General features: G+C 37.5%; 1 protein-coding gene and 1 long non-coding RNA gene across 12 annotated transcripts; one reads left to right on the plus strand and one right to left on the minus strand.

Annotated features, from left to right (window-relative positions):
* Window positions 1-4,118: 4,118 nt before the first annotated feature.
* On the plus strand, window positions 4,119-68,623 carry LOC121876655 (dnaJ homolog subfamily C member 13-like). 10 transcript variants are annotated; one of them, XM_042381966.1, is made up of 43 exons: window positions 4,119-4,227; window positions 9,383-9,463; window positions 9,789-9,918; window positions 10,280-10,420; window positions 11,123-11,302; window positions 12,947-13,110; window positions 13,719-13,970; window positions 14,890-15,139; window positions 17,835-17,876; window positions 18,025-18,197; window positions 19,162-19,369; window positions 20,176-20,355; window positions 21,873-22,103; window positions 23,551-23,751; window positions 24,471-24,557; window positions 27,436-27,441; window positions 30,797-30,979; window positions 31,474-31,581; window positions 31,815-31,924; window positions 32,133-32,340; window positions 34,400-34,579; window positions 34,866-35,027; window positions 35,856-36,059; window positions 36,400-36,564; window positions 37,742-37,873; window positions 37,998-38,222; window positions 40,195-40,386; window positions 40,721-40,856; window positions 41,815-41,999; window positions 43,224-43,415; window positions 44,477-44,530; window positions 50,314-50,493; window positions 50,770-50,940; window positions 51,423-51,653; window positions 53,880-54,042; window positions 56,279-56,320; window positions 61,412-61,560; window positions 62,058-62,181; window positions 63,490-63,772; window positions 64,753-64,963; window positions 66,442-66,621; window positions 66,884-67,174; window positions 67,887-68,623. In XM_042381966.1, the coding sequence occupies exons 2-43, from the start codon at window positions 9,399-9,401 to the stop codon at window positions 68,091-68,093; spliced, it is 6,978 nt and encodes a 2,325-aa protein (XP_042237900.1). In that variant the 5' UTR covers window positions 4,119-4,227; window positions 9,383-9,398; the 3' UTR covers window positions 68,094-68,623. The 10 variants fall into 10 exon arrangements, with proteins under 10 accessions (XP_042237900.1, XP_042237903.1, XP_042237904.1 ...); XM_042381969.1 differs by lacking the exon at window positions 56,279-56,320 and having other exon boundaries at window positions 4,133-4,227; XM_042381970.1 differs by lacking the exon at window positions 44,477-44,530 and having other exon boundaries at window positions 4,133-4,227.
* Window positions 68,624-84,290: 15,667 nt separating this feature from the next.
* On the minus strand, window positions 84,291-120,857 carry LOC121876651. Of its 2 annotated transcripts, XR_006090797.1 has the most exons (5): window positions 120,786-120,821; window positions 115,280-115,307; window positions 96,280-96,424; window positions 94,440-94,501; window positions 84,291-91,730 (listed from the first exon to the last, which is right to left on the minus strand). It is a non-coding gene; the product is annotated as an uncharacterized LOC121876651 (long non-coding RNA). The 2 variants fall into 2 exon arrangements; XR_006090798.1 differs by lacking the exon at window positions 115,280-115,307 and having other exon boundaries at window positions 120,786-120,857.
* Between the last annotated feature and the right edge of the window lie 5,829 nt (window positions 120,858-126,686).

Consider the following 126,686-nt stretch of genomic DNA (forward strand, 5'->3'; position numbering starts at 1 on the left):
GTGACCTCACCTTGTCATGACCACCTAATCAGTGACCTCACCACTTCACATGTTTACGTGACCTACTGAGTTGACTGATCTTTCTAGTTACTACCTTAGTTGTTAGTTCTCATATTTGAGTTGTTCAGGCTGAATGTGTCCAGCATATGGGTTAAGCTTCAGAGCTTACAAAGTCATCTGAGTTACTTTCTGAAATTCCGAGTGCTAGTTTTCTGAATGTCCACTAGTAAATGGAAAGGTCCTAGGACAGTGGTAGAAAATATAACGATGACGAACTAGACGTTTTTGTTCACGTCAGCTAGTGTTATCAAGTTCTCCACCATTATCATGCTCCACCACCATTTCAGATTAAGGTAAATCTTCACTGTAGATTATAGATATTATGTTTATGTAATTATTGGGCTCTCAATTCTAAGTGAAAATTTGGTTTTATTACGACATTTTAAGTGGATATTGTAGGGGATACTTTTATTTTGTGTGGAATGCAAAAATAGCCTTGTGCTTCCCATCCAAAAAGTTTTGGCCGATTTGGCCGTGAAATGGCGTGAATTTGGCCGTGAAGCTTGTCGTACATCTGGCAACCCTGCTTCCCAGCCGTAGTTGTCCAACCTTCTCGGCTGATGGGTTCAGTAAATAAATATTATTAGATAATAATAATTGTGCTTTACTGTGCAACACAGTAATACTAATTTGAATATATAAATATTAATAAGCACATAAACTAACTCAATGGATATTAGCTGCCCATACAACAAATTTCATAGTACTGTATAAACATTCTAAACAATATTGGTATTTTTTAGTCATTTGGGGTACCTTAAGAGTCTAACTATGGGATCAAGTACTCAAAAAGACACATTATCTCTACAGGATTTTTGTCACAAAACATTTTTCGATCGCATCAGAAAATACAGATCATAGGTTAGGTTAGGGTACGATGAGATATTAGGTTAGCTTAACATACATCGGTTAAGAGGGGGGTAGTAACTCGTGATTCTCGATGGAAATGAGGGTCAGAATCGTTCATAACACATCATAAACCATCAGAAAAAAAGTCTGCAAGTCGACAGGGATGACCACAACTTAAAATTTACCCAATATAGCCTATCTCGAATCTAAACATCAAAATACTTAAGGTAGTTATTGTAAAATTTTACCCATTATTTAACATAAATGATGATACTGTATATCCCAGTGGTTCATTAGTGAATCATCAAAACAATAACAGCACTATGCTGTCATGTTTAGCAAGCATCAGGCATTATCAAAACAAAGTCCAGACAATGACATCAATTATAAATTTACTCGTATATCCATCTAGTGCTGATATACTCTGTAAATCCACTGAAAAAAGAAGAGAAAGTCTACCAGGTAAAAGTACATGACAGCTGAGCTGGTGTGAATATGGGAGTTTTTTATGTCCAAAAGACCATAAGAATGGAGGACACCATGCTGGGCAGGCTCATTTACACCCAACCCCTATCGGTCATACTGTATATCCATCAAACCTTTGTTTGAAGCTGCTCTTCACGGCACAATTCTTCACTTACGAAATATCCATGACTCAGATCATAAAAAAAAACACCCTTAAAATTTACCTGAACGTGGAATTTGGGATCTGAAGAGGCCATCCTTTCCACCTACGACTGCAGCCCAGGGGGTTTTAAACTTGTGACGTCATTGCAAATGGCGGTCCTGTTTCCAGAGAAATAAACTTATCTCGACTATTATAGCAGGATTTTAAACTTTCATTACAAATAATATACCGTATCACTCTACGAACGTGGCAGTGTATTATTTTTTTTGTTGGGCACTCCCCCTACATCCTTGTGTAAGGTGAAGCGCAGAAGCGTTTACAGGGCCCAACAGGGAAGCATGCTAAGTTCATGCTTGCCTTTATGTCTCATGAGTTAAGGGCGTAGAAGCCTGAAGAGTCAGTGGTTTATGTCATCATGTTATTGGAAGCTCCAACAACTCCCTGAATATGAATTCGCAACTTTCGACTTACAACAGGTACCTACTTTACTGCTAGGTGAACAGGGACTAATGGGGGCTAAGAAGTAAGTCCAAACAACTTCCACCGGCCCGGGAATCGAACCCGTGACATCTCGCTTGCAATGTTAGAACGGTACCGCTTCTACCACCGGTCCCCCTAGTGTATACCTTGTGGATACTTTTTAGATGATTATGGATACGTTTTTACTTTTAAGTATCTTTTTGGATACGTTTTGATTTTCCCACTGGCAACACTGGCAGGCAGTAGTACCTCCCTGTTTGATAGCTCACTAGCCTAGGGGCCTAATTATCTACCAAACAAAGTATTTGTCCAAGAAATGAATATTATATCCAAATTCAGTAATGAAAATATAGTAAGAATTGATCCAACTGTCCAACTGTTAGATAGAGTGGAATCAAAGGCATTTCGCCTTATTAACTCTCCTCCTTTAGTTGATAATCTCTCTTCCCTTTCTCTTCGAAGCAATGTTGCTTCACTCTCTCTTTTACAGGTACTTGAACGGATAATGTTCGGTGGATTTGGCATCCTGTGTACCGCCGGCAAGACCGTGGGCTCGGAATACCTGTCTTACCATTTCTGTGTGGATGTCGGTCACACTAGAATAACTCACACAGCCAAACTGTGGAATTCTCTGCCTTCTTCTATGTTTTCATACTCTTACAATCTGCCTTACTTCAAAAAGCTTGTCTTCTTGCATCTTCGTGTGTAGATTAATAGTCTTTTTCTCTTCTATTTTTAATTTCTTTTTACTCTTAATTTTTCGCCCGGGTGGATTATTCCCCGTAAACAAAAATACAGATAGAGATTTGATTCTTACGACACCGGTCGGAGCAAATAAAGATTACACACTCCAATTTATTACACCCTAATATTAACCACCCTTACGCTCACCTAACCCAACATAATCTAGACCCCCAGGAAGATTTAGGGTGGTTAATCACCAGGTGAAATAAACTGGGGTGCCTTACCTTCACGTAGTTCTAGAGGCCGGATATGGACGTCCTATCTGCCAGGGCCGGATACAGTCTGGTGTTTTTGGTTTTGTTTTTAATTTCACTACTTAAAACCTCATAAGTTATTCGACGGGTTGGTCTGTTCTTTATTACTTTTTACGACCTTTATAGTGCAGGAGGAAACCGTAGTGGTAGGTTGGTTAATCTTAAGGTTCATAATTGAGTCATATCCATCTACAATATAATGACCTCATCCTCCGAGTCGTTTCTCCTTTTCTTGTACAACAGCTCTACAGCACCTACTATATCGGGTTGATGTGTCTTCAATAAGGTTTCAAATTCCGCTCTCTTATCTAATAGTGTCAGCATTTCAGGAGTGTACTACATGACTTTAAAGCCGGAAATAGTCTTCGGCAACGTTGATAGTGACTCCGGCCTCCCTTCATACTCAGTAGCTTATATCAACCAGTTATGTAATTTAGGTGGGTAGTGACATACTGTAGTGTGTGTGTGACAATGGACGTAATATAAGAGTGCGGAAAGGTATTGAAAATGTAACATAAGCGGACAGTGGAGGGTACAGTGAGCGTAACTTAAGATATCATCTGAACCGATCTTAACCACAGGTCGAGACACAGCATCCCAACGCAAAGTAATTTTACTATCGATATTCTTTATGAAACTCTTTATAGAATCTGCTGAGTATTTAGATATATTTCAAACCATAACTTCTACTTAATAAATCATGTCTCCGTGTAAGAAATACTGTATAGAGTACTAATACTGTACGTATTTATGAAATACATTATCTTATCACCACAGGAGTTGTAAAGGATATTAATAATTCATTAGCAGATTGCTGGAAATAATTTGCATATTATCTATGAATTTAAAGAGTTAGTCTAGTTATTTTTGCTTTGAATATGTTACACTCCACTGCTATTACCAATTATTATAGTCGTCAAGGTAGAATTTTCACTTACCTGTTCTGCAATTACTAGCAAATTAACGAGATATTATAAACTAATTAAAAACAATTAATTAAAAATTTGAGCATTAATGTATGAAATTATCAGAAATTGCGTTAATCTTGCACACATATGAGATAAAGCCAAAGCGGTATCAATCGGGCAGAGAGTAGAAGGACAGATCCTCCCAGCAAAACACCCACCGTAAACACAGAGAACTGTCACGGGTGAAAATATGGACATTTATTAGCTATTTCTTCCGCTAGAAACTTGCAGAATTTTACAACAGGTACGTGTATATGTACTTTATCAGTCTACTGGATATAATTGTTATTTCACTTTGACCTGAGGATTTATATAGTTTATCTACTGAGTTGACAGTCAGCGAGTATGACTGTCCACTTGTTTTCCGCTACCATCACAATTATGTTTCCAACATATTGCAAGTAAAAATAACCCTCTCGCATTATATAACCTTATTTTTATCGTGTAAACATCTAATTTGGTAGTTAACTTGTAGTCAAATTAAAAAAAATTAGTTGACTCGTACCTTGGTACATGGGCAGTCAATATATGTACCCTCAAAACCTATCATCACTGAAGTGTGGACTGTATTGATGTAGTTGGTGTCTGATGTCACTTGTGACAGCTAAGTCCTTATTTTTAAGGAAGTTGCAACCAACTTGACAAAGAATGAAGTATAAATATGTCAGGCAACACTAACCTGGGTTTTTTTTATAAAAAATACAATGTTTGGAAACATTTTTACATAATTATATAAAATTTCTACTTCAAGATTTTAAAAATAACTATTCATAGTTCCATAAGATATTTTGTAAAGCTGCAGAAGTCACAAGTGAAAGTTCCATATAAGTGGTTACATAAAAGGTAGAAGTGTTATCTCATAGTAGTATTAAATCTGTCCATTCAGTTAGATGTATGCAGTATTGTTGACCACTTTGCCATGCTTCATCATCAGCCTTCCAGCTGTTCATCCACCACCAGCATCCTCCAGGATTCCATCTGGGTACTTTTGATGTTGCCAATCCTTTCTTCTAACCCCCTCGATGTTCCTTGTTTAGTTTAAAATTTCCAGCCCAACCCTTCTCAGAACATGTCCCCAAAACCAAGCTGTTGTCTTCTGATTGCCACTATAATCTTTCTTCCCAAACCTTCCTTCTCCAGTACCTGCCCTCTCAAGTACCTGCCCTCTCAAGTACCTGCCCTCTTCAGTACCTGCCCTCTCTAGTACCTGCCCTCTCTAGTACCTCAATATTTCAGCAATACCTTAGTTTACAAGTGCATATTATTATGAACCACATTAGGAAAATATTGTATAGAAGAAAACTTATTTCTTGCCCTGCAAATATCAATAGAAGCTTGAAGAAATTGCATCTTCTTTCATTGGTTTTGCTCTAGTACAGTATGTATTAAGAGGAAAATCAGCATGGACATCTTCTTCACCATGTTTAAGGTTAAAATGTTGATGCCCTCGCCATCGATAAAGGGATTCTAATGCTTAGCAACCTTCCCAGCAAACTTTCCACATAGTCAATTAATAATAAAACAACACCCTGACCAATACCTAACCTAAAATACGGTGGTAGTTAGTTGCTGGTGAGCATTTGTGGGTATAAGGAGATGCTCTTCAGGTATGAAACATTGTCCTGGACAAATTTGCCAAACCTATTAATATGAAAATTATCAGGAAACCTTGTTATTTGTTGTTATTAATTTAAAAATGAATTTCTAATTATCTATACAAAAATGTTCATAAGTTGTTGCTGTTGGTTATTTTGCTGTTATGAAGCAAAAATGTTAATATCAGTAAAAATTTGGAAAAGGACAACCATGGAACTCTATACAGTATTGATTTGTATATAAGGAGATTGAGCCAAAACTAAGAATACTTTACTCTATTCTGTTTTTGTCAGAAATTTATATTTTTCGATTTTTTTGGTTATTACTTTTCAGTTTCATTGAAACATACAATTTTGATAACACAAAATCGGAGGGGCTTTGAAGTAAAGGAAAATTGTGGGGTAGAAACATCCAAAACTGATGAAACCAAAGCTAACAACCAATATATAGCCACTGAAAACTTTAAAACATGTAATAGCTACCTGTATTTAAGAACAGGTGCCTGAATTAAGGAGCCCAATTAGGAAACATTTGAACAGAAGAAAAGTTCTTCAGTTTTTAAAGAACATCCCAGAGGAAATACATTTTTGCCAAACAAAAAAGTCATCAAGAACCTAATCTAATGACTCAAACATCATTATATATGTCTAACCTAACGACTCAAACATCAGTATACATGTCTTAACTTAATGACTCAAACATCAGTATACTTGTCTTAACCTAATGACTCAAACATCAGTACAGTACAGTACAGTACAGGCACCCCCGTATTTACAATGATTTGATTTACATTAATCTGTATTAACATTAGTTAGGTTAAAACACACTCCCATGATTTATGTTAGGTAAAATACAGTATGCGTTAACAATAGTTGTCGGGAGACTAAACTTGCTGACAGGGAATATAAAGACTGGGGAAGTGCGTTTCTCCCTTCACTTTTCAAATCCAAGATGGCTGCTATATGCAGAAACTTCTTTCCATCCTCCGGGCGGTGTCACCTACCTATACGCAATCTCATGACCACCCTGTGTATTAGTCCCATGATTATTTCCAATATGATTGCACCTGCCCTCTCTCATGTAACAAAAGTTATCATTGCTGTACTTATCTTGCATAACATAGTGATTGCTGTGACATTTGCCATTTATTGGTGACTGTAAAGTGATCAACTGTTGACTTTGAAAATGGCTAACAAGTGTCCTGCTGAATCTCCTGCCTCTGGGAAAGCCGAGATTTCGAGGAAGACCTTGTCTCATGAGACAAAGTTAAAACATTGTTAAACAGCAGGCATGTTATTATTGATGTACTGAGTGTTGTTAATTTTTTATTTATTTGTTTGATTAGTGTAGGATAGTTTTTTCGTTGATACATGTCTGTGTGAGACAGGTCAGGAATGTATCTCATTGAAATCCATGTTAAAAGGCTCTTAATTTAAGATAATTCATTATACACTTGGGTTTCCAGGAATGCAACCCTCTCACAAATAGGGGGATACCTGTATATAGAGTTCTAAGGTTGTCCTTTTCTGAAACTTAATCTTATGTCTTAGTTGTGAACTCTTGGAACAATCTACCAGAAAGTGTTGTGACGGCACCTAAGTGTGAGCTCTTTGAAGACGAGACTTGACCAACACTGGAACAGGTTCAGGTACATTCAGGAGCCGGTGCATGTCCAGTACTTGCCAACTGCGTAACAGAGACATGACCGATCGCCCAAGCGGCTAACGAGCCGATCATTTGGCGAAGAGGATAAAAGAAAAAGAAAAGTAACAGAGACGTGACCAATCGCCCAAGCGGCTAACGAGCCAATCAGTGGTGAAGAGGATAAAAGTAACGTAAAAGTAAAAGACATTTGTTTACCAGTATTAACACTCACATAAACACCTGATATTGGCGGCGCACCTAGGGGGCGGGTCCACCAAGGTTTGCCAGCATGATAAAAAAAGTTGGAAAAACAAAAGTAGGACAGATGTAATTCTTCTGTACAATTTCCCTCAGGTGGCTCATATTATTATGCACTGTGTTAAACTTTTACTCACATTTCTTATCCTAGCTGTCCACAGTATCTTAGCTGTTCACAGTATCTTCATCATCTTAGCTGTTCACAGTATCTTCTTCATCTTAGCTGTCCACAGTATCTCAATCACCTTACTCACCTGAATAACCAATTTGGGTGAGGAGAGCACATGGGTGATCTTAGTGCAAATGGTTATGTTTGGGGTAAATAGAGTACTGTACTGTACTAAAAGAGATCTATTAGTCTAGCTGAGCGGCTCTTCCGCCAAGCACACTACCTCCCCGTAACATTCGTTTTAACACCTTAATGCAGATATGTGGTGGATCTTACTCTTGATAAAATGGTCTTTATTATCCCTTGCTTTATATGCTTGGTGTCATTTGTCTTGATATATATAATTAGTGAAAGGAGAATTAGTGGTGAATGTGTTCTTGAAAAATTTGTTTATGACTTCATCGGTTTAATATTCTTTATTTCAAACACTTTTTCACTCATACCTTGAAAGTTAATGTTTTCAAGCAGTTACTGGGGGGGCATTAAAGTGAGCTAGAACCTGGTATCATTAAGTTATATATGAATTTATTTCCAATACTCTCATAAGAATTTAGTGGTTTTTGTGATAATGTAATAAGTTTAATGGTAATACAGTAGTTTACCAAAACTTTAGATAATTTTTTGACAAAAATATCAGTTTTGATGACTTTTAATTTGTAGAATGCAAATTCAGTGGGTAAGAAATAAAACATGAGTACATGTACAGCATTAATGTACAAGAACAGCTCATGTTGCTACAAAGCTTCACCATCTTGCAACCTAACCTATCTTAAGGTTGCCTAATTTTAGTATAAATCTTTTTTTTTACAATCAATAGGTTTAGGTAGTTTATGTTTGTTTATTTTTGTTAATGGGTTAAGGTGATAGCCTCAATGTAGGCTCTGTCTGTTGAAATTTAATAGGCACACTGTAGGACTGAATTCTGATACACTATTTTTTTATTACAAATTAGAATACCACAGAACTGAGACTTTCATTGCCGAATTCTCAGTAGTGTTTTTGTGAATTTCTTTTTTACCACAATTGACTTTATATAGTTAATCAATGCACATATAAAGAACTTAAATTTGTACCGTAATCAGTTTCATTGTAAGTGATAAAACTTAAAAAGCACAAGTTCATAAACTTAAATTTGGTAAGTGCTTAGTACAGTATTACATTCCTGCCAAACTCAAACAGTATTTAGTGGTACAGTAGTTTGTTTTCATTTGCCAGAGCTCTTGGAATTACATACAGTGTTGCCATTCCATAAATAAATTCAAAGTTTTTTTTAATTTTTGAAGATTTCAGTAAAGAAAAACCCATTAATACTTGTAACAATACTGTTACAGTATTTTCATACAGTACGAGTATTTATCTTTGGTAATGTGTTGCTCCTTAACCATTTGTGTATGGGGGCCCTCTGAGCTGAATAAAATTGTCTGGGATTAGCCAATTCAAATATTAAGAGTGGCATCCCTGTATTGAAGGGGTTAAAAGCATTTATTTGATAAGGTTTTGTACTCAGAGTGTAAATTTGACAAAGTATGATGAATTCATAACATAGCCTTAGATTTACAAGAACAAAGGAATACTGTGTGAGATGATAGGTCATGTGTGTAGGATATTTTATTATTCCTTATACTGTTCTTTATTACCCATTTTATCTTCATGTTAAATATCATAAGGGTACAGTTAACAGGTTATAAAGAGTTCATGTGTTGTGTGCATAACAACAAGCTTTGGTCAACAGTGTGGGGGGCTGAACCATGGGGACAAACAACCAGGATGTGGCGTGTTACTTGGTTACTAAACACTCCGCATGGAAGGGCAAGTAAGTTACACATTCATTATATAAAAATAATTTAACTTGTAACAAACTCTAAACTATATATTTATTTATTTATTTTATTTTGTTTATTTTATTTATTTTTCATAGGTTTATACAGTAATTTGTGTGTGTTGGTCTGGGTTACACATTTTCGAGCATTGGATATTAAAGTCGTCTTTTATTTAAAAAAAAAATATTCATACATACACAGAGAAATATTATAAAGTGTCTTTGTGATGAACAGTTTGTTTTAAGTTGCCAATGTACATACAGTATTATTTTATAAAGCTATGCAAGTCCGGTACTGATACAGAGAACAATCCTTTAGATACAAGCGCATCTTCAGTGTGGGAAATGCTGGCATTACCACATATAACCCTGGTAGTATGGAGGTGACCAACCAGTGGTATTACCATGACTTCCTCAACATAACTCCAGCCCTTAAGGGTGTTGGTCAAGTAAGTATTCACCCATTAAATACTTAATTCCTGTGTTTACCTTTAATGAACTCTTGATGCTGGATCATGCCTCATACTAATTCTTTGCAGTTTTGTCTACTTAGCTTACCATATTTCTGTTTATACATTACTGTACTGTACTATACATATTACATTTTTTAAGTTCTTAATAATAACTGAAGCTATGGATGGAAATGTAGAGTATATGGATTTTCTTTACATCTGTATAAAATTGAAATCAGTCAAGTTTCCAAGAATATAAAATTATAGATATTTTTCTGAAATTCTTAGATAATGGCATAAATTAAGATAGCAGTTAATATTATAGGTAGTTGATGTTGAGTTTCATGAATTCTTTCAGGTTCCTAATGAGTTTATCATAACTATGAGAAAAGGGAAGAAAGTGGACCACATGCGTTTCTCATCAGAACACCGGACAGACATTATCTCTGAGGCTCTAGTGTTTAGGCACAATTTTGCTGAAGGAATTATAGACAACCTGGTAAGTTATTTATTTTTAGCCTTCACCACTGTGTTTATGTGGCAATATAACAGTAGTGTCACTTCTTAAATGTACTTTACTCAAAGAAAGTCATAACATAACATGATAAGGTTGTTGTATAAAATTCTGCAAATTTTCAGATTCCTCTGTTTAAATATTTATTAATTTGTGTTCAGGGTGAGAGTTGTACCATTTTCCAGGGTTAGGTTTACTCTTTGTTTTGAAAATTTATATTGCAGGTAATTAGGTGATTTGAAGGTTTCCGTGTGACTGAGGAATGGAGTGGTTGTAAGTTTTGTGAGTAAGGTCATCATGATATCAGTATATAGGGAAAAAATGAGGAACTTATTAGTTATATATGATAAGCATCACTGTTTTACCATATACTTTGTTGCATTGTAGAAAGTTGAGGTCTTGTATCATAGATTTAGCACACAATAGTTTCAGACTCAGATAATAAAACAATCAATTATTGTGGTTAGACATGTAATGCTGATTTTCTTATTAACTTTTGAGAGATGTACAGTATGTATCTTGTTGAAAGGTTTGAAAATCACAGCATTGGACTTTCTTTCACTAAAAACTCGCTAAACTCTGACCTCCTTGACAGTTCTTCTATCGTAGGAAAAAAATCTCTTACTGTCTACCGTATATAAACATTATAAATTTATCAAAATGATTCACCAAATTTTAACCCATTAGCGAGCCAATGCACAAAAGGTCCACTGGTCAGAAGCAAGACATCCAGTAGTATTGGAGGTTACCCCATGCTCTGTGGACCAGCTTGATGCTGCGACAGGGGCCCCTCTAGCCTCCTACATGTTCAAAGATATTGAAGCTCTTGTTCCGGTGTCAGACATTCCTGGTGGCCTCTGTATTCAGGTAAGATTTTTAAATTTTTCTTTTTCTTTTTTACAATGCATCCAGGGACAAGGCTCAGAATCCGTTGTGTAGGACATTCAACAGACACACACAGGAGTTAAACCCAGTATATATGTTTGGCAGGTTCACTGTATGCCTCATTTTCTGACTGTATACTTAAATGTATTCAGTACAATATTTTTTATTCTTTTTATTTCAGGTTAGTCTTCAGTTCAGAGTATTAATACTTTTAGTGCTTTAAGCCAGAATTGGGGCCTTAAATTAAATCGGTGCACAAACCCTCTTTAAGAGTCAGGAACTTTCACTGCAATAATTTAAGTTTCTGTGCAGTCTACATCATATTCCCAGGCTTACTGACCCCTTCCCCACCTGTTCAAAGGCTTTAGTTAAGCTTTAACTGCCAAAATGTCTACATCTCCTGTGTCACTATACACCCTTCACCACCAGATCAATGCACCACCTTAAATACCACCAGATCATCACACCACCAGATTATCCCACCACCATACATACCATACCACCAGATCTCTATATTACTGTATAGTTATTTATTTTTAAAAGTGTTTCTTTTAGTTGGTTTCACCACTATATTGGTGTTGTTTGTTTTAATGTCTAAATGTTCCAGTTACTTTATAAGAATAATGTTGGGTGCTGTCCATTTTCCATCACTCTTTTGGTAAGAGAATATTTAATGGCATGGCATGGATTTTATTGTTGTAACTCAGTGATACACTTCTTATATACAGCTGGAGCTGTGAGCTCATATCCAGAGAGCGCAAGTGACATGCTCAATTAGTAACAGTTTGCCAATCCACTGGTTGCTACAGCTGAAATATTCATAACTTGGCAAGTGGTTGCACTGGCTCACCTTAGAGCATGATAGTTTAAGCACCATGTCATGTTATAAAAAGGCTGTGCATTCCCTAATTAGTTTGCTGTAAAATATGGAACCACAATGCTCGTGGACTATGTTAAGGATTAACTATATTCCTGGCCATCATTATTATCATCATCAGCAATGCTTGGGAGCCATTTTCCATGCTTGTGTGGGTTCTCCATGCTGCATTGTCTCTTGTAGTCCCTCATGTCATTTCTTATACAGTAGCCTGATTATTCGTAGAGTCAGTATATTGTTGCTTTACTGTAACTGGTATCACCATACAGTTGTATTTATCTGGAATTTCATTTTATAAATTGTGATTGATTGTTAGCTAAACGTCCATCAGTATTACTCTACTGTACTTCTTCCACATTATATGATGTTCTGTGATTTGATGAAGCTGTATGTTGTTACATGTTTTAATAATCCATATTATTGTATTGTCAGTTGTCTTAGTGTTTGCATAAACTTTACTACTGTAATGTACTGTACTGAAATGTACTGTACTGTACTACAGTATACTATTATGTACTATACTTTACTGTATTGTACTATAGTGAACTGTACTATACTCTAATGCACAATATTGTACTGTATAGTACTATACTGTAGTGCACTGTACTATGCTGTACTGTACTCAAGTAAATTGTTCAAGCTTTATGTACAAATACTGGTTATTTCTAATTGTCACTTTATGAAGGAGATGGAGCTATGTATAATATTGTACTTTGACTAATAATGGTGTTATTGAACTTATGTTACAGAGTGGAGGCTTTGGGAGATTACACATATTTTCAACTGATCGGCGGGATGAAATTCTTAAGAAGGTTGAAGATAATGCTAAGAAATACATTGGAATAGCTATTACAGCAAAAAAAGTGTGCATCACCCTTCAACTTGCAATGGAAACTAGAGTAGGGAAATATAGGTAAGTTTGTGTATCCTGTATTACATAACCAGAATAAATTTTATAGTTTGAATTTCCTTGCATTGGTTTATTAATAATGATAATAATAATAATAGTAATAATGTAATACAGTAATAATTTTGATTCAGTAAAATTGTCATTCAGGTTAACAATTGGGTAGGCATGTGTATAAACTATGCAGATACAGGTGCAGTATACAGTTCAGCATGAGTATAGACAATGCAGGTACAGGATATGGTGAACATAGACTGTGGGAGTATATATTTAGTTTCCTATGTGCCGAGGCAGTGCAGGTATACAATAGGAATAAACAGTAAGACAATTTGACCGAGGATAGTTGACAAAGTTTTGATGTTGAAGAAAATGGATGATTGAGGAATGAGAAATCTTAGGAAGAATGTAATATTGTTGAGGAAGTTGCTGGGTCTGGTAACAGTTATAAATATATGGAGGAAAAACAGGAGATGTGCATCCAAAAAATTTGTACAAGTTTGTCCACTTAAGTTACATAATTCAGTTAGGATTGATCATTGGCTTTGATTAAATGAAGTCTCACTAATCCAATGAGAATTTTTTCATGCTTGATGCCTCTTTTACTTTATTTACAGTGGAGACGAACACATTACATCTTTATGCGAATTTCTTGTGCACAAAGTGAGCCACAGACACAATGACCCAGTCAGAAGAACCATTTGTGTAAGTGAGACGTGCCTACTAGAACGTGACCCTAATTCCTATGCCATTGTCACTTTACGTCCTCTCTCGGAAGTCTTCGCTCTAGTCCGTCACCTCGAGAACCCACAAAAGCTCACAGTAGAATATATAAGAGGAGGCAACCGAGAATACACTTCCTCTGACAGGTAGGATTAATAATGAATTACTTTTTAACTCTTCCTTACCACATGCTCGGAGGATTAAATTTTTCATGTACAATTTTGTTGCCATCATAACTGCACATGCCAGCTTGACCATATGATGAGGAAGATGTTAATTTACTTTTACCAGCTTTTGTTTATTCATCATAGAACTTATTTAAGTCAGTTATCTATATACAGATTATAAGGATGTACTTACATGATACATTCTTTATGTTTGAGACAAGTGTAAATTCATGATTTTGATGCTATTGTAATTACAATATGTATACATTTTTATTGACATATTTTGATCTATTCTATAATATACAGTCAGCTCACACTTATAGATTAAGGAGGAATCTGTTACATACTGAATTGTAAGCAAGTGTTATTTACTTCTTATTTGTGTAGATTATATGAGCAAAAAATACATTGGTTTTCACCAGTTATATGAAAAAATATACTGTATCTATGAATATGGGTAAATACAGCAATGTCTAATTTTCTCGGCAAAGGACACTCTGATAAACTTGAATACACAAACATTCTTTGGGTAACGAAGAAGCCAGATAAATGAAGTGTAGAGCAGTGAGAGTTGACTTTATATTGGTTTCCTTCTTTTGAGATGATATACTTATTTATGATTAATACATAATCTCTTTATCCATCTATTTGTCATCTTCACTTATTCTTAATTAATTGGAGTAGAATTGTTGTACCTATTCTTCCTTGTTTCAGCAACCCAGATTCTGTGCTTGATCCTTATTTATTTTAAATTGGATTATAATGGGTTTGCTGAATCTTCCTTGGTTAAGCATCCCAGGTACCTTATCCTCATTGATTCTAAAGAGGGGTAGAATGGGTTTGCTAAACCTGTTTTGGTTAAGCAACCTAAACACCTGATTCTTATTAATTTTCCCAGAGATTCATTATTAGCTTCCCTTGTTGATGGTGTGCGAGCGTCGGGCAACTTGGATGTCCACGTGCGCATGACACCAACAGAGCGGGGAAAACGCCTGGGTCCCCTTGAAGTGCCTGTAGATGAAGAAGTAGAATCTATGCACCTAAAGTTTCTCCAGCAACCTCCGCCTGGGTGGACATTTGCTGAGGCAATAGAGAGGTTTAATGCAAATGTCTCCTACTCAGGATTACTTCATGCAGTCACAGGAGAGGTGTGTCATTTTTATTAGAGTACAGTAAAAGCTCTCTAAGGGGTAGCATTTGGAGTACAGGGAATTGTAGCTATGTGAGGTTTTTGGGTCAAAATATTACTTAACACTTCTAAAAATTAGCATTGATTGCTGTAAAATATTTTTAGTGCTGATTTGGACCTGTAAACTTGGATTCACATATGATTTATTCATCTGTCTTTATATGCAGATTACTACTACTACTACTAATAATAATATTAAATATGTAGCATTGTACTATTTTCACCAGCAGTTGTAGATGTACAGGGAGTTGTATGTGGATAGGGCAGTCACTGTTCACTGCACCAAACACCTACTACTACTACTTTGTTGTCACTCGGAACCGACTATGACGATCATCCAGTTATGATAAAATTGTATGAGTTATTAAGGATGTCACCTTCGATGGTGAGCTCTCAGGTGACTAGAGAGGCCGATATGGGACTGGCAGAGCTACATCTAGTGCGGGAGGGGCGGCTGCAGCATTTTTCCGCTGTTGGCGCTTGTCTGCCTTGGTTTGCAGTCAGGCTAACTTGAAAGTATTGACACCTTCTCGTGTGGTGCTCCTCCAAGTGTCCTGTGAACTGTTGTGCAAAATAAGGCAAGGGTAGTCATCATCTTTAAAGGCTTGTGACCTCTATGCCCAGAAAATATCTGAGTATGTTTCAACATGGTGCAGACATACACACTACTGTAGTACAGTTACAGTAACATTTGTAATTATACAGTACAGTACTGTCACAAAACATTTACATAACAGTTGTCACAGTACACTCACTATGTATCCTCAGCACAATGGAGTTAACAAGTATGTAAAGTCTAATGACAAAGTGCCATTAAAAGAGTTATATCTTCACTTGTCAGTGTTACAATCGCAGTGACAAAAGTTTTTGTTCTTTAGTACAACTATTCAGCTATATGAATAACTGAACACAAATGTTGCTTCAAAGCAAGCCATGAGATAGTAGATGTGGTCAGGATGGAAGGTTTATCTATACAGAGCTGCAAAGCCTCACATAGCTGCAGCACTGGTCTTGTTTCTTTCTTAAAGCCTTGACCCCAAAAATTGCACCTCAGAAACTGTCTGATAGATTGTAGCTTAGAGAGGTTTTACTGTATATCTTGTACGTAAGCATTTCTATTTTAAGATTTCAAAGTTGCTTAGCCATTGCATGCATATTTTTATTGATAGCAAATTATTGGTAGGATCACGTTAACTTTTCACATCAGGATTTCCCAACTCATCTAACTATTCAGCCTTTCTCTAGAAGTTTCAACACACCTGGCACAGTAAGGGTCACGTTATATTACGACTTGATATAGTGCTTTTGATATACAGGTATCCCTCATTATCCAAATAGGTTAGGTTCCTTGAAAATCAGTCAGATGGTGAATAATAAAACAAATGGCCTGACCTGACTGATAGGTCATTAATCCATGCCACTGGCAATTTGTCACTCTCTTCTCGACTCACCTCCACCATGTAGTCACTCAGCCAGTTGCTTGATTGTCCAATTTTTCCTCCTTTACTCTGTAATATGTGGCAAATTGAATAAGGAAATTTTTCCTTTATTTATTTGGATATTTTAGATAAAAAATGTAAGTAAAGGTGTGCAAGTGATAAGTACTTTATAGGAACATATCCCTCGTGTCCAGCTGGGACTATGTGTAATATTTGTTCCTCCGGACCCTATCCACCTTTTAACACTGTGACATATTATGTCATGTCATATTACAATTTCATACTGTATTCTTTTTCTTGGGCCTTATCTCGTACTATAACAAGACCCTACTGTACAGTTCCATTTTAAAGCAGAACTTGGGGCCTGTGGTGTGCTACTCTAATATAACTGAAACAATACAGTTGATGGATAATGTTAACTTTGGCCACCATATTGGATTTGTTTTATTTGTAAATAACTGTTGTAGAGCATCATGGGAAACAAAAACTATTATAGAAATACAGTAATGTTTATGAAAACCCATGTTGAAATACAAGTATTGTGTAATACTGTCAACACATGCATAGAAATTACAGTACTGTATACTGTATATTAATACCTGTGCAATACTGATTGTGGAATTATGTAAATAATGCTACATTATTTATTGAATAATTAGTAAAGTAGCAGTAAAAATGCATATAACTGTATTAAAAGTCGGGTGTTGGCCAAATTTTAACTTCACCCAACAATGTCTTGTAATGTTTAGCAGCTGGTTAACAACACAATCTCTTGTTTGACAATAGAAACATTTATACCATAATCTAACCAAAATGTGATGTCAAAACATTAGGGTAAACAGTATAATGCAGTTGTTTTATGACAGAGCACATGTAGTGGTGTAGTGGTATTACATTGTAGTAGACATTAGAAAATTGTCATAACTGATTGGGTCAAAGGTATTTGCTAGGAGTGTGGCACCTAGAATAAAAAGTTTGAATTCCTGTTTCTGTATTGGATTTAATACTCGCTGTAACCAGTATATCAAGTACATCAGTCAGTTCAGAATTTCATATTAATTATGTAGCAAGTCATAACATCTTTACTTTGTATTATAGTTTTGGGTCAATTTACTCTATATGCACAGACTGACAGAGTACAGTAATTTGATATATTTAGTTTTGTGATTAAGAACTCCATTAAGGATACATGTAAATACTTTCTTTTTCTGTGAGGCTCTGTGCAGTAGATCCCCCTCCATGTTGGTGGGAAGGAAGGTAAGGATGAAGTAACTCATGTGACATGATTGTTAAAGAACCATTGAAATAAACACTATAATGAAAATATCACTAGAAAGCAACAAGTTTAGAATTCTTAATGAATTAGTATTTTAAACTTTATAATATGTCATTTCGGCAACAATAGGGCCTCTTTGCTGAGAATAAGGAACGACTAATCACTGGGGGTCTTGGAGCTCTGGTGCTACGAGAGGGGGACCAAGCAACCCTTCCGCCTGAGGAGGTGGAGGCACAGTTTCATGCTCTCCGCAGACTTGTTGCTTCTAAAGCTGGGTTTGCCTGTCTCACCTCACTTCCTGGGTGAGTCTTCTTGTTTATCTCTTTCTATGCACTTTTAAATTTGATTTCTTGACTAGAATATTTTAATACACTGGACCCCCGCGTTATGGGAATTCGGGATACGGAAATTCGCCCTTATGGCCATTGTAAATCACTACCACTAAAATCAGGATACGGAATGTAAATTCGTCCTTGTAAAATGTTACAGTATATAATAATTTTATAATGATTTTAAGAAATACAAGCTGCATTTGTGCATGTTGATCACGTTGGTGGCAGGCTTTGTTTTGAATCTGGGAGCGCATCAGTTACGGTCTGCCTCCGCATCTAGCTGTTGTTCTTTCAAGACTTTTCCACACTATGAGTGTATTTCCCCTCAAGATGTCTGCAAAAAGGCCAGCAATTTTAAGTGCAAGTACTACACATAAACAAGCATGAAAAGGAAATACACTGGATGTAAAACTCGATGGTTTATGGCAGTTTGATGCTGGAGAAAAACTTGGCGCCATTGCTAAAACATGTATTTTTATGTACAGGTATTTACAGTGCTATGATTTGTGGTTAGTAAAATTATTAAAAGAAATCTAAAATATAATTACAGTAATATGTGTTAAATGTCTATCTCCATTTATAAGTGTGTTTTTATTACTTGTGTTGACTGAAAAAAATTCCATGTGAATGCTTCTTCACTTTTGACATGGGAATATTGTACGGTATTTGGGAAAAAATGGTGTGCCTTATGGAAATTCACGAAACAGTCTTTTTTCAAGAACGCATCCATTCCGTAACGTGGGAGATCCAGTGTAAATATTTTATTTTTGAAATATATCAACTAAGTTTCATAAGTACTGTACTGTATTTCACTGGTACACCTCACGTCAGTTGTTTTACTGTACAGTATGTACGTAGTACTGTACTATATATCAAAGAAGCTACACTGCACTTCATGTTTGATATACGAATTTCATTTACAACTACTCCCAAGTTTCCGAGAAAAAGTGGGCGTAAAGGTTGTGAAGGCCTTACAGAGGAACGATGATGGGGTGAACCATGCAGCACTGGACATGCTGTGTGCGCTCATGCAGCCGATGCACGACTACCCAGATCTGAAACAAGAACAACTCAACAAAGCCTCTCTCCTTGCCTCGGCAAAATTCCAAGAAAAATTATTAGAAAATTGGGTTTACCATGTAGTGAGTATGCTAGATTCTTTTGAAAATCTAAAATTATCTTTATTGATTGTCTTGACTCCTTTTTAGAACTACTGTACTGTACTATACTTCCCTGAAATTCCACAAAAAACTCTTGGAGTACTACATGAGGTTTACCAAGTGGTGGGTAAATCAGATCTCTTATAATTATTTTGATTCATTACTAAATTTGCACATGTTAGTTAGAGTTGTTTTATGTATTCTTTACTCATAATGAAAAGATGTAAATTGAACATTTAAAAGATCGTTGCATAAAACGTGCATACTGTACTGAAGATCTCTCATAAATGCTGTCATCAGTCATGCAATTTGTTTCTTTTCAAGGTAATTTTATTAAGAGTTTTTTGAGCATTTGCTTTGATAATTTTGAAGAATACATTGCATAATTTTCAGAAATAAGTTAGCATTTTATCGATCAGTTGCCTAACGACGCTTAAGTACTGTAAGACAGTATATGTGTGTGACTAGTCTCTGGAAAACAAGAGACGAAAGGGATTGTATAAAATATGACTTAATATATATATATATATATATCTGAAGGTTAGTGCCTTTTCAGAATACTCATTTACAGGTATCCTTTGCTTTATGAATGGGTTAGGTTCCTGGAAAACCCTTTGTTAAATACTGTACAGTAAAATGGGAAAAATATTAAACTGCACCTCTACTTTTGCCAAATTTCTTATGAAAAAAAATGCAGCTTATATTCTTCAAAATGAGGTATAATCCTAACACTTGTGGCATTCTAGAGCTTGATGACATTCTTCACATGGCATGAATTATTTTTACAGTCACATGGAACTGGAGCACTGGTGGTGTCAGCTATGTTGGACTTCATGACCTTTTCCCTGTGTGCTCCATATAGTGAGACAACAGATGGAGCCCACTTTGATCGTTTACTGGAGATGGTGGCAGACAACGGGAGATCTCTCTATAGGCTCTTTCAGCATCCGTCACTTGCTATTGTGAAGGTAAGAATTTTTCACATGTTTTAGACCAGACCCATAAATAAGGTAAGAAAGAATGTAAAGGTTGAGCTGCACACTAATGCCTTATACTGTACAAAGATTGTAATAAGGTAAGAATATTAATGGTAAGCTTTATTGTCTCTTACTAACATCATGTAGAGTAATTTTAGGTTGATGTTGATCAGTTATTTCCTGTCCGGTCTTCCAGGCAAATAATAAATGTTTGCAACTGAGACCAAGGGTGAGTTTGTAGCAAAGCAGCTGGCAGACAGATATGAGAAAAGACACTACAGTTCTTTACTATTTTAAGGGATAATAACTATTCGGTGTTGATTTCTGATAATTTCTGCTTTTGGAGAAGCAAAAATTAATCTGGAAAACACTCTGCAAACATAAATATCTTGAAGACGTAAACCCCACTTCACTATGTGACGTCATGTAGTGTGGTGGATGATGTTGCTGAAAGTTTATAATATTTTTCTGATTCTCTTTTAGATATATATGTTACTAGAGCATTTCAAATACTAATTTTTGCTTCCCCCAAGTGTAGAAATTATCAGAGATCAATACAGAATAGTTATTATCCCTTAAAATATCAGAATATAATTGTGATAGATAAGAACTGTAGTGACTTTTCTTGTGCTCATCTGCCAGCCAATCACCTGCCTTGCTACAAACCGATTCTAGGCCTCAGTTGCAAGCTTTGAATGAACAGACTAAACTTAATTCAGACCTTCATAGTACGTAACTAACATATTAGATACAGGTGTCTTTTAAGAAACCTTGTTCTAAAAGTCTTTAATCAAGCTTTTCCAGTTCTAGTACCCCTGTGGCAGTGATGGTAGAAGTGTGTTTTATGGTCAGTAATAACTCGAGTTTTGAATAGTTAATTCGATGACCACCCACCAGATGATATCCATTTAGGGTCCACGGCTTAGACAGTTACGGACAAAATTCCCTGGACACTTGGCAATATCTTGCATCAACTTTTGGGCTATTCTGTACTGTATGTAGGTTTCGTTTTTATCAAATAATGCGGCATGGCATCACATATTATATCAGAACTTCAAAATGGGAAAAAATCCACTCCATAATACAATGGAAAATGTGAGAAAATACAGTACTGTACTGTACAGTACATTAGAATTCCAGTCCCCCTCACCTAATTATCACTGTACTTACATGCCAGATGCTGCCGAGTGTTCAGGGAATTTTGTCCGTATATTTATATGCAGTAGAGCAATTTCTTCAGAACTCATTTTATTATGAATGGTGTCTTTATTGAAATGTTTGCTCCACGCTGAATTTGAGTCTGATTTTACAGTTATATATTGAGGAAAAGTAAGTGGTGCATTCTTCAGTACTGAAGTTTTGAAAAGGTGACCTTTTTGTATAAAGGTGCTGATTTGTTCTGCCATTCTTACTCATATTTCCACCTATATGGGGTGTACTGGTGCTTATTTTAGAACTACTGATGTAGTAATACTGTACAGTATTGTCAAATGTGATATATATTGCAGGGTGCAGGATTAGTGATGAAAGCTGTGATAGAAGAGGGCGAGAATGACATCCCGATGCGCATGCAGCTTCTGGCCCTCACTGAAGGAGCTTTACCACGCCATCTATTCACGGCACTCTTCACTCAGACATCTGACGGGAGGCTCCTTACCCATCGCCAACTCTCACGTCACCTTGTATCCCTCTGGGCTGCAGAGAACCAGCTAGCAGTTGACCTTTTAGGACGTACTGTGGTAAGGAGAAAACCTTTAGCTTCTACACAAAAAATTTCATTCATTTGGCATTGATTTCTGCTTATTTATAACAAAGATGATACAATAATTCTTAGCTGTTTTCCTCAGATATCAATTAATTTTGGTATAAATGTATTTGAAAGACATGATATTGTACTGTATAATATGTTCTGAACTTAGGTAGGTACTGTATACTGTATGATGAAACTGTTGCTTTAAAAAATTTGTAAAATAAATGTTGAGTAAGAGGAGAGCAGTTCTCTGATTTTCAAAAGGGTTCCATTCATAAAAAAACTTTCATAAATCTTTAGTTTTGTTAATGGGAATCCGTTTTCCTATAGACTTTCATTATAAAAGCTTAGATATATTCTTAAAAAAAAATCTTAGAATGCCACAAAATGCATTTTTTATAAAAAAATGGTGTAAACCATAAGTGAAATACATACAATAAATACAGTATATTATAGTATTAATTTAGTACCTGTACTTATGGAAAACTGGATAAGATTTCTAATACCCGGTAAAGTGAACAGTATGAATCACTCAGTCAACATGTATAATAATTACAGTATGCAGTACTATATTACAATACTTTAGTAATATTGTACGTTGGTTCCCATTCTATAATTAAAGAAATATTCTATAAAAAATACTGCAACTCAGCTCCTAATGAGTTACTGCATCATCTTAAATTCCTGCTGCTTTGCTTACATTGCACAAACGCCTCTGTCACTCAGCTGACACTTTACTTGTGCTCTCTCGTGTGTTGCTGGGAGTATCCACACCTCCAAACTTTTGTTCACTTCCAAATTTCACACTTTCTCTTACAACTCTATACCTTGTTGAAAATAAATAGCATATGATATTTATGAATTCAAACAAGTTATCTCTTTTTAATTCACCACATATTACATGAGAATAAGTTGAAAGAAATTGGACAACCAGGCAACTGGCTAAGTAATTGTGCTGGTGCAGATGAGTTTACTTGTCATCAGTGGTTTTGAGGAGTAAGTTATGTGGATAATGCAGGAGAATGATGACACATTGAAAGTTTATTTGGAGAATTAATAACATTGCAAGTGTTAGAGAACTATGAAATAAGTAAGTGAAATATGCATACTGTACTGGTAGTAAAAAATGGATTTATTTTAACATACAGTATTTTAATCAACACGAAAAAAATCGCAAACATGGTGAAAATTGTGTATTATTGGATTTTTCATTCATAAATGAAATCCTGGGGCTTTTTTTTCATAATCAATTTTCATAAACTGAACCTTTGTAAATCAAGGACTGCCTATAAAGAGATATCCAGTTAAGATTATAAAGGGATGTAAAGACAATTCTAATAATATTTAAGGTAAAGAAACATGACTTCATAGTTATATAAACAATCAAATTATAAAAGTGCAAATTTTCAATTATTTTTGTAATATTTGTATTGCAGCCACCAGGTCTTTTAGCATTTCTTGAGAGCAAAGAGACAGTTTCCCTCGATGACATAGACCGGTTAAACACCAGAGATAATTTGAAGATTGCAGAAGAGGATGAAGAAAGGAATAAGAAGAACCAAGTGTTGGACACTTTAGACAGAGCATATAAGAGCTCTGTGAAAAAGGTTGAGCATCTGGTAGAAAGACACATGGACGTGAGTAGATTATATTCCCTTAATGATTTTTGGGATCATAAGTCACAATAACGCACAGTTGTTTTGAGTCCATGAGTGGATATTTTATGTAGCTGTCATTGTTTTTATTTTATAAGTTTTTAATGCTTAATAACTTTACATATGCTGTTGCCCCTGTCATTGCCACACTCCCTCGTTGTTCTATTATCTGCTTTGGCCTTCCCTTCCACTTTGTAGTACTGTTCCAGTGAATCACAGTCATATGTTAAGAAGTTTTAAGTGCCAGATGGTTCAAAATGACTGTGTGTAGCAGCAAGTATTAATGTACACTTTTAAACTGCAAATTGGCAGGCTTACTTGCTGATTTGGAAAGTCAACTATTAATATATTGTATTTTTATATGTAAATAGCAACTGTATATATTTATTGTTATACTGTACACTGTTGAGTATATACTACATATGTGGGTATATATATTTGTATTTCTTATGCTTTACACTGTCCTTTGTTATCAGTTGTACAAGTTAAAGCTTCATGTATGGTAAATTGTTATGTCAGTTATGCATTTTTAATATTCAGTAATTATATGGCATTCCAAATTTGTTTGTGCCTGTGGGAATGATGAATATTTAGTTCATGATATTTTGTTTATTTGTGCAATATCCTTCATGATTTTTGTAAGACATTCTTTGTCTTCATATCACCTGTGCCACATCATTGTACTTTGTTTGACTGTGCAGAAAATAGAGACTGTGGAAAGACATTTACAAAAGGGAGCCAAGCACATGGAGGCCTACTATGAGTCGTATCTGGAAAAACATGTAGACGTAAGTACTACAAATTGCTCCTGAGTGACAAGTGGTAATTGCAGTTTGCTTTGCTCTTTTAAGCATAATAAGATTTGTAGTTCTAACTGTATCGTTGGCTTTAATGTTGCTGGGCGATGGTGATGCTGATTTAGTGCCAATTTTTTTTTTGCTAACTTTGGTGTTCATTGGAAGTCATTTAGAAATCTAAGTTGTAACCAAAAGTTCAACATCAGTTTTGCTTGTGGAAGGTGATTGGGATTTTTAAGATTACACTTTAGTTTTGCTTAGGTGAATCTAGGTCAGATATATGGCTATTTTTTTATACTCTTAATTGCCTAACTTAACAGGATTGATAAGTGAAATGTAATCTCTAAATAGAAAAAGCAGTTCGTATAACAAATATCGACAAGGTATTTATTTATAACTTTCCAGATCCTCTCTTTAATGGGTTTAGCCAGGGTCTACCAAGCAAACATGTGACCCCCATTGGTTCATTCCCAAGTCCAGTTTTGACCCAAAATTTAAAGTGGAAAACTTTAGAATCTAAAAAACTTGGGAGGCAGCTACGCTGAAATTAAATCTTCTTTCTTAGATTTATTACCTGTCTAAGGTCACATGGTCACATCTTTCCATAACTCATCAGGTTGTAGCCAGTAAACTAGTCTGTGTATTCATGTCTAAATTATAATTTAGATGAAATTACAAATGATTTTACTGCTTGAAAGGATGTGTGAGTTCTACTAATACATGGAGACTGAAAATTAAGCCCAGATTTTCTTGCTATTTGGAGTCATTTTCAAAAAGGCTTGGCAGTCAGTATATCTACGAGAGGAAAATGGAAAAGTTTACTTCACAAAGGATAGCATAAAAATGCTGATTCTTGGGAAGAAACAATACTTATAGACTTTAATCAAATTTCACACTGTATATAGTGAGGATTTAAATCCCCTTTCCACCTTACCCAGACTGGAGGTATGAGTATGAAGGATCAGTCTTACCTCACTTCCATCTAACACTGATGTCAAGCTTAGAACCTATATACCGGTAGCTTTACTCATTAATAGAACACAGGGCTATACAGTACTGTATATTGCTTGTAAATGCATACGTGGAAATCTCATTACTGTACTGTGTTTTCTATTTTCAAATACAAATTTTGTAACTCCCTCCCCCTTTAAAACAAATCCTTGTGTGACAAAATTAAATTTGAATGAGAAGGAAGGAGGTGGGTTAATCTTGTACAGTCTTAATGATTTTGTCTTGAGTGATGTGGCCTCACTGTTGGTACTGTACTGGCAGTGATTTAAAAAAAGTATATTACTATTATTGGTGATAGAATCATTTCATATTAGTGAAAGTTACTGATACCATAAGATACGCCCCAAAAAATATATTGTAAACTAGTCTCTCTCTACAAGGTGGGTGGGTTTTTTATCAAGAAAATTGGAAGAAAATTTTTGTACAATTGGATGCCTGTTCTCTATACGTTAATTAAAAACAAATGATAGTTCCATCTTTTATGACTGAGTCTTTTGTCAATAAAAAGAACCATATCTGTTTTAAGATTAATTTATATGACTAATTCACCCCTTTCTGAACTTTACTCTACACCACCCTTTCTTTTAATTAGAAGTGTTTTCTTATCTTTTGTTTACAAAGTATATGCAATGAGCATACATGTGCATTCTTACACATAAGTACAGATATGTTCATTCATGTCAGTCACATCATCAACATCATTGCGTGTGTCCCACATACACCTATCCTGGTTTTCATACTTTTGACAGATATATCACACTACAGTAGGTTTGACATCTTGATGGTACAGAAGTTAAAGCTAGTGCAGTACAGTACTGAGATCTCTAATTCACACACATTTATAAACTAAAATTTGGTAATTGTCTAGGATTGTATTATGATCCTTTTAAGTGATGGTCGGTCCGGTATCATGCACAGTAATATCTCCGTCAGCCGGAATCCCTCAAAGCTAGAATTCTCCGATAGCCGGAATTGAAATTTTCTCGGAAAATCATTCCCAAAGCCAGAATTTTTCGGAAAATTCTGGCTTTGGGAACGATTTTCTAAGGGGCACGTTTTCCGGAGAACCCGAGAAAACTTTCCTGATACCCAGAAAATTCCGGGGATGTGGAGTTTTTTCTGGGTTTGAGAGATGAAAATCAGGCACATTTCCTGGAAATTCAGCAAAAAAATTTTCGTTACCCGGAAAAATCCTGGTGAGGAGGAATTTTTTCCGTCTTTGAGAGAGTCTTCTCGTTACCCGGAAATCTCTCATTCCTGAAAGTGCTCTGCACCAATTGTTCCGGCTGACGGGGACATCACTGCACTTATTTTAGTATGCAAATTAACAAGCTAAGTTCAATCTAGGTTTCCTTATCTAACATTACTAAAATATATCGTAATATTATTTGGGTAACATAGGTAAATTCTTGCTTCTACTAAAAAATGCTAATTGTACTGTTTTCTCCTGAAGAAATTTGGAATATCTAAAATTTTAACTGATAATTCTTAGTGGAAAAATTTTTATTTATAACTTTTATTAAAAAAAAAAGTGTCATCACTGGTGTGAGATGACTGCAGTCAGTCATAAGAAACAGTCCTCATTGTTGACATAGTTACACAAGTGCTTTACTGTACTGTACTGTTAAGAAGACTAATAAGTGTTATTTCCTGTGTGTTATACTGCTGTGTTAGGTTTTCCTAGCCATGTGCGTATTATTATTCTTGTACAATAGTCAATTATTTGTTATTGTACAATGACAAAGGATTACTTAGATTATTTTCCTCGCATCTGTTGTGTTTGTCTTGCATAAATCTGATTTTCTTGTGTGTATTTCTTTTTTCAATATCCTTTCTTCCCCTCTTTCTGCTTTACCAGGATTGGGTAAGTTTCTTGCATGGATAAATATTTACTTTACAATTCAGATAAATTTAAATTAGCCTAATAGTACCTGCAAAATACAAATACAGTACAGTACTGTAGTACTTTTGAACATGGTACTGTACTTCACACCTTGTTTCTCATCAGTAGCAAAGCATGGAATAATTATTTTTGGGTGCTCCTTTTTTTAACTGCTATGTTGATTGTCTTTCTTTTCCTGAAACAATAATTTTAAAAGCATACAATACTTATCAACTATGTCAGTTAGTGGGTCTAAACTTCATGGTAGTGCACTTTGTAGAAGCACCTTGACATTTCATAAATTAATTGTTTTAGCAGTACAGTGAGTTCTGCTATAACGCGTGTTTTGATAACGCGAATTTGCTCTAACGCGATTTATGAATTAGGAACGATATTTGTATAACGCGAACGCTTGTTTGCTATAACGCGATTTTTGCTTACTATTTCTCCAATTTTGTGGTACAGTGGGGTATGCTATAACGAATCTAATTGGTTCTAGAACCTTGTTCGTTATAGCATTCGTTTGTTATAGGATTAATCCGTTCCAGGCCCCCAAATACAACCACTTAACACTGAAAAATATAATATAAAATTGTAAAAATTGTAAAAAAGTGCATAAATATGCATCTAAACCCCTGAAATAAAGAATATCATTAATATTTGTAATAAAAAAACAATAAATTAGAAAAAAAAAAATTAAATAATGTTCGTTGTAGGAGTTTCGTTCGTTATAGCATTCTCAATTTTATAGGTAAAACCGTTCGTTATAGGAATATTCGTAGTAGGATCCGTTCGTTATAGCATACCCCACTGTATTAACTGTGAATATAGTAAAGAAGAATATCAACAAGAAGCGTTCTGGTGATAGAATTCCCGGTGATGATCGTAAAAGAAAGGATATAACACTTGAAGAGAAGCTCGATTTTATCAACCTCAAAATCACCCTTCTCCCCCATCAAGTAAAGTGTTACATTTACTGTATGATTTCATTATTAGATATGAATGTAACATTTATTTAGACTGTGCTATCCTTTGTGTTAGGCTAACTACTAAATTTTTTCGATTTCGAGTAATCTGCACCTAACCCTATTTTCTCCATAAGCCCTGTTATTTCTATTACGCGATTTTCTATAACACGATATTTTACAAGAACACAATTATCGCGTTATAGCAGAACTACCTGTAATATAGAGTGCTTTCTTAGTACAAGTGTTGGTTTAACACATTGCATGATGTTCTGTCATAATTGTCAGAATGCTGTGTTCAAGAACACTGATATTGATGTGGTATCATTAGTTTTTTTTTTTATGAATAAACACTACATTGTTTAATTTTGCTGCTGTATATGTTTGAAGTTTCAGATATCATTGTTAGCTCACTTACTTAAACACTTGGCATGAGTAAATTATGTCTTATGTCCTCTTAAATGATACAATACTGTATATATTGGACATAAAAAGGGTCAAGTTATTTTCCATTCCAGGAGCTCAAAACCAACTCTTAGATGAGAGTGTTATATACAGTAAAACCCCATAATTCAAAATAATAGGGGCTCTAGCCCTTACAAATAATAAGATATTACTAAATATGAGGGACACCTTCTCCCGAGGGGATAAAAACAACAACGGTACTTTCCTGTTATCTGCAGTAGCATCCCATGGCGACGTGTGTCATACTATTCATAAATGTCTTTCATAATCAGAAAATTTGCGAAACATGAAAATTTTAATATATATTTTTCAATATTTTGAAATGTCTCCTGTTTAAAAATATTACCAATTATTAAAAAAAATTTAATATGTATTTTGCATCAGCAAAACCTTACAAATTATGAGTGATTTTGAATTTGAGGGGTACAAATTATGGTTTTTTTTACTGTACACCAGTATGAACAAGGTCTTTTTTTAAGTATTGCTACGTATATTGTAGTTCTCAGTGAGGAGACTACGTTTAAAGAATGAAAAGTAGGTTCTTCCTTTTAACTCACCCATATTGATATTTTAATTATCCAATACAGGTATCTGTACTTTTATTTGAGAAGATGTTTGAGAAGAAGTTTTGGAATAGTTCTTAATTAAAAAAAGTGAAATTATGAAGAGAGATGTGAGTGTTATTGGTTAAAGTAGTACAGCACAGATAGATAAGTAGATAGGAAATAGAACTTGTTATTCCAGGTCTTTTTTCCTGTCTAGAAAAGTATTGTCATAAACTCACAGATTTATGGGTACAGATGTATTGGGGGTTATCTGTATACAGTACAGGGTGTTTCAGACTCATTCATCCATATGAATGTCTCAGGAATACACCCCTGAATTATGAAACAGTTTTCCAAAACACCCTGTATAGTCTCACTGTTCAATTCACTTTACTTTTCAATACTCACTTTGATATTTTTTTTTTTTATAATTCTGTATACTGTACATTTGAATACCAAGTCATTTTGATATTGTTTGCTCCATTTGCATTACCATATTTTATTTATTGTATTCTGTGTATTTAAATTCTGAAATGATTTAATTTAAGATTTGTGGGCATAGTGTTAATGACTAAAGCTCTTTTGTTGATGACAGAAGATACACAACTTATCTTATCATTCAGTCCATGTCCATCTACTGTACCTTAGTCTCCTTCCCACCTCTGTTAAACATCTTTTGTTTATTTGTACAGTACCACATCTGTGCTCTTTAAATTTCTTAAGATTTTATCAGACGTATCTTACTGTCAACCACTCAGATTGCAGGAATATTTTTTCTTCTCATTTCCTTATTTATTTCCTGATTCCTCACCATATGTATTAATCAAACTTCACATGTACCAGGCACACCTCATGAAGTTCTTCTTTTTTTTAATGCTCATTGTTTTGGTGGAATTTTTTTACTGTAAAATTGGATTGGTGGCAAACAGTGGTCAGTGTTATGCAAGTTCTGACTGAATGCACTAGTTAGTGTAATTTACTGTATATTTTTATTTATTTCCATTTTCATTGAAGATTATTCTTTTAATACCTTTATCATGTGTACAGTATCATTAGTAGTGCCATTACTAATACCCAATGAAGCCCTCTTATATGACTCATGCTGTAGGTAAGAAATAACACTATTGCCAACACATCTCTATTGGAACCATGTTATACTGATCTCTTGTAGAGCTGTTTTGCAGGAACACGTCTACAGTGCTATAATAGGTATGCCAGCGCAGTACAGTGTTTACAAAAAATATATATCGTAACTCACCTGCTTCATCATCTTTATATTTCCTAACTTGTCTTTGTACTTATTTATTCTGCTATGCTGCTCATCCTTTTATATTAAGATAATTGACTGTTGCAAATTTTCAGTTTGCTTTACAACACTGGCGGTCACATATGAGGAGAGAGAAGTCAGCGGAAGAGAAGTTTAGAGAGCGACCTCTGGTGCTTCGCAAGAGAAGAGAGAAACTAAAAGCTACTGCAAATTGGCCTCTCTTTTATTATAAATTTAACCAAGATCATGCACTCCCAAACCTCTTATGGAACTACAAAGTGAGTCATATTTCACTGAGAAGTTGATAACATGTTAATGTGCATGACAAAGACTGTCTGCTTATGATGATTTCTAAACTTTAATATTGTTTAGCTCTTCATGTGATGTTATTGTTAACCTTACCTCACTTACCCTACAGTATAGTGTTCCTCTGAAGGGATGGTTATGACAGTAGAACCTCCAGGCCACCTTATCACTGTACATTTATTATGTCCTTTGCCTACTCTTTCCTCTCTTTTCTCTCCTTACTTATTGCTTCACAACTCCCTGCCATCTTATAGGTTGTCTCCTTCTACCAAATACATTAACTTTATCCAATATCCTCTGTATCAGGATAGTTCTCTCCTCTCACTACAAAATTTATTATCTGTATTCTTGATATTTTATTTTATTTATTTAATTTTTTTGGGGGGGAGGGGATAATTTTTTTAGGAAATAAATTCTGTTTTAGTTAGTGGGGTTAAAATAACTTTGTGTTTTCTGTTTCACTTAGACACGAGAAGAATTGCGGGTAGCACTGGAAGCAGAAATGAGAGCCTTTAATGAAGACCGTGATGTCAGAGGAGGGATGGTCATTGCATGGAACCACCATGAGTTTGAAGTACATTACATGTTGATGCTTATGTCCCTAAAACACATTTCTCTATGTTTACTTGAATAATTTTCTTAAGTATTGTTACATTGAATGATGCTATACAGTGAACACAATATTAAAGTAAATGCAGGTATGAGTTTCAGTCCATATGTGAAAAAGGTGGAAAATTATCTTGATATGTTACTTGGAACCTTTACGGTATCAATTTTCTTTAAATTAGTTTGAATTTTTCTTTGTAGGTAAGCTACCCATCACTAAAGGATGAGATCAAGATTGGTGATTACTATCTACGGATCTTACTAGAACAAGAGAACAACACTTCAGAGGAAGATTCACCTATTAGAAAGTCGTAAGTTATCAGTTTAATCTTGTATGCCTGATTTTAAAACCTGTTTACATGTGTTTGTGTCGTAAGTTTTTGTTCTTGCTCGTTTTTGTGTAGAAGTAAATACGGTACATTAATCATTTCATGAATTGTATTTTTGTCATGCTTTCTTATAATACATCAAAATTACTGTAGCTCAGTTGCACCATTAATGTTTTTATTTCTTCCTTAGATATGAGTTCTTCAATGACCTTTACCACCGATTCCTCTTGACCCCCAAAGTGGCCATGAAGTGCCTCTGTCTACAGGCCATGGCTCTTGTGTATGGCTTGCACCACAAAGACATTGGCCAGTTTAATGACACGCGCTACATCGTTACCATGTTATCCCGTACCTGTGATAAATTAGAGAGAGACAGATTACTTCTGTTTTTAAATAAGGTGAGACTTTTTCATAATACATATTTTTTTTATATCTTGTTTGCTCTTTGTTGCATCGTAGTAAGGCTGCTTATATACAACCTTTACCAAGTGTTTCTTTTACACTCCAGCAGCCATCCTGCAGTATCATGGAAAAAGGCTTACAAGAGTTCCCTATGCACATCATTTAATATCAAAGATGTAACATTAGCTTGAACTGCAATGTTCCTTTATGTTGGATTAGTTACTATGTATCTGAAGTAATTGTTGCCAAAGGCTTCTTATCAAAACAAGTTTGAAGAATTTAAGAATTTCTTGAGTAGTCCAAAAAATGATGGAAGCATGTAAAGCATCAGGTGAGTTACCTAGCTTTGCTCAGATAGAGGGACAGGAGATAGACTATGACCTTTCTCAAGGCCATCCGCACCTCTGTCCCAAATTGTAGCTCTATCATCAAAGGTGTGGAAATGCAAAAGGAAAACACACATGTGAAAAAGAGTTAAAATAGGACATGCAGTGCAGTATTTACACATCCCTGGTAGAAGACAGGGTAGATGAGGAACTATTCAAGGAAGATAGGTGATGAATGGCAACAGTGACGAGTCTATAAGAATATACAAGAAACTGCTTGGTGAAGCTGTGGTGTGTTATGTCAGAGATAAAATTATAAGTTGAGGGAAAATGTATTATTGGTTTGAATATACAATAGTAGAAATACATCTGAATAGATTCAGATATTTAGAAAAATTCCTTTTCAAGAATATAATGGATAATTAAGCAGAGACTAAGAGTACTGCAGTGTAAAAAGAGGAGTATGGACTGTTGAGAATGAAACTTACTGTTCCCAGCTTTTAAGTGTATTTTAGGGAAACTCGTTTTCAAAGATATTGATTGGTCAATAATGGGGATGTACCGGATAATAAATTGGTCAGATATCTGGCAGTTTGCAGTTGCTGGATACCAGATAGCTAGCCTGGGACTTGTTTAGAATTTAGAAGTTGCCCTCAGGATGAGTTAAGAAAGAAAGTTCTTCTCAGGACAACTCTTATGGTGAGTTGTGCTTGTGGTATTAATTGTTTTTTCCTTCCCCCAGGAGTTTATTTGTGTGTGTCTGGACCTATTATGTGTAAGCCTCCCCTGTTGTTACTAATACTGTAGTACCTGTAGAAGTATGGAATTTTTTGTATGTTCACTCATGTAAAACTGTTTGGCTCACTAAATTTGAGACAAATATAATACAGTGGAGTCGCGTTAATTTGCAGGTTAGTTACTGGACCAGAAGACAGCGTGAATTAACAAATTGTAAATTACAGTTTAATTAATTCATATGGAGATAATTAGTTTGGTTCCAGAGGCCAAAAAACTAATGAACTGTTCCAAAACTGCTTTAATAATCACTAAACATCATACATAATGTATAAAAAAATACAGTAACACAGATATTGCACAAAAAGTAGTTCTGTTTTACATAAATATCTCCTTCCCGTCTCATAATTTAATATGGGTTACACCAATACTCCATTGAGACAGCCAAGCACCAGGCTGGCTGTGACCATACTATGTCAACAAAGAACCAGGAATTTAATACCACACAATATCTCTTTTGTGGTTGATTTTTTATTTTTTATTTTTTATTTTTTTTATTGATTACGGTACAATAATGTTTCATTAACCTGGTGCCAAATGAACCTCAATAATATGGGAATTATGGTGAAATTGTGGGGGGGGGGTCAGTCCACCTCCCACACACAATTCACTTTTCATTTCTGTTATTTTACATTTTTATATTTTCTGTATTTCTAAGTCAAATTAAAGCATTAAGATAATATTTACACAACTTTAATGGTTTCTTTTGTAAATAAACACTGCGGCAGCTGATGCTCTCCAGCGAATTATGAATAAATGGCTAAGAAATTAAAAAAAAAGAGGTAGTAATAGAGGTACTGACAAATTTAAAAATGTGAATTATTACAACTCCATTGTATATTGGTCTGGAAGTTAGAGAAGCGGTTATCAAATCTTTGTTAGTCATGAGGATTTGCTATTGTTCTGATGATTCTTTTTCTTTAATTTCCAACAGTTAATATTAGAGAAGTCCAATGTGCGTGAGGTTGTTGAAGCAGGCGGCGTGCGCATCCTTTCTGACCTGTTGACTCTGGCACACCTCCACGTCAGTCGTGCAGTCATGGCAACACAGACTAATGTGATTGAGGCGTCACCTGATATGGCCAGAGACTCAGAGAAGGAGTGGTATTATCAGGTGGGGAGATGTGAAGATTATGAGCTTTGTTATTCTCTTAACATGTGAGTTTTGCATTACACAGTAGTTGTATTGGAGGAAGATACCTTGTAAGATCATTATTCAAAGGCATAAAACTAGGGAAAGTAAATCTTACAATGCATTAAAGAAATCCTAGAATGCTGAAATTTTAATCTTTTATCATGATACAAAATGTAGTTCATTTTTGTCAACCATATTAGCCTCAAAATCTTGTTAATATTGTAATGAGTATAGTACAGTATAACAATTACTTATTGTTTTATAGGGTTCTAATAAGGAACGGGCTGGACCATACAGTTTTAAAGAGCTGAAAGAAATTTGGAGTAATGGTACTTTAAGTCCCAAAACACTCTGCTGGGCCCAGGGTATGGACGGCTGGCATCCCCTGACAAATATTCCCCAGTTGAAGTGGTCCATGGCAGCAACGGTAAGGGCACTGTTGTACTGTTGTGGTTCGGAATGATGAAAAATTTATGAAAAGGCTACCAATATTGAATACAATTTATATTATTTGAAGATATTCTTTGAATATTTAATGGAAACAATTATGATTTTGTCTAATTTATGAATTCACAACTTCAGCGCTTCTCTTATCCTCATCTTGGAATTCATTTGCACACAAATATTAACACTTTTGAATTGAATTGTGTGTAGACAGCTGTAGCCTCAGTGTGAAAGAAAAGTTTGCAATAAATAACGTAGCTGATGACAATTTGTGTGAAGATACAGTACATGCAAAGGCATTTTTTCATCATCAGACATAAGCTAAATTACAATAACTGACAGAGGAGCTTATACACACAAAGGTTATGATCTGACATTGTCATTGTCAGGCCAGATGTTGTCATAGTCAGGTTAGATTACATAATGTCATAGTCAGATCATATTACCTAAAGCAGGGTAGGGGATTAATGCTACTCAAGTAGTCTAACTTGAATGCATGTCTGCACTCAGCCATGACTGATAAGACACTAGCAGGCCTACAAATAATTGGGCCACCTCTGTACCTGCCAGCTGATCAAATGGGATGAATCTATCTGGCAATACAATTCAAAGTATGGGTGGGAAAATTATTAATGCATATGGTGCCATGATGGTACTGGCGTTGTTTACCACATAGGGTGCGGCAATATAATTGAAAGAGTTAACCTGAGGGTACAAAAGTATCCCAGCTCCTTTCATTAAGTTTTAGTAAAATAATGAGTGTCTTTACAATCACATGATAGGTTTTTAATTTTTGTTTTAATGTTTCCAGGGTAATGCAGTAATGACAGAAAGTGACCTTGCCACCCTCATCCTCAACATGCTCATTACCATGTGTAGATACTTCCCATCACGAACAGAAGACGGAGCAGTCATTCGTCCGCTACCCCGCATCAAGAGGTTACTCTCTGATTCACTCTCTCTGCCACACATCGTCCAATTATTGCTCACTTTTGATCCAGTCCTCGTAGAGAAGGTCAGTCTTGGGTCCTCTTTGAACCCATATTTCTTTTCTTGGCATCACTAACACATTACAGTATATATTTCTTTAGCTTAAAAAAAGTATTAATAGCATTACTAATTGAGTGGTTTAAAGATTTATTGTTTTTGTTCTTGATTTTTAAAAGTACAACATTAAGGAATAAATACTAGAATTTGTGGTGCTTTATGGGCAGTCATGCCTATGGGATCCACTTTCACCCTTTTCTAACTACCTCCCCAAAACAGTGAATGGAAGAGGTATTTTGAATTTTCTTCTTGGTAATTTTTTTTGCCTTGTATATATCATATTAATGCATATACCCTTATTTACACAGGTGTCCACACTTATGGTGGAGATCATGCAAGACAATCCTAACATCTCAACTGTCTACACGACTGGTGTATTTTACTTCATCCTCATGTACATGGGGTCCAACGTGCTGCCCATTGGGTATTTCCTTCACATGTCACATATGCAACAGTCCTTCAGGGCAGAGGAGGTAATGTAACAATATAGGTACCAGGTTCTTCACTACGGCTACCCCCTACCCTCTTCAGCTGAGTAAAACAAAAATCAAGCTTGTGTTTTAAAATCCTAGATGACAAATTAACCCCTAAAGTATACAAATTACCCCCAGTGTTGTACCCCGAGATGCAAAAAATACAAATAAAAAAATGCCTAATTTTTGGTGTATGGAATGTGCAAATCCAAGACAAAGTCTTATACAGGCCACCTAAATGGCATAGTTGACCATCAAAGATGGACCAATTCATGCTTTCTGGGAACCCCTTAGATGGAAAAAAAATAGATTTAAGTTATTTTTTGGACTTCTCCATACGTACAGAATTGATTCTAGAGTGTGTAAATATTATAAAAATCCTTGTGTTTGCCTTAAATGGACTGGGAAAGTGGACCGGTTCACCCCAATGGTAAATAACTGATGTGAAGGAATATGAAAGGCACAGATATATACAGTACAGTACAATATAGTATAATGCCGGTGAAAGAGCAGATGAGGTGGAGGGTGGTGAGGAGGTGTCAGGGAGGTGGGGGAACAAGTGGAGGTACTGTAGTGAGGACAGGTTGAGGAGGCAGGAGAGAGTGGAGGTGAAGTGGTGTCCACATGGGATCATGGTCAAGAAGTTACTGAGGGACCCTGCTAAGGCAGTGGGGGAGGCCTACAGTTACCACAAATCATATTTCTTCATTTTAGTAGCCACAAAGTTTTGTATTCCTGGCAAAATAAAGGAATTCAATTTGAATGCAAAACCATGATGAGCCCTACATAGATCGATAGGGTAAGTACCCTACTAGGAACACGGGTCGATGGGGTTAGTACTTTAGGGGTTAAGGATATGTGAGGTGTTCCAGATGAGAAATATAAAAGCAACAAAGCTTAAAACACAGTTAAAGTTTCGCTATTTTGAAATTAGTTTAATGTTATAATACAAACATCTCAAGCAGTTTGTCTTAGTCTGGCTTGAAACACTTCTTATTATGATGCTGTACTGGGATTGTAGGTTTTCAAATAATTGGTCAATGTTTTAATATGTCAGAAAGATCCCATCCTTCTTTTAGTTAATACAGGCATGTCATTACAGTATATAATTTCATGTAGGAGATCTTACTTATTTGTGGGCCATCTGTTAATCTTCTCACTTGCCATGTTACAACAGAACTCTGGAGGTGACATCATGCAACAAAGCATTCTGGGCCAGATCCTGCCAGAAGCTATGGTGTGCTATCTTGAGAATTATGGTGCTGATAAGTTTGCAGAGATCTTTTTGGGAGAATTTGACACACCTGAGGTAAAAAAAGAATATATATATTGAAATACAGTACATTGTACATTGTAATGTGAAATAATTGTGTCTTTTCATAATAGATACCCTTTCCTTTGTGGTGGTAGCATCAATTACTTCACTTCCACAGGTAATATGGAGTAATGAAATGCGTAGACATATGATTGAAAAATTGGCCTCACACTTAGCAGATTTCACCCCACGGCTGATGAGCAACACAAGGGCCCTTTACCAGTACTGTGCTATCCCTCATATCACGTACCCTCAGCTACAACATGAGCTCTTCTGTGACATTTACTACTTGAAACATTTAAGTGATGTGGAACGCTTCCCAGATTGGCCCATCAAAGATCCTGTAAGTACCATTTAGGATACAGATTTTCTTGAACTGGAGCTTTTTTAAGATAGAACCATTGTAGTCTCAATCTTTCTAATACTCTTCAATGTCTATGTCTTACCTATACCTTTATTTGAAAGTTATTGAATATACTAACAAGTGGTAATCTGAATTCAAAAGTTGTTTGTCGTAGTTGACATGATTTTTCTTGGAATGGTTCAAGGTTATCTCCGTTAGCTGGAACAATTGGTGTGAGCACTTCCGGAAATTCGAGATTTCCGACTTTGAGAGAGTTGTTTCAACTCAAAACCGGAAAAAATTCTCTCATCCCCGGAATTTTCGGGTAACGGAAAACTGTTCTTGGAAGTTCCAGAAATTGCACATACATCATCTCTCGAACCTGGAAAAATATCCCCCATCCCCGGTATTTTCTAGAAAATGTGCCTCACAGAAAATAGTTCCCAAAGTGGAAAATTCCCGCTTTGGAAAAAAAATTCCAAGAAAATTTAAATTCCGGCTATCGGAGAGTGCTGGTTAAGAAGGATTCCAGCTAACGGAGATATTACAAATATTGCATTGCCTGAGTTACTGTTTGCACATATTGTAGTGGCTTGTGTTGAAAATTTAGTACAGTTGCCATGATTTGGCTGCTCAGAATAAAAATCTTGTTTCAGTTTTTGTTAACTAGAAAATGATGAAATTTATTTATATTCTATCTAGGAGAGTATTGGTAGAATACAACATGCCCTTCAAATTTACAGATAGTTAATTCGCAGACCTCGACTGTTCGCATATGACACCCTGGATGTAAAGTCACTCAAAAAAGTCCTGTCGCGAACCATGAACCCCGAGATTCAGACTCTTAAATCCGAAGCATTTATGGACAGAATAATGTATCAGTGTCTACTGCTTCGGGTTCACGAGTCTGAATCTCGGGGTTCGTGGTTCGCGACAGGAATTTTTTGGGTGACTGTACCTAAGAATGTCTAAGGGTGGTTTTAAAGTTATCGGCATTTTTGCTGCTGGGACAGGGAGCCATTCATTCTTGAGACAGTAATTTCCTTTACCATGTATTGTATATATGTGTGTGTGTGTAGACACACATACACAAAATACATACAAATAAATAATAATGGGAAAATCCTCTCACAAATAATCAGAAACAAATGTACAGGTATTAAAAAATGTTGAGTCTACCCTCAAGTCGACCCTGTGCCTTGTTATTAATAAAGCATGGAGTGGACTTGAGGGTAGATTAAAAATTTTTTAATACATTTGTTTCTGATTACTTTTGAGAGGATTTTCCCATTATTATTTATTTATATGTTTAGTGTGTGTGTGTCTACTCACACACACATATATACAATACAGGTAAAAGAAATAATTGTCCTAAGGCCAAACACACAAAGGGAATACAGCTACTCCTTGACTTACGACATACTCAACCTACGACCACCCGGACATACGACCGCCTCAGTCATACCAAAATTTTTTCAAATTACGTATTTTCGAGTCCCAACATTAGTGATTGCGCTGTGTACTGACAAAATTTTCGTTTGTAATTCACTTAAAAATGGCTGGCAAGCTTAAAAGTGAGAGTTTTGTGGTGCTGAGAAGAAAAAGAGACACCCATTTTAGATTTTCTATGTATTATTTAAGCATTTTCGACTTATACGACCAATTCGACTTATGACCTGGATTTGGGTCCCTAACCCTTCGTAAGTCGGGGAGCAGCTGTATACATTTCTTTGTACACAAGTAAAAATGTAACTCCCTCCGGTTAGCAAATTTTATTCACGGATTTGGCAATTTGCGGTCATTTTGAGAACCTAACTCCCGCGAATTTGAAGGACGTGTTGTATTGTTTTTTGTGGTATTATGACCATTATGTATATTGTCCTGTATAGTACAGGGTACATGTATCATAAGAGTAAGATATTTGGTGAATTTATATTTTATTGGAATGCTGAAGTATTGTTTTGTTTAACAGGTTGCACTTCTGAAGAGAGTTTTAGCAGCGTGGCAGAGTGAAGTAGAGAAGCAGCCATCATCAATGACTGTCGATGATGCTTACCATGAGTTAGGCCTTGAACATGACTCTCGGCACGATGATGCTAAGATTCGAAAGGCGTACTTCAGACTTGCCCAGAAGTACCATCCAGATAAGAATCCTGATGGAAGGGTAATGGACACTTGCATTTAATTTTGTCTTTAACATTATAAACAGTAAATGGTTATTGATATGGCAGCATTACACATCTTTGCTTTTAAGGAAAATCAAGAGTAAGTTTAGATGCCTGGGTCTTCTTATTTGATTTAATGGGTTACTGTATTTTGTATATAAATATTCATTTAAATCATTTAATATGAAGAAAATGCTCAATTTGATTCAAGAAAATTAGACCAAAAAATTTATTTTAGATATTATATAAAGACTTATCATTATTAAATTTTTATGTACATTTATCTATTTAAAATTTTGATTTAAGTACTTTTTCATTTAATTTTTGTCATAGGATAAATTTGAGCGAGTGAACAAAGCCTACGAATTCCTATGTAGTCGGTCAGCGCACGCAGTAGATGGACCCGACCCAAAGAATATCCTGCTAGTTATCCGAACACAAAGCATTCTCTTCTCACGATACAAGGAAGGTAATACTTTAAAATTTTCAGAGATATTATAAACATAAGATCTTGTGTAAAACTTTGTAAATTGAATTTATTGAGAGAGGTGTCTTACTGTAAGTAACTGCTTTATACAACTGGATGTCCTCATGTATATTACTGTACTGTACATACAGCTCCTCCCCGACTTACGACCACTCGCACTTACGACCTGCCTCAGTTGTACCAAAATTTTGTCAAATTACGTATTTTCGAGTCCCAACGTCAGTATACAGAGAAAATTTTTGTTTGTAATTCACTTTAAAATGGCTGGCAAGCTTAAAAGTGAGAGTTTTGTGGTGTTGAGAAGAAATAGAGACACCCATTTTAGATTTTTTATGTATTATTTAAGCATTTTCGACTTAGGACCATTTTGACTTATGACCTGGATTTGGGTCCCTAACCCCGTCGTAAGTCGGGGAGGAGCTGTAGTTACAAGGGGTATAATAACTAGGTCACTCATATTTTGCAACAGAGAGAAGCAAATAAGAACCAACTGTGAAATTACATTTCAGTGTTTGGAATTTGTTCATCACTGTATAGCTGATTTTATTTATCATATTTTTTCATAATTGATCCACCCTTTGAGTCTTTGCATTAATTGGATCTTCTCTTTTGAGATCAATATCATATTGTGACTCTCTGTAGTGACTTTACTTATGATCACAAAATTTATATCATTCTTTGATGGTTTATTACATATTCACATTTCACACTAAATTTTGTTTGTGGGTATTGTTGTCGTTTTGGTCATCCAGGAGGTTAGGTTAGGTTAGGTTGAAATTATGTTTTTCCGATGGTTTTTTTATGTGTTTTGAACAGTTAATTTCAACCTCCAAATTGGTGAATGACTGAAACAATAATTTTACCTGTTTTTGTTGCATGAAAGTTTTAGTAATTATTTCATTGGTATTTAAAAAGTACTAATATAAAATTTTATTCACAGTTTTGGCACCATATAAATATTCTGGCTATCCAATGCTTATCAAGACCATTCAGTTAGAAGCAGATGATGAGCAGCTCTTTAGCAAGGAAACATCACTTCTTGCTGCAGCTGCTGAGCTCACCTACCACACTATCAACTGCTCTTCACTAAATGCTGAAGAACTGAGAAGAGAAAAGGGCCTGGAGGTGAGATTTAAAATTATATGATACTAAAAGCAGTAAAATATAGAGGAACAAAGATAACTAGTGGACACCAGCTGCTTCATCTCAAGCAGGGCTGAAAGTTCTCTCAGTGGGAATTATTATGTCTCAGGGTTGATATTCATAGAGCTAGATGATGCACCTAAAGATAGTAGTGACAATGATCAATAGTACGGGATGCCAAACACACACAAACATTATGTCCCTGTCCCTGAAATATGAGATTAAGACTATGACCAGACAGGGTTGTTGGGGCACTACTGTATTGGGCATGGTGTGCACAGAACCACTCCTTATCTCAGTAAGGCCTCAGATTGAGTTAGGTAGCCTTTCTTGTCTGAAGATGGTTTTATCTTTAAATGTGAGATCACCTGCAGGTTAACTATTTATCTTGCAGCAAAATGTAACTAAGTACTGAAACAGTACAGTACGGAATTGAAATTTTCTCAAAAAATCGTTCCCAAAGCCGGAATTTTCCAGAAAATTCTGGCTTTGGGAACTATTTTCCGAGGGGCACATTTTCCGGAAAATTCTGAGAAAATTTTCCCGATACCCAAAAAATTCCGGGGATGAGGGATATTTTTCCGGGTTCGAGATATAATGCAATGGGCAATTTCTGGAACTTCAGAGAACATTTTTCCGTTACCCGGGAAATTTTGGGGATGAGGAATTTTTTTCCGGTTTTGAGAGAGTCGTTTCGTTTCCCGGAAATCTCTCATTCCCGGAAGTGCTCTGCACCAATTGTTCCGGCTAATGGGGATATCACTGTATGGATCAATACCGTACACTACTGGCAATTGGAGTGTTATGTTCATATTACACACTAGCTGTAATAACTAAGGTAAGTGAGAATTAGCAAGTTCCAACCTGCACCAACTGACCATGTGGTCAATAGCAAATAGTGCTACCAATATCACATCTTACTGGCTGAATCCACTAATTGTACCAGACAAAAAGACATCTGTTATTGGGAATATCTGGTACTGTATTGGGAAGTCTATATTTGAGAGAGTTTACTGTTTATTAGTTTCTACATGCACTGGCCTCCTTCCCTTGGCAAGGCCACTTCTAGTTGGATGGCCATTAAGTAACTAAGGTATGGTATAAAAAAACTGTGGTAGTCATGGAAACTGTAATAAAAGGAAATGCAAATAATTTAAGAATTTCAGGAAGATAGATATACTGAATAATGTTTCTCATTCCTTTCAGGTACTGCAAGGTGCCTATAACAGGTGTGTAAGTGTACTTAATGCCAGCAGTAAACCCGGTGACGTTGCAGTTCAAGTGTGCACAAACATAGCGCGATGCTACACAGCAGCTGCCTCTTTCCCCATGTGCCGAGAAAAGCTCATCGAGATGTCACACTTCATCAAAGATCTGTGCCACACTCTGTACTTTAAGGTAATAATTAGTTTTGTTTAGAGATGGAGTGAAAATCTGTGTATTTCCTATCTTTCATATAAAGAATGAATGCTGTACGGTCTCCCCTTCCCACTTAGAAGCAGAGTCACTGCACATGATCTTTTTATGGTGTACAATGCTTCATCTTTCAAACTTATTCTTTACTGCTTTGTTTCAGACTTATCTTATATCTTATTTAATTTTTTGTGTTAATTTCAACACTCATGAGAACTCATTGGTAATATAGGTGAGTGTATGGAGAACTTTAGTGGATAAACAGATAATAAGGGGAGAGAGATCCTTCGTTGTTAAAGGATGTTCTTTTCCATTTGTGTCTGATATACACCTCAGTTTTGTAGGCTGCATGGGTGATGAGTCATGCTTGGGACTTGAATAGTTTATCACTGGATTGGTAGGTTACAAATATGTAGTGTCAGGATTGCAGTACTGTAATGTAATGTACTGTAATGTATCACTCTCCTCCACTGAGCTGCTTATCTTTCATGAAAGGTTTGATCTTTCCAATTTTGGTCTTATAATCCTCCATACTAATTCCACTTAGCGATGTTAATTTGTCCTTATGAAATTTTTTTTTATATCAGTAATCATAAGTGATGTGCTTCACCTTTTTATTGTTATCTTTTTACATAATTGTTTTGGTAATTTGATTTGTTTATCTTTCCTAGTGTTTAAGATGTTATAGTCATGGTTACTTTATAGAAGAAAATGGAAGGGTGGTAATAAGTTGTAAGTGCAGGTTTCCTTCTCTAACATTAAGTGTTGAATGACATGCTTCACCCTTCAGAAGATAGTCTTATGTGATGTAGATTGGAAACATTGAAAAATTCTCTCAGAAGAAGTGTAAGTCTTTAACTCATATCAAGTGGATCAGATATGTAGTGAAAATCTGCCAGAACAGATCTAAAGTCTTTTGTTAATATGATGTGGGATAAAAAATGAAATTAGACTTGAGTATACGCAACAGGAAAACTTAAAGATTTGTTTGTACTGTACTATACTATTTGTGACCCCCTACTGTGTTGTCCCACATGCGTCCACAGGATCTAGAAATGACCCAGTTTACCAAGGATCTGTGTCATATGCTCTCTTTTAAGGTGAGGGTGGGTTACCAAGCTTCTCTTTTTACACTTTTTTTTATATTTTTGTGAAGTTTTTGCAGCCATACACTTGTATACAGAAAGCTTTTATGTTGATTTTGTTACCTTCTATATTTTGCCCAAATCTACAGTTGGCTTTGATGGATTGGCTGCCTTGATATGACAATTTTTGTTTTTGTTTTTTGGACTACTAAAACATTTTGTTTTATGCTGCATACTGTACTGTACTTTTGGTGGATGATATAACAACTGCAGAGTTCTTTTATCACAAATATAAAATGCTTTTTATCTAATTTTGCTTTGATTGCAAATTAAACAATATAATAATAGGTATCTTTGCTATTATTATTTATATGCATAGTATCATGAAAATCAAGGTTTGCAACAATATTAGTTGAGTATTAGTAGCATCATTAAATTCTAATTTCTTTTTAATGTATTTCATCACTCGGGTTAATATCCTTTACTAAAAATTTTCAGTCTCTTGAGATCAGTAATCTCTTTGCATTTTAGAGTTTCCCAGTTATAACCTCAAAGAATTAGTGCCATTTCCTGTATAATGATCTGCTTGTATCATACTGCAAATTTATAGTCATTCTGGTACTGACCTTTGAACACTTGGTCGGAGGATCTGTTGCCATCATAATATGTAAACCTGCAGCCCATATTATTGTCTCAATGTTCTTACTTATCATCCTCACTTTGCCCTCTTCTCTTGTTATTTTTTGTTTTTTATTTTATTTTCAATCCTTTTATGTGTTTCATTTATGGCTGCCTTTATTTTGCTATGCGAAGACGAAAGTACTCCCACCTTCACCTTTTTTAATCTGAATTTTGGGAATAACTCTTGTCTCTTTTAAAACTGTATAAGGTTTATCTCATCACTTGTAAACCATCCAATCTTAAACAGTTTCTCCTGTTTTGAGTTCAGTCTCAATATGCAGTTTACTTTTTTTCAGTTTTGTTCATTTTAGCAATTTTGTAGTGTAATTAGGTACAGTATTGTGTTTAGTGGTTTGTTCTACTGGCTGAGGTGTTGTCGTGTTGTGTCATTTATATTTTGTTTCATATTGTCAATCAACATTTGCTATCTTGTGAACTGTCAGTCAGACCAACTGAACTTGACTTAGTGTCTGCAGTAGATAGATTTCAAGTGTTAAAACTGATTCTCTGAAGTGGCCAGTTGAATTATACCAGTACATTTATGAGTATGTATTAGGATTCTTTCAGGCCCTGTGTTCATGTCTTTGGTCTATTTCCGAATTCTGTAATTTTGTGCTAATTTAAATCAGACCTGATATGGATGTTGCATTTGATAAATTTACAGTGATTTTATGGTCTAGATGGCCTCTTCAGCAGTTTGATTTCCATAACAACTAGGTCTAAAGATTTACCTCCAACTTATTTAGAACTACTGAAACAATTGGTGCAAATGTTGACAAGCATATAGGTTAAGACTGAATAGTTCAAGTTTGTTCAAGCATTATTGGTTGTTAAAAGGTACAGTAGCCATTCAGTCAACAAATGTAAATTGATAAAGATTTATTTAAACTAAGAAAACTGGCTTCCCATTGAACATTATTAGTCTCCTCATACTGTACATGTCTCTCGTTAAAGTTGGTACCGGGTCCTCCTGTGGCCCTTACAATACAAAGTTCATATGATTTACATCGCACCACTTTCTTGTCCACACAGCAACCTTTACACTCCCACCATTATTCATGTCCTCTTTCATAAGGTTGTTTTGGTTCAAGAGCTGTGGCCTGTCTGAATGGTGAAGACTGGTCATCAACTGGTTGCTCTGTAATTTAAATTCAAGCAGGAAGATGAGTAACCAAACTTAGATTCGAGCAAAACATTCGTAGTTTGCCAACATAGTTTTTCATATGACTATTAAATAGCCAAAGATATGTAAATAAGTGAGTCAGAGTAATTTTATTTCTTAATGTAGTGCTCAAAATATAAACATTTGGGTTGATGTTTGCTTTTTCGATTTTCTAAGAAGCAAAAAATTAAAAATAAATAATGCTAACAACCTGTACTTCCAGGAATTCCCCGGCTTACAGTCAGGAATGTTTATATCATCTTCATTTACATTGTATCTCCCGCAACATTTTATACATTTAACAGTGAAAAGCTGTTACCTACTCTTTGTAAAGTCTCCCTCATTTGTCAAATCATATACTATTTATAATATTTAAAGTGAACATAATCACAAAACTGACTTAAGTTATTGTGTTTACTTGCTTTTTTGTTCTTGACAGTGAGAAAGCCTGTGTGATAGAAAGTGTTTGTCTGGCTCCTTCATTTCTATTGTGGTTTTAATGAATTTTCGTATGTACAGTTCAGTGACCTTTCTCAACATGTGGCACCATTGGAATCACTTTATGAATGAATCGGTAACGTGAGGTGAGCAGTTGCCAACAGTATATTTTTGGGGTAATACAGTATTTTATTCATAAAGTGATTCTGACTGTGCCACATGTTTGGAAAGGCCACCGAGGGGTGGAACACTATGCCTGTGGGCTACTGTACATCCTGTGGCACAACACCTAAGATGGTATTTAACCCTATCATGGCCAAACTCAAGTGATGTAATTTTACCATGAAAACAAAATGAAAATACCCTGCCAGTATTTGTCATCAAAAACCCTGCTAATTAGCACTATACTGTATCTGGTTGTATGGAACAGTATTATATACACTATACATCCACAAGGACTATTATGATGATAAGCTGTCTGTAAATTTTTTAAGTTATGTTGAAAATGTAGAAAGTGAAAGAAATTTTGGCGCAGTTTGTTTACATCACCACATACGTACCAGCTGGTGTGGGATACGTTTATCCACTTAAGTTTATGGTGGGCGCCTAGAGATGGCAGCATGTACTGGGGTCTAGTGTGCTCCATGGGATTCATAGAAAATGGAAGTTGACTGGAAGAAGGGGAAACTTTTTTCAATGACTGTAACTACAGTTGACTGTCGCCTTCAAGGGTAAATAAATAGTTGTCAACAGTCCACAAGAAATTTTAAAATTGCATGCGTTGAATATTTGTATCCAAACCCATCTTTTATATGAATGTGGTGACTCTTAAACCTCAAACGACGGTTATTGTCACATGATGATCCAAAAACGAACGCCGGATGTGGGCATGAGACAACGAGGCATCTTTCAAATGTTCCAGGTAAAAATTTCCACATTTAGCCAGCCAGGTGTCTCCTCAGCAACCCCTCGAGCCTATTAGATAAGTCAATCACCATACAGTATGCCTCAGTGCGTTGCAAAGAGTCATGGAGGAAGGAGATACAACTTCTGCTCCTGCCTCTCCCCTTGTGAGTGCAGCAGTGCTACCACTGTCGGCAGAGCCTGGGCCATCGTGTGAAAAAAGATATAGAAGAAAGAAAAACCTTTCTACTGAAGAAATTGATTTCGAGTTGGGAAGGATGGAAGAATTGGACGATGCTAGTGGTGACAGTGACAGTGAGTGGGAACCACATTATGAAGATATAAGTAATTTCTCGATGGAGGAAAGTGAACCTTGGCAACGCCGGTCTATACCACGCGACGCACTAACACGAACAATGGCTGAGCCTGCTACCCAGGAAAGTGACTTTAATAGTACCCAAGTAAGTGACTCTGATTCACCACCAGCTACTACTATACCTCAGGATAGTACCAATTTTGCCTTTGTTCAGAGTGATGGGAGAAATTTTGTGCCAAACATTCCCGACTTTGATCCACCGACACCAGGCCTGTGTCAGAATTATCGGCTTCCAGAGGACAGTAAATATGTCGATTATTTTTTACAGATCATGACCATAGATATAGTAAATATGATTGCGAAAGAAACAAATGATTTCCATGAATGGTACAACAGTACACATGGTGTCACTAAAATATTATTGAGAGGACATTTGTTTGTTCTTTTCATAGTTAGTGCAACTCTCATGTTATAACATTCTACAGTATTCTGTTAAGTTTGCCCTGAAAATATAAATTTTATTTAAAAAAAAGTGTGGATTAGGCCTACTGGGGATATTGCAATAAAAAAAAATTGGTTTTCTACCTTCTGGGTGTTTGTGGAAAAGATTACAAAATGGGTGACGTGTAGGGAGGCAGCCATTACCGCTAGATCCCACAACATTGCTACATTCGATGATGTCATGGCTATTATTTTACTGCCTTTTTATACTCAAAGGAGAGTGAGAGGGAGATTTTTATTGCAATATTTGCAATCTATATGACATCCAATCGAATGATATATACCGTTTATATCAATTCCATTAGATTTTTTTTTCAATTTTCTAAATTAGCCCGTCTGTGAGGGGCAATGAAAATTCTCCTAGTCCGACGTTTGGAGGTTAACAGGATGGATAGATTTTCTTGAAACTTGACAGATCATTAATTTTCTAGAGCTAAAACAAGTTCATTTACACAAATGATTTAAATATTTTAGCATAGAGATTTAGGGCCTTTGAAAATATAATACATGTTTAATTTTTGGGAGATGTATACATGTGATATCTTGCTGCCATATGCCATCTTATACATTATTTATACGGTCAGGTAAAATAGTCATGCTCCAAAGGTTGTGGTGCTGAATACATTATTAGTTATTTATATTACTGAGAGATTTGCCATATGTTCTTTGAAGACCATCTTTCCATCATATGTCTTCATGATACTGTATAGTCACTAGTACAGGTAATACAGTACAAGGTGAAGGTCTAGTGTGTCACACTTTGTTTTCAGGACCTAATGGTATCACATTCATCCCTTATTTTACTTTATGTGATATCATCTGTCTTCAACACATTTTTCAATATCTTCTTCATAAATACTGTTGTAATCTCAACAAGCCATCATTTTCTTCTTGTTCGCTTTTTTATTCCTTGCTCTGTATTAGAGTCTTCTTCCTGATGAAGGTGAACCTTTGCACAAACTGGGGATGAACTGTTATAATCAGTTTACCCAATACATTACTCTCTGCAATTGTGTGCATCCTCAAAGATTCTTTCTTCTCATTTTTTCTTTTCACATTATTACAATTCATGCCTTCAAAAATTATTTACCCCTTAAACATTTAATGTGTTGATGCCATATTGTACATGCTTTGGTGCATGTAATATCCCTCTCCTATATTGTACTCATCCATTTTACCTGAAACCCATCACTTTGTGGTATTTCCCTGCATCCATTTGTTATCAGCAACCTGCAGACCCTTAAAGTATGTGTGGCTTAACTCTAGAAGTGGTAGAAAAAAACATGTCAGTTACCTGAGCATGTCTTATTAATAATGGCATTTGGTTAAAAAATTGGTGAGAATGGTGCATTCTCCTCATGCTTAAACTAACAGACTCCACTGCAGAAAGCTCCATTCAAAGTTGCTTTGCCTTTAGCTGAATAACCATTCTCAGCTTGAATTTTGCCATTGTCTTTAGCTATTTATTTTGTGTTTGTTTCACATCAGTGATGTAGTTGAGACGACAAACAATATCATCGGCAATTTTAGCTTTATAGATCACTTGGAGGGGGGGGGGGACAAAGCTTTAAGTGTGCATTTTTGGCGCTAATCATCAGGTGATCCATAAAGGCTAAAATTGCACATGGTCTCGGTCTGTAATATGTAGCTAGCTTATTTGGTACTGTACTAAGGTTTTTACATCCTTGAGTGGTATTGATTACAACATACAGTAATTTGAAATCTATGTGGTTAGCATAGATGTGTGTTTTGAATTTTAAAAGGAAACATTAATAACATTTTCTTTTGCCCCACCAGTCTTTATTGCGTGTCTGCTCGGTGGGTGTGGAGTGCGTGTCAGCATTGGCCATCGATCAAATTCTTCAAATGAACTTACTTCAAGCTGGTATCTTGTGGCACCTGTTACTTTTCCTCTTTAACTATGACTACACCCTTGATGAAGGAGGTGTCAGCAAGAGTGAAGATTCTAACCAACAGGTAATATTATATAATAATGAATATCTTTGGTTAACCTCAGATGTTGCCTCTTTCATAAATAACCTGACCCTGGTCAAGAAGATCAAAACCAATGCTAATGTCAGCATACTTGAGCATAGGTTTTGTTCTTCCTGACCAAGTTGATGCTTCCTCCAGTTAATTTGTTTAGGATCATATACAGATTTTAACAGTTTTTCACTTTTAGTATATATACTGTACAGGTTTCTCTCTTTTTGTGTAATAGATGTATTCCTAAAAATCTTTTTTTACTTTCAGGAACTGAGCAATCGCTTAGCCAAGTTAGCTTTGTATGCTTGTGGTCGCCTGGCTGGTCTTTTTACTGAAGAAAACAAAATTACCCCAGCCAACACTGTGATACAGGGAGTACTCCAGAAGCTGCTCACCCCATACATTGTTTCCCTCATCTCTTCCAACTCATCAGAAGAGGTAAATGCAAGTTACATAAGAATATAGACAAGGTATTATTTCTGTATTGTAAAAATGTAAGATCCTCTAAAATTTAGACATCCGGCTAATGTACGGTATAGTACTGGAGCTATTATTCATAGTTTTGATCAGTTTTTCACAGCTATTTTTAGAGTACTGTACAGTACTGTATGCCTTCACCAATTTGAAATGTACAGTTTGTTTCTGAGTATTTCTTTGGGGGATGTTGATTGTTTTTTGTAAAACAAAATCTTTAATTAAGAAAGTAACTTGTTTACTCTAAAAAGAAAATTAGCAATTTGATTTTTTATTGAACCAAAAGTTTTTGAAGGCAACCTTTGGAGAGTAAAAGGTATCCCACTAAAGCAAGTATAATTGAAAGAACAATACTGTAATCACTGCTGAGGTGAAGCCTAATACTCTTCTTATGTGTATTATAATACCACATATAGAATAAGTAATATATGTTTCAAACATTACAGGTGTTAAAGATCCTGACCAGTAATGTAGAAACTCCATACCTCATCTGGGACAATGGAACCCGCTCACAGCTCAATGACTTCCTCGCTACTAATCAGCAAGCTCACGTGCGCACTGGCCAGTCAGACCCAGAATATGGGGCAACCTTTGAATTTGAAGCACACAAGGATGAACTCATAATTGGAGGAGTCTTTATCAGAATATACAATGAGCAGCCTTCATTCCCAATACAGGTAATTATGGAAATCATTTTACTGTATTTCATAAATATAGAAATTAAAACAAAAGATGTCTTCAAGCATGAAAATTTTCAGTTTCTTTTGACATTTGCTTGTCTCTGTCCTTTCATATATGGTATACCTATATAGCTTGTCTTACTCTTTTTTTTCTTTCTATTGCTCTCATACCTTTAGGCATGTGCCAATCTCTCACTTGCCTTGCACTCCTTATGTTGATACCAACTCAATTAATTCTCATTCATTTGGCTTTCTGGTGTGTTTTAACATTACAAAGTTTTCTCATCTTTATTCTTTACCGTGTCAGTTCTTTGAATACCCATAAAAATCTAAATATTTACTGTTAGCATTGATCTATTGCTAGTCTGAAACAGTACTGTAGTACTGTATTTCACATCCATATATGAAGAGTTGGAACAAGGACTTCTTCATTCACTTTCTTCCACATTCATGTTCCAGTCAATTATTTAATGTTCTTATTGATCCTTACCCTTTGCTTAACAGTAATGTTCATAGTTATTTTTTCCAGTCACTGGGTTAGGCAAGACAGTTTTAAGTGGTGGAAATTATATGAAACACAGCTGAGCATTTTTGGTTTATTGTTGCAACTCTATTATGTACAGTTATCTCGAGGTAGACTGTATTTAGATGATCCACCTCTGAGAGCACAGTTGCAGTGGTGCTCTGTCTGAGCTCAAGGTAGGATCTGAGTACACATCCATGTGATCGAGGCCAGTTCATCAATTTACAGGTGAAAGAGTCAGACCTCTTGGCCATGCTTGGAGCATGTGCTTTAATATGCACTACAGTATGAGAATTACATTAGAATTACTTTATAGTAAATGAATGATAAGTTTAAGTTGTTGTGGTTATTGTTATATAATCCTACAGTGCTCTTATATATTGCTCTAACACTCACACTCCTATTTATTAATGGTCTCAAGAGTTCACTTATTCATACTTTTATTATTACTTGATTCTTAACAAGTGTAATAGATATTAGATGTTTAAGAAATAAGTGAATATTTAAAAAAGCATGACTATCATTGAGAATCAAATTCTTTTGAAGGCTTTTAACTTTTAAGACTTGGTTGATGAATGTGCTCATGTTGTCATTTGATTTTGTTATTTAATTATACAGTATAATTTGCTCTTTTTCTTCACTATGTGGCATGATCTGTGTTAACTACTATTTGTTGAGGTAAGAACCCCAGGCTATGTGGAGTCATAAGAGAAACACCTATCACAATAGATCCATTTCAGAGCTGTAGATGATTTTTGTAATCATTAAAAATAATTCATAGTCATGTTTTTTTTTTCACATACAGGTACAACTCTTATTTTTTCATAGTGGCTTAGGTTTAGGTAGTAGATCATTACTGTCTCTAAAGTATGTAAAATGTGTACAAAATGGTCATAACACATTGATGAATATTAGTTCTCTATTCTTAAATTTTTAAGTTTGTTCTTTTAATCCCCTAAATATTGTTACAAAATATATTATTAAAATCCATAATTCACTGCGTATGAAATTGTATGTATTATTTACAACTGTCCTTACTTCACACATGAGAGCCATCGTATAGCAGCACCTTTGATGTGTCTCTTTTTTTCCTTTGATCCCCTTTTTCCGCTTCCAATTTCACCTTGTCATTCCCTAATCTTTCCTTCTTGTCATCCCCTCCTTAGAAAACTTTTGTAGTAGTAAATAATGTCACCTTAGGCCAACCTTTTTACTTTCTATAAGAGTGCTACACTTATAGTTATGCTGGAAAATTTATATTCCAATGGTGTGTTTGAAGTTAAAGGCTGAGTGGTACATTTCTAGTTATACATAAATATATGGTAGGAAAATGCAATGTTCTGAGTGTATGTTTCAGCTAAATGCACTGCATATTTTTTGAGTAAAAGTTTATTTTAGAAAATTAAAATACACTCGTAAAATTTTATGTTTTAGAAAATAAAAAATATATTTTAGTAAATATTATTATTTTGTTAATAACCTTAGAAAAAGTTTGTTGGAAGATTGGTATTCTCAAGGAAGCTCACAGTGTTTAACTTAATAATATAAGTTTAAAAGTAATTACCTAGGTAATATTTTTATGGCTTTAAATCTCTTGTTTATATAAGTATTTATTATTAATACTATATGTATATTTAAATTAATGAATGTACTTTACCTATTAGCGACTGTCTCATCAAGGTATTTATTATCCCAAACAGAAGGCAAAGGAACTGACCCTCGAGCTTCTCCAGTACATTGGTGGAGAAACCCAATATGTCCACTCCCTCCTCTCTCTCTCTGCCGCCCCAGTCTCCAATCCTCGACTTGCCCGTGTAGGGGAAGCGCTCCGAGCACTTGTCAATGTCATAAAAAACAACCCAGGTAAAGGTTAATGGTAACTGAGAGTTATGGAGAAGTGGCTTTTTGTCTTCATAGTCATTATATACACTCTTTAGCTGCGTGTAAACTCTCAATCTGTTCTCAGTGTAAAGTAATGAGGATTTTCTGATACACTACTGGGTATCTAAGAGCTTTTTCCTTGTATTGTTTCAATTTGCATGAGTTTTAAGTTCTAAGATTTATTGCTTTGTTTTTATATTATATGACTTAATGAAACTCTCACTTTTTTAGTTATGGTGCTTTGTAGATATTTATTCAAGTGCTATTAGCTTTTTATATTTTTGCTCTTGTTTTGAAAGTCATTGGGAAAAAAAATTATCATCCCAATACCACTTGGATCTGATCTGCTGTGAGAAGGATATTGTCCTGTCTGACCGACTGAACACGGCAGGTTTTCTCTGTGCTCTCCAGTTTGTTCCCCGTATAAACACTGGATCCATGGTGATGGCCCTCACTGGACCTCAGGGGTGACCAGTTAATAATCAAAGCTGACAGCTATTCAGTATGAATATATCATTCATCAGTCCAAGTTATGCTTAACTGAAGTTTCAGTTTTTATTTCCTTATTTGAATGATTATAAGCCACACATTACTGTACATGTTGCCATATTGAGGTTAAGGAAGCAAACAGTTATAGGTTATTACCATCAGTCTAATATTATCCTAATTTTATGTAATTGGATCAAGAAGGTATAAGGATGGCTTTTTAATCCTTCAGATACAGTAAATCCTCTCAACACAGGACTAATTAGTGCAAGCCCAGTCCATTATGGAGGATTCCCATAATGGGAGGGTTTTCTTTTCCCCCATTCCCCACCTTCAAAATGCACATCTTATATTGTAATGAGTATTGTGCAGTATATAGAAATTCAACTTACCATGATTATGGGATTCAGTACTTGCTCTTCTGTCTTTAAGCTATCCTGACATTAAGGTGGCAGTGTGTCAGAGATTTTGTGGATAAAATACAAAAAATATTAGTGACAATGTTTACAGAATGATGATAAACAGCACACTGAGTGTAGGTTAAATCACACCCATATTTCCTCTAAGCACATATCATAAAAAAGTATTAATATGCAGTATTCCAAAAATAACTGCAGTATAGTATTTTCAATACACTCTTAACAGATGTTAAGATACACTCTACTGTACTTTAATATAAATCTATTTTATACTGTTCATAATATATTGATGTTATGTTTGATAATGGAGTGTGAATATTTAGTACACTACTAATGTTCACTGGATTTGTTTTTAATTCTTGCTTTGTTGATATTTGTTTTCAATATAACAACAAAAAATATTAAAGTACTTTACTGTACTGTACTGTACTGTACTGTACTGTATATTCACCAAATATGGTACCTAACTTGATCAATTCCAACTTCCATAGTGTACATGATGCACACAGATATGCATTGCTTAATGAAAAATAAATATTTACTGGTAGTAATATTATCAGTAAGCAAGATTTTAGCTGTTTTTATTTTTTTCACATGCAGCGGTAGAATTCTATTCCCATAGCCTCAACCGAAGGCTATGAGGGTGGCTTATAATCATGCAAATATGGTATACTATAACAAGAAGTGACTTTCTAGTGTGAGGAGCATATGGTAGAGCATATTCACTACCTTATATGTCCAGGCATGCATAGATTACACTGTTTTCCTTTATTTTCCATTAATTATGCAGGTAAAACCATTAATTTTTATATAAGTTGTGATACTACAGTATTCTTTTTTATTTGATTAATTTTGACTTAAACTTGCGGATTCTTTGTGTTTTTATCATTATCAGTACCAGATTATTTGTTTTTAATTGTTGATTTTAATTGCAGATTCTTTTGATATGCAGGGTGTCTCAGATTACAGCAATGTATTCACAATGTCTTACAGAGTTTTGTAGAGATTTTGTGGATGTTTTTATCACAACAGCTACATTGTCCTCGCTTGTTAATGTTTAAGGTCTCCCACAAGCAGGGACAATATTCCTGTTATATTACACGAATTCATGCAGTCTCCACTGAAATCTGTAAGGCAGTGTGTGTATATATTTTTTGAGATGCCCTATATTTTGTCATTGCCAATATTCTTATTTTTTTGGGGTTGTAACTCTTGCACGTGAATAAGACTGACAGGTTATATACAACCGTGGGACACTATTCAGATCAGAGCATTAATGTCAAAATTTTTAAGGCATTTGTAATTAACCGCAGGACGAGACTGTATAGCATCCCTAGATGGTGAGCGGGAACCAGGTACTATGAAACGCATCATTGATATTTACAAATTTAAATGATCAAGGCATGACGTTAGTAAACACAGGCGAACTGTATCTAGTATTTTTGGCCATGAGAACTTGGTACAGAACAAAATATGCAGCACAAGTTTTCATAAAAAGCAGTGTTAGTCATTGTTCAATATATCTATGATGCTGAAATGGCTTTGTACTTTTATGTTTTTCTCAAGCTTTATGAAACATTATATTTTATAGGTCAATCATCCACTTACTGGTAGTGCCTGTCTTTTTATTGCATATTTTGTTAACTGGATTTAAGTGAGGATGATGTTGGCAGTGTGATTCTCAACTCTTAGGTCAGTAACTTGAAATAATTACCAGAATGTTGCACTCTGGACTTCCTACTAAGTAAATAAAGATTTTTTTTTCACTGTTGGAAATGAGATTATAAATGCAAAGAAGGAAAGTTCACTGGGTTTTTTTTTTTTATAAATTAAGTAGGGGAAAAGCAATATGAAGTACCATATAACAAGAAGTTTCATATTAGTGTGTTATTATGCCTATATTAAGTATGTCTTGTACTGTTTCATGTCCCAAAGTCTGAGTGTGTTCAAATTTAGGAATAATCTTAAAAAAATACTTGATATTTAGGTAATAAATCTTTGATAGGTACAATTATTCTTTCTTACAATATGAAGAATTTTCAGGTTTCATGGTTACAATTGTTCTTGTCATCATAAGTCACATTTCAGTAATGCAGATATTAGCAGTAATTATTTCACTGAACCAATTACCAACCTCATGCCTTTTCAAATTCAGTAATCAGTATTTGGTTTTGGTCTCCTGGTAAAGTACTGTTTGAGGAAAGCTTTTCGTCACATCCTTTTAAAACTTCCTGTCGTAATTTTCATGCCAAGCAGATTGTCAGAAGTTACTTGCCATTTGGTCATTATGGGATGCTTTTATTGTGTCCTTTTAAGTCTTTTTATTATACTTTTTTTGCCAAGTAAAATATCAGTGTTACCTGCCATATGGTTGTGTTTGTTGCCATGGAATCAGAAGATATATACAGTAAACCCTTGCCATTCATGAGGGGTAGGTTCCACGAATAGCAACTTATATAATACTTAGTGCACTAATATACAGGTACACCTACTGTATACTGTGCATGATAAACTTAAGTCACAATACTGTACTTACATTCGTAGGTGGAAGTCTGGAGGTTGATGAAGTGGTGCACTGTGCATAGGGAGACATCTGGTTAATGAAGCATAGTTGGATCATCAAGATCACTGGTGGAAGAGGGTGATGCAATGGTGGTTGGTGGAGAGGCGGGTGGTGGGGTGGCACGCAGCCGAGAGATGGGTAGTGGGGTGGCGCGCGGCCGAGAGATGGGTGATGAGGTAGCTGGTGACTGGGAGGAGGAGGGTGAAGTGGCAGTGGTAGAACTAGCTGGGTCTTTCTTTAAAAACATGGTGATTGGTAGTTGTATCCTCTTTGCTTTGAGTTCTTTAAACATTTCCTGATAAGAAAACAATACATACCATGGAAGGGTCGTGGTCAACAATGAAATCATTTACCACCTTTACCTGACACAGTAGTTCACCAAAATTATCAAAGCTCCAACCTTCTTCTAATTCCAAAATATCTTCCTCTTCATCTTCCTTGGCACTTTTTACCAACTCTTCCAAATCCTCTTCTGTAAGTTCCTCTCCATGCCCATCAATCAGCTCTTCCATGTCTTCAGCAGCCATGTCCACAAACCCCTCACCACCCACTATGGATGGAAATCCCTGAAAGTTATTCACACACTCAGGCCATAAAGTGCGCCAAGAAGCATTCACTGTCTCTGGTTTAAGTTCATTGAATGATTCACTGATGTTGGTAATGCAGCTTGCAATGCTGTGCTCCTTCCGACACTTTGTAACATCAAGGTCAGGGTCTTCATCCATAGCACTACGGATACGACCAGAAGAGCGGTTTGTATAATATGCCTTGAAGGTGTGCATTACACCCTGATCGAGAGGCTGGATAAGAGCAGTGGTGTTAGGGGGTAGGAGCACCACCTCTACACCTGGATGGCTAAACTGCAAACTTTTTGGGTGGCCTGGTGCATTGTCTATCAATAATAACATCTTAAATTCCATCTTCTTGGAAGCAAGGTATTTTTCCACTTCCGGGGTGAAGCATTTATGGAACCAGTCCAGGAATGCTTGCACAGTTACCCATGCCTTTTTGTTTGACTGCAAAAACACTGGCAAAAGTTTCTTGTTTTTACCCTTTAAAGCCCTAGGGTTTGCTGAGCGGTAAAGCAAGCCAGGCTTGATCATGTGGCCAGCCGCATTGCCACAGAAGATGAGCGTCACTCTGTCCTTGGCTGCCTTGAACCCAGAGTCACTCCACTACTGCTTGTGTATGTATGTTCTACCAGGCATTTCTTCCAATATGAACCCTATTCATCAGCATTAAACACTTGGTCTGGTCTATAGACTTTCTCTTCTATTATGTTCTTCAGCTTGGCGGGAAATGTGCATGCGGCTGTGTGGTCCGCTGATGCTGCCTCCCGAGTCAGCTTAACATTTTGGAGCGAGAATCTCTTCTTAAAATTCTCGAACCAACCTTTACTGACACTGAAAGTTGGTTCAGTCACTCCACTAGCCCCTTCACCACCTGTTGACTCGTATAAATGAGCATAAAGACTTTTAGCCTTTTCACGAATCGCATTGCCGTCGATCGGAACATTTTTGCGGTGCTGGTCCTCAGTCCAAATGTTCAGTGCTTTCTCAGTTTTTACAATGTTCTTGTCACGAACAATTTGTGCCACTTTAGCACCTGCAGGAGCACTCACTTGAACAAAATCACGAATTGCTTTTTCATTCTTTCTTATGTCCCGCACTGTGGAGTCATTCACACCAAACAACCGGTCAACCGCGGAAGCACTCATCCCCTCTATTAACTTGTCTAATAATTCAATTTTCTTTGCCAGGGTCATCACTGACTTTTACCTTTTCTGTTTCACTCCACTAGCATCACTAGCACTAGGCAGTCTTTTTGGGGCCATTCTCACGAAGTTTTGAGAGTATGACATGGGATACTAGGTCTCGGGTACTGGATGAAGGCAAACAGAGCGGGATGACACGCTGCGGGTGCGTGGGGTGACTCGTTGCGCTGAGGGAGAAGGCTCGCATGCTTCCCACCCGAGCCGCCAGCTGCTTCCAACAAATCGTCGAAATCGCGAATCGTAAACCCATGAATGGCAAGGGTTTACTGTAATACTGCTATTAGATTTTTTTTAATTATTGCCAGATGATAATGAAAACATCAATGGTGAAAGAGTTGTATCAGCAGCTGGTTTTTAACTATTGCATTTATCTAAATATATGTTGGGAACTGAAATGTTTACTGTATAAACAAATGTTCATTAATGAATAATTTTTTTTTTTATGCACTAAGTGACTCAAGTTTGCTGTATTTTTTGCTTCTCACAGACTTTTGTTGCCCATAGACAATTAGACATATTTCAGTGTGACATTTGCTTTGGCATTGTTAGATTAACATTAACTTAAGCTTCAGATACATTTTTCTTTAAGAATTGTAATGTACAGTCTCGTTCGAGATTCTTCGAACATTGCTGGAGACAGCTGGCAACTCAAGGCTGTTTGTTTACTACAGTACGTATTATAATATACAAGTAATACGAAACAACAAAGCCCAACCAGTAAATTAAGCAATGGGGAACTAAGTAACCAATCACCGATCACTTACATTTATTCATATTTTTTACGACGTACTATAGTATACAAACGGTCTTGAGTTGCCAGCTGTCTCCAGCAGTATTCAAAGAATCTTGAATGAAACTGTACAATGCTTAATTAAAATAGGGTAGAATTTTTGGGCTTTGGTAGTTATTTTCTTTGTTTGTTTGTAGTGACTAACTTATTATTGTGTGTTATATTTAAGACCTGCTGCACTTACTGTAAATTGTAGGTTCTCATGCAAAACTAATTTGACAGATAAGGAAACATAAAACTTTTACTGTGTTATAAATGAGAATATGATTGGTGTGTTTGTGTGTGTGTGTGTGTTCCTGTTTGTGGCCACCCTGTAATATTGTGGAAAATAGCCTCAACTACTGTGAACAAAGTGTGTGAGGGCTTTCTTCTTTGACCAGGTTATGTGTAGCTTTACTTTTGTATATTGTCATCAACTCAGGTTATCAAATGAGGCTTACAATTACCTTTTCTTCTTTGAACCTGGAATATATTTAAAATATACCTCTTTCTCCCTGCCCCCTTGCAAAGTGGTTTTCTGTCCTTGGTTTTATATTACCAATATTGACAGAAAGACTCCGTAATATATATTATTTCGAAATTATTAAGATTACAAACCCAGCTGTCATGTAAGTTTTGAAATTAATTGAATTCCATGCAATATGGTAAAAATATCATCCATTCTGATTGAGTTTTTCAAGAAATCCCATAATACTAAAGGGATAGGTGTTGAAAAAAGACAAATTTATTCCCTATCAGAAACATGGTTATCAAGGTAATTTTATAAAAAAGCTACTGTACACAGATATTCAAGGGTTGTACAGTGAGTTAATTTTAATTATTTTCCCCTTCAGCCCTTTCCTTACTGCATACCTGAGCTGACTTATACATATACTGTATATCAGGGTGGCACATATTAGGAGGTATTAAACCATGTAGTAAGAAAGGGGTCAGCTGTAAACTGAGTTGAGAGCATTATTAATGGTTAACAACTAACTGTTTATATTGATGTGGTTGATTTTACTAACATTTAATTTTTCATTCATATATTTTCTCTTGAAATAATTAGTAAATACTGACCTTTAATCTTACACCTTGCTTATAGTTACATACAGTATCATTATTTCAATCATATTTTTAGTGCCATAAATTTCTGTTTTTCACTTTATCGTTCTTTCGTAAAAGGATTAAATTAAAGATATTTGTTTATCCTGTTGTATCTTGGAGTAAAGTTCAGTACAGTATGACCAAATTGTTGTAAAAGTAAATTAGTTTTTGTAGTTCGAGGTAGTTAGGCTGCATCATCATCATGGAACTTAACATGACTTTTGATATTTCAGGTGTTGAGATGCAGTGTATAGGTCACTTCAGGCTGCTATTCTCTCTCCTTCGTCTGGAGGGTTGTGTGGCCGTGCAACAGAGTGTGTTGGCTGTGGTTGAGGGAGTGACGGGCAATGCTGACTGTGTCAGTGATATTGCTTCCTCTGAGGTATGGGATGAGTCATATTTGGAGTCCTTCCTTATGTAGATGCTTGAGGCATCCATTTTAGTCACATGGTATCATTAGTTTATTACAGCAACCACTCCCCTTACATCCTTCCCAGCTTTGTTCCTCTTCATATACTATACAGTATTGTCATCCAAGTCCTCTCATATGACTTCATCTTACAGGACAGGTAGTAACTTTGTTGACACTAAATATCTTATTATTATTATTATTATTATTATTATTATTATTATTATTATTATTATTATTATTATTATTATTATTATTATTATTATTATTATAATTATAATTATAATTATTATTATTATTATTATTATTATTATTATTATTATTATTATTATTATTATTATTACCATATTAGAAGGTGCTGAATTGTAAATCAGTCAACCATTAGATTATATTACCCAGCACTAACTATTAGTTGCTGCAACATTGAACATAACCATTCAAAGTTAGTGTACAGCATTTTACTATTACAGGTGCTGGTGTACTTAATGCTGGCTTTGCACTCCCAAGCTCTGGTGCCGAACCGTCTGATGTCTCTCAATATTCTCCATGCTCTCATGTCCAACACCAAGATTGTTAAGGAAGCTCTCAATAAAGGTAAACTCCAGTGACATTTCATTTGTCACCCATGAAAACAGTGTCTCTGAAGGTGAAGCTTGACTCTCCAGAAGCTGTGTGGGAGTCAGAGGAACATCTCCACTCCACCTTTAAGAGTCCCCTTAGCCTTGAATGGAACATGTGATGACGACCAGGCTTGTTCTTAATGATGAAGTGAATTTTGTTTAATTGTGTTTTATAAATACATTATTATTGTAAGAATCCTATTTTCGGTGATACAGGTGGGTGTGTCACTGGCTGGGAAGGTAGCCCATTGAACCTCATGTTATACTGATTCTGATTCATGATATTTGGACTTGCGATATGTTTTTCAGGATCGTAACCCCATCGTAAATCGGGGGATACCTGTACTTGGAAGTTAGTTGCGGGACAGTCATAGACAGTAGAGAAATAACTCCAGTATGTCTCTATGAATCCCCCAAGGAGGTTTTATAAAACCTCCTTGGTAATCCCCACGACTCTCCTACGACGCCTCATGGGGTGATCCTCCTTCACTTTTTTTTTTCTAAATCCATAGGCGGTACTGTACTTGGATTGTCTCTCGAGCTAACCCTTTTCTAATATATTTTCTTTGTCTCTCGATTAAGATTTCATAATTGTTCACATAAAATATTTTTTTCTCAAAATTAAAGTGGTATTTAATTTTTTTTTCCCAACAATTTTCTATCCATAAACTGTTTCATCAGTGTAACTGTAAGCGCTTAAACACACCCTACTCTATGGTCCAGCTGATACTGTACAGATATTACAAACAAACAAATTTTCAAAATATTATAATCTTTATTCATTCATTGTTCTTGTAAACAGTTATTCATATACGTTTTATATAAATTTGTTAAAAATTAAGTTCAAAGTTTAGCTTAAGACACTGTCTATGAGCTAACAAAATATCTTTAAACAAAATCTCTCTTCATGTGTCTCTGACGTCAGTCAGGCTGAGGTAAGGTGATTCTGGATCATGTATGTTGAGTTAAGGTCTCCACTATCTGTTTGTTTATGATAACCCTGTCATGTCTTACCTTCTTTTGGAGTTCTGTACATATTTTCTCTACATAATTTTCATAAAATTTTCAAAATTTATTATATAGAATATGTAATTCTTTTGAATGAGAAACATAGGTTTTATAATTGTTACCATTTGCGTATATCCAATAAAGTTCAATCTAATTCATAGATGTAAATCAAAGATCTAAGATTTATTTATATCTCTTACATTCTTTATGGAGCTTTGCTTGAGAAAATGCTACCAACAGTTTTCTCAAGAAAATATTTTTTTCTGTTTACCAGGTGCTGTTATGTATCTCCTCAATATCTTCTGCTCCTCGGACGATGGTGATGTCCGAGAGAAAACAGCTGAGCTCATGGGCAAGATGACATGTGACAAGCTAGTTGGGCCCCGTGTCAGACTTATACTTCTCAAGATTCTTCCCGCTGCCCTGGCGGATCAGATGCGCGACTCACCGAGCACGTCTGTTCACCTGTATGAAGCTCAGCATGAAAATCCAGAGCTAATATGGACAGATGACTCAAGACAAAAAGTATCTGGAGTAGTTTCTAGATTAGTAGAAGAGTAAGTGTATAATGTATTTTATTTTTTTATTTTCCATCCCGTCTTAAGAACTTTTTGTGTTGGTGCTGGAGTATTACTAATACATTTTAAATGCTGATCATCTCCATATCTTAAAGTGTGAATAAACCACCAATAGTTCTTTAGTAATTTACAATAGAATTTTACTAAATTTGTCTTTTTTTTCTGAATTTTTTGTTAGTACAGTATAAGTGTCTAGGTATGTTAAGGTGGTTTTAAAATTTTACTAACATGTACGGTTTGGCTATAAGCGATTTTAGAATAAAAAAAATACAACCCCAACAGTTCACACACACGAGCAATGGTTACAAATTTGAATCGGTGAAATATTGAAGAAAAAAAAAATATATAAAATAAAACATTTTTGGAAACTAGTAAATATTTTACAAAAAATTTTACAGGCAAATTCTACTGCACAATGGAGGGTAGGAGTGTGTCAGAGGGACAATGGGAGAAATTTTAAGGGGAGAGTGTGTAGCATTATCTGGTGTGATTGCTGGGAGACTACTGAAGTGCTCAAGCCTTGAGCTAGATGTTGCTATTTATCTAATTAGTGTTGGACTAGCATGAAAGAGAATAGTTTGAGGAATAACTTGCCAAAATCTCACGTCAGTCATAATTTCTCAATATTAGGTGATTTTTTTACCTTTGAGTGACACGAGAATAACGTCAGTGCCAGTTGGATGAGACTAAGTGTGACGCAGATATCGAGTCATGGTGCACGATTGTTAAATTATCTATTGTGTCTTGGATGATTTACACAAATTAGTTTACCACTTGGGTCTTTTCTTCAATTTCAGTATTTTCAATATCACTCCGAAGAGTTTGGGTACTGATAACACTTAAATTCATGTGCTTTTATTACATGCTATCTTCGGAATAAAAATAGTGATCATTAGAATACTTACCTGTAGTCAAAGAATGCCGAGTAATATTATCAACATGTTCTTTTATATCTTTAGAATTCACGACCATCAATGTAAGGATCCAAGTGCCATCTGGAAATTCCCAGAAGAAGTTACGTTATCATCGACCTCTGGAGAAGTGGTGGTAGGAGGTGTATTCCTTCGACTGTTAGTTGCAAATCCATCCTGGGTACTTCGCAAACCAAAGACTTTTGTATCAGATCTCTTTGATGCTTTGTTAGACCAGTTAGCCAAAGGTGGCACTGATGTGAGTATTACAAGTTATATTTGTTTCGACTGTCTGTCTGTTTGTGTGTCCTGTAACACATTCTCACAATTTAGATAATTTTCAAACAAACATATACAGTATTTAATTACTCTCTGTACACAAACAACTTGTTGTCTATACACCCTCTGTACACAAATACCCTGGTATAAACACCATATTATTTAGACACTCCACAAACACATTAATATTTAAGCTTCCTCTTTACAGGCAACCTATTATTTAAACATTCTTAACACAAACACCTATTATTTAGACACTACACAAACATTTTATTATTTAGACATTGTACACAAATTGTACACAAACACCCTAAGACACTGTACAAACACCCTATTATTTAAACACTCTACACAAACACCCAGTTATTTAGTACTGTACACAAACACCCTATAGAGACTACATAAACACCCAGCTATTAAGTACTGTACACAAACACCCTATTATTAAGACCTATTTTATCCTTACTGCACTACAAGTAGTTATCTTCCCTTTTACTCATTAACATGGCCATAGTCATCATAGTGATCATTATAACAACCCTGGCCCCATGTTCTCACCTCATAGCCCTTCATTGATCTCTACATCCATCCACTCATCTCATATGTCCACACTGCACTTCACTCCACCTTGGTAATGCTTCCTCTGTTTTCCCAATTACTGTATTATTCTCACATGGTTACCGTACATCTTTTGTGCACTGAAGTTGTTTGTGTTTGCTATAGGTCTCTTTCCTTTTGATAAACTTCTGTGTACCAGGATTTATATCAAGCAATTTTTAAGTTATTTATTTATTACATTAGGTTAGGTTTAGTTAAATTTTAGTTAAGTTTGACCTAAAAAAAAGAAAAAAAATTCTGTTCACAAGAAATAATGTATTTATTAAAGATAAAGATTGTAGGAAAGGAGTCTTTTTATTAAATAATGTCCACCAAAACTGAGTCACTATTAAAACACACCAGCCCACATAAGTACATGGAATTGGACATTATTCAAAGTCACGTATAGACTAAGCAGAAAGAAAATATTACTGTACCGGTATCAAGAATATCTTGAGATGAGGTGCAGTGGTTGAGTGAAAATGGATAATAAATAAATACTGCTACAGTAATTACCTGTTAATGAATGGTGTGATAAACAATGGGTGATGAAAGTGTGTTAGGAGTTGCATTAACTAAGAAGCAGATAAATAATTGTTTTGATCATGTTTTCATTAGGTAAGATGATGCAGTACAGTATTAAAATGAGTGAAAATATAATATATTTATTTTTTCTTTGTTGCTATAATGTGCCATATATGGTGTACAATATATATCAAGGTAGCAAAGACTATGCCTGAACCTGTTAACTTCTGCGAGTAAAAAGGTAGTAAATCTTCCATGGAACTTACTAATTACATAAGTGCACTAGAAAACTGAATGGCTTGTCCATTCATATCTTCTTTCCTCTCTCCTGCCTAGGGTGATACACTAGAGCTGGTAGTGAGCACAGTGATTACTGTATTATCAGCTCAGCGAAACCTGCTGGAGTACCTTCCTCAGTTGGGTCATATCCCTCGTGTGGTGTCACTGCTGTTCTCTAAGAACCTGTCAGTAGCTCGTGCAGCCACCCACGCAACTCATCAGTTCACTTTCAGTCAAGTATGTAATTGTGTACTTTTTTTCATGTAGCTAACTGTGGTCTGAAGCATCTGCTGTTAATTTTATATAAATTTTTTCTGATACTAAAGTTTCTCACAAATTAAAAAAAATTGCTTTACAGCAGTACTGGTATGAGTATATAAAGATTGTATTTTGGATTCTATTAGTGTCAAGAAGTGATGACTGTTTTAATGATATCCACAGATCCAGCTGATATATTGCTTTATTTTTAGTTTGTTTTGTAAATTTTTATTTTTGTCAGGTGTGTTTCAATGTCCTCGAGGGAACAGAAGTTGTAGCTGGCCTGGTTTCAGCTATGAAACTGCGTCCTGATGTTGTAGGTGTGGCATGTGAAGCATTACATAATCTCTTCTCTGGAGGCATATCTGCAACTGCGTTTGTTGATCAGGGTCTGAGAGCCAATGTCATACCCTACCTTCTGTCTCTTCTTGAGTCAAAACTTGATGCAAAAGTCCAGAAGCCAGCATCTACCAAAGCCCAGATTGTTACTTGTCTCAAAACCATGGCTGCTTCACCTCAGCATGCAGAAGAGGTACAGTACAGTATGTCTTTTTATTGGCTTCATGGTAAAATTATTTTCTTTTCTTTTGTAAAATAATGAAAAATGGAGATGACTAGCCAGCATTGAGGTGAAACATTGTGTAAGGCAAGATGGGTATAGTATAGAGGAGTGTGTGGACAAGAGAGGTGTATTATTGTACAGGGATAAGAATGCTTTGAGACAATACTTTTGCTACTCAATTAGATATAATAATATACCTAGTGTACAGTATATGTTTCTGCACATAATCATAATGGATCATAGATCACATATGTAGTTATATTATGTCATCCTAGTAAATTGATAAATTAAATTTATGATTAATGCATGTAATAGTCACGTAACTTTCTAATTGTATTCTTTACTGTATATAAGTACTGTATACTGTAGTTTATCCATATTTATGAAACATTCTGTCACTGGCTGTTCAGGAGGTTTGGTAAATATGAAAAATTTTGTGCATCCATCCTTTAGTGGTATGGCACATTTGTAATCTTGACCAAAGAATATTGGTAGAAGAAGTATTGTCTTATTCTCATAGCAGCACTTTCACTGGTGTCTGAGGCCTGCTTCTTAGGACACTTCTCTTGGAAAGCGTATAAAGAAAATGATTGGTTATGTAAATTAAGTTTTTTATCCATAATAAATTGCAATAAAGGGGTATTATCAGTGTATGTTCATTTAATGTTTATTTTTGCTGCAGGTAAATGCTCTTCTTGCAAAGTCAGCAATATGGCTTCAGTACCGGGACCAAAAGCACGACCTGTTTATTGAGACTTCACCCACTGCGGGATACCTGATGGGTGGAACACCTGGTGTTGCTGGCTTCCTCACACAGGGTTCCTCACGTGCCATGCCTTCGACTCCTCCATCAGTGAATAACACACACAGGCAGCCTGAGTTACCCTGAATGATGCTTCATGATTGAAAATTATTTCTTCTAATTTCTTGTATAACCTGTCATACATGATGCGTAAAAGTAATTCCTTAAGCATTTTTTTATGAGTATACCCATTTGGGCATAAATTTGTTACCCAACTGTGATTTTGACACTTGAAGAGGACAACAGGAGTATATAGAAAATTAACTTTTATCACATAGATAATTCATTACCTGATTAATGACCTTAAAATGTGATGAATTTGTGATTCAGTAAACAAAGTTATTGGAAAACTTTCAGCTCATGAAAAAGTTATAAATGAGTATGAGAAACAATAGATATATTGTGATACCTGTGATTTGGTAAATATTTTAATCATGCAATGAATTATGTACTGTATCTGATAAAAGTGTATTCACAGGACACACACAAATACATATGATGCCTCACTACCATACAGTACCTTGGCTAAAGCCTGCATAAGCACATCACCATCATATTATATTACCTTATCAGACTTGACACATGGATCTCTCTTCCCTTAATTTCTTTATATATATATATATATATATATATATATATATATATATATATATATATATATATATATATATATATATATATATATATATATATATATATATATATATATATATATATATATATATTTATATATATATGTGTGTGTGTGTGTTTACTAAGTCTGTTCTTATGAATTATATTTAATTTTGTGTAATCAAAACTCCAGTGTATGCTAATTTTTATTTTTTTCCATACCAATAACTTAATATGCTTGGTCACCACTCATGCAACACAGTTAATTGATATATTGTTCATTGCACAGAAACTACCAATATTGCCTATATGTGATGCACTATAAATATTGCTCATGCTACTTATAGCAAATATATGCTATCCAATAAGCTGCTTTCCTTGTTCAATTCAGGATGCTATAGGAATCTTTCCATCAATGGTCATTGTACATTCCCTTACACAGTATCAGACACTCATTATTAGTGTCCACAACATTTGCCAGAGACATATGTTTGTTTGTTTGTTTGTAAAAAGTGGAAAAGATACAATGTGACATAACTGAGGATGTCCATAACAGGTTGTTGGATCTAAAGGAAAATTAAATTCAGGCACATGCACAATTCAAAATTGAAGTGCACTTTAACAGGAGTGAGACTAGAAGTAAAAAAAAGCTTCCTCATGCAATCTCTTTCCTTCCCTTCAAGGGTAACTCAAGCAAGCTGATTTCAGTACTGTTTCCAACCTTTAATTCATCTCCCACAGTTTTATAGGATGTCACTCCTCAGATGAGAAAGGTTAGCCTAGTTCAGGAGCTTGGCATAACACAAGTTACCTGTTCAGTGCATATCATACAATGTAACACCATTTCATCCTGTTAGACCATGGGATTAAACCATTTTCATTGGGTTGGGTGTCCAGCATGTTATTAACCCCCAATTTGTAATCCAAAGTAACTAGTCCTGATTTATAAAATTGTTATAGATGCTGTTTTGTGGTCATTCAGGGATTTCTTGAGCACTGTCACATCAGTACACGTTAAAAGTCTGCTTGATTTCAGGGAGTATGTGAAGAAAAGTGAAACTGATATTCTTTTAGTCACTTCTTGCTGATCATCAAAACTAGAAAGATATATATTTGTCCTCCAAAATCTCACTATATTTGTAATTAAGCACTTGTAGTAAGATTTGCAAGACTGATCATAAATGTTGAATTAAGTACTGTACTGTGCTTGTTATACAATGACTCCTCAACTTTTATATTTTGATCTTCAAGTTTTATTCTATTAGCCATCACTGGAATGGACTTTTGTAGTGCTGGTTTTGTAATATCATCTGTCACTTCTATGGATAAGCTTAAACAATTAAATATCTCTGGTGTTGAATGCTTGGATTGTGAAGCTCACAGAAATTAAAATGTCCTCAACTGTATATACTTAGTGTAGGCATCTCTTTTGTTTTTATTAGTTGTCAGTCAGCCTTGAAGTGCAAAGTCCTATCATGATGGCAAATGATTTGCTGCTTCGCTTACACTTCTTTTCAAAACTATTAGAATCCATGATTTTACAAAACTGTATCATTGGGGAGAGATGCACTTTTGGAGTACTGTATATATTGGCAGTCCCAGATGTTTAATATGCACTGTGATATTGGAAAATTTATAGAAATATTGGGATACTGAATTGCCAATTGTGAAAGTAGAAACAAACAAAGCTAGTTATATCATAATCGGGAGTCAACTTAAAGTTTTGTATGTTGTTTGGTTCTTCCTTCCAAGACTTACGCATCCCTTCTTCGTAAGAGAAAAGGGGTTTGACAGTGATTAATATCCACTGATCTAAACTATTAACCCTCTCGTGGTCTTTCGACGCAAATTGTGTCACTAAGCACTCCTGTGCTGGCGCAACTCTTCCCGCTCTGTCATATGTCACACTGAGAGCACCCCTCCCGTAAGCAGAAATGCAGGAACAGTGGCCCTATCAACCACCTAAGTTCCTCCCACTAACTTCGTGGTCTGGCAGATGCATCTCTAAGGATGCAATTTGGGTCTGGATCACTCTACCCAATGTTTATTAAAATGGAAAAAAAACGTTCCTGTTACCGACACAGCCTGCGACAAAAGACTGCAAGAGGGTAAGATTTCTGACCATGGCCAGGAGTACCAGAGGGTTAAGCAGACCAGGCAGACTCCTTACTCACCTGGCATCCAACATTATAGACTACAATATATCACTGAAATCTCATTGTAGGAGAAGATAAAACAGAAAATCGTGACTACTGTATATTTTGCCTGTAACCTACAGCCTTCTTTGGCTGAAAACGATTTTATGTTACAGGTAGTTCTGCTATAACGTGATAATTGTGTTCTTGTAAAATATTGTGTTATAGAAAATCGCGTAATAGAAATAACAGGGCTTATGGAGAAAATAGGGTTAGGTGCAGATTACTCGAAATCAAAAAAATTTAGTAGTTAGCCTAACACAAAGGATAGCACAGTCTAAATAAATGTTACATTCATATCTAATAATGAAATCATACAGTAAATGTAACACTTTACCTTGAAAAAATATGAATGTAACTTGATGGGGAGAAGGGTGATTTTGAGGTTGATAAAATCGAGCTTCTCTTCAAGTGTTATATCCTTTCTTTTACGATCATCACCGGGAATTCTATCACCAGAACGCTTCTTGGAGATATTCTTCTTTACCATATTCACAGTTAATACCACAAAATTGGAGAAATAGTAAGCAAAAATCGCGTTATAGCAAACAAGCGTTCGCGTTATACAAATATCGTTCCTAATTCATAAATCGCGTTAGAGCAAATTCGCGTTATCAAAACACGCGTTATAGCAGAACTCACTGTACAGTCAAAATATACGGTGGTCTCATTTTGTCTTATCTTACCGTACAGTGGGATTTGAGTGTTATGATTTGTGTGGTAATACGTACTGTAAGTCTTCAACTATCATATTATGCCCTTGACATGGCAAGCAGTGTGATTGGTCATCCATAAAGAAAAGAATCACCCATTCCTCTCATTTCATGTTCTCTTTACAATTGTTCGGAGTTCCATCAGAAACTAATTACATAAAATATGATCTTCAGGGAGCATTCAGAAGTATAATGGGATGTGGGAAGTCCTTCTGAAATGTTCAACTAATTCTTACGTGAGACTGGAGGCAGGGCAGGTATTTTGAAGGGCTAAATATTTGCTTCGATGGTGGATTGTAATGTTCGGCTATTTTGGTTAGTAGCTCTGGGTGTGGATGACAAAGTTATGGACTCGGTGAGCCAAAATATTTGGTACTGCCAATATATCAGAAGAAAAAGAAAGTAAAGATTTTTGTCCTTTTATTACTGGGAATTTCACTTGCTCAGTGGTGAGATGTGAATTCTAATTAAAATGCAGGCTTGGATTTTTACCAAGATTACAGAAGTGATGCAGTAAAATATCCAAAAATTTTATTTCTATAAACCATTAAGCTCCCAAATCCATGGTCTAGCACATTGAAGATTTCTTCTAAGTTGGGACATGAGTTTTGGGTATATACTGTAAAAAAGTTTCAGTAAAAGTTTATTAATTGTTTAATATAGAGTGTATTAACATTGGGTATACAAACACTCGTATGGTTACAATAGGTTCCCACAACAATCTGTGGCCCCGGTTTCTTCAATCTAGAAAAATCCAAAATTTAAACATTGCTAACAACCAAGGACTATGGATTCTTCTTATGCTGTTGTTATGACTGTTGAGAGTGATGTAAATGGGCTGATGTTAGAACAGTTTATCTACCCAATCACTGACTGCCAAATATAGGTACAGTAGTTGATATGACCCCGACAAGTTGGTTCTACTTTCATGATTACAGTATTTAGAAATTGTAATAAACTACGGATGGAGAAGAACACAGGTTTACCACCAATCTCCTGGGTATGACTGCTCAATCAACTGTATGATAAAATGCTCAGAATGAGAAGATTGTTTAGCTTGGAGACTTAATCCGAGTCTAGAGTCAACGTAGCATCAGATGGTGAGTGTCAAAATAGTGCTTCGTTTCATAATTATTATAATATTGGTTGTTGGTTATTATTGGTAAACTAATGATTTTTTTTTTAAAAAGTAGTTGGAATCTTGGTACACTACCTTGGTGATCTAGAACCAGTGAACCATTATAATTTTAATTTCTGACTACAGGAATAACTCACTATTTCCAACCCTGCTTATCCACAATTGATATTTTAACACCCCTATTTGATTTTTACAAAGCATACCCCACATTTGCAAATGAAAAATTATGATACTGTACAGTGGTAGGGTAGCTTGCCCCAGCTCTCATATTCCTATGTAAGGCCCACTTCACACAAGCAGTTTAGAAATTAATTAAATTCAATGGGACCATTTACGCAGAGCACGTTCGTGAAAATTCATGCGCAGGAAAATTCACCTGTACTGTACTTCCATACCGTGGTGTGAGAAAATATGCTGAGCATTCTAGAATTCTTCATATGGCAATGGTAAATGCTAGTTTAAATGTTTACACTCATTTACAAATATCTGTATTGTACAGTACTCTCAAACAGACAAACACACACACTCATGCACCCACTCTAACTCTCATACTGACAGTGTTCTTATGTATTGTTTTTATGTTGTTGTACTTATTTTATTGCATTATATGGAGTGCACCTGTAGTACCTGTATATGAAAATATTAGTTTGGTATAAAATAATAAATATGAAGACCATAGGTTTGTATGTGTAGACTTGGCAGGTCGGCAAGTTAGATTGTCCCTGAAGCTACATCTCCCTAACTCACCTCCTGCCCAGCGAAGTTCTGTTATTGTTATTTTTCAACTCATAATTTTGAATAAATATACATATTTTTATTATTATTATTATTATTATTAATATTTTTTATTTATTTATTTTTTTTTTACTGTTACATGCATACACAATTGTTCACACAGAATGTACAAAAAAACTAAGAAATAATTATAAGTTCAAAAACATAAAGGAATAAACATTTCTTATGTGTGTGGTAGTTAGCCCATGGATTGTGTGGGAGGAGGGAGTTGTGTTGGAGATCTCAGCTACTCCAGTCTCCTGTGTGTAGTTAAACTATTGCCATCCTACAACGTGGTATTTTATTTATTCGTATAATGTTTTATTTATTCCTCACATCTACAGGTATTACAGTATACATGCAATCCCAGTCCCTAATAGCCTCAGATAATGAGGAGTGTATATTGAAAAATATGTGGTGAAAGTTGCTGGCTGGAAACTCATCTCCCATCCTATTTACATTTATGGGGAAAATTGACCCAATATTCGCAATGGCTTCTAGGAACACAACTCTTGCGATAACTGGGGTACACTGTACTGTAATTATATTTAATCCTTAAAGACCGTGAAGTATATGAAGTGAGTTTGCACAGTTGTTGTAGCACATTTTCTTTGTAAAAATTATTCAAACTTTGCTATTGAATTATGATTTGGTTTAAATTGCCTACAGAAACAGTTCCTTTGTTTTTCTTTTATGTGCTTTTTGTGTTAATTTGAATGAATATTTAAAACATCCAGAGTTATCAATAGACTTGAAACTTATTTTGTTGAACAAAAAAAAAAAGTCATGATACACTCATTATTACGTTTTGAAGGCCCAACACTGTTGTCAGTGTTCAGTCTCTTGTACTGTGAATCTAAAACTTATAGACCAAATATTTAGGATATTGTTAAACTTTTCAGGGATAATAATCTTTCTTGGACACTTACTGTATTTTCCTATTCCCTATCAGTTTCTTGTCAACCTAACCACACTGCATAATGTTTAAACTCTAGAAACTTCAAAGTACAACTTAGTGACTTTTATAATTCAGCCAGTCTTGTAAAAATTTAATGAATATTTGTTTTGCTTTTACAAATGTTTTTTTTATTTATTAACATTATTACTTAATTTCGAGCTACCCGGTAATGAACATTCCATTTATCCCCTTAACAATGCCTTATCCCACAATAAGAGTTTTCTCATGCTGAAATATTGTTTTAGATCTTCAACTTGAAATAAATACATGTAATATAAAGGAACAAAATGGTGTTCAGAGTTTCTGATGGGATTTCTTTAGTTGGGCAGAAGTCTGGTATACCGGTATTTGCATGGAAACAGCAGCACATGCTGAACACATTTTACAGTTTAAACACACTTAACAGGTTTTAACATTGCCTTATGGTGTCATCTTCTGTGGAGGTTTACTCTCTGAATCCTTCTTAATTGTTCTTGTGGTACAGAAGGAATTTTATCACGATAATTTTTTCTCATTTCCTATTAAAAATAATATAAACATAACTATTTTAAACTAAATCAGCAGGTACAAAATATAAATTTTCATTACTGTATCTTGCTCTTCACATTCTTCACAAGAAAGCGAGCAGTCAAATTGATTGTCAAGGTCCCACAACTTAGAAGTAGCTGGATTCAGTTTTAAATTAATATTTATATAGTAATTGGGTAATGTTGCTCAGTAAAATTTTAGTCAAGTAAGCCACAGAGAATTGAGGTGTAGTATCAAGCTTATCAGAAACTACATATGCACTTGTTTGTCTTGCACTGTACCCCCATACAGGTGAATAAATTACATATTATTATTGCTAGATAGTTGCACCTGCACATGGAAAAAATATTCACTGGTTGTGGTAGTATGGTATTATAATGGTTCTATGCCTCTCCCTCATGATTGTTGTCTTATGCTTGAAGCACCACCAAATTATGAGAGACCTTCTCTGCCAACAGTTCCTCAGTACTATTTTCCACTTTTATGGGGGCTACTCACATTAAATAGGCCATGACATTTTATTTTTAATGACTATTGACATATGAAGAGTGTATCATAAGTTTGATTGATAATAAATTGCTATCAATTTATATTATACTGTGCAGTACTTGGGAATTTAGATTTTTTTATGCATAACACCTGATAAATGAATAGCTCAAAATGGTTCTAAATCACAATATATATCATATGTAAATGATGATGATGTTCTTTGAACCCTATACTACTGTAATTGGTTATCCACTTAGACTAAAGGTCACTGGTGAATTATATTTTACAGATGTGGCAATTGTATGTTAGATTTTTCACTTCATATAAAAGGGAATATATTTCCATCATCATTCATAGAGAACATTATCACATTATGATTTCAAATACATAGCAGAAGACTATGGTATTCCCAAGGGACTACTTGAAGGTATTTATGAGATTATTAAATAATTGTAAATAGAAAGTAAGATGCTTGCTCTATAGATAATAAAGATGAGTCTTGCTGTAATATCTACTGATGATCACCTGCACTGGGTATGTGTAGAAGCTCATCCTTTACTGAATCATATCAGTGTTCTCTTTTAATTAAAATTTATATAATTTACAGTGAAATTATTGGTTCAGTAATCACAATTTGTCCATGTCTACATGATGATATTTTTAATATATGTTCATATAAGCAATACTCTCAACACCTGTGTTTGTGAGTGGGTTTACAGAGCAACATATTTTAATGTCTATGTTTTACATTGTTGTTATTCTTATAGAGATAGTGTGAAGTATGATTAGTTACATTGTCTGTTAATTATTTTGATTGCGAGTGTTGATGGTGAACAATGTTTCATTAGAAGGTGGTTATTCAGTATCAAGTAAAGAGGGAACCACATAAATATTCGCAGATCAGTAAACCCTTGCCTCCCATCTTTCAACAACCATGTAAACCTATGTTTACCAGAGGTGGAAAGGGTGTCATAATTCTTGTCCTCAGTTTTCCATTTCTCATTGATCTGATATGGGTTATATTATTTTTGGAACAAAGATCTGCTGTATGTACATTGCAAACTGTCCTGTGATGTTGGGAACAATGGTTGTAGCATAATGTATATACCCAATTTTTATAAGGAAATGTCTATAATAATGAATAAACTATTACCGAGAAAATCTAGAGTCAATTACATTGTTCATGATACAAAGAAAGTTGAATAAATATGTAATAAAAGATCTTTCTCCAATAAACCAATAATGTATGACAAACCTCCTTTTTGTGAAACTTAGTTTTAAAGAAGTACACTGTAGTACCGAGAAACACTTCATTAAGATTCAAAACTCTAGTGTTGGAAATGGAGTATAGTACTGTACTTGAGAGGCATAGCCTTCAGGGAGAATTTAACATACATGGTTTATATTCACTTATCATTGTCAGATATATTCATCTAAGAATGTTGTAATGGTTAACATTGCCAAACCCAAGCTAAGATCAATATCAACCTGATGGTCACCTGATTCCACACATACAGTATTACAACCTACATTTTTTTACACCCATATTAATAGTGTACAGTTCTTTTCTTTGACTGATTGGCTATATCGCTATCATTATCACTAGTAGGTCTTTTTCCAGTAATTTTGTGAAAAAAGAGAGTTGATACCTTATTGGAATAAACACACTCCTGTGGGAGCTGGAATCATTCAATACTGAAGGAGTATTGACCTCCAATGAGATAAAACAGTGTTTTGTGTTTTAAGTGTTACTTTATATTTCAAGACAATAACGACGATTATATTAACAAGCTCAAGGTATGCAGGTAGTCTTAGATTACTTCAGGGAGTTGCGACCCTGCCTTGTCAGTTGTTCCTACTCAAATGGGTTGGCTGTAGGAAAGCCATCCAGCCATAAATCTTTGTTTCAACATGCCTAATGGTAATCAGATCACCAGAGATGTGTGCATCCCCTGGTTTTTGCTGCATTTTATGGGCTGGTGCCCTGGGTTTGCAGTGGTGAGTGGAGGGGGATCCCATTTTGGTTTTACCCAACAGCTGCCATCAAGTAATCATGGCTAACCCACACAAGTGTGGAAAATGGTTTTAAAATGTTGACGATGATAAATACAGGAATCCTTTGATATACGATGACCAGTATCATGATTCTTTAATTTCTAACGCCGTTTGTTGTAATACGGTTGGACTTACTCAACTGAATGAACACTGTGTCAGAAAAAAAAAAATCACTCCCTAGCAGCCACAGCTTTCAAATCAGGGCCATCAAATCATACTCTGCCTTGTCTCTTAAATTACCTTACATTAACAGTATCCCTGTGGTTTTCCTCCCCAAAGGAACAATGATTACCTATTGAACAGGACATTTTATCCATTTTGGTCATGGGTTCAAGATGTTACTGTATAGTTGTAAAAACTTACAAAATAATAAGACAATGAGCACATGTGAGCATAGTTTAAACAAATTAATAGCATCTGTTTTGTACTTGTTCAATCATTTGGTTGAATATTCTGTACCTCCTATTGCATTCTTGAATCACTTCTCAGCAGTCTGGTGTCCACCATGGAACTCCATACTTTCCAGAATTGGTAAAATCTCTGGAATTATGTTTTTCCTGTATACCATATTTTTTGAATGGATTCCATATTCCTTTCATGGGCAAATTCATGAAAACCTTACCAACCCAAATTGCATGGTAAAACACACACACACACACACACACACAAAAATAGGTAGTAGGCAGCTATCAAACAGGAAGGTACTACCGCCTGGGAAGATATTGGAAGCATAATGTATTGTCTAATGGTAGACCCTGCTGCCATAAGGCAGCTGATCTGACTTTCTGCCTCATTTACACACAATTGCAGGGTCTCAATTGTTTCTCTTACTTTGGCAACACAACACAACATATATTCAGTATATTGTTTCTCAATACTGATTTTTTTTTAATATTTGTATTTATTTATGGTCCTCTATTTTTATTATTATTATTATTATTATTATTATTACAGGTACTATTATTATTATTATTATTATTATTATTATTATTGTTATACATTATATTATAATTATATTATATTATTACTTTTTATTTCAAAAATTAAAGAAAATATTATTATTATTATTATTATTATTATTATTATTATTATTATTATTATTATTATTATTATTATTACCGGATATTATTATTATTACCTGTATTATATTTTTGCCCCCAGGTCCTGATGTGGGTCATTGACCTGTGCCCTAGTGGGCTAATCCCATAAAAATAACCTATATTTACCTACCTAACCTAACTTTAGCCAAACCTTACCTAACTTTAATTAACCAAACCTTACCTCACCTTTGTCTTGGCAATTTTGTGTCGTTTTATGAAAAACCAAATGGTTAAAAATCAGTAGAGAACAACCACGGAATTCTTATGTTGATTTTGATATAAGAAGATAGAGCAAAAAAAGAAGTGCATTCATCTCAAAATTTTTATTTTTCCAGTCACGGGTGTCCTTCGCTACATGAACGTTGGCTAGCCTGTGAGTATTTACTTAAACTGTACAATATTCTATTCTTACACCTCTTTCTCCCTATACAAAAGCTATTGCCCTCTACAGTAAACTTCCAAATGTAGACAGAAAAAATATTTACTAAGTTTTTAAATTGCTACTTAGGAGGGGTAATTTGGCTTATTTCTCCCAAATTGATGTTTGATAAAAGGACCCCTGAGAAGCATGGGTGATAGTCAAATGCGTAATTAGACGTCAATTTAACATCTCGATACTGAATCCCTGAACCCCTGACGGCTATAATAGAGCTGTATTATTGATATAAAACCATATTATGGTAAATATTAATTATAATTTTATTATTTATAAGTATTATGATAATCATTAAATAATTGGCCTAGACTTGGCAGGTACTGATAGTTAATTCCTTCATGAATTACAGTAGTCGTAGCTGCTAAGTCCAGCTGAATTATGTACACTCTTCCATGACCTCGTTTGAGTCAGGGATTCGGTGTTGGGTTCATACTTGTCGACTAGGGTTTAGAGGAGTCGGTGTATTGGAGGTTCGCATGTTACTTTTACTTGTATCAGAATCTGTTCCAGTGCTGGTCAAGTCTGGCTGGTCTCGAAACAGCTCACATTCGGTGCGGTCACAACACTGGCAAGTAGTTCCACGAGTTCGCAACTCTCACTCCGAAAAAGTTCGCCCTCCAGTTTTTTGGACTTGCGCCATCTTCAACGTTGAGCTGTGACCCCTTGTGGGGCAAGCGTCTGCCAGCTCCAGGTAAGGACTCTCGACTGAGTAGTGTCCCTTGATATGCTTATACACCTAAATTTGGCTCCCCCTTGCCAGTCTGTAGTATATGCTAGGCAACTGCAGGTGTTAGTCTCTCAGGGTAGTTGAGGTGTCGAAGTGCAGGCACCAGTCTGGTGGCCCTCCTTAGGACATTTTCAATCAACTGTCAGTCCCCAGCATATCTCTAAGACCAGACAGTCCTCCAGGAGGGGAAGCACCTCGCTCTTACTCACAGATACTCACAGATGATCTTCTGGAAGAGGGTCACGCCTGTGACTCCAGATCGTTATGAGGGACGGACAGTCTCGGTATCTGAACGACCTTCTCATAAGACTAATAATTTAGTTGCTTGGTTCACCTTCTTACAATGGCCCGAGAACTTCAGTTCATTGTCAACATACACACCTAGGTCCTTTTCACATTGTCTCAATTAATGCAGTTTCTTCGTCCCGTTGCACAGTGGTCCCAAACTGAGATATCCCGAACGAATAGCATATTTAAGGCTTCGATGGTTTGGTGGCGGTTCATTTGGGGTTAGTGTTTCGGGTTACGTTCGAGTTGGTCGCTGAGTTTAGTTGAGAGGTGTGTTAGGGTTGCTGGCACAAGTCACTCAGACGCAGCAGCTGCGGTTGAGGCGGAATGGATCCAGTGATGCCAAAGTGCGGAAATTTCGTCTGCTACATTGTAATATGACTCTACGGGTATGCGTCCCCTTATTTCATGCGGATATGGCGACCGCACACCGCAGCAATGCGGAAATATTACCGACTGATTAAAGAATTTTATATTACCAATTTTACTTTAAAATTAGACGGTTTTATATATGTTAATCAATACCATAATAGCTATTTTAAAGTATGATCCGTGCCATCAGAACTTAAATACTGAACTTGTAAAAGTAATAATATAATTGTGTACATGTTTAACTCTTTCCCTGGAAAATCTTTAGTCAGACTCAACATACATGAAGCTAAAAAATAAGTTATAAGCAACTTGTACATGCATTGGTTCTCATTGTCAATATATATATATATATATATATATATATATATATATATATATATATATATATATATATATATATATATATATATATATATATATATATATATATATATAATTGTTCACTATATCCCCTTTTCTCTCTCTCTCTCTCTCTTTCTCTCTCTCTCTTTCTCTGTATCGCTTTCTCTGTTTCTCCCTCTCTCCTTCTTTTAACCCATTTACTTTATTTTGGAAAAACCTGGTGAACAATACTGCCAAAGCTAACATTTTGGGCTGCGTGGTTTAACTATGAGGAATTCAAGGATTGGCTCAGGAGGGTCGAGGGCAACCCCAATAGAGCGAACTGCCGTTTATGCTGTGCAGATTTGTCTGCCAAAAGATCGGCTCTGAAACGGCATAAAATCTCGCATTTGCTTGGGCGATCGGTCACGTTTCTGATTTCTTTTCAATAAATATTTTATTTGTAATGTTCATCAAGGCTGTACGTTTCATATATTATAATAATAAATTATAATAATGTGTTTCCAACTTGTTTTATCCTACAACTATACCAATCTCAAATTGAAATAGTTACCTAAGGAAATCCATTTCCTCTAATCACTTCTGCCTATAAAGAAAACGTGCGTCAAAGGAGTGTGCGGTATTTTGGCAACGCTGCATGGATCGCCCTCGATAATCGTGTATGGAGGGAGAGTGGTCCCGCTGTATTTTGTTTGGCATCGTTACTTAAGAGGTATGTCTCCAGTGTGGACATAGTATTATATCGAATCAAGAGGACATGGTGGTTGTTGCTAGTTATTAAGTAGGATTGACTGATTTGTGCAGTTAACGTGTGCTGGAGAAGAGGTGACTGTCCCGGACACCTGTGTTGTGGTCTCTCGTCGTGTTGTGTCGACGATATATACCCAGTGTCATTCAAATAAATATTAATTGATTCGGCAGTTACTAATGACGTTCAAGAGTGAGAAGAGTGGATACAATACGTCAGTCTGTGAACTAAGATTCCTACGCGTGCAAATAGAACAGCTTAAACTAACGAACGACCCAAGCGGTAGCTGAGGTCTCATTGTCGGGTAAAAATTACTTGTTTGTGTGCATACAAATATATTTGATATACATGTATGTTTTAATTGTTTTGTGGTAAATTAATGTTTAATTCCTTTGGTTTTTGTTCATCCATACGGTACCAACCTTATCTTCAGCCTTTTTATTTTATTACACTTTTAAGTCCCATGGTCTCATCTAGTGTGTAAGTCACACTCAATAACACCCTCACACTACCATAGAGTCAGACGTCGCTAAAAGCCAATTCATTAAGTCTTGATTGGTTCTTTGTCCTGATATTTTATGTGTGGTCTAATTTTTTTTCTTCATATTCGCCATTTATCAGCTTACTAGCCGCTTGGGTGGTTTATTCAGTGTTAGTACAGGAGGAAACCGAGGACCGGGAAACCTGTGGTGTTTGGTAGGGTCACACTGGATAATACCCTTCTCACGTGTGTCCGGGCCGAGAGAATCATGCGCGTTACCGCTATGCCAGCAACTGCATTAAAGTTTACCTTCGAACATTTTCAATGGTGTTAATTTAAGTTTGGGTAACTATTATATTTTTTACTTATACTGAAGCGGGTAGTCGGGTATTCCTTCACTACCAAAAAAAAAATACGATTTGGTTGTTCTCAAGCTCAGAAAGTATTGGTATACTTTTAAGAAAATCCACGCTACAAATTATAAACCTACCCTGAAATGATTCGTGAATAAGAATGACAGCTGGAGTGATGTCAACACAATGGGCCAAAAGAAAACGGAGTTATGGCGCAATACTCAAACCGGACAATTCGGTACCAATGTTAATTTATGTTTTCAACAACTATGATTTGCCGATTAGGGACATTTTGGGATCTAAATTTTACTGAATTATTATATATGTATATTCCACTACGCAATGGTAGGCATCTCGTAATGGAATTCGATGGAATTCATCGTTAACTTTATGCATTTGCAAAATGTAACGAATATGCAACAGCCAACATATGGCATTTATTGTTTTGTTTTTTGTATCCGACATATAATACCCGATAGAAAATAATATATACAAAATATTTTAAGTATTACCGGAGGTATCCAGAACCCAAAACACACATTTGCACTTTCAGTGCAACTATTTAAATGCTCTATAAATTGAAAACTACGCATCAAATAAAAAAATTTATAGTGGTGATATGAACCCCCAAACCTGTTTATCTTTAGAAATAATTTTTATTAAATTTGCTCATTTTGGGGTTTGGGCCAGATTTTCTGGGTTTAGGACCCCTGTGTGTTGGGATATATACGCCTCCTTACCGTTGGTACGTTCCAGGTGTATCCTCTTCGCTACTGAATCCTCACAGCCTGTTCGACCATTCTTGAAGCTCACAGAGATCCTTCTGCAACTCTTCACTGTCTGCTTGGTTCTTAATTTCCCTAAATAACTTGGCACCATCCACAAACATTAATTTTTGTTTTTACTTTTTAGAAGTCATACTTCTTGTCTTATAGAAACTGTATATAATTAAATGGGGACATCGAGAGATACACAGGTTTTCGTTTGTATGGATAGATAATTTGATAGATAGATAGACAGTATTGGTATCCAAATAATGGTTAACGGTAAATTGATTTAACCATGGAAAGACAGGAGGAACTGAGTGTTATTACTTTTACTTTTGCATTTATCCTCTTCTCCATTGATGGCTCGTTAGTCTCTTGGGCGGTCACGTCTCCGATACGCACTGTTGGCATATACTGGGCATGCACAAGATCTTGAATATATCGGAACCTACTCCCGTGTTGGTCAAGTGTGGCATTGAATGAGCTCACACTTATTGCCGCCACAACGTTCTCTGGTAGATTGTTCCAAGAGTTCACAATTTTCGCTCTGAAAAAAAAATTGTCCTCGCTGTTTTCTGGGAAAAAAAAGTAAACTTACACCATGATGCTTCAACAAAGCTGCTTACATTAGTACCAGATATCAAAATAATTACTTTCTGTTTAATATGGCGGGGGAGGTTCCTTGCCTCTCGGCTATAGAAAGTAAGGTAAGGTTAGGTAGGGTTCTTTGGTTGGTCAGGTTCATTTGGGGGTGATTACTAAAAAAGATATGCCCTGTATTTCCGACGGAAATTAAGGACAAATTCAATTGAATCACCAAATACAATGGGAAAAACTTCGATTTTTGGTCCAAAACCAATTGGTAGTGAAATTTCAATTTTACCGTTATGTGAAGGTGACAGCAGCGCCTGACAGTGACAGGAGGAACCGACAGTGACGGAAGGAAGCAACAGTGACAAATGAAGGTGACAGGAGCAGCTGGTAGTGACGGGATGAGTAGCCAACAGATAATCCCCCGTTCTAACTGAAGAATCTCCTCCCCAGCCTGTTTTAACTGATAAATTGCTTTTCTTTAAGTCAACTAATGAATGTACAGTATTATGTTATGTTTCATTCCGTTTGCTGTACCTTGGTTTGGTGTTAGATTGAACCTGTGGGATAAACAACATATGTTTAGTAATTCAGTGAGGATAAATGAAACTGTGGCGAAGCGTTGTAGGTTATTGCAATGTAAACATACACATCCAGGTTGATATTATGTTCATTACATTGTAAACAAGTACAATTTAATTTAATTATAATATTTTACAGCTAGACCAAGCCTAGGACCTGACTAACATTACAGTAAGATACAGTGTACTTATGAAGAGCCCGGAGTACAAACCTAAGACAGTACAAGAAACGAGTGAAAAGGTACTTAAGCCTATTAAAATTTCATAATAGCTTTCCAATAAACTTATTGCTAGGGTATGCGGTTGACATTTGGAGATCAGCAGCTTCATGTGTTATGGTGTTGAGCTCTGTACGGTGATAACACCACCCTCATAGTTATCTTATTTTACATTGACGGATCATTTCAGGAGTTCAGTGTAGTAGGCACGATATTTTTTGGAGCTTATTAAGGGGATGTTTATAGAGTATCAACAGGACCCTATTTCAACAGTCATACAACTCGCTTTGAAACCCTAAGGCCACCAAGCAGTGCCAACTTTGAATTCCTAAACTGACCCTTCAATCCATTCCTGTAACTTTTTGGTGTTAACATCTAGAAGAATCAATAAATTTTCTAATTTTTTTTTCGTGGATAGTGACTGAAGCCTCGTTTGAATTTAAGCCAGTCCTTCTTACCAAGCTCTAGTGTGGTCAACTGGCAGGGCATAACTCAGTGTGCGAGTTGTAGAAAACTCCACTAAACAGAAGGACGGGTCGAGAGGGTGGGATAGGTTCTGTTATATTAGTTTACGTTTGGCTTAAGTGTATTGTCATCCCGCCTCTCTACGTGTCACGGTCGTGTCAGCTTTACACTTTATAGCTTAAAGTTTACGCCAAGACGTTTTAGACTGAAGTGTTATTGGCCGAAATGTGTCTCCTGTGCTCTAATATAAAACTTGTTAAGCTAAAATGTTAGAGTAGAGCGTGCTAAGTTACACTTGCCTAGGGTAGAACGTCCTAGCCTTAACTATCCTCGGGTAATAGCGCCATAGACTAAAACGTGCTAAGCAAAAAGAAAATTACATTAAAACGTCCAAAGATAAAATGGCTCAGAAAGGCAGAGCAGAAACTTCCGTAACGACATCGTCAACAGATGTTTTACACGTCTAGAGTATGGACGGGCTCACAAGCATCTCCCCACACTCGTCATACACACTCGTGATAGCCTTACCACACAGCTGGCCTAATCTTCCCCAAATTCATCTACTTTTGGGGTAATATATTCTTTCGTGCTGAATTTTAACGTGTCGTAAGCCAACACCACAGGGAAAGCGGGGTAACATGGCACGTATCACATATTGATAATACACCCTTAAAGTGTACTATGTCATGAACAGTTTTACAGTAGTTTGACATAAGCATGCTGTACCATTGTTTTACCATGTACACCGTCACAACCAAATAATGATGGTACCTTCACATTGCTTTCACACGATACTGTACCACATCCCATGTAACTTGTAGTATTTTATGTATGATGGATGGTACCCACACTGATCACAGTCTATGGTACAATACCTTCACTCGATGGTTTACATTTTTACTTTACTACATAATAGCCTATGGTACCCTTATATAATAGTACAGTACTCTACCATCAGTTTGCGTAGTTATACAGTATAGTGTGTTTCTATAAACTTACATAGCCTATCAACATACTATAGTTAGGTAAGTATCACACAATATGAGATATCTTAGTCATTACGAAAATATATGTATATATATTTATATATGTACATAAATCTATAATGTCTGTTAGAAATCTAGAAAACGATATTAAGATGTCAAGTTTCAGCTATTCAGAGTCGAGATTATCAAAATGTCGAAAGATAAATATTTCTAGTATCTGAAAATATAATGATGTGCAGAACTGCGAAAGTACAAAAATACCTTCCAAAGGTAGTATCAATTTTACACGGAGACAACCCTAATTGGTAATGTTCACTTAGCATTAGACAATATTAAGGCAGTGAACACAAATCCTAACTCAGTCTCATCCCCTAAAGTGTAATGTTGATGCTAGTTTGGTACTGTACTACATACTCGCATCTTCTGTTACAAGGAATATTTATCATTCAATCCTTTGAAAATATGGACTAAATTAAATATCTAGAACAAACCGCAGTTAGAGACAAATGTTGTGAAAAAAATATTTACAAAATCATAGTACATTATATTGGTATAAATATTTCACTCATAACTTCCGGCCGTTAATGCAGAATTATTGTAGCTGACGTATTGATGTGACTCATACTGCTAACACATTATAATATATATTATTAAAACAAATTGTTTCTTATACTTTTACTAAATACTTCATAGTAGTGATTATTGTATGTCTTGACAGTGTAACTAACTTGCCATAGCCCAACAGTGACGTATTATTACTAGCCCATCTACCTGAAATTGCGGACAATTAGAGCCTGTTGTTTAGCTGCGTCAGTCAGCTATATGAATAATTTTAAATCATGAATGTTTTGGTTCAGACTTTGCTCTGATCTAGTTCAATATTGTACCGTTGTCCGTGATTAAGACAACAGCTATAGTTAGCCAAGACCTTAAACCTTTACTGTACGAGTCATGTGTCTTTCACAAAATAGGGATAATTACCGATTAGCGATAACTTTTATGCATTTCTCTTGGAAACTTCTGGTTGGCCACAAATGATTTTGATCATCATCAGAATACACATAAATAAATAGCTTCATACAAAACCTTACATAACCTAATATAATCCAACCTAACCTGGCCTAACCTACTTTAGTTATAATTTGGCTATCTTAAGTTGATAAAACGTCTTGCATTGTACACAGCAAATATTATCATATACCCATTAATTTTCATTACAGGTAAGTTATAGCAATAAAAACAAAAGCTTACGCCAATTCCTTAAAAAGGTCAGCTGCGTTTTCAAGCTCAATCGACGATTATCCCTAGTTAGTGTGATACATATACTGCAGGTATATACTTTTTTTTATTTTCTCATTTTTAAATCTATTTATCCGCTTTCTATTTTTCGATAAGTGAAAATGACGTCATACACAATTATTGACTAACGCTAATGACAAAAATAAGACTTAACAGTAATTACAAAAATCAAGTAATGATTATCGTTTCTTTCAGACTTTGTGGCCATACCGACCTCAAATTACGAGACGCCCGAGAAGTTACTTGTAAAGGCCCTTTCACCTCATACATCCATAAACAGCCGCATCTTCCCTAACGCAGTTCATTCACATCCGGGCTATAGTATCTACTTCAGCACACCTCTTCTACATCAAGGCTAACATCCATTCGGGCCCACAAGCATCAGAGGTAAGACGTGTGTGTGTGTGTTACACAGACCACTTTCTTCTAAAATACTTGTGTCGTTTGTGAATATTCTGTTTTCTTATGCATCGACTTTTTCTACTAAATATCACAATTTTGAAAGTTACCTTATTCTGATATGAAAATATTGGACCCTAAAGAATACAATCTACTTAACGATTGTCAGTATTTATATATCTATACATGTTGAACCTATGCGTATTTAGCGATTGTTCCTGAATAAAATATCTATCGATCTCTTTTTCCAAACGCGTCATATTTCATGCTGATGCTATTAAGATATACAGTGAATTGGGCTTGAGTAAGAAACTTGGTTGCAGAAGACCTTTTGTTATAGAGTGATCTTATCAAAATATGATAACTTTGTGTCTTGGGTGCACTGCATGACCTACAAACTTGGAAGGGCCGGGAGTTGGCCGGATGTGGCCCGCTAGGCTATGAAATCTATTCCTGGACTCCTTGTATCAGAGGAAGGTGCAGATGCTTCTCTATCTGAGGCTTGGAGGTACGTCGTCATAATCGCACTAGAAAGTTTCATATTTTATTAATTCTTACCGCCGAAATATTAGAATAGACAAATTTCTACTAGACCATTTTCCATTGGATAACTTCCTACCAAGAAAACATTAAAATCGACCAAACTTCTACCAGATAATTGCCCAATTCACTTGTTCCTAACTTTACTATAAGGGAAGGAACATGTATCTGTACGACATAATGATAGGCTGGGTTGGGTTCGGTAGAGATTTTGTCCTTCAACGCATTCACGATTTGCTGATGTTTTAATTTGATTTATGGTTTTTTGCATTCTCATTTTAAACAATTTTCATTTTCAAGTAATGTACGATTTACAATTTTTTACTTTTTACAATGCTATTTCATAAATCACACACACACACACACACACACATAACTGAAAGAAATACATTAGCCAACAAAATAATCATATATGCACAAAAATTGTCATACAATAGTATGAAATAAAATCAAAGAACCTGGTAATGAAAACAAATATTGTTCACTGAATAACATATACATTAAGTGTGTTGCTTCGAGTGATAATTTATGACTAAGAAGCATTATGACAGGTATTCATATAAGGATAAGTGCTTGTGACACACTTAATGAACCGTCATACATTGAGCCAAGGATTATACGCCATGTTTACTGAACTATCATGACAGACGCCCTCCATATGCTGCACAGCGACGTTTTCTGTCATGTACCTAATTGCCTAAAAAGTATCTGTTGATTATTACACACGGCTAGAATATTCTAATGTCCGTTACATACCGGATCAATAAATTAATATGCATTATTTGGAACGGAAGAGACTACAGACATACCTTGTGAAAGAAGATGATTCACAGTAATGTAATGCATTATGAACGACGTCAGTAGCGTCGACTCGTCTCCTGATTCGTAAAATTAATCTGATTGAGCCACTGACTCCTTCTGATTGGTCCAACTCATAAAATTAAAACAAGTTGAGTTAGCTACTTGGTTGAATTCCGGGGTGACGGCCAATAATGACCAGTTGATGATCTTTTAAGTTTGGTAAACACCCAAAGCGAACGCTTTAATCAGTAAAATCATTACCGTATATACCTCTGTTATCGGACCTTCACTAGGATGTGAAAAGTGAAAAAATAACATCACAAAAATTCGAATCGCATAAGTACACCCCAAGTCTATAAAAAGAAATATCGAACATTTATCTTTTTTGGCAGGATTACTGAGATGTTATCACAATGTGTATCCCGTATTCTTAATGACGAGTGCACAAATACCAGCAGCCTGCTCATACTTTTGGCAACAACCCCATTATGGAAGTCAACACTCCCATCAGCTGATATCGCAAAAACTAACCCGGTGCCCAATCCTTTGGCCTGCTTGGTATTCCACCATGAATATGGGATTAAAATTAGCGTTTCACTTTGCATTTATTCTAAGGCTGTAGCTGCTTTAATTACTCTGGGTGTCTTATGTGTTACTGTTGGTGACATGAGTGCTGTGCGTGTGGGTTATATAGTTGTTGTGGTGAAGCGGTGTCTCCTGTTTGTGTTTTTATACAATGCGGGTATTTGGCGTTTATACATAAAGAAGGTTTACGTCTGTTTATATTTGTAGTAACAAATTTTGAACAAACACATCATTGATTTTTTTCAGGTTGTTTGTTTGAAAGTGAATATAGTATCTGCAGCTTAAACTTTGAATTCTATTTATTAAATAGTTTATGTGCCTAATGTTTATTTACATATCGACATATTTCCGACCGCTAACCAGAATAGCATAGTGTTCTAATGTTATACGTAAGAACTTTTAAGAAAACGATTCCACTTGAAATATCAATGCAAGTGCTTTGGTGAAAAAAGATAAAAAAAATACTATTAGAATTACTGGTACAATAAAAAAAATATATACCTATAATGAAAATGGTCATTCCACTCTTAATAGTTGATAACATTAAGGGTTACTTCAGGGTTTAAAGGTAACTCAATAATGTTTTCGGAGCCTCTATGTGTATAGGAGACGTAAGATAGTGTGTCTCGATGATCAAAATCACTATTGTAAACCCTAAAGTTAACTCCTAAATAATGTACAAAATTTTACATGAATTGAGTGGATATATGCATTTTCTTAACCCGAATGAATTTTGTGCCGGAATCCCGGAGATTACGGCAACTTATTTTTCACTAGTGATTTATGGTTCCAGAGAAACACTATTTAATGTTTTATGCTCATACTGTATGAATATAGACTCTAAAAATACTATTATGCCGTCTCTGAACTTTGAGATGACCTCTTAACCTACCGTGTTACGTTAAACTCTAACTGGCGCTCCTTTAGCTATGTTAAGTATTATACACACATTGGGTGAATGATAATTACATCTTTATTACCCACACACTGCTGAGCACTAGGATTAATTCCCCTAATAGTGGGCTTCACCTGCTGGCAGGGGAAGAGAAAGAATTATAATTCACACCTAGAATATTAGGCTTCACATCATGGTATGGGGTAAGGGAAGAGATACCGGTATATTACTAGGCTTCTCCTGAGAGGAAAGGGAAATATTCCTGTTTGACTTTACCTGCCGAGATGATAGAAGATATTTTTAACATCTACTGTGAAACAGAAGACTTGAACTTGCTTATAGACAAGAATGGTCGCTTAAAATCTAAGCAACGATGAAAATTACAATTATTGCGCCAAGTGTTCTTAATAGAAAGATTATTATAGTTAGATAAAAAAAAAGGGATAATATTTTTAATTATTAGTAAAACTTTTAAAATTAAATGACTTGATGGAATTTTCCTTTTCCTATCAGGGATTAAGCCTTTTATTAACACGTAGGTAAAGCTAAATTAAAGGAGTTAAACCTGTTTACAAGTTGACTAGACTCGTGGGTACAGCGAGTGGGTTGGGACGCGACCTATTTTGATCAGGTCATGAGAAGGTGGTGGTGGAGGTCATTGGTTTAGGTGATCTTAATGACCAGTTCTGGATGACTCTGTAACCAGGTGAAGGTAGGTGAAAATATTGGTAGAGGAGGTCATTAATATGGGTGATCTTGTCGAGAGTGTTAAGACAGTCTTTGATCATTTGTTTGGTGAAACTGAAGCCTGGTGCAGTTGAAGATAGGGGAAGGGAGGCGAGTCACTACAGTAGGTGGCATTACTGATGTAGGAATGGCCGCCTCAACTAGGTGGTAACAGGGAAGGTGGCCACTGCTTCTCTAGGTGCCTAGAGAAGTTGTCCGCTGAACTAGGTGGCGTTGCGGTCAAACTTAGATGATCCTCCAGGCAGGCACTGATTTCGGTGATGATGTTGCCAGTTTCAGGTGCTTCTGGGGCCAGATTTATGTGATTCTGGAACCAAATTTAAATGACTCTTGGTAACAGATTTAGGTGATCGTGCAGACAGGTACAGGTGAAGTACAGTATATTGATTTAGGTGTTGCACAGACAGGTGAGGCCCAGGTGAAGGTGGAAGGTGTCACCAGGTGGTGCTAGGTGAAGACGACCTCGCTGTAGATGCGATGTCTCCTGACGAGGGGGGACTCAAGGGCGGGACACGGCGACAGTGTGCCCGCCTCCCGGAGTCTGTAGGAGACACATTGAATAAGTTAAAGAGTGTACGCCTTTCACACACACACACACACACACACACACACACACCTCTCCCACACACACACACACACACACACACACACACACACACACACACACACACACACACACACCCTCACTCACACACGTACACAAACACACACACACACACACACACACCCCACACACACACACCCCCACCACACACACACACACCCCACACACAACTCTCCCCACACACACACACACACACACACAACTCACATACACACACCACACACACACACACACACACACACACACACACACACACACACACACAACCTCACACACACACACACACACCACACACACACACCCACACACACACACACACACACACACACACCCCCACACACCCCCACACACACCACCCACACACACCCCCACACACACACCCACACACACACCCCACACACCCCCACACACCACTCCCCCACACACACCACCCCACCCCACACACACCACCCCCCACACACCACCCACACACCACCCCACACACACCACCCCCCACACACACCACCCCCCACACACACCACTCCCCACACACACACACCCACACACCCACACACACCCCCCACACACCACCCCACACACACCACCCCACACACACCACACTCCACCACACACCACACACACACACACACCCACACACACACCCCCACACACACACACCACCCACACTCACACACACCACCCACACACCACACACACACCCCCCCCACACACACTCCCCCACACACACCCCATCACCCCACACACACCACACACCATACACACCTCCCCACACACACCACTCCCCACACACCCACCCCACACACACCCCACACACCACTCCACACACAACCCCCCACACACACACCACACACACTACCACACACACTACCCCACACACTACCCCCACACACACCACCCCCCACACACCACTCCCCCACACACTCCCCCACACACACACCCACACACACTCCCCCATACACACACCCCATACACACACTCCCCACACACCACTCCCCACACACACACACACCCACACACACCCCCACACACCCCACACACCCACACACACCACCCACACACACCACCACACACACCACTCCCCCACACACACCACTCCACACACACCACTCCCCACACACACACACACCCCACACACACCCCCACACACACACCACCCCACACACCACCCCCACACACACTCCACACACACACACTCCCCACACACCACTCCCCACACACACCACTCCCCCACACACACCACCCACACACCACCCCACACACACCACTCCCCCCACACACACCCACACACCACACACACCACTCCCCCACACACACTACCCCACACACCACTCCCCCACACACACCCCATACACACCACTCCCCCACACACCACTCCCCCACACACCACCCCCCATACCACACACACCCCACACACCCCCCCACACACCACTCCCCACACACTCCCCACACACACACCCCCCACCACCCCATACACACCACCCCACACACACCACTCCACACACACCACTCACACACCACCCACACACACCACTGCCCCACACACACCACACACACCCACACACACACACCCCCACACACACACTCCCCCCCACACACACCACTCCCCCACACCACACCACCACTCACACACACCACCCCACCACACACACACACCCCCCACACACACACACTCCCCATACACCACTCCCCACACACACACCCCACACACACACCCCCCCCACACACACCACACACCCACACACCCCATACACACCCTCCCCACACACACTACCCCCCCACACACCACACACACACCACTTCCACACACACCCCCATCTCACACCACTCCCCACACACACTCCACACACCACTCACACCACACCCCACACACCCCATACACACCTCCCCACACACACTCCACACACCCCCACTACCACACCACTCCATCTCCCCCACACACCCATACTCCCCCATACACACACTCCCCCACACACCCCCACACACACTCTCCCCCCCCCACACACGCACAGTAGTAGCGTGAGCACCCGACCCAGGAAGCAGAACTATAAGCAGGAATCAGCAGTAGGAAGCCGGAGCCCTTCGTCAGCAGCTAAACAAAGTTCCTCTGACTGTTACTTATGTACCTTTCAGCGGTAGGTTTTAGCTTCGACCTCAGCAGTGAGCTGTTCTCACACTGAGAACATCTGTAGCTAATGTGTTCCTAGCGTCTACACACACACATCCTAGCCGCGGTTAAGGCTGTATTAGGAACTATAGGCTGGCTCAGTAACACATCTTTGCTGCAGCGACGACTATCCTGAAAGCTAGATTTCACCAGACATACATCAATAGGTAAGGCATCCTTGCTGCTACACACATCTTACCTGCAGCAAAGCCATCCTGGTAGCCACAACCATATCATAATTGCAGTTAATGCCATTCTAGCAACCAGGCTCAGACATTCACACATCCTAGTTACAGCTTAGATTATCCAATAGCTAGGCTCAGCAATCCATACATCTTAGCTTAAGCTATCCAGCAGTTAGGCTAAGCAACCCATACATCCTAGCTGTAGCTGAGGCCATCCTAGCAGCTAAGTTAAGCCATCCATACATCCTAGCTGTAACTAAGGCCATCCAGCAGCTAGGCTCAGCCACACACACTTACCCTACCGAGTGTATCCGCTCCTTGAACTCCATATATTGTCGCTTCCGGTCAAAGTGCTTCACCTGAGGGCGAAACAAGTTGTTCAGTGTGACGTTATAGTAGAGTGGTGTACTGTACAGGGGAGGAGCTCAGTGTCCCTCCCTCCTTAAAGCTGCTGTAGTGGACTCTTTGAGGAGGAAGAAGGGGAGAGAAAGCTAGCAGGAGGTTGGCCACATTAGGACGCAACAGGAGGATGTGCCCTATGGGTCCCAAAGTTTAACTCCAAGACGTATAAGGGGAAGGACTCGAGAAAAAAAAAACCCAAATATAAATTTTATTTTAAAATTTTTCTTTTAACTCTTAACGTACAGTTCGATGGCGGGTTATTTGATTTATATCAGAAAGATTTCCCACTGCCCCGAGCACTATTTTATGGAAATATTTCTATCTATCTATATCTATCTCTATCTGTCTTTCTGTCCGTCTGTCTTGCCACACTCCACCCTCTGTTTGCCTGTCTTGCCACAGTCCACCCCTGATAAAATGGTTATGCTACACAAACCTTCTGTCACGTCAATTTCTAAATCTAACAGATATGGTCACAATTTCCCGTAAAACCAATTACAAGAACTGATAGAATTTGTCAGATTTAACATTATTGAACAGAATATTTACACTTAAGTTCGTCGTGTTGGTATCAGAAGAAAATGAGAGTTTTTGTTTGTATTTACTGCACAAAGGGAATGAATAGCTGAAGCCGTGCTATAAAGAATGGGTGGATATCTAGTGGTGCAATTCTCGACCCTGTGTGTAATATGTGTCTAAACGCTCAACAGATTATTCCACGAGTACCGACATACACAACAGCAGATCGTAAGTTTGACGAATGTGAGTGTTTTAGACTTAGTGGCCTGCATCATTTACACTTAAATTCGAGGTCATTGCTGTCAAATATGTCAAGTCAGATTTGTAGCTGTCACGGATGAGGAAATAAAAATAAAAGGTTATAATATAATGCTTGTTATATTTATAAAACACAAACTCACTTTTGTCCCGGTTAATATCCTTTTACTGATTAAAGCAAAAGACCATACTGGGAATAAGGATCTGATGACTTTGTCGGCTATCTTTGGTTAAACTACCTTAATGTTTACTATTGTTTTATATCTGCGCTAAGTTACATTGGAAACTGTGTACCTCCACAGTCTATGTACACTGTATACCTGCAGTGTTTATACACATGCTGAACTGTATGCCTGCATATGTCAAATACATGCTAAACCATCCGTGTACCTGCATGATGGTTTTAGTGAATTATTATTATTATTGTTATTATTATTGTGATATCTCCATTAACCAGAATAATTGGTGTAGAGCACTTACGGGAATGAGAGATTTTGGGGTAACGAGACGACTCTCTCAAAGCCAGAAAAAATCCCTCATCCCCGGAATTTTCCGGGTAACAGAAAAATGTTCTGAGAAGTTCCAGAAATTGTGCATTACATCATTTCTCGAAACCGGAAAAATATCCCCATCTCCAGAATTTTCCGGGTACAGGAAAATTTTTATTGGAATTTCCGGAAAATGGGCATGATTTTCCTCTCTCAAACCCAGGAAAAACTCCCATATCTCCAGAATTTTCCAGGTACTGGGGAAATTTTCTTAGAATTTGACAGAAAATGTGCTCCTTGGAAAATTGTTCCTAAAGCCGGAATTTTCCGGAAAATTCCATTTTTGGGAACTATTTTCTGAAAAATTTTTAATTCCGGCTATCGGAGGGTTCCAGTTAAGAGGAATTCCAGCTAATGGAGATATTACTGATGCTTTCTGTAAGTGACAATAAGTTAGAGGGGTAACTCACCCAGTGTCCGGGGCAGGCCATCTCGTAGAGGCGTCGCAGCTCGAGGCAGTGATCACGGTTGATGTCTGGCAGATCGAGGCACGCCCAGTACCTGTCCCGAGACTCCCAACACGCTTTCCTCACGCCCTTATCCCGGAACGACATCCTGTGGCCAAGAACAATTGGTTAAAATTAATATCCTATGCTTAACAGAAAGAGATGGACAGAGAAAATGTCAACAGGATCCTTCTTTCATGATCAGATCAGTGGGACTTGCAAGTACAGTTCGAGGCTTCGTATTTGAAATAATAATAACTTGGAGGCCATTTAGTACAAAAAGAGTTAATAATGTGACTAAGGCCTGAAAATCACTGTAATGCCTGCTTTTAAATCCCTAAAGTGAGCTCAGAGTTGACATTATGTTGGTTTTTACACCAAAAGATTCACTATCAACATTTCCTGTACAATCGAAGGCATCAAAACAGTACTGGTAACGCTTCAACTATGAACTCCTGGAACTGGACAAGTGGAGGAGCATACACTGACCAACCAAGGAACCGAAAACTGACCTATAGGACACAAGCGATATAATTTCTCGGCGGATGTTAGGATTGGTAGTTGATTAATTATTGGAAAGATTCAGCCTTCCGTTTGTATTCACGTTACTTCTAACAATTTGGGGCGGTGTTACATATTTTCTGTGTCCCAAATAAGACTATCATTTGAGACACCAAACGGCAAATGTTAAGAAATAACCAAGGTTTACTACCATATTCTACCATTCTCTGTTTTTTGCTGCCTACTTTTGGTAAGCGTTGTGTGTTTTGTATTTCTTTAAACTTCTTTGTACACATTTATTAATGTTACTTTGCATGTTGGCTCCATTGAATACTATACACTCGGCTTCTCGACAATTTTCTTTCATATGATTTAATGCCATTATTAGTTGTTAATTTTTCGATCTTAGATATGATGATGGGAAAGTGGTTGACGGATGCCAATATCAATAAACAGAACAATTGTAGGAACATTTACTTTACTTTCAAATTAGTTTATCTAACGATACTGCCAAGAAGTCTTGGCAGACGGTTCCTCCTATGAAACACGATCCCACTCTATTATCCTTCAGTCTATACTGCTGGCTACCCGAGAGCTGTCATATACAAGATGAAAAACCAGCAGGGGATGTAAGAAAAGTATATTAACAAAGCTCAAAGAATGTCATAAATTGCCAATAAACGAAAAGCTAAAATATATATATATATATATATATATATATATGAAGAAGGAAAAATTATAGTATTGATTACCATGACATTCAAGCAAAAACTTATAAAACTTAATAATGCTTCTTTTACTTCTTTCCTCACCACAGACATTTTATCAGTCTCGATCACCATGCTGCCAATAGGAACGATTGGAATATTTACTCGGCGTTCACGAGTTATAAACGTTCTTTTGCTCGACAATAATTATCTGCCTAGCAAGTAAATAAACAAACCTTTCAGCCAATTGGGAAAACGTGTAGCCCACGCCTAACGTCATCCTCGGGGTTCAACACAGTAACCTCCGATCTTACGTCGTGCTGTTGACTACATCACTTTCTATTTGATGGCAGTCTTGCACGGCCTGCGAATACACGAACCGAGAAGAGCGTTTAGTCTCAGGTATTGAATCACACCTGATACCACCCTTCAAACTTGTGTCCCGGACCAGCAGGACTGGTACCCATGACTTCAAGAGCGAGGTGCTTCCCCACCTGGAGTACTGTCACCCTGTCTGGTCCCCAAGACATGCTAGGGACTGTGAGTTGATTGAAAATGTCCTAAGGAAGGCCACCAGACTGGTGCCTGCCTGCATGCCTCAGCTACCTTGAGAGATTAGAGCGCCTGAAATTGTCGAGCTTATACTACAGACGGGCAAGGGAGGACCTAATTGAGGTGTATAAACATCTCAAAGGACACTACTCAGTCGAGTGCCCTTACCTGGAGCTGGCGGATGCTCGCCCCACAAGGGGTCACAGCTCTTGGTTGAAGTCCAGAAAACTGCGAGGGCTAACTTTTTCGGAGTGAGAGTTGTGAACTCGTGGAACAACTTGCCAGAGTGTTGTGACGGCACCGAGTGTGAGCTGTGTTTCAAGACCAGACTTGACCAGCACTGGAGCAGGTTCAGACACATTCAGGAACCAGTGCATGCCCAGTACTTGCCAACAGTGCGTAACAGAGAAGTGACCGACCGCCCAAGCGGCTAACGAGCCGATCAGTGGTGAAGAGGACAAAAGTAAAAAGACCTAGGAGGGCTGTCTGGTTTACAAAGGTACAGTCTCGTTCAAGATTCTTCGAACACTGCTGGAGACAGCTGGCAACTCAAGGCCGTTTGTTTACTATAATACGTAGTATAATATAATACGAAACAAAAAAGCCCAACCATTAATTAAGCAATGGGGAACTAAGTAACCAATTGTCGATCAAATTTTACATTCATAATTTTTACTACGTACTATAGTAAACAAACGGCCTTCAGTTGCCAGCTGTCTCCAGCAGTGTTCGAAGAATCTTGAACGAGACTGTACGTAGGTGTAATTCTCCCCCCCACCTTCAGTACAAGGAGTCTTTGCTGAATTTTTATTTTATTTTTAATTTTTTTACGGGGATTTGCCCACCTGGGCACAGGTCTCTGACCCACATCGGGACCTGGGGGGGCGAAAATGTAATAATTATTCATAGTAAATAAAATTTATAATAAAAAGTAAAATAAAATAATAATGATAACAATAATATTAATGACACTGTAATAATAATACTAATAATAAAAAATATTAAGAAATACAAAAATGAAAAAAAACATAAGTGAGAAATGCTATATGTATGTTGTTGTCAAGTAAAAGAAACAATTGAGACCTGCATTTGTGTGTAAATGAGGCAGAAAATCAGATCAGCAACCTGAGACTTGGTCACAGTTTACGTGATGCCATATGGCAGCAGGGTCCACCATTAGACAACACATTGTGCTTCCAGTACCTGCCTGTTTGCTAGCTGCCTACTACCTGCTACCTGATTAATATTGTCTAGCGATACTCAATTAAATATCTAAAGTGGCGTTTCGTAGTGCAGAGCTTAACGTATCGTACGTTAATTTCTCACTCAATTTTCCATTTAATGTCTGATACAGTAATAAAGTTCAAAACGACACAGACTTTACCGTACAGTGGTGTTTAATACAATAGTTGGGAGATGCTCTAATACCAGGGAGTAGAATTGCAGCACGAGACATTTTATTATTATTAATGTTATTACACTTGCCAAGAAAAACTTGTCAGGTGGTCTCTGCCATGACAGCTGATATCTCCCAGTATCTTTGGGTCTAATTTTAACTACCTAAGAATACACACAGAAAATTAAGCATTATGAATACAGTACATGATTATTTTATGAATTCTACCAGTTGACATTTTATTTTTTCACATAAATTGCAGAAGCAATCAAAGATTTTTTTTTTGCAAGTAACAAGACGATCATAACAGTGATTAACATAGAACAGCCTTACGCACGAATAACATCCATCAGTCAGATCAGCAAGAGAATACAGAGAACTTATTGAACATAGCTGATAAACGCAGCCATAAATCCATCAGAAGCAAGTGTTGTCTGAAAACGAACAGGAAACTCTTGAGAATGGACAGTAAATGTTAAAACGAAGCTATAAAACTCCGACTCACCGGGTGGTTTTATTGTGTTAAGAGTGGCGGAGCTATAACATGCGGTACAGTTTTTGTAAGACCGTTTTGTATCCAAGACCAACATAAAGGTGATAAATAAATTATACCATGGTGAAAGGGGACAGTAAATGTTTCATTATATCTTTGTGTTTGTTTTATATTGACTTTGTCCAGAAAAATATACAAACTCCGCTAAGGAAAAATTAATTATACGTCTGGCAGCACCGAAGAAAAGCAGAGAATGAGTGAAATAAAGGTACAGAGAAGAATGGTAAACTCGGGCTGATCCTCGAAAGGCAGTTAGAGATCTTAGAAATCAGACATTTGCCCTTTACTTATATAACCTGCACAAAAGAGTTACCCACAATCATTGTCTGTAGGAAACGAGTCGTACGGCTGGCAGTAGCACAACAACAAACAAATGATATCACCCTAAAGGGAAAAACTGTATAAAGACTTTTGAAACTTTACTTTGCCGTTGTTTTTTGTCGATTGTGGAAATGAACACAAACACACGTTGCCGAGCAGAAGCGACTTCGTACGACTGGCAGGAACAATATGCCGTCCTTCCTCACCCCCCACTCCCCCAACCCCACCACTGACTGGCCCGAAATAGACGCTTCTCGGTAGATAAATCAAGTGAAGCTAAATCTTCTCTGGGCTCCACGCATGCGCATTCATTGCAGGTATTCGGAGGGTTAAAACTTCCACCTATCAGACCAACGTTTTATATGTTTGAACGTCGTGTGGTAGTAACCAGACATAGTGAACTGTGCCTAACAATCTTGGTAGTTGAAGTTTGAGGAAAATTTGGTGTAGTTTTATGGATATATTAGATATTAGAAGACGATATTGGGACCCTTATTATAATGAATATATCATCTCATATACTATAGGACTAGCCGTGTGTCCGTCTGTCTGTCTGTTCTGGGTAGCCGAAACGGCACAATCGTTTTTCATCAAACTTGGTAGAAAAATCGCAAAAAATTAGTATAGAGTGGAACAAACCTGATCCCATGTCGATGCTTTCCTTAGGAAGGCATTAATTAACCATTTTATTTACGATGGAAAACGATGCAAGTCTACGGACTTGGAGCACCCTAATTAACCATTCAAGTCTACGGACTTGGCGCACCCTCATTCGCTAGCCATGCACGAGCGTTCAAACTTTCACTGGGCACGAAGGTGCCCACGATCACTTGTTAGTCATTATAGACCTATTGACCAATCAAACCGCTAGCTACAGTTACCAAGTTAAATCAGAAACGCTAGATCAGCATTCATAAACTGGTGTTGTTTCAATAGCAAAGCTGACCAAGAAATGTTGTTTAACTACATTCAGATGAAATTGAAAAAAAAAAAGCCTTCTTTACACCGGGGAATCGCTTTCAGTCAGGTCAGGAAGGAAGCTTATTGGGGTAACGAACGCAGTAAAAAATTAGTCGACTCTTTCATAGTTTTCAATCGTACATTTTCACGATATATTTTGTCATACAGGTAAAATAAATTATATCGGAACATTGGATCGTGTTAGTCGTTTGAGAGAGAGAGAGAGAGAGAGAGAGAGCGAGCCTGGCGACAGGGTACAAATAGCAATCAGTTAAACACGGAGAACGACAGCTTAACCTCTGGAGGACGACACTTTATTCCCAACACGATAACCTTATACCAGAGATACGATGATTTCCGACTGTACGTACGAGTGTTTAATTGGGTATAAAAGCTCAAATTAGGGCTATAACTAAAACAGGAAGGTAGAGAATCGCCACCAGAGAGAGAGAAGGAGAGAGAGGAATTGGTAATATAGATGGGGAGAAGGAGAGTGTAGTACTGTACTGTATATGCAAGTAACTTAATAAGGAGGCAATTATACATGCAAATTAGATAACAGTAATGTGGCAGGAGACAGGGAGATGAGGACTTATAGACAAGACGAAAACTAATATAGACAGGATGGAAGTGGGATGACACCTGAGATATTGTAATATAGACTGAGTGGGTGTGGTGTGGGAGTTTAGAAATTGTTGAAGCTCAGTAATACAGTATATAATAAAGTTTAGCCACAAGACCCCGCTACCTAAGCCACTAGTGACACCTTCGGCACCTTAATTTTTACACCTTCTCTGTAACTACTTTTTTTTTTATTGATCTTTCGCTCTCATGTCTACCTAACGTTTTATTTATTTACTTTTTTTTCATCCTGACAGAAGTGTTTCGTTGCCAACAGCCGACCCACCCCAAGATGTAAACAAACTCACTTATCATGGCCGTAACTTTATTTGGAAGACATTATTAAGGGTGAGTACAGTACAATTCTGTTCAAGTTTAGAATTCTTATCGGTGCTACTACCATTATTCTCACAGTTACCATTAACATCACCAGTGGGAGAGAATTCTTGTTGACCTTCCCGTACTCATGTCAGGTTTGGTGATTGCGGTGAGTGAGGAACATGGGGAACAACTGCTGTACCATATATCTCAATCTTTTGACGTATTTACTACTTAAGCCGAATATTTATGTGCTGTGTCTCGTGTGTGTGCGCGTACCCATCAGCAAGGGAATATTTATAGAGAATTACTACTGGTTAACATGTAAGAAAAGTACAGAACACCTTGAGGAATATCGGTAAAAGTATTTCATCATTTTGTCCACATAACTGTATCCTTCCTTATATTGGTGAAGAACTCGTAACCGTTGGCCAAGTTTGTTTTATAATTCCTGGGACATTAGTTTATGAGGTTAGGTTAGGGGGAGTGGGGTTAATCCTGTTCCCTTGAGCGAAAAGAAATATATTCCAGTAAAATTCTTGATATCCTCTTAAGTTATCGTAATCAAGGGGTTAAGTCATCGTAGTCAAGGGGTTAAGTCATCGTAGTCAAGGGGTTAAGTCATCGTAGTCAAGGGGTTAAGTCATCGTAGTCAAGGGGTTAAGTCATCGTAGTCAAGGGGTTAACTCATCGTAGTCAAGGGGTTAACTCATCGTAGTCAAGGGGTTAAGTCATCGTAGTCAAGGGGTTAAGTCATCGTAGTCAAGGGGTTAACTGATCGTAGTCAAGGGGTTAACTTATCGTAGTCAAGGGGTTAACTCATCGTACTCAAGTCAATATAAGACACTCCATAAATTGTTTAGTGACAAGAGAGCTGAATTACTACCAAAAAAGGACATGTTAGCGCACAAGGGAATCCATGTTAACGTGAAAATGTGGAGTTGACGCACTTGGCGGCAGTGGGTGGTGAGACCAGCTGGTGCAGTGCGTCACCCCACATCCTCTTGTCAATAAATTCTAATCACTCCGGCCCGAGAAGTTTTCACCATCGTCGTGTAATAAAGTCTCAGAAGCCCAGGAGTCACAGGATTAGAGGTTCATGTTTAGGTTAAGTTAGGTCGTGTTTCTCGCAAGTGGAGGTGTGGGAACTCTTCTGGCTGATTGACCTAACGTGGAACGTGAAAATCACTCACAAAATGGCGCTAAAATTTTCCTGGTGGACTATACAGAAACTAAATACGTTCATTTATACCGGTTAAGGGGTAAAATCAGTCCACTGAATTATTAAGAACAGGTAATGCAATATTACACACGCGCGACCAATACAGTATTTCGGTAAGTTCTGGCCTGTATGATGTGAACTAGGGGTTCCCTGGACACAAACCAGTGACGCTTAGAACAAGGTGGAAGCTCTCTATCTACTTGGCCACCGCTGCATTACGACCTTTGCTTGAGTAACCCAATCATTAATATTCCACGGTCACACTAAGGCAAATATACGAGTGGTCTTTAACACAATTTATAACTAAGTTAACAATGTACGGCGTCTCCTAGTGTTCGGATTACACTCTTACGGTATATGCATTATCCGAACATGGACACAGACAGTAGGTATGCAAAGATGTTAAAATAAAATTATTGCAGCCACAGTTTCATGGCCTGTAAATTGTGGTGCAGGAGGAATCTTGAGTATAAATATAGAGCTATAAATCACTTTACTTTTGCACTAACACTGTGATACACTACTGTGTATATCATGTATGTATGTATGTATGTTACGAATATTTTTAAAAGGTAATGAATCAGTTTCGTTCGTCTGTATTTTACGAAGACGTTGAAGAAATTAATGAACCGATAATGTTGAAACTTTACACACAAAGAGTGACAAGATGTGACAAAGTGATTAAAACGTGTTTAAATTGGACCAAGACCAGAGACACGCACACAGCTGAAGGTCAACAGGTCGTCGTCGCTGAGGAACACTACCACCAGGTTGTTATTGTACACCACAGGTAGCGACCTCCCTCTCCCTGTGTTTACATCTGGGAGTTTTCTCAAGATTTATGTCAAGGTCGTTTACACGGGAAGCAAAATCGTGGGAGACTCTGCGGAAATATCTCAGCACTTGGTTGAACCTGTCTCTCGTCTCTCACACAGATCTCAGAGACAGCGAGGAAATAGAACTCGCTGCTGGTCCTGAGAGGTGTGTGAGGACAGCTCGTGACTATCTCTCAAGAGTCAGACACCAGTGAGAAACTATTGATAGCTGGAGCGTCGGGAGAAGTCTGGGTTACTCTGGAGATTTACACCCAGGTGACCGTTTACATAAAGTAAGTTGTCTCCAGAGCCAAGTGTCTAGTGAACACTCTTGTACACAACAGCTGACCGAGATCTGGACGCTTGAGAGATTCGACAAATTTATTCATTTTTTTTTCTAGTTCACATTTAAAGAGAATGCAGACTACTATACCTTATTTTTTTTCTGAATACGTATTTCAATCAGCCCCTGAACTGGTGATAAAGCCACGAACAATCACTAAGTTACACTGAATTCAACATCACAATCTAATCCTTTTGAAAACTGAGCCTTTGAATTTCACGTTATTTTTTTCACCAATTATCTCCTTCATTTATTTTTTTTCTGGCACCAATTTTAATCCTTTTTTTTTTAATTTCTAGCATTAGATTGGTACAGACTGAGTTCCTAAACGCTCAATAAATACTGATTCCTAAATAACTTTCATCAGCACGTTTCATGGACCAGTATCTAGGGCAGGATAATGTTTTAACAACGCCATTCTTAAAGGACACAGGTCATAGGTCAATTGTCTTTAATTATATAGTTCAAAGATAGACCTTTCTCAATCCCTTCATCACCCCCACCCCTCCCACTCCGTCTGGTAATGGTAGAACTTGGGAGTTGTTTCGAAGTTAACCTAACCTAACCTAACCTAATAACCTCTCCTCTGTCCCGTATCTCAGGTGAACCAGTTAGATAGTTGAGGAGGAGAGGGTAAAGAAGGGTAGGAAAGGGGAAGGGAGTAGAAGGAAGGGGCAGAAAGTGAAGGCAAGAGGTGGAAGGTGAGGAGAAAGGGAAGAAAGGGGGAAAGGCTAAGAGGAAAGTGGAAGGGAAAGGGTGGAAGAGGAAGGGGAAAGGTGGAAGAGGAAGGTAGAGGTTGGAAAAGGAAGGGAGAGGATGGAATGGAAAGGGAAGATGTGGAAGGGGAAGGGAAGATGTGGAAGGGGAAGGGAGGTGAGGACGGCGCTCCAAGATTAGCCTTGACAACCTCATTCATAACACTCAGGCCAAGAATACCTAGCCTTGGTCTCTCTCTCTCTCTCTCTCTCTCTCTCTCTCTCTCTCTCTATATATATATATATATATATATATATATATATATATATATATATATATATATATATATATATATATATATATATATGTGTGTGTGTGTGTGTTTGTAGATCCACACCATAAATCTCTCTTTTACACACACACACACACACACACACAGGAACATGATGGGAACAACCTGTCTGCCATAACTACCGGGAGAAAAAAAAAGATGTCAGGTAACTCGATAAGATGTTGTTGATTTGTCCCTGAACAGCCAATAAGACTTATCAGCTGAGTGTGTCAGGCCGTCCTTGTACGTGTGCATAAAAAGACTGGTTAGTGTGACAAGTACGTACAGGGTGTGTCATAAGTCGCGCGCCGCACCTTGGGGGAAATAAATACACTACAGTCCAATTTTTTTAACCTTTGGTAATCTGCTTCAAAACCAATGTTGAGTCTATGTAAACACGATGCTTTATATTTAATCACCCCTGTCCGTCCCCCCCTAACCTAACCTAACCTAACCTAACCTAACCTAACCTAACCTAACCTAACCTAACCCAACCCAGGTAGCATTAGGGTGTGTTAATCAAGTGAATTAAGTTTAGTTTATTCTTCAGGTAATTATAATACTTCATAGATAAAGTGGGTTAAGTAGTACAGTAATTCTCACACTATTGAACACTGTATACGGCTAAAAAAAAAGGTATTTACTTGTTTATATTATTTAGTATATGTCCATTATAGCCATCGTGACGTCAAACTTGCATAAAATTGCTGTTTAAAGAGACAGAGCTGTCGTAACGTTATAAAAACCGAGCACAAGAGAGGGTTGGTAATGATCAAAGGTGCCGTGACGTCACACATGTAAACAAAACAGATGCATTGTAATTCCAGTGTTGTCATGACGTAGTAAAAATATACACTTGAGGTGTCTGGCAGCTCCATTACCTTTTGTTACGTCATTGAAGTAAACATGATTGTGATTGGTGGTCATTGAAGTAAACATGATTGTGATTGGTGGTCATTGAAGTAAACATGATTGTGATTGGTGACTTGGTATTTGGATAGACAGGAATCCAGTAACATTTTCATACACATTTATAATTGGTTCAGTATGTATAAAATATGTATAAACAATACAGGTATACATAGGGTGACAAGGCATGGAGAGAGAGAGAGACAGGAAGAGAGACAGGAGGAGAAAGAAAGACAGGGAGAAAGAGAGACAGGAAGAGAAAGAAAGACAGGAAGAGAGACAGAGTGGGAGACAGGTTCTGAGGTGAGAGAGATGAAGGAACGACGGGGTGGGCTCTGGGACTCAGCTGTGCCGTGTATGATATATGCATGTGTACGTGTATGAATGAGTGTGTAGATACATGTGCATATGTCTTGTAAGTATGTCTGTACAACAATATTATAAACTTCAAAGATATATCTATGACATTTGGCAGCCAGAGTGGTGGTGGTGGTGGTGGTGGTGTTGGTGGTGGTGAAGGCTCGAGGCTATTAGAAGGACGAGGTCATTATCTCTCCAGGTTATGACCCTAACACCTGCAACACCACCTAAATTCACCCCCACACCTGTAACACCCCTTAAAAATCTTCCCCACGCATGTAACACCCATAAAAGTCTTCCCCACACCTGCAACACCCCCCTTAAAATTATTTATTTGTTTTTGTTTGTCTTTGTTTATCAATTCAAAGATGTTTTCTGTTTCTGGTCGGGTGTCAGTGTGTGTGTGTAGCCAGCAGGTGTGTGTGGCCAGCAGGTGTGTGTGGCCAGCAGGTGTGTGAGTGTGTCAGCGTTAGAACCATAAGGTTCATATTTGCCTTACTTCATCCTCATAGCAGCCTTTACTGCATCATGTTCTCAGCGTCAAAAGTTCAACGCTGAAGTCAAGGTTGTGTATGTATGTATGTATGTATGTATGTATGTATGTATGTATGTAGGTGTAAGTATCTACCTGTGAAGTGGATGTATGTATGTATATCTGTGAGTTGGTGGTGTGTATATGTGAATACGTCTCTAGGCTGGTGTTTGTATGTATGTCCTCTTTGTGTGGGTGGGTGTATGCGTGAGTGCCAGGGATGGGCCCAGGTGTACATGATACACACCTTTTGCACCTTGGCACTGCACCCCTATACCCCGGGGAATCCCCTCACCTACCCATTTACAAATTTAGTTAGTTGGCTACAGAATTATTACTAGATGGTTGGTACCCCCCAACTTGTCCTTACCACATCACACACACACACACACATACACACACACACACACACACACACACACACAGTGACCCTCAGACAAGCCGACAAGTACCTTGGTAAGTCATTTAGTAGCTCTTAAGGAGGCGAGTTATGCCGGGAATTACATGACGTGTTGTGATCCTTGATGAAGAGTGACACCCCCAAGTGCTATGGGACGGAGAGAGAGATAGAGATAAAGGGAGAAGGAGAGATATGAAGGAAGAGGAGAAAAGAGAAAGAATTAGTAAAGGGGTAGAGAGAGAAGAAGACACACTTGTAAAGTAAGAAATGTATATATGAAGGAGAGAGACACAGGAAGGTATACTGTACATACATGCCAGTACAGTGAATTCAATGTGCCAGAAATTACATGAATGATGGCGTGAGCACCTGTTGATTGAATAGATGAGCGACCAAGGTGTGTATTATTATAACCGGGAACTACTGCATAAAATTGGGTACTTAGTTCGTGTCTCCGGTTGTCATTTGTGAGGTATGAGAGAGAGAGAGAGAGAGAGAGAGGGGGGGGGGGGGCAGAAGGACAGAGAGGGGAATAAAGAGAGAAAAAGAGTGGGAAAGAGAGAGTGTGGGTTTGCGTGTGCGTGTCCCCCAAAATCAGAGGTTATGGGCAATTTTGAACTCCTAAACTTAAACACTTACAAGAATTCACATGCATTGGGGATATATATTTATATACATGCATCTCCTCCCCTACACAGGGATGTCTGTACTTGTTAAACTTGGCATGAAACTGATTTATAGCCCATATGTACACTATTAACGTTAATTACATTCCCACGCACTCATGGGTTCCAGAAACAGTATCATGCCAACTTTATACTCGTGTTATGACCCCTTAGAACGGTAATGAGAATGAGCTTGGCAGTGGTCTAGATTAAGCGCCCATCGCGTCGCCTTTGCTACTGCGCACTCACACCGCGCATTCTTAGTGACGTCACGAGCCTTGACGTGTTGACACTGGGGAAACGTGCCCACTGCTAAATGTTTTTGTTGAATGAACCTTCCTGCGTCACTCACATATATATATTAGCCTCAGTTGCTTGTGGTTGATCTTTACTACCTTCATGTTTGTGTTTATGCATCGCCCCCAAAAATATTGATATAGTTATTTGTTTGTGTTAATTATTCTCATTCCATCTGACATCACAAAATGTTATCACTAATTACATATCGTTATGCATTTGCGACAATAATTGCTATGTAATATTTAGTTCATTGGGCTTGATTGACTCTCTTCGATGTATTTACATATTTACGTTACTTAGAAATATAGTTAATTATTTGTCTGATTTTGTTAGACATCACAGTTTTATCTTCTTCCATTTTCTCTTATTTTCGTCATTAACAAATCACACTTATTATTGATTTTAAGTTATTAACACAACTACATAGATAATATGAGGAAATAACAACCTCATATTTCAGAGACCGACGACTGTTGCGTGAGAGAGAGAGAGAGAGAGAGAGAGAGAGAGAGAGAGAGAGAGAGAGACTTAAATCAAGTTCTTTTAGGTCTTGGCTAAACGAAACACTGGCGTCATGTTTATCTATATTACCGAGTTTGTGCGTGGCCAATTTGTTACCTGTCGACGGTGAGAGTTTCAGGAAGTATGTGTGTGCCCCCCGCAGTGTCAGTTTCTCTGTCAGCTCATCAGTCAGTTTAATAGTCAGTCCTGTCAATTATCTATCATGAGTCCTGTCAATTATCTATCAAACGTCCTGTCAATTATCTATCAAACGTCCTGTCAATTATCTATCAAACGTCCTGTCAATTATCTATCATGAGTCCTGTCAATTATCTCTTATTCAATCTATCCATCAACTATCAAGCGTAAAATCTATACAGTCGTTATCGGTTTTTTTTTACTAATAGACACACAGACATCATATATTGATCATGTTATTAAGAATCCCTGAAGATTAGACACCCAAGTTTATTCCACCTTACACGCCCCAGTACTAACCTATATATACGAAGACCCAGGTTGTGTTAGGGTGTCTTAAATAATGGTTGTGTTAGCATGTTACTGGAGGTGTGATGATGTGATGGTGAGATTGAGAGAGGTTTTGTAACTACTGTACTGTTAAGCATCGCGTGTGTCCAGTGAATGTTTGGTGGTCACGTTTCTGGTGAATATTTGGAACAGAAATAAACATAATCAAATTCCCCAGCTTCTACTTTTAGTTTTAATTCCTCTTAATCTTTCCTTAAATCTCTGTTAATCCCTAAGCAAGTAGTGGTATGTGAGGTTACGTTAGGTAAGAATGCTTTGTGTACACCGTTAGTTCTCATGTTGGCCACCAAAGCGCCAACAACCTAGCTGGATTTTGATTAACATATATTCTGTAGGTTAATTTTCCCCCAAAACTGATGTCGAGTGAACGTTTCTGGTCAAGGTAATCTCAGTGAATTTTGGTGTCATTTGGGATTTATTCCTTCATTTACGAGGAAAACTTAACTTACGAATCATTTAGGATAGTCCTATTATTATACTCTTGCCTAACTTATCCCATCCAAACTTAAGACCAAATTCTCAAAGTTATCGTACGGTAATTTTAACTCTTATATGGCGTATATAAAACTTCAAATATAATGAAGAATAGGAAATAAACCCGTTCATTTATGGTAGAGTCTCAGCGAAATTTTACCTCCATTGTTGGCTGCATATCTTTATTCCGTAGGTTAAGTGAGTCAGATCCATGCTATCATTAAATGGGAGATTATTTTAACCCCTTGAGTACAGATGTCATCTTACTGAGGGGAATAGTTCATTGTACTCAAAGAGGTTAAGACTTCGTAACTTTGTGTGTGTGTGTGTGTCATCGCAGGAGAAGTTGACAAATACAGTTAATTATCCGTGTTCAGTGCATGACATTCTCAGAGGAACGTGAAGCGACTCAGTGAGAAAAAATAAAATATATATAGATACTGTATATTACACTACACAAAGGGAGAGAGTGAGTCTTTGTTCCAGTAATGTTGGGTTTAAGACTAAATCTAAATCACGACAGTCCTTCACTAATGTGGGGTGTAAAAATACGTGTACTGTATATCACCTGAGATGAGGGTTATGTCTGACGGTGCTGGGTGTCTTGTGTTAGTTGTTGTGTCTCTGTTTTAATTTGGAGGTCTGATTTTGTTTTTTCTTTGCTTGGGAGTCTTTATTTCTGTTTGTCTGTTTATCTCTCTGGTTGTCTCAGCCTGTGTGCCTATTTGCATGTCTGGTTTGTTTGTCTGTGTCTGTCCTACCTTCCCTTCAGTAAAGTTCTTTTTCCTTCTCTCTCTCTCTAACAAAATTAAATAAAATATAAGAGAAACTGCTCGTATCTGCTCTTGAAGGTGGAGGGGGTGACACTAAAGGCCGCTCATTGTTTATATCTGTGACGTCAAAATGACGGCAAGCCGCAATCCGCATCCGACGCGGCACACACGAGCCAAGTTTATTATCTCCTCCATTTGGTTCCGGGAACATGTCGAGAAATATACTGTACCAGGATATGTCGGGTTTTTTCCCTTTTACTGCTTCTAAAATGTCTTAGAATTAAAAAAAATGTCGCCAAAGGTAGGAATTTTATATGTAAGCTAAAATAGCGTAGACACAACGACATTGTCTGCACTGTTGCCAGGAGTAGGTCGTTGCTATTGTTTGGCTCCCAGAATATCTGGCGAAAGCTATCGAACTAGGTATGTCCGCATTCTCCCATTTATTGCTTCTGAAACGTCTTAAAACAGCGCTGTTGTAGCAAACAGCTTCGGAATTTTTTGTGAATTCAGCTAAACTCGTGTAAAGAATCAAAGACGTCTGCGGCAAAGTGTAGGTCAGTGCTATTGTTTACCTCGGCAGCGGTGCCATGTACACACTCCCTTTCCCATAAGTGGGAGCCAGTCAGCTGATGCGTGTGTGTGTGTGTGTGTGTGTCATCACTCCCACACACCTTGGATGAATCAGTACACTCTTATGTTATATCAAAATACTTATCTAAAATATACACAGTTTACATTCATACACCAGGTTGCGTAATACATCATGTCCGTAATATACTAGAATACACATACAGTAGTTATATACACCACATAATACACAGGAATACACATAGTTATAAATACCACAAAATACACAGGAATACATACAGTAGTTATGCACGTAATTATACTCAGCTATACACCACCATATCTTTAGTTATACGCACCAATACGAAAGCATAGGCAGATCTTCTTACAGTCGAGATATACACGTTCACAGCGCACACACACACACCCCCTCGTCCGCGAATTGCTGTTCGACACCACAACCGTATCCAGCCCATACGAGCACGTACTGATCGCTATAAAAACAGCCCAGTCCCAGCCATTGTAAAAATTATCAACAGCTCGTAATCAACCAGTGTATTCACTCCCAGTCAATCTTTCCTTTTTGCACTGTCACTATATTGAAATGCCCTGTAGTATAACCTTCTCCACCTAGTTATTATATATCATATTTGTATCACTTATGTTACTTGTATATTATTTCTCAATCAGGTGACCCATTCCCCAATTATGTAACTGTATATTTTCAGCATTCCGGCTGCCATGCTCTTTCAATAAACTGTTAATTATACACACACACACACACACACACACACACAGATCAGAGGAAATACACATTAATCACATCCACAGTATGCAGGAAAGCTACATCTATACATATCAACGGACATGCCGAGACTCCACCTACAAAGGCGCGTGTGTGTGTGTGTATTTATACTCGCGATACATGTGCACATGAACACGTACATGGGCATACACACACATGTACGGAGACCCATGAGTATACACGCATAGATGCACATGTACATACTGTATACTGTATTAACATATATATGCATATACAAGTAAATACTGTACATACATGCCTACAGACACACACACACACACACACACACACACACACACCTCGCTATACCTTGGTCGTCGGAAATAGACAACTATAAATAAACTCAGATATTTTCGTGCCAAATTCCATGTTGTTGTTGTTATTGACAATGTTTGTTTTTTTTGTATTAATGTTTTTGTTAACTTTAGTTCGTGTTATTATTGTTATTGTCGTTTTTTCCTTGTTCCCTCTCTGCGTCTGTATTGATAACTCACATAGAGGTTTATTTTGTCCCTCTGTGTATCTAACCACTCGTTCGTCTCTCCGTATGTCCGTCTGTGGCGACGTAGGCCCTGTTGCTGGCTGGAGTAGTTTTAAAGTTCTAGTCATTTTTAGTGAAGGATGTACGTGAGGTTTTGATTGGTTGTTGGGTGTACGTGAGGTTTTGATTGGTTGTTGGGTGTACGTGAGGTTTTGATTGGTTGTTGGGTGGACGTGAGGTTTTGATTGGTTCTCGGGTTTGTTGTAGTGTTTGGCTATGTGAGTTTGAAGACATACATACATGCATACATACATGCATACATACATACATACATACATTTGGAATATATATAAACTGAATCCCCCCCCACCCACCCCACCACTCACCCCACCCCCACCCCACCCCACCCCACCCCCACACACACCTGGGGACAGCGGGGGTGGATCAGGTAAAGGTTGGCACTCTGGGGTAGGGGGGTGGGAGGAGGGAGGTGACAGTGCCTAGCTAGCTCCAGTTGGCACCTCCCTAACAGAGGATTCTCAGAGATTAGTAAAGATAAATGTTGCTCTTGTATCCAGCTACAGCATGGACGGACACATCTACTTGTAGCTACGGTAAAGTCTGAGTGGAATTTCAGCGCCATTTTGGTCGATGTACAGTATATGCTCTCTCTCTCTCTCTCTCTCTCTCTCTCTCTCTCTCTCTCTCTCTCTCTCTCTCTCTCTCTCTCTCTCTCTGATGTAACTCACAGTGCCACGATCACATTACAATGATTTACAGAGAATAGAGAGAAAGCGAGAATAAAACCTTTCGACTTGTGAGAAATTCAAAATAAAGGAAAAATCGAGTGAGAGAGAGAGAGTGAGAGAGGGGGGGGGTGGACCACACGTCATTTTACACCTTACAAGCCTCGTGTATCACTCTTGACAACCATAAACCCATTTTGGATCCACCATTAAAACCCTGAAACCACGCGCCCAGGGATTTTATTTTGGTTAGGGGTTCATAGTTAACTAGGGGGTCATATTAAGGGTTTTAAGGTTGGTCAAGATTCGTATCAGAGGTTCAAAATTGGTACGATACTGTTTTTGAAACCTTTGAGTTTTTATGTAATGAAGATATTTGTACAGCAGTAGTGTGTTTGTGGGTTTAATCATTAGTGTCATGGTAATTTAGAACCCCTGAATTAAACACACACACACACACACACACACACACACACACACACACACACACACACACACAGTATCGTGCCAACTCTGAACCCTTGAACTGATACCTCAAGTGAACCAGTTAGACGTGTTCTCATATATCCAATTAGTAGAAGAATTTTATTAACAAATTTCTAAGAATCTGGATCTAATATTTTTAATTTTCACTTGATATAAAATCGCATCTAATTTGGTTGTTTACTTTAGCTAAGATTCAACGATGGTGGTTTAAATAGCATGGAGATTGTAGGATACTGCAAGTAGACACGTTTTTTCATTTTATATTTTAGGGAAAGAAGTTAATCAGTGAATCCCCAAGAATCTGGATCAATAAACGGAGAAGTAATGAAAACAGCATCTTGGCTTCTGCCGCCTTGACGGATTCAGCTCGTCATATATTTTTTTTTATTTTGGTGGGAAAGCATCCGTGTTTTATGAGCCGCCATCACTAATTTCTGCTTGGCTCAGGACATCAAGGAGCGGGGGTTTGCTTTAATAAACAATTTATGTGTGGATATTGATAGTGAATTTTAGATTTGAGAACTTGAAGCGGACGGGAATGATATATGTTAATGATGTTGTGACAATTTAAAAGTAAGTTGACGTAACTTTCTTTAAAAACTGCGCTTGAATTAATTTCGCTTGACTCTAACATCAAGGGGCTGGGATCTGCTTTGATAAACATCTTTGAACTTGAGGTCTTAATAGAGAATTTTTAGTCTTCACGGCTTCATTAATGATAATACAGTAATATAGACTGGTTGCCATGACGTTATGGTGTGTATATGCGCGCACAGGTTGATGCTGGCACAAAGACCAAAAGCAGTAAACGAAGAAATAATAATGGATCTGACTGATTAATTTTAACTAAAACACAAAATAACATACAAAAAATGAGACTCGTGAATTGTGGGTTGCCGGGAGTGGAATAGAGTTGATAAATAGACGAGTAATGTAATATGGCTAGATAGATTATTACAATTTGATGGGTAGACGATAGATATGACATAGGTATAGATATTCATGTGATAGAGCTATAAGTATTGAGAGATAAATAATAAAGATATACTGTACAATAGAGCAGTAATGGACACTTACCTCACCACACTCACATTCATTGGGAACTCTGAAACAAAAAACACTGTTGCCAGCAGCTAGATAATCATTGGATGTATTCACCATTTTTGTCTCACTTAAAAAAAAGTTTAACATCCTTATTGATATTTGATTATGTTTAACTCAAGGGAAATAATAACATGTATTAATTGTTAGAATGTTATTTTGATGGACATTAGACTAAAAACATCGTTGCTTGCTCAGTAAACACTCGATAAACATTCTTGCTTGGTCTGGACGAAGAAGCAACAGCTAATTACGACTAGATTGGCAGCGCTGGTTCTATTTTGGTTGGGTTAGGTGTAAGCGGAAAAAAAAACCAGCTCTAATTTTAAGCCACTGCTGTTTCCCGCCATAAACAAGCCAGAGCCTGAGACCATTGGAGGTTTGTACAGTGCGTTAACTTGTCCCGCCTCACTTACGCACCTACGCAAACATTGAATTTCTGCCCGAAGTAGATGCCAAGTAATGAATTAACTTAAAAACAACAACAACAACTAGATTTCCCACCACCAGTTCAGGTATAAAGATACATACATAAAAAACTTAAGAATTCAGAGCGTTAAGAATGCTTCTAATTGGGTCGCCTATCGCCCTATTCTACGATACAAAGATAACCAACCACCCAAATGGAGACGAAATTACATTGCGCCTGTACCTTAATTACATAACATTCTCTCATTGATAATTAGTTCATATACTCAGAACATCCATAGTGACGGGTAGTAATACGTTCTCACATCAAAATGACTGTCAGTGTGTGATAATGGGCGTTGTGTGTACTGAACTGTATCGAGGAAGTCTTAAAGCACAGTATTATTGAGATATTAAATCACTGTGTCACTGAAATGTTAATCACGGAATCTTTTAAATCACTGTTACCTAATCATTAAATCACTGTTTAGCCTAATCATTAACTCACTGTGTTCCCCAATCATGAAATCACTGTGTTACGTAATAATTAAAACACTGTTACCTAATCATTAAATCACTGTTACGTAATAATTAAAACAGTTACCAAATCATTAAATCACTGTATTACCTAATCATTAAATCACTGTATTACCTAATCATTAAATAAGTTACTTAATCACCAAATCACTGCGTCACTAAATCACCAAACTCTCAAAGGATTTCTCCCGAGTCAGATACGGATGTCGACAGAATTCCCATAAATCTGAAGTTCGTGTATAAGATAAGGGAGGATTTGGGATTAGGTAAGATTAGTGGCAGGAAAGATTAGGATTAGGGAGGATTAATCTCTTATCTCGGCTTTTCCACTGTATTCTAGTGTTTTTGGACCGTAGTATTTTTAATGTAATATATAATTGAAACAATTTATTTTTACCTTTGCGTATCACGTATATGACCCGCATGGTACCCAAGTTACTCGATATTGCCAAGTGTCCGGGGAATTGGGGCAGCTACTGTACACAATGGTTAAGACATAATAATAATAATGATAATGATAATAATAATAATAATAATAATAATAATAATGATAATAATAATAATGATAATAATAATAATGCAGATGGCCTTTTGTATTGTTGCTTGCACATTGAGAGAGAGAGAGAGCTGCTGTGCATGAATGTTTGCACCTCTCTCTCTCTCTCTCTCAAATACACCCCCCCTCCCCCGCCTCCGTCAGCAGATAATCACAGGAAGATAAGAATCACACCTACATAAATTATACTTAGCGTCGCGGTGTAAGTAATCTGTCAAGGGATCTCTGTCATCACTGTTAGCTAATGGTACTATAATTCTAAATATACCTCGATTTTTTTGTTTTTCTACCCCGTATATACCCTACCCTACAACTCTTCCCCTACCACCTTCTTCATTTTCCCCTCCCACCGTCTTCATTTTCCCCTCCCACCGTCTTCATTTTCCCCTCCCACCGTCTTCACCGTCTTCATCTTTCATTTCCCCTCCACCCCACCGTCTTCATTTTCACCGTCCACCGTCTTCATTTTCCTTCATTTTCCACCGTCTTCATTTTGTCTTCATTTCCGTCCACCTGCGTCTTCATTTTCCCCTCCACCGTCTTCATTTCCCTCCACCTCCACCTCTCTTCATTTCCCCTCCCACCTGTCTTCATTTTCCCTCCACCTTCTTCTTCATTTTCCCCTCCCACCGTCTTCATTTTCCCCTGCCACCGTCTTCATTTTCCCCTGCCACCTTCTCTTCATTTTCCCCTGCCACAGTCTTCATTTTCCCCTGTTTCCCCTGCCTGTCTTCATTTTCCCCCACCTTCCCCTACCACCTTCTTCATTTTCCCCTGCCACCTTCTTCATTTTCCCCTGCCACCGTCTTCATTTTCCCCTGCCACCGTCTTCATTTACCCCTCCCACCGTCTTCATTTTCCCCTACCACCGTCTTCATTTTCCCCTGCCACCTTCTTCATTTTCCCCCTCCCACCGTCTTCATTTTCCCCTACCACACTTCTCTTTCCCCTACATCCCCTATCTCGCTAAGTAACTACAAATATTTACTCATAATATGTATCTAACTTCCTATTACCTCTTAAAATTCTCTCCTACCGAATAACTTTCTCCCCGTCTTGTTTCCCCACATTTCAAAAGTCTCTCATAGCTTCTTCCTATAGGTAATATTTTTATCAGGATACCTCAGGGTTTTTTTTTCCCCTAAATACTCCCTCTGGATAATAAATCTTCCCCTACTATCCCATACAATTCTCCCGCTCCTGTTGCAATGATGCGGGACTTATTTTTTTTCACCCTATGTACAGTAGCTAAGACAACTATTAGTGCATACTTTGTGAGAAACAATTTGAGACCATGGACGATAAATAGTGGTATATGAGATGCTGTCACTGATCACACGTAAGATTTCGGAGCATATCGACCCCCACCCCCCCCCCCCTGCATAGATAGTTGTTTTGGCTACTGTACTTCCCTATCGCTGCCTGTTTTATTCCCTGCCATCCCATAAATCACCCAGTGAGTTTTCCCTTAATACAGTACTGGGCTATAACTCTTTTCCCACCTCCCCGACCCCCCCACACACTCTCAACACCTTTCCCCTACCTCTCAACATCCCTCCCCTGTCATTTTCTCCCCTCTCATTTTCTCCCCTCCTCCCCTCTCATTTTCTCCCCCTCCCCCGACATAAAACACGATAGAGTATTGCGTTAGGATTCGTTTTTTCACATTAGTCAGTTCAGTACTTGACCTTTCCTCTCCTTTCCTGATGTAACTGATGGATGCTGTATAACATGAGGGATTATTTATTTCCACGTTCGAGTTAACTTAGAAATATATCAGAGTTTTGGTCACCCTTGTGTGTCGGTGTGCATAAAACCTAACCTAACCTAACCTAACCTAACCTAACCTGATTCTATTTCCGTACGCCCAGGTTAATTAAGGTATACCTGTTGCACTGTCTATATCCATTGTTTACCTGTACTGTTTATCTATATGCTGAATCAATGTGAACTTATATGACGATCTATCTATCTATCTATCTATCTATCTATCTATCTATCACGAGAGCGTTTAAAATGGCACCATACTTGCTCTGAGACTGAAATAAGCGTAAAAATGAGTTTAAGCTTTAATACTGGAGTGACTTTAAGCTTTAACACTGGAGTGACGTTAAGCTTTAACACTGGAGTGACTTTAAGCTTTAAGATAAAGGTCAGCTTTACTCCGGGACATGTGGTGACGTCTAAGCTGCTTTGAGTTATACAGCCATGAGTTAATGTTGACAGTTAATATAGACAGTTAATGTTGACAATTATTGTAGACAGTTAAGATACAGTTAAGATAGACAGTTAATGTAGACAGTTAAGATATAGTTAAGATATAGTTAAGATACAGTTAAGATAGACAGTTAAAATAGACAGTTAAGGTAGACAGTTAAGATAAGCATAATACTGATATAGCCTGCAGGTGATAGCAGGTGTTAACAGGTGATAGCAGGTGTTAACAGGTGATAGCAGGTGTTAACAGGTGATAGCAGGTGTTAACAGGTGATAGCAGGTGTTAACAGGTGATAGCAGGTGTTAACAGGCGATAGAAGGTGTTAACAGGTGATAGCAGGTGTTAGCAGGTGATAGAAGGTGTTAACAGGTGATAGCAGGTGTTAACAGGTGATAGCAGGTGTTAACAGGTGATAGCAGGTGTTAACAGGCGATAGCAGGTGTTAACAGGTGATAGCAGGTGTTAACAGGCGATAGCAGGTGTTAACAGGTGATTGCAGGAGTTAACAGGCGATAGCAGGTGTTAACAGGTGATTGCAGGAGTTAACAGGTGATAGCAGGTGTTCACAGGTGATAGCAGGTGTTAACAGGTGATCGCAGGTGTTAACAGGTGATTGCAGGAGTTAACAGGTGATAGCAGGTGTTAACAGGTGATAGCAGGTGTTAACCAGGTGATAGCAGGTGTTAACAGGTGATAGCAGGTGTTAACAGGTGACAGCAGGTGTTCACAGGTGATAGCAGGTGTTAACAGGTGATCGCAGGTGTTAACAGGTGATGGCAGGTGTTAACAGGTGATAGCAGGTGTTAACAGGTGATCGCAGGTGTTAACAGGTGATAGCAGGTGTTAACAGGTGATCGCAGGTGTTAACAGGTGATAGCAGGTGTTAACAGGTGATAGCAGGTGTTAACAGGTGATAGCAGGTGTTAACAGGTGATAGCAGGTGTTAATAGTTGCATTACAGAATTACTGGCGACACTCCCACTATAGAAGGCACTGTAGAATAGGGTGTGGCACTGCAGGGTAGAATAGGGTGTGGCACTGTTGGGTATGGTGTGGAACTGTAGGATAGGATATGACACTGTAGGATAGGATGTGGCACTTTAGGATAAGATGTGGCACTGTAGGATAGGTTTGGCACTGTAGGATCGGTGTGGCACTGCAGGATAAAGTGTGGCACTGTAGGAAAGGATGTGACACTGGGATAGGTGTGGCACTGTAGGATAAGATGTGGCACTGTAGGATAGGATATGATACTATAGGATAGATGTGGCACTGTGGGATAGGATATGACACTGGGATAGGCGTGGCACTGTTGGATAAGAAGTGGCACAGTAGGATAGGATATGACACTGTAGGATAGATGTGGCACTGTAGGATTGGATATAACACTGTAATATAGGTGTGGCACTGTAGGATATGGTGTGGCACTGTAGGATAAGATGTGGTACTGTAGGAGGAATGTGGTACTGCAGAGGGGGATGTGACACCAGTAGGGATATGGTACTAAAGGAGGACTGTGGCGCTACAGAGGGGATGTGGCACTACAGGAGGGATGTGGTACTACAGGAGAGATGTGGCACTAATTGGGATGTGGCACTACAGGAGGGATATGGCACTGTAGAAAGGATGTGGCACTATAAGAGGGATGTGGCACTGTAGAGAGGATGTGGCACTACAGGAGGGATGTGGCACTGTAGAAAGGATGTGGCACTATAAGAGGGATGTGGCACTGTTAGTTAGAGCGGTGCATAAGGGCCACTTACTCTTGACTGCTTCACCTCCTTCCTACACCTTCTGGCGAACACTGCTGCCCCGACCTGCACCCCGGCCCGGCCCCTCAACCCGCGATGCCCCGCCCCACCCCACCCTGCCCCACCCCTCTATCCACACCGCCTCGCTCCGCCTCTCCACCCTCTCAGTCCCCGCCCCCGCCCCCAACCTCATATCCGATTTGGTCCTTCGCTCCACCCTGCCCCAACTTTACCCCACCCCTACTTCGCCCCGCCCTGTCTTTGCCCCCTGCCCTGACTTTGCCCTGCCCTGTCTTTGCCCTTCTGTGCTTGCCCCTGCCCTGACTTTGCCCCGCCCTGTCTTTGCCCCGCCCTGACTGCCCTGCCCCGCCCCACCTCGCCCCGCCCCACCACCTGCACCACGCTCTTCTTGTCTCGCCTCCACTCCTTCTCACGCACCCCCTACACACCCCTAAATCACACACCCCAACACACCTCTACACACACACACCCATACACACCCTCATACACATTACACGCACACACACACCTACTAAGTTACTACACCCCGTGATGCCCCTCATAACACCATCTGTGAGGGAGTTACTACGCTACTTGTCTGCTGTTCAACACCTCAGTGCACAAGATCTACGTGACCTCCACTGTAAACATTAAGCTGTATGTTCCTTTACCTTTCTCTAATGAAGGCTTTTGTTAAACCACCAATGTATGTAATAAGTCATTTATGTCCAATGTATATTTTCAACCTTCGGGCTGCAGAACTTTTTCATTAACCGTTAATTATTATTATTATTAATAGTTCTAACACACCCCCAACACACCCCAACACACCCCAACACACCCCTATACACCTTAACGCACCCCACATACTCCTATACACCCACACGGCCTAACCTTGAGAAATGACACATAGAAAATTCGGAATATAGTGTCTCTCTGGTCTATAATTTACTCTCTCTCTCTCTCTCTCCTGAATCACCTGGGACATACGTGAATCACCTGAAGTTCAACTGAATCACCTGAGGCCATACCTAATCACCACCACCACCACCACCTCAATCACCACCACCACTTTAATCACCACCACCACCTCAATCACCACCATCACCTCAATCACCACCACCACCTCAATCACCACCACCACTTAATCACCACCACCACTCTCCACCATCACCCTCACCACCACAATCACCACCACTTTTATCACCATCACCTCAATCACCACCACCACTTTAATCACCACCACCACCTCAATCACCACCATCACCTCAATCACCACCACCACTTTAATCACCACCACCACCTCAATCACCACCATCACTTTAATCACCACCATCACCTGAATCACCACCACCTCAACCACCACCGCCATCTCAATCACCACCACCATCTCAATCACCACCACCACCTAAATCACCACCACCACCACGTAAATCACCACCACCACCACTTCAATCACCACCTAAATCACCACCACCTTTAATCATCACTTTCCCTCATACACACTGAACACGACCCGTAAAAACCCCTCAATAAAAGTCTAAATTGATATATTACGTCAGTTTAGAAAGAGTGACAAAGATACGGTGATTCACTGGGTAAATATTCATCAAGGCTAGAGAAGATTCCTTGGTGTGGATGAATCACTTGGATGAATATTTGAGTATATTTTAGGATAATATATCGCTCAATCTTGCTCGTATGGTGTAAGGTGGTGATTCGGTTGTTAGGATATTCATTGGAGATTCACATTGGTATAGCTTAGGGGTGCTGGATGGTGTGGTGATTCATTGAGTCTGAATATCCGACAAAAAGATTCAGAGTGTTTAAAATGGTGTGTGTGTGTGTGTGTGTGTGTGTGTGTGTGTGTGTGTGTGTGTGTGTGTGTGTGTGTGTGTGTGTGTGTGTGTGTGTGTGTGTGTTAATCAGAAGATGCAAGAACTCCTTCCGCTATCGCACCTTTCCACATACTCCCGTTACCTGTAATCAAGGTGACCGCTGTTTCTCTCACACACACACACACACACACACACACACACACACAGAGAGAGAAACTTCTGCTTAATTCTTTTTCAATGGTGACGCAGGTAAAGGCGGCGTCCAGGGATGATCATAACACGTAACGGACCACTTCAAGATTACCTAACCTAACCTAACCCCCCAGATTGCGTTAGGTTGTTTAATCATCAGTTGAAGCAAGGTAGGGGGTGTGCTATCCTCCAGGTGAATACTACTTAGCGGCGGAGGTAAATGTCACACAGAGGATCGACTTAACAAAGATTCTTAGGTCATTTTGTTCTTTGACTGAAGATGGACGGACGCTTTTAATTGGTTCATTTAAGTTACAACATATACAGTCGATTCTCAAAGGTTCTTACGATAAGATTTTCCCCTAACTGAAGGTATGGAGAACGCAAAGAGCAGGTTCACGTAAGTTACAATTTAAAATGGGTTTTTAAAAATGTGCCTATGTTAAATTTTCCTCCTAAGTGTACAGTAAATAACAGAGCTCATCTAAGTGATTTACCTATCCAGGGATCCAGGTATGACAACCAAAATGTAGGTAGAATTGCACTGGGACTGTACTTAACTAGAGCGTCCTCTCACCCTACATTACACACACCATGATAAACAATGGCGACTGCTATGGTGGCACACTGAAAAGGTTTTAATAGAACTGGTAAACACAGTACGGGAGTTCAAGATGTAACTCTCCTCCCCGCTCCACAAGGACACTCTTATGAAAGCTACTCCATGTGCAGACGTATAATATCTCACGTTTTATCTTCATTGGCGCTCTTTTATGGTACTCGGGGAGCCTCGGTAATAATATCCTTGGCAATAGCAAATATTTGCGCCAGGGAGCGCAGGACGTGGAAGTTGACAACCGATTGAAGTAGAGTCATTAGCACTCAGTGGATTTTGGCGCCAACACTCAATTTTCTTTGGCACATCCTGCGAGTCCGCGACCCCGGGAACACCGCCACCCCCCGACACACCACACAGGTGACTAGTGCACCTTGTGTCTCGGGACGATAGACCTTAAGAGATCACTTGTACACCATTGTGTTATCCGAAGCTCATCAGCGCAGGTATCTTGGGTAAGGTGGTGTTATAAGGCGGGCAGCAAGTCCGCCACCACTATTACCCGTAACTGAAGATGTAACTAACTGCTTCACTTAAGATCACACACAAACAACGTCCAGAAATAGTTTAAACATCACACTGAGACTCTGCTTAGATAGATACCTTCACTTCACTTAACTCGGGGGGACCAAATTTACATCCAAAATCTTCCCCCCCAAATTACGTACGTTAATTTTGTTTAGTGTTTGGTGAAAGTCTCTACTGAAGGAAGAGTTTCAGTGTAAATTTGATAGTATTCTTGAACCTTAATGTAGAGGTTAAGATGAAGGCAGACAATCAGGGACATTATTACATCATCACTTACGAGTCATAAAGAGTGTGGCCCGAAAGTGATGGACAGGAGCTTAACCTCTGTTATTACTATTTGGGACAGATGATAACACCTTAATTAAAAACCAAAAACAACAGCGTCAGGTGTTGCCCCGTGGTGTCGTAGCTACGCCAGACTATCCTTCACTCTCACGATACCTCATTGTAGATGTTTATATTGGTGTCTGGCGTCGCAGACAAGACGAGTGGGGTGAGGGCCTCTTCCTCACCTGGGCCTCAGCAACTCCCGTCCCTCCGGATGTTGACTTGTGGTGAAAATAACCCCACCATTTGCTAGCTTCACTTCCAGAGTAAGATCTATATTAATGATGTAGCCGCACGTGTGTGTGTGTGGGTGGGTGGGTGGTGAAAGCTTTCACAATTGAACGTGAGTTATTAATCAAGAAACATTAAGGCAGCATAGAATAGAACTACACACACACAACAGAATAGCTAATGAAAATGACTCATTATTATCCATTCAAAACAAAGACAAGTGTTTGAGAGGTCCAAGTGGAATTGGCCTGTCGCCACTCATTCACAAAACACAGTAGTGGGAGTAGTAAACAACTCAGACAACACACCAACAGTGTATATATATATATATATATATATATATATATATATATATATATATATATATATATATATATATATATATATATATATATATATATATATATATATATATATATATATATATCCACAATGAAAACGTGGATAAGCTATAGCTTGATAAAATCACACAGGAAAGGGGGAAACAATGGAGCACCTTAGCTTTCGCCTTTGAAGATATCTTGAATAAAGATGCCCCACTGCTGCCGTTTTACACATAAGGCAATTGTTGCCATTTTTCGTTTGCGCCCCACTGCTCCGTTTCCTTCACCCCCTCCCCTTCATTCCCTCCTTCACCCCCTCGTCTCCCCTCTCTTCCCTTCCCCCCTCCCCTCTCTTCCCTTCCCTTCACCCTTCCCTCTCCCTTCCTCCTCTCCCCCCTCCCCCCTTTACCCAGTCCTTTCTTCCCCTCCTTCTTCACCCCCTCCCTTCCCCCCTCCTCCTCCCTCCTTCCCTCCCCTCCCCAACCAGTTACTTGATAACCTAGTTACTCGAAATTATACTCAGATTTAAGCTTCGGCAATCGTGTTAGTTCCAAATTGGTTTACTGTTAATTAGATAACGGTTGTGTTGGATATCCGTCAGTTAATTATCCAGCTTTACATGACTCTTTTGGCACTCAGGATATTTAGCTGACTTGGATATTCTTGAATGGATTTTAAGAGACAGTTTATGTGGTGTTTTGATGAAGTTGTGAGTTGAGTTGAATTATTGTTACATTTTGAGTTTTATTCTGAGTCCCAGTTAAGTTAAATGTTTCAGATATCTTAATTCGGATTAATTGGATGATACTAAATGGTTGACGTTAGTGTATGTGACATATTAGATTTTAGATTAGATTGCCCCCGAGGGGGCTAGTTTATTGGGCACCCCTTTACATCCAGTGCAAGGTGAAGCGCCGGAGCGTTTACAGCGCCCATCTGGGAAGCATGCGTAGTTCTTGCTTACCTTTATGACTCATGCATTAAGGGGGTAAAAGCCTTATTACTGTCTGTATGTAGTAATATGTGACCTATGGTTGCCCATGGACGAGTGGTGTAAGAGGAGCTGGGAACGAGAATGGTGTCTTAAGAGCTGGGGACGAGAGTAGTGTCTTAAGTGCTGGGAACGAGAGTGCTGTCTAAGGAGCTGGGGACGAGAAGAGGGAGGGCATGAGTGTATGGAGGGGCATCAGTGTTCCCAATGGGGATACTAAAGTATCATTTGGGTACATTTTGACCAAGTGGATACTTTATTACAACGCTGAACAAAATGATACAAAAAGAGCATTTTTTTTTTTACATTTGGGATACATCACACACACACACACACACCCATGACCTATGCTCTGCAGATGTACCGAGACTCGATATAATTACAATAATACTATTTTCCCTTCTGGATTATACGCTTGTACGGGCGTGTGTGTATTCAGATTGTATACTGTTAACGGACGCTGGGGAAATTACTTCAGGGTGTTTCAAGACGTCGGGGAGAAAAATAAGAATGTGTTTTAGATCAGCAGAGAGAAAGTTGAGGATGTCTCCAAGCAGAGGAGACCAGGAAGAAAAATGTCTCCAAGCACAGGAGACCGAGAGAAGAAAAGGTATAGTCATATATTTTAGCTTCAGAGCGAAAAATATTTTACTCAGTCGCCGAGAAGAGATAAAAAAAAACCTCGTGTGACGTCATAGATAAAAAAGTAAGGTTCGAATGACGTCACGAAGATAGATATGACGTCATTGAGAGGTAGAGTAGAAAGGGCTTGCTGTTTTAAGGGAGGATAGTAGTTGGAGGGGGGGAAGGGCGAGAGGGAGATAAAGAAAGGGTGTTAATGTGTCAGGGAGGATAGCACATGAGGGG

This window comes from Homarus americanus, unplaced genomic scaffold (genome assembly GCF_018991925.1).
Source record: "Homarus americanus isolate GMGI-L3 unplaced genomic scaffold, GMGI_Hamer_2.0 scaffold28, whole genome shotgun sequence".
Lineage (NCBI taxonomy): Eukaryota > Metazoa > Arthropoda > Malacostraca > Decapoda > Nephropidae > Homarus > Homarus americanus.

What these genes read in the sequence shown, in the direction of transcription:
- LOC121876655 (XM_042381966.1), top strand. Translation starts at nt 9,399, where the DNA reads ATGGGGACAAACAACCAGGATGTGGCGTGTTACTTGGTTACTAAACAC. An exon ending in CTGGTGGCCTCTGTATTCAG is followed by an intron (nt 11,303 to 12,946) that starts GTAAGATTTTTA and finishes CTTATGTTACAG; the next exon opens with AGTGGAGGCTTTGGGAGATT. An exon ending in ACTAGAGTAGGGAAATATAG is followed by an intron (nt 13,111 to 13,718) that starts GTAAGTTTGTGT and finishes CTTTATTTACAG; the next exon opens with TGGAGACGAACACATTACAT.